The sequence below is a fragment of the Chlorocebus sabaeus genome, chromosome 5 (genome assembly GCF_047675955.1).
Source record: "Chlorocebus sabaeus isolate Y175 chromosome 5, mChlSab1.0.hap1, whole genome shotgun sequence".
Taxonomy (NCBI): domain Eukaryota; kingdom Metazoa; phylum Chordata; class Mammalia; order Primates; family Cercopithecidae; genus Chlorocebus; species Chlorocebus sabaeus.
The window spans coordinates 23037640-23142471 of record NC_132908.1 but is presented as its reverse complement, the minus strand read 5'-3'; the positions used below and the strand labels follow the sequence as shown (position 1 = coordinate 23142471).

At 45.5% G+C, this 104832-nt stretch overlaps 1 protein-coding gene across 4 annotated transcripts; it reads right to left on the bottom strand.

The window, feature by feature from the left end:
- Nucleotides 1–33082: 33082 nt before the first annotated feature.
- Nucleotides 33083–104219, bottom strand: LCMT1 (leucine carboxyl methyltransferase 1). Of its 4 annotated transcripts, none has more exons than XM_007988263.3 (11): nucleotides 103937–104219; nucleotides 86622–86713; nucleotides 82893–83014; nucleotides 74747–74823; nucleotides 63332–63393; nucleotides 51437–51539; nucleotides 47538–47658; nucleotides 42055–42156; nucleotides 40433–40524; nucleotides 36262–36359; nucleotides 33083–33309 (listed from the first exon to the last, which is right to left on the bottom strand). In XM_007988263.3, exons 1-11 carry the CDS (start codon nucleotides 104047–104049, stop codon nucleotides 33287–33289), a joined length of 1005 nt encoding a protein of 334 aa, XP_007986454.2. In that variant the 5' UTR covers nucleotides 104050–104219; the 3' UTR covers nucleotides 33083–33286. The 4 variants fall into 4 exon arrangements, with proteins under 4 accessions (XP_007986454.2, XP_007986463.2, XP_072871350.1 ...); XM_073015249.1 differs by lacking the exon at nucleotides 33083–33309 and adding an exon at nucleotides 33316–35262; XM_007988272.3 differs by lacking the exon at nucleotides 36262–36359.
- Nucleotides 104220–104832: the final 613 nt, after the last annotated feature.

Sequence of the window (104832 nt, the reverse complement as noted above, 5' to 3'; positions counted from 1 at the left end):
AAAAGGAAAGAGAAAGAATAAAGAAAAGGAAAGAGAAAAAGAAAGAGGGAGGGAGGGAAGAAGGAAGAGAGAGAGAGAAAGGAAGGGAGGGAGGAAGGAAGGAAGGAAGGAAGGAAGGAAGGAAGGAAGGAAGGAAGGAAAGAAAAGAAAAGAAAAGAAAAGAAAAGAAAAGAAAAGAAAAGAAAGAAAGAAAGAGAAAAAGAAAGAGAAGGAAAGGAAGGGAGGGAGGGAGGGAGGGAGTGAAGGAAGAGATGGTGTGTTGGTGTTTGCCTGTAATCCCAGCTACTCAGGAGGATGAGGCATAAGAATCACTTGAACCCAGGACCCAGAGGTTGCAGTGAGCTGAGATCACACCACTGCACTCCAGCCTGGGCAACAGAGTGAGACCCTGTCTCAAAAAAAAAAAAAAAAAAAAAGAAAAGAAAAAAACAGCAAACCCATTTTCAAGTATTTTTCCACTGAGTCCCACAGCTTCAAACACCTGCAGTCACCATGACAACCTGAGCCAGGACTGAGTGTACAGACGACGATCCTTCACAGACAGAGGCAGCAGAGACTCGCAAGAGGTAATGCAGTGCAGCGGCAAGACCCATGGACTTTGGAAACAGGCTGCTTGGAGTTCAATCGCAGCTCTGCCGTAAACTAGCCATGTAACCCTTGGGCACAGCACTTGGCCTCTCTGGGCCTTTGTTTTCTCATCTGTTGGGTGTGGATGTTTGTGGTTGCACCGTGTCATAGGGTCGTTGGGAAGTTTAAATGAGATAATATGGATAAAGTGCTCAGGACAGTGCTAGACACACAATACCAGTGTCCACGAATTTACAATGTATGCTTGGCTGTAACTAATAGCTAATAGTGAGCATGTTCTATGTGCCAGGCCCTGGGGCTAAGTGCCTTCTATTATCTCATTTAAACCTCACTGCCACCCTGTGAAGCAGGTACTATGATTATAGCCATTTCACAGACGAGGAAGTGGAGTGTCAGGAAATTGAGTTTCCCAGGATTATACAGCTTATATGATCACAGAACTTGTGGGCTGTCACAAAAGGATAAATACTGTGTATGATTCCACTTGTATGAAGTACCTAGACTAGTCAAATTCATAGAGACAGAAGTAGAATGGTGGTTTCCAGGGCCTGAGGGGAAGGAAGAATGAAGAGTTTGTGTTTAGCGGGTACAGATTTCCTGTTCGGGAGGAAAGTTTTGGGATGGATGACATAGTGACACAACAATGTGAAGTACTTAATGTCACTGAAATGTACACTTAAAAATGGTTCAAATTGCCGGGCGTGTTTGGCTCACACCTGTAATCTCAGCACTTTGGGAGACCAAGGCAGGCAGATCACTTGATTTCAGGAGTTCAACACCAGTCTGGCCAACATGGTGAAACCCTATCTCTACTAAAAATACAAAAATTATCTGGGTGTGGTGGTGCGCACCTGTAATCCAAGCTGCTTCAGAGGCTGAGGCAGGAGAATCGCTTGAACATGGGAGGCAGAGGTTGTAATGAGCTGAGATCACACCACTGCACTCCAGCCCGGGTGACAGGATGAGACTCCATCTCAAAAAAAAAAAAAAAAAAATAGTTAAAATGGCATATTTTATTTTATGTGTATTTTGCCACAATTGAAAAAAAAAAATACTTGTGAGCTAACCCACTACACTCTACTGCTTTTCTAAGAGGGATGGATGGATGGATGGATGGATGGATGGATAAGTGGATGGATGAGTGGATGCATGGATGCATGGATGCATGGATGCATGGATGGATGGATGGATGGATGGATGGATGGATGGATGGATGGATAAGTGGATGGATGAGTGGATGGATGGATAAGTGGATGGATGAGTGGATGCATGGATGGATGGATGGATGGATGGATGGATGGATGGATGGATGGATGATGGATAGATAGATGGTTGGGTGGATGATGGATGGATAGATAGACAGGTGGGTGGATGGATGAATGGATGGATGATAGATAGGTGAGTGGATGGATGGATAGATGGATGGATGGATGGAAAAAAGGGAAGAAAGAAAGGAAAGGAGGAGGGAGGAAGGAAGGGAGAAAGGAAGGAGGAAGGAAAGAAAATGAGATGAGTTCCTTATCCATTCATTCACTCACCAAACATTTAAATAGCTGCTGCAAGTCAGTCACTGTTCTAAGCTGGCTGGAGATGTAGCAGTGAACAAGACAGGTGAAATCCTGCTCTGTGCTCATAGCTTTATCTCTGAGTGTTTGTATGCACTGACAGAGAAGTCATGCTGGAGCTAAAGGAATTTTAATGATTATTTCTGACATTTCTCAACTACTCACTACATCTCCAACACCATGTTAAACACTCTGTATATATTTGTAACCCCCCCTTTGAGATGTCTTATCACTTATTATCACTATTTTCAGATGATAAAAATGAGGCACAAAGAAGTTAAAGAACTCACCCATGGCTGTGTACACAAAAAATATCTGCTTCAGGACAGACGTGGATATATCTAGAGAAGAGTGTGACAGTTTGTTGACAGCCCATGTCAGTGAGAGGCCCAGGAATACAGGGTCTCTGCCAGATATCTTCACCTCTAGGAAGGTTGTCTTTAGCCCTGTTCTATACCTCCTCCATATCCCACATATCCCACAGCACATCATACAGGATGTTTCTTAGACTCTTCCTTCCACGTCCTATAAATAGCAACATAAGATAGTCTGACCCAAGGCTTCCCCATCCCCCTCATTATTTGCTCAAGTCCTGCCAGTACTGCTTCCAGAATAATTCTCTCTTGTTTTCACCCATGCCTTCATCTGTTCTTGCTTAGTCCCTTGAACAAAGAAAAACTAAGCTGGGCACACTAGCTTGCACCTGTAATCCCAGCACTTTGGGAAGCCAAAGCGGGCGGATCACAAGGTCAGGAGTTCAAGACCAGCCTGACCCACATGGTGAAACTCCGTCTCTACTAAAAATACAAAAATTAGTCGGGCATGGTGGCACACGCCTGTAATCCCAGCTACTCAGGAGGCTGAGGCAGGAGAATCGCTTGAACCTGGAAAGCGGAGGTTGCAGTGAGCCGAGATCGCACCACTGCACTCTAGCCTGGGCCACAGAGCGATACTCCATCGCCCACCCCCACCCCCCAAAAATGGACTCTTTGCTCACATAATAGTCCATGGCAGGCTCGTCTCCAAATGGTGACTCAGGGATCCAGGCTACTTCCATCTTGGAGCCGCCCCATCTAGGTCCTCAGATCTTCTCCAGCAAAATGGGAAAAAGAGAATGTGGAGGGCTGTGCAGGAGATTATTATGTGCTGGGCCTAGAAATACTATCTATCCCTTTCATCTATACTTGATAGGCTCAAACTCAGTCACATGGCTTCAACAGAGCCTGGGAATTGTAGTCTTGCCCTGTGCCCAGGAGGAAAAAGAAAGGCCGTTTATGAATATCGAGCAGTGTCTGCCACATACTAGAAATTGTTGCTTTCCCAGAGACCATGGTTCTAGTCGAGTTTTTCCCTGAATTAAGTCATTCAGTATCTCCCATGGTTTCAAGACAAAACCAGACTCCCTTAGCTAGCCACAGAGGCGTCAGTTCCTAGCCCCTGAATCATCTCTTGCCACATGAACCCTAAACAATTTATCAGATAAGCTATGTGCCCTCACCCGGCCTTGTCCATGCCGGTCCCTCTGTTTGGAGTCCTTGTTTGCCCTCTTGGCCAACTTCTACTGCTCATTCAGATCTCAGATCAGATATTATGTCCTCTGATGCCTGGGCCAACTACCTAATAGTCCTCTAAAAACGCCCTTCCTTTGCTCAAGGCAAGGTTGGATTCCATAGCTCTGAAACTAGGCCGGTGTGGTGGCTCACACCTGTAATCCCAGCACTTTGGGAGGCCAAGGCGGGCAGATCACAAGATCAGGAGATCGAGACCATCCTGGCTAACACAGTAAAACCCCGTCTCTACTAAAAATGCAAAAAATTAGCTGGGCGTGGTGGCGGGCGCCTATAGTCCCGGCTACTCGGGAGGCTGAGGCAGGAGAATTGCTTTAACATGGGAGGCGGAGGTTGCAGTGAGCCAGGATTGCACCGCTGCACTCCAGCCTTGGCAACAGAGCAACACTTCGTCTCAATTAAAAAAAAAAAAAAAAAAAAAAAAAAAAAAAAAAAAACTAGTGGCTTCCAGGGAAAACCTGAATGCCATTCAGACAAAACAATGTATTTCCACTACATGAGAGTTTTAGAGTATGTCCTGATGTCCTCATACACAATATACTGGTCTCTCAAAACCACTGAAAAACGTAGTGGGCTAAGGAGATACTGTCTTCCTAAGGAATTCTTTGGCTGGCAAACTTCCTAGTTTTCCAAACCCAGGTCTCGTTGACATGACCATGGTTTCTAATTTTTATCCCTGTTCGATTGGCAAGACGCCTCTGCATCTATACCTGTCTGCCATCCCCCACCAGGTCCGGATGGAGTGTAGAAGCAGGTCACATTTTACCCTGGCATCTCACCTTTCTCTTCTTTCTTGCCTTGATGGCTGCACTATTGTGCCAGATGTGATGCTGGTGCTGTGGCAGCCACCGTGGACCATATATATAGGCCAGATGTAGTGGCTCACGCTTGTAATCCCAGTACTTTGGGAGGCCGAGGCAGGCGAATCACCTGAGGTCAAGAGTTCAAGACCAGCCTGGCCACATGGTGAAACCCCGTCTCTATTAAAAATACAAAAATTAGCGGGGTGTCGTAGCACACACCTGTAGTCCCAACTACTCAGGAGGCTGAGGCAAGAGAATCACTTAGACCTGGGAAGCAGCAGTTGCAGTGAGCCAAGATCACTCCAGCCTGGGCAACAGAGCAAGACTCCATCTAAAAATATATATATATATACACACACACACGCACACACATGATTATAAAACCTAAGACCAGTACTTGAGATATTTTGCAGACCCTGCCCTTGATGGGTCAGCTGGCACTACCCAGATGGATAAACTGGCTCATCTGATCCTGTGCCCTCCCCCCAGGAACTGACTCAACGAAAGAAGACAGCTTCGACTCCCTAAAATTTCATCTCTGACCGATCGGCACTCCTGCCTCACTGGCTTACTCCCACCCACCAAGTTTTCCTTAAAAACTCTGATCCCTGGATGCTCAGGGAGACTGATTTGAGTAGTAATAAATTGGTCTTCTGCACAGCCAGCTCTGCGTGAATTACTCTTTCTCTATGGCAATTTCCCTGTCTTGATAAATTGGCTCTGTCTAAGCAGCAGGCAAGGTAAATCTGCTGGGAGGTTACGTAATTATTTAAGAATGAAATACAAATATAAATAAAATATGTTTTTAACGTACGTGTCTTATTCAGTGTATGTGTATTATTGTCTGTATGTACAATATATGTGAATTTTTTGTGTACATGTGGGGTTTTTTTCAAATGGCTACTAGGTTGTTAGAACTTAAGAATTTTTTAAGTGTTTCAAACCTAATTCCTTAATAAATAGAGCTATTAGGTATTTTTTTGGGGGGAGGAGCCTCCGCACAGAGTGAACCAAGAAAGTTTGGGGTCCTCTGAATTAAAGAATGTATGTTCTTCTATTTGAAGTACTTGCAGAAGAGAACAGTTCTTGCAGATACATCATCCCAAAATTCCAGAGATACTGGGTTTCAGCTTCATGATTTCTTCTCAAAACTAGACACCATTTATAATGCAGAGACTTGACAATTTAGGCTGTGCTCTGTGGACAACCACAGAAACTTAAAGCAGAACCTCTCATTCTCTTCTGAAACTGCTTTCTTTCTATCTCAGTAGATTTGCAAATGTATTCAATATATTACCACTCAGAGCTCAGGGTCACCAGCCGTTGGAACTAAGTCTAGTTTTCACCTTTCCGTCTTCTCAAACTGCAAGATTAGTTTGCACCTGAGCAACTTCCTTCCTCATAGAAGTCACCAGCTCTTTCTTTTCTCCCCTGCAGTGTCAAGGTCAAGTTGTTGAATGTCTTTTGAGTCACAGGTAACCAGTTATACTGGCTATTTCAGAATGCTCTACAGCCAAAGCGTTCTTGAACGAAGGAAGAACTCCACTAAGTCTCATCAGCAAGGGTCCAGCTTCTCTTCATCTGCATGTTTTGAATAATAAAAATGACTGCCATTTCCTGAGAACCTACTGAGAGCTTGGCACTCCGGCTTCTTTTTCTATCTCTTTTATCCTTTTTATCTACATCCAAATTAAATAACTCTATAGAAGAAAAAATCCAAATGATCCATAAACAGACAAAAAAAAAAAAAACCTTAATCTCTGCAATAAACAGAAAACAATTCAAATTAAAGCAACAGAAATAACATTTTCACCATTAGACTGGTAGAAAGATTTTTTTTAACTGATTAACATGTAGTGCTGATAAAGAAGGGGAAAACAGGCCAGGCGCAGTGGTTCACGCCTGTAATCCCAGCACTTTGGGAGGCCAAGGCAGGCGGATCACCTGAGGTCAGGAACTCAAGACCAGCCTGGCCAACATGGTGAAACCCTGTCTCTATTAAAACTACAAAAATCAGCCGGGCGTGGTCGCTCATGCCTGTAGTCCCAGCTACTTGGGAGGCTGAGGCAGGAGAATTGATTGAACTTGCGAGGTGGAGGTTGCAGTGAGCCGAGATCACACCACTGCACTCCAGCCTGGGTGACAGAGTGAGACTCCATCTCAAAAAAAAAAAAAAAAAAAGAAAAAAGAAAAGAAAAAAAAAAGATGGGGGAAAACAGGCAAACTTATACATTGCTGGTAGAAGTGGGGAATTGCTACAATATTTTGTAACATAATTTTGAAGTATTTATTGTTAAATACTTAGATACACACACCTTTGACCCAGCAAACCTCAAACTGGGAATTCTAGACTACAGAAATAAAAGCTCCAGTAGGTGAGAATATAATTACAGAGACATTGACTTCATTTATTTATTTATTTTATATTTTTGAGACAGGGTCTCACTTCCATCACTCTGACTGGAGTGGAGTGGTGCAATCTCAGGTCACTGCAACGTTCACTGACTAGGCTCAAGAGTTCCTCCCACCTCAGCTTCGTGAGTAGTTGGGGCCACAGGTACACACCACCAGGCCCAGTTAATTTTGTTTCTGTATTTTTTGTACAGACAGGGTCTCACTATGTTGCCCAGGCTGGTCTTGAACTCCTGAGCTCAAGCAATCCACATGCCTGGGCCTCCCAAAGTGCTAGTATTACAGGCGTGAGCCACTATGCCTGGCCAACTTCATCACTGTTCACCATAGGAAAAAAAAAAAAGATGAATGTCTACTTTCAGTGTCCTGAACATCCCATAGTTTCTCTCACTGTTCAAGTCTTCAGACAGTCTACTTCTTTTACCCAAACTGCTCCCTAATACCGAAGACAACCTACTCATCCTTCAAGTCTCAACTAAGAAAAAATAATTTTGGGGGGCTGGGCAAGAAAGTGAGACCCCATCTCTACAGATTAAAAATTAAAAAGTTGGTCAGGCTTGGTAGCATGTGCCTGTAGTCCCAGATGCATGGGAGGCTGAGGCAGGAGGATCGTTTCAGTCAAGGAGGCCAAGGTTGAAGTGAGCCATGTTTGGGCCACTGCACTCTGGCTTGGGTGACAGAGTGAGAGCCTGTCTCAAACAAAAAACAGCAACAAAATATATATGTATGATTTTCTTATTTTTTTCTAATAACTTTATTGAAGCATAATTGATATACTGCACATAAGATAAAAGGATAAAAGATGATTTTTTTTTGAGACAGAGTCCCGCCATGTCACCCAGGCTGGAGTGCAGTGGTACGATCTCGGCTTACTGCAGCTTCCGCCTCCCAGGTTCAAGCGATTCTCCTGCCTCAGCCTCTCCAGTAGCTGGAACCGCGGTCGCCCACCACCATACCTGGCTAATTTTTGTATTTTTAATAGAGATGGGGTTTCCCCATGTTGGCCAGGATGGTCTCTAACTCCTGAGCTCAGGAGACCTGCACACCTTGGTCTCCCAAAGTGCTGGGATTACAGAGAAATGATAATGTTTTGAAAGGGAGAAAGAGAGAAAGCATCATGGGAAATGCAAATCACGTGTATTGGTTAGAAATTGGATGGATCTCACAAACGTAAAGTGAAAGAAACCAGACACAAAGGAGTACATACTGTGGATTCTAAAACCCAGAAAGAAGCAAAGCTGGCCACACTACTAGCTTTAGGAGTTAGTTACTGCCCAGGGCACATGGAGACTTTTGGGGTGATACCTCTGTTTCTCGGTGCGGACGCTGGTTAACCGGGTGAGTTCACTTGGCGAAAATTCATCTAGCTGTTACAGTATGTGTGCTTTTCTGTGTGTATGGCATACTTGAATAAAAAGTTAAAACCAGTCTGTTCTCAGACAGTCACGTGCTGGACATAAGAGAAAATCTGTAGGTGACTCTTTGGTACCTAAGAAGAGAATGCTGAAGATAATACTGAATTCAAACTCCATGCTGTCAGCTACAACATTTTATCACCAGGAAATATAAATAAAAGCCAGTCGTAGTGGCTCATGCCTGTAATCCCAGCATTTTGGGAGGCTGAGGTGGGCGGATCACTTGAGCCTAGGAGTTCAAGACCAGCCTGGGCAATATGAACATGGCAAAACCCCGCCTCTACAAAAAAAAAATTTAAAAAATTAGCCTGGCCTAGGGGCAGATGCCTGTAGCCCCAGCTACTGGGGCCGGGGGTTGGGGGTGACCTGAGGTGGGAGGATCTCTTTGAGGCTGCAGAAAGCTCTGACCACACCACTGCACTGCAGCCTGGAAGACAGAGTAAGACCCTGTGTCTAAACAAACAAATAAGCACATTTGGAAATTGCCTCTAAAAATCAGAAGCCTCGGCTGGGTGTGGTGGCTCATGCCTGTAATCCCAGCACTTTGGGAGGCGAGGAGGGTGGATCACTTGAGGTCAGGAATTGGAGACCAGCCTGGCCAATATAGTAAAACCCTGTCTCTACTAAAAGTACAAAAATTAGCCTGGCGTGATAATGGGCGCCTGTAATCCCAGCTACTCGGGAGGCTGAGATACAAGAATAGCTTGAACCCGGGAGGCGGAGGTTGCAGTGAGGGGAGATCCAGATGGCGCCACTGCACTGTGGCCTGGGCCACAGAGCAAGACACCTCCTCAAAAAACAAAAAACAAACAAAAAAAAGAAGACAAGAAAAAAATCAGAAGGTGGGGCGCAGTGGCTCACACCTGTAATCCCAGCACTTTGAGAGGTCAAGGTGGGCGGATCACAAGGTCAAGAAATCGAGACCATCCTGGCCAACATGGTGAAATCCCGTCTCTACTAAATATACAAAAATTAGCCAGGCGTGATGGTGCACACCTGTAATCCCAGCTACTCGGGAGGCTGAGGCAGGAGAACCTCTTGAACCTGGGAGGTGGAGGTTGCGGTGAGCCGAGATTGTGCCACTGCATTCCAGCCTGGTGACAGAACGAGACTCTGTCAAAAAAAAAAAAAAAAAAAAAAATCTGGAGCCTCTACTATGCTCTTTATAATGACAGCAATTGAAATTGTTAACAAGGAGAATAAAGGTTAACATGCAGTAAGTCCTAGCCTAGGCCTTGCACAGACCATTTAACAAACAACATCCTACTTACTCCTCGTGACAATCCTATAAGGTAGGTATTGTTGCCATTTTGCAGGAAACTAAAGTTCAAAGACCTGGTGATTCACAAAAGGTAATATATTATATAATTAGGATCTGAATCAGTTTGCAAACTCTGAAAATTATGCTTTTAGAGTAAAATATCTCTACAGGAGAGAAACCACCGGAAAACAGGAACAAGCAATACCTTTTGACAAAGTCATCTGGTTCTATTTCACTTGTGAAAGTCAACCTCTGGATGAAAAAACCCTGGGCAGAGTTTGGGAACAGATGTGGGTCTTAATTAAGAATCTTCTCCAGGCCGGGCGCGGTGGCTCAAGCCTGTAATCCCAGCACTTTGGGAGGCCAAGACGGGCGGATCACGAGGTCAGGAGATCGAGACCATCCTGGCTAATATGGTGAAACCCCGTCTCTACTAAAAAATACAAAAAACTAGCCGGGCGAGGTGGCGGGCGCCTGTAGTCCCAGCTACTCGGGAGGCTGAGGCAGGAGAATGGCGTAAACCCGGGAGGCGGAGCTTGCAGTGAGCTGAGATCCCGCCACTGCACTCCAGCCTGGGCGACAGAGCGAGACTCCGTCTCAAAAAAACAAAAACAAAACAAAAAAAAAAACAAAGAATCTTCTCCAAAATTATTTCATTCTCCTTCTTATTCTCCAAAATTTATTTATTTTTTTTCTTTTTTTGGAGATGAATTCTCACTGTTGCCCAGGCTGGAGTGCTGTGATGTGATCTCAGCTCACTGCAGCCTCCACCTCCTGGGCTCAGGTAATTTTCCCACCTCTGCCTCCTGAGTAGCTGGAACTACAGGCACATGCCATTACACCCAGCTATTTTTTAATTTTTTGTAGAGATGGCATCTCGTCATGTCGCCCAGTTGAAAGAATTTCTAATGTCTTCAGAAAACACAAATAATTTAGTCTAATTAGAAAAATATGCTTTCCTCAAAAACTCAGAGGCATATTTGTCCCCAATAATAGGAGAAAAAGATTGAATAATGAGATTAGAGATAAGGAAATGTTAGTAATTTTTTTAAATTAAATGTTAAGTATTAAGAGTTTTTTTTTTTTTTTTTTTTTTTTTTTTTTTTGAGACGGAGTCTCGCTCTGCCGCCCAGGCTGGAGTGCAGTGGCCGGATCTCAGCTCACTGCAAGCTCCGCCTCCCGGGTTCACGCCATTCTCCTGCCTCAGCCTCCCGAGTAGCTGGGACTACAGGCGCCCGCCACCTCGCCCGGCTAGTTTTTTGTATTTTTTAGTAGAGACGGGGTTTCACCATGTTAACCAGGATGGTCTCGATCTCCTGACCTCGTGATCCGCCCGTCTCGGCCTCCCAAAGTGCTGGGATTACAGGCTTGAGCCACCGCGCCCGGCCCAAGAATTTTTTTAAAAGATAATAGAATAAGGACCTAGAAATTCTATTCAGAACTTAGAGAAAAACATTCAGACATGTATTTATTTATTTGTTTGTTTGTTTGTTTGTTTTTCCTTTTTGAGACAGTCTTGTTGTATTGCTCAGGCTGGAGTGCAATGGTGCAATCTCAGCTCACTGCAACCTCCACCTTCCAGGTTCAAGCAAACCTCCTGCCTCAGCCTCCCGAGTAGCTGGGATTATAGGCGCCCACCATCACACCTGGCTAATTTTTGTATTTTTAGTAGAGATGGGGTTTCACCTGCCTCGGCCTCCCAAAGTGCTGGGATTACAGGTGTGAGCCACCATGCCTGGCCTATTTTTTAATTTATTTTTTGAGATGGAGTCTCACTCTGTTGCCTGGGCTGGAATGCAGTGGTTCAATCATGGCTCACTGGAAACTCTGTGTCCTGAGTTCAAGCAATTCTCCTGCCTCAGCCTCCCGAGTAGCTGAGCTACAGGCATGCGTCACTAGGCCTGGCTAATTTTTTTTGTATTTTTAGTAGAGATGGGGTTTCACCATGTTGGCCAGGCTGGTCTCGAACGCCTGACCTCAAGTGATCTGCCCATCTCACCCTCCCAAAGTGCTGATACAGGAGTGAGCCACTGCGCCAGCCCTAATGTTCACAATTCTTATGAACATTACAATTCAGACCCTCTAAGCTAGACTAAAGGAAAGACAGAAAAAAGAAAAAAAGAAAAAAAAAACCTGTCTGGTCATCTAAACCATTCAATAAGTATAAAAGAAAGGGTGGAAAATTATACAGTGCTTCCAGTTGTTTACAAGGATTATTTCCATGGGTTTTTAAATATTCTGTATAAGATATTTTATTGTTTTGATTACTAAGCCAAATACATATGACAGCACCTAGCATAGAACTTTAATAACTCTTTATAGTGTATGTTCAATACATATTTGTTGAATTAGAATGTACATCTTGCTTAATCAGAGCCACATGTATTCTGTTCTTTGAAAAACTGTAGAAAAGACTGGCCAATTTGGCATTTTTTGTTGGAATCCTATTGAATAACTATCACTCTTATACTTCTAGTCATTGGTCTAATGGAGTAGGATTTTACAAACGTAAGTTATACAGTCATCTGTAAGTTAAATGATGTAATTCTATTATATTTAACGTAACAGAAAAAAATGTAAATGCAATAGTATACATTTAAAACCTAGGGGTGTTGGCTGGGTGTGGCGGCTCACATCTGTAATCCCATCACTGGGAGCCTGAGGCGTGTGGATTACTTAAGGCTGGGAGTTCGAGACGAGCCTGGCCAACATGGTAAAACCCAATCTCTACTAAAAATACAGAAACTAGCTGGGCGTGGTGGCGAGCGCCTGTAATCCCAGCTACTTGGGAGACTGAGGCACGAGAATCGCTTGAACCAGTAGGCAGAGGTTGCAGTGAGCCGAGATCGAGCCACTGCACTCCAGCCTGGGTGACAGAACAAGACTCTGTCTCAAAACAAAACAAAACACCTGGGGGAAAATATTTGTCGAGACTAACTCATCCACCCGGAAGCTGTCTGGATACAAAACATTTAAAAGCAAGGAGAGGGGCCGGGCGCGGTGGCTCACACCTGTAATCTCAACACTTTGGGAGGCCAAGGAGGGCGGATCACCTGAGATCGGGAGTCCGAGACCAGCCTGACCAACATGGAGAAACACCGTCTCTACTGAAAATACAAAATTAGCCTGGCGTGGTGGTTCATGCCTATAATCCCAGCTACTCGGGAGGCTGAGGCAGGAGACTGGTTTGAACTTGGGAGGTGGAGGTTACTGTGAGCCGAGATCGTGTCATTGCTCTCCAGCCTGGGCAACAAGATGGAAACTCTGTCTCAGAAAAAAAGCAGGGAGAGGAATATGTAATTAGATTTTTTTGCTTTTGTTTTTATTTTTCTGACTTTGTTTCACAAAAAGAATTTTTGTCAATCAAGTAGAAAGTTTAACTTCTGGCCTGATAAAAAGTGTTGAACTGCAACATTCTGTAAGTTAAACCACCTTTCGAGAAACACAGAAAGGTCAATATGTATTCGGTTTTTAACATAAAACTGTATGATTTTATACATATATACATATTACATTTGTACATATATACATATACATATATACACATATACATACATACATTATACATTTATACATATATACATACATATATAAAATCATACAGTTTTATTTTATATATACACATATATATTTTTTTTTTTGGTGGGGGGCCAAAATTTATTTTTTCTTGCTGTGTTGCCCAGGCTGGAGTGCAGTGGCATGATCTCAGCTCACTGCAACCTCTGCCTCCTCAGTTCAAGCGATTCTCCTGCTTCAGTCTTCTCAGTAGCTAGGACTACACCACACTCGGCTAATTTTTTGTGTTTTTAGTAGAGACGGGGTTTCACCATGTTGACCAGGCTGGTCTCCAACTCCTGACCTCAGGTGATGCACCTGCCTTGGCCTGCCAAAGTGCTGGGATTACAAGTACGACCCACTACACCTGGCTGGATGATTATATTAAACATATTTTTTCAAACAGCATGCATTTCCCTTCTTTACCCCTTAACCCTCCTTGCAACCTCCAGAAAGTCCGTTCTGTGTGTTGCACCTGATCGGTGATTTACATCTGCGTGTTGAGGTCAGGATGGCTCAGTGGGGCCCAGCTGGGCGGGAGGGGGTATCGGTCCTTATTGTTTGCGCTATGGGTGCATCTCAGTGCCCCTCCCTTTCCCTTCCTCTTCCTGCCCCTACCCTGTCATGCAGAATCCCAAGCATGGAATTGAACCCAAGGCAAATGTATTGCATGACCCTTTGCTGTAAAGGATATTGAGCAATAAGTTAATTTTAGAAGTGTATTTTTATGCTGTAAACTTCTTGTGATTCATTGAAAATTAACACAGACCAGGAAGGTACCTAGGAGGACATAGGTGAGGGTGTGTGTGTGCACGTGCGTGTTTGAGCTTTTGGACAGGTAAGAGGGCTTCCGGGCCGGTCTTGGCCTTGGCAACTATTGACATTTAGGACTGAATAACTTTGTTGTTGGGATCTGTCCTGTGCATTCTGACATGGTTAGCAGCATCTCTGGCTTCTATCCATGAAATCTCCCTGCTCCTCCGGTTATAACAACCAAAAATTATAATCCCAGCTACTCGGGAGGCTGAGGCAGGAGAATTGCTTGACCCTGGGAGGTGGAGGTGGCAGTGAGCCGAGATGGCACCGCTGCACTCCAGCCTGGGCAATAGAGCAAGACTCCATCTAAAAAAAAGGTCTCTAGATGTTGCCTGATGTGCTCTATGGGCAAGAAGGGTTGAGAACTGAAGGGGATTTGGGCTATTTGGGAAAGGCTGACAGCCACATGCTGATGATCAGGTCTGCGTGAGATAATGCTGAGGTTCCCACAAAGACTCAAGAATTCAGGGCCACGATGTGACAGGTACAGGATAATTTTTGTATGTTTTTTGTTTTGTTTTGTTTTGTTTTGTTTTTGAGACAGAGTCTTGCTCTGTCGCCCAGGCTGGAGTTCAGTGGCATGATCTCGGCTCACTGCAACCTCCGCATCCCAGACTCAAGCAATTCTGCCTCAGTCTCCCGAGTAGCTGGGGCTACAGCTGTGCACCACCATGACAAATTTTTGCACTTTTCATAGAGACGGGGTTTCACCACGTTGGCCAGGCTGGTCTCGAACTCCTGACCTCAGGTGATCCGCCCACCTCAGCCTCCCAAAGTGCTGGGATTACAGGCGTGAGCCACCATGCCCGGCCGGAGGATGATGATCTTAACATTTGCTCAGCAATTATTGCTGGTGGCCTGGCAAGGTGGCTCACACCTGTAATCCCAGCACTTTGGGAGACTGAGGCGGGTGGATCAGCTGAGGTCAGGAGTTTCAGAACTGCCTGCCAACATGGTGAAACCTCGTCTTTACTAAAAATACAAAAAATTAGTTGGGCATGGTGGCACACGCCTATAGCCCCAGCTACTTGGGAGGCTGAGACAGGAGAATAGCTTGAACCCAGGAGGCAGAGGTTGCAGTGAGCTGACATTGTGCCATTGCACTCCAGCCTGGGCAACAGAGTGAGACTTCCTCTCAAAAAAAAATCATCGCTGGCTTGGTGACGGGGCCAGAACATCTCAAGTTGCTTTATTGATATATCCAGGAAATTTTTATTTATTTATTCTATTTGTAGGGTATCACACTAGGCAAAGTCTGAGTTAAATGTATTGCCAAGAAGGTGTGGGGCAAAATCACTTTCTTCCTCTCAGTCCCAATAGCGATTGTTTCTTTCTTTCAATTTAAATTTTTTTTTTTTTTTTTTGAGACGGAGTCTCGCTCTATCGCCCAGGCTGGAGTGCAGTGGCGCGATCTCAGCTCACTGCAAGCTCCACCTCCCGGGTTCAAGCCATTCTCCTGCCTCAGCCTCCTGAATAGCTGGGACTACAGGCGCTGCCACCTCGCCCGGCTAATTTTTATATTTTAGTAGAGACGGGGTTTCACCGTGTTAGCCAGTATGGTCTCCATCTCCTGACCTCGTGATCCACCCGCCTCGGCCTCCCAAAGCACTGAGATTACAGGCGTGAGCCACCGCGCCCGGCCTTAATTTAATTTTTATTGTGGGAAAATATACATAACATAAAAATTACTATTTTGACCACTTTTAAGTTCAAATCAGTGACATTACATACATTCACATTGTTGTGCAACCATCGCCACCATCCGCCTCCAGAACTTTCACATCTTCCCAGACTGAAACTCGGTACCATTCACTCCCTGAACCTCTCCCCTCAAGGCCCTGGGAACCACTGTTCTACTTTCCGTCTCCATGAACTTGACTACTCTAGGGGAATCACACGACGTATTTTTTTTTTGAGTCTGGCTTATTTTATTCAGCATAATGTCCTCAAGGGTCACCTGTGTTGCAGCGTGTGTCAGAATTTCCTGGCTTTTGATGACAGAATAATATTCCATTGCGGGTATAGACCACATTTTTTGTTTGTTTGTTTGTTTTTGAGATGGAGTCTTGCTCTGTTGCCCAGGCTGGAGTGCAGTAATGCCATCTTGGTTCACTGCAACCTCCACCTCCCTGGTTCAAGCAATTCTCCTGCCTCAGCCTCCCAAGAAGCTGGGATTACAGGCGCCCACCGCCATGCCTGGCCAGGCTGGTCTCGAACTCCTGACCTCAGGTGATCCACCCGCCTCAGCCTCCCAAAGTGCTAGGATTGTAGGCGTGAGCCACCACGCCCAGCCCTTGTTTATCCATTTATCTGTTGATGAAAATTTGGATTGTTTCTCCCTTTTGGTTGTGGTGAATAATGCTGCTATAAACATCCATGTAATAACCGTTTCTCTTTATTTTTTCCTTTTTAAAATATGAGATGGGGTCTCCCTATGTTGCCCAGGCTAGTCATGGACTCCTGGGCTCAAGTAATCCTCCCACCTCAGGCTCCTGAATAGCTAGGACTACAGGCATGCGCCACCATCCCCAGCTAATTTTAAACTTTTTTTATTTTTAGTAGAGATGGGATTTCACCATGTTAGCCAGGATAGACTCGATCTCCTGACCTCGTGATCCACCCACCTTGGCCTCCCAAAGTGCTGGGATTATAGGCATGAACCACTACACCCAGCTCTGTTTCTTGATTATTAAAAGCAAGTCACTTTTCTTCTTAAAATTATAAAAGTCTCTTTCTTTCGCCTGTGTCAGTTGTTGGCTTCTCTAATGGTCCATCTAGCTCTGGCTCTCCGTCTCCCTCTCTGATGCTATGTCTCTGGCTATGTCCCGTGGTCCATGGATATCTCGCATGAATATCTGCTCAAGATCTCATTCCTCCTTCCTTAGGTGACGGCATCTTGATTTTCCTTGGGCAAGTCACCATTCCTCCACTCTAGGTTCACATGATTTGAGCAGAGCAGACCCTCTTCCCCCACATCATTCAGCTCCCCAACCTCATCCGCCCTACCCCTTCGAAGGCTGCACATCAGACCTGGGTCCCGCAATCAGACACCCCCTCTCCCAGGCCATACTTCCTACTTCAGGGATGGGCATGTGATCACAGCCAGGCCAATCTGGGAATCTGGAGACTGTGGGGAGTGAGACATACCTCCTTTTTTTTTTTCCCCCAGATAGAATCTGGCTTTGTCATCCAGACTGGAGTACAGTGGCGTGATCTCAGCTCACTGCAACCTCTGCCTCCCGGGTTCAAGCGATTCTCCTGCCGCAGCCTCCTGAGTAGTGGGACCACAGGCACCTACCACTGCACCTGGCTAATTTTTGTATTTTTATTTATTTATTATTTTGAGATGGAGTTTCACTCTTGTTGCCCAGGTTGGAGTGCAATGGCGTGATCTCGACTCACTGCAACCTCTGCCTCCCAGGTTCAAGTGATTCTCCTGCCTCAGTCTCCCGAGTAGCTGAGATTACAGGCATGCACCACCATGCCCGGCTAATTTTGTATTTTTAGTACAGACAGGATTTCACCATGTTGGCCAAGCTGGTCTTGAACTCCTGACCTCAGGTGGTCTACCGGTCTCAGCCTCCCAAAGTGCTAGGATTACAGGCGTGAGCCACTGCTCCTGGCTGATATACCCTGTCAATGGGATTGCTGAGGGTGAGGATTTAGACCTGAGGCTGCCAGCCACTGTGTTCGCCACCAGAAGGGATGGGCCAGAAGAGAAGGGAGCCAGTCAGAGAAAAACAGAGCTGAGAGGTGGAGGAAGACTGATGAATCCATATTGTGCCCTGTGTCCAGCTGTGCCTGAACTAGCCCTGGTATTTATTTATTTATTTATTTATTTATTTATTTATTTATTTATGATGGAGTATGGCTCTGTCACCCAGGCTAGAGTGCAATGGTCCGATCTCGCCTCACTGCAAGCTCCTCCTCCCAGTTTCACTCCATTTTCTCCCGCCTCAGCCTCCCGAGTAGCCGGGACTACAGGCACCAGTCACCACGCCCAGCTAGTTTTTTGTATTTTTAGTAGAGACAGGGTTTCACCATGTTAGCCAGGATGGTCTTGATCTCCTGACCTCGTGATTCGCCCACCTCAGCCTCCCAAGGTGCTGGGAATACAGGTGTGAGCCACTGCACCTGGCCTAGCCCTGGTCCTTTTCCAGGCTTTTTTTCTTTCTTAAGCCGGTTGGAGCTGGATTTTTGTCCCTTCCTCAAAAAAAGAGAATTCTGCTTGCTGAACTCCCTTTTCTGCCAAGATACCATTTGCTTTTTAGATTTCAGAATTTCTAGGAGATGCCGGACCAGAGACACCACAGCAAGAAGACATGCCCTTGGTGTTTCTGAAGCCCAGGCCGTTGCTGGTGAATATGGACAGGGCAATACTTTAGTCATCTTATGACACACCCAGAATATAGATGAGTAACAGATAATGTCAAGCAGACTTTCCGGTCAAATCGGGGAGATGTGTCAGATGCACCAGTAACTGTCATATAAAGCAGAACATGAAGGCAAAAGTCACATTCCAGTAAACTGCCCTAGGGTTTCTGTGGCCACCGCTGATGACCCAACTCTAGTCCAATAGATAGGGTGTAGCTGTCTGTTAACAATGTCTCTTTGTCACAGTGCCAGAAATTCTGACAACAGAAGGAGTCATTTGCATTCCCAGTCATCCTCTTTGGGAATATGCAGTTGTCCCAGTGAGTATCCTAGTTTTCCATGATACCCCCTAGGACCTTGATACCATAGGCCAATGAGAAGAAAACAGTGGCATGATTAAGTGGGACCCCAGCCATCAGCCCAAAGCAGAGGGTGCTGCATTGGTAGCCTCTGGCTGAAAGTACAAAGTCATACCCACGAGTGGGCAGGACACTCTTAGTTAGAACAAGAAGGGAAGTCAAATGGCACCAGCTTCTCCTGGGAGCAGGATCCCAGACAGTGGGATCCCAGACAGGAGTCATGGATGGGGTGGACAGAAACAAGACAGAGGGTCAAGACTTCAGCCAAGTGTACTGTGTAGTCAGGAGCTAGCTTGTTAAATACAAAACAGAAGCTGAGGTCGGGCACGGTGGCTCATGCCTGGGGGAGGCGGAGAAGGAAGGATCTCTTGAGCCCAAGAGTTCAAAACCAGCCCAGGAAACATAACAAGACCCTCCCGTCCATGTAAAAAAAAAAAAAAAAAATTGGCTGGACATGGTGGCTCACATTTGTAATCCCAGCACTTTGGGAGGCCAAGGCAGATAGATCACTTGAGGTCAGGAGTTCAAGACCAGCCTGGCCAACATGGTGAAATCTTGTCTCTACTAAAAATTCAAAAATTAGCAGGGCATGGTGGCGCATGCCTGTAATCCCAGCTACCTGGGAGGCTGAGGCAGGAGAATTGCTTGTGCTTGGGAGGTGGAGGCTGCAGTGAGCCAAGATCACATCATTGCACTCCAGCCTGGACAAAAAGAGCAAACTCCATCTCAAAAAAAAAAAAAATTTAATTTGCTGGGTGTGGTGGTGCATGCCTGTGTGGTCCCAGCAATTTAGGAGGCTGAAGCAAGAGGATCACTTGAGCCCAGGAGTTTGAGGCTGCAGTGAGCCATGATTGCACCAGTGCACTTCAGCCTGGGCAGCAGAGTGAGGCCCTGTCTCAAAAATAATAAAAATAATAACAAAAAAAAGGCCACCCTAGAAATAGGAACGCTTTTACACTGTTGGTGGGACTGTAAACTAGCTCAGCCATTGTGGAAGACAGTGTGGTGATTCCTCAAGGATCTAGAACTAGAAATACCATTTGACCCAGCCATCCCATTACTGGGCATATATCCAAAGGATTATAAATCATGCTGCTATAAAGACACATGCACACGTATGTTTCTTGCGGCACTGTTCACAATAGCAAATACTTGGAACCAACCCAAATGTCCATCAATGATAGACTGGATTAAGAAAATGTGGCACATATACACTATAGAATACTATGCAGCCATAAAAAAGGATAAGGTCATGTCTTTGTAGGGACATGGATGAAGCTGGAAACCATCATTCTGAACAAACTATTGCAAGGACAGAAAACCAGTCACCACATGTTCTCACTCACAGGTGGGAACTGAACAATGAGAACACCTGGACACAGGGTGGGGAACAACACACACTGGGGCCTGTCTTGGGCTGGGGGGAGGGGGGAGGGATAGCATTAGGAGATATACCTAATGTAAATGATGAGTTAACGAGTTAATGGGTGCAGCACACCAACATGGCACATATGTAACAAACCTGCACATTGTGCACATGTACCCTAGAACTTAAAGTATAATTTTTAAAAAAAAAGGTCACCCAGAGGCTGAAAGCTAATTGAAGGTATCAATGTGAGTTGGGGTGGGGGTTTAAATTAAGAACACAGGTCTGGATGTCAATGATAGCCCCAGGAACAATGGATTCTGGCTTTGTTTATTTTATTTAGTCCACCCAACAACTGTGTGAGGTAGGGATCATAATTATCATCCCCATTTTACAGACAAGGTAGCTGAGACCCAGAGAGGTAAAGGACCACACATGTGAACAGTGGAGATGGCATTCAACCAAGCCTGTAAGTCTGTTTCCATAGCCAGTCTTTTTTTTTTTTTTTTTTTTTTTGAGATGGAGTTTCACTCTTGTTGCCCAGGCTGGAGTGCAATGGTGTGATCTCGGCTCACCGCAACCTCTGCCCCCTGGGGTTCAAGCCATTCCCCTGTCTCAGCCTTCCGAGTAGCTGTGACTACAGGCGCCCACCACCATGCCTGGTTAATTTTTTGTATTTTTAGTAGAGACCGGGTTTCACAGGCCGGGCGCGGTGGCTCAAGCCTGTAATCCCAGCACTTTGGGAGGCCGAGACAGGTGGATCACGAGGTCAGGAGATCGAGACCATCCTGGCTAACACGGTGAAACCCCGTCTCTACTAAAAAATGCAAAAAACTAGCCGGGCGAGGTGGTGGGCGCCTGTAGTCCCAGCTACTTGGGAGGCTGAGGCCGGAGAATGGCGTGAACCTGGGAGGCGGAGCTTGCAGTGAGCTGAGATCCGGCCACTGCACTCCAGCCTGGGCCGCGACAGAGCGAGACTCCGTCTCAAAAAAAAAAAAAAAAAAAAAAAGAGACCGGGTTTCACTATGTTGGCCAGGCTGGTCTCAAACTCCTGACCTCAAGCGATCTGCCCACCTCGGCCTCCCAAAGTGCTGGGATTACAGGTTTATACAAATCGCTATTGGGTAAAATAGTTTCCCCTTAAAGATAAGGCATACCTTGTTTTTTTCAAGGAATTCTTCATTTAAGGCCAAGAGTGAATAATTTGCAATAATCAAAATACACAATTCTTTGATAACCCATAGGTTTTTTAAAGGAGTCCTTTTGGACTCAGACACTCACATGAAAATTTATATGATGTTTATAGTCGTGAATTAAAGATGTCTAAATAAGGCTGGGCATGGTGGCTCATGCCTGTAATCCCAGCACTTTGGGAGGTCGAGGCGGGTGGATACTTGAGGTCAGGAGTTCGAGACCAGCCTGGCCACCATGGCGAAACCCTGAATGTACTAAAAATACAAAAATTAGCCGAGTGTGGTGGCACATGCCTGTAATCCCAGCTACTGGGGAGGCTGAGGCAGGAGAATCGCTTGAACCTGGGAGGTAGAAGTTGTAGTGAGCCCAGATGGTGCCACCGCACTGCAGCCTGGGCAACAGAGTGAGACTCTATCTCCAAAAAAAAAAAAAAAAAAACTAAATATTTGTTGGAGCTCAGAAAATGGCTGAGGTCTGAAGCCTAAAATGAAGTTTTCAGAAACAAAAGTTTTTATCTGGCCAGGCGTGGTGGCTTACGCCTGTAATTCCAGCAATTTGGGAGGCCAAGGTGGGTGGATCACAAGGTCAGGAGATCGAGACCACCCTGGCCAACATGGTGAAACCCCATCTCCACTAAAAATACAAAAATTAGCTGGGCGTGGTGGCAGGTGCCTGTAGTCCCAGCTACTTGGCAGGCTGAGGCAGGAGAATCGCTTGAACCTGGGAGGCGGAGGTTGCAGTGAGCCGAGATCGCACCATTGCACTCCAGCCTGGGCGGCAGAGTGAGACTCCATCTCAAAAAAAAAAAAGTTTTTCTCTGCCCTCTTGCCCTCCTGTCTCTAGCCCCTCTTCCTCCCCCGAGGCAAGTCACAGAAACTAGAATCCTTCTTCCTTAAGGCTGGTGATAGAAACCAGATCCCCTTTTCCCCCAAACCAGCCATAAACTCTAAAAATGTTACTGTATATTTTCCTCTGCCTTTCAGTGTGAAAACGGACCCAGAATTTATCTGACCTATCTTGGTAGATTGTAGATCATAAGACCCCCATTCTAGAGAGGGTCGTGGCCCACACCAGCAAGGGAAGAGCTGCTCAGAGAGGCCAAGGAGAATCCAGACAGACAGGCCTTGCAGCGTTTCCCCACGCAGTGTATTAGCAGTAGATCGGACCCTTTTTGCTCAATCCTATTGCTATACGGCTGTCCATACTTTGTTGAACCTAAGCTTAAAAATGGACAGTTGTCCCTGTATCTTTGGGTCTTCATTCCGCAGGCTCCTGTGTCACATAAAACGATGATCAAATAACTGTATACGACTTTTCTCCTACTAATCTGCCTCTTGTCAGTGATTTTCAGCAAACCTTCGGAGAGCAAAGGGGAAGCTTTTGTTTGGCCCCTACATTGTGTTAGGCAAACTGGGTAACCTCATATAAAAAACAAACAAAAGAAAAAACCAAAGTTGGATCTTTGCCTCCTTCTTTAGCTCAAAATAAATTCTAACGAACCAAAGGTTAAAATGTAAAATAGGGACCATAAAAGCACTAAAATAAAACATGGGTGGATGTTTTTGTAGTCATGAGAGGGGAGAGGCTTGACATGAATACTAGACGCTTATAAACGGAAAGGATTGATCATCTGAACCAGAGAAAATACAGAACACGGGGCCAGGCACGGTGGCTCACACCTGTAATCCTAGCACTTTGGGAGGCCAAGGCTGGTCACCATGTTGGCCAGGCTGGCCTCAAACTCCTGACCTCAAGTGATCTGCCTGCCTCAGCCTCCCAAAGTGCTAGGATTACAGGTGTGAGCCACTGCACCCAGTGATAGTTTTTTTTTTTTTTTAACCTACACGTGACAAAATAAATAAAGCAATAATGGATTGTATACCCAAGGTATACAATAAATGTCCATGAATCCATACTGATAAAAATAAATTATTGAATAAATTTTAAAATGAGGGGCCAGGAGCGTGACTCACACCTGTAATCCTGGCCTCAGCCTCCTAAAGCACTGAGAATACAGGTGTGAACCACTGTGCCCAGTCAAAAACATCTTTCTATTTTTTATTATTATTTTTTAAGACAGAGTCTGTCACCCAGGCTGGAGTGCAGTGGCACAGTCTCAGCTCACTGCAACCTCCGCCTCCAGGTTCAAGTAATTCTCCCGCCTCAGCCTGCCAAGTAGCTGGGATTACAGGAGCGCGCTACCACACCCAACCAAATTTTGTATTTTTAATAGAGATGAGGTTTCGCCATGTTGGTGAGGCTGGTCTCAAACTCCTGACCTCAAATGATCCGCCTGCTTTGACCTCCCAAAGTGTTGGGATTACAGGTGTGAGCCACTGTGCCGGCCAAAACAAATTTTTTTTAATTTTAAAGATAAGATTTTATAAAAATTCTAAAGCAGCTATAGATGAAAAAAAGCACACACACACAATGATAAAAGACAGAAAGTCAACTAGGAGAATATTTGCCATACATATGACAGACTTAGGTCTAATTAATTTCTTAACTGACAAAGAATATTCATACACTATTAAGAAAAGGACAACCTAGCTTTTAACCAGGCAGGACATTGATAAAGGAATAAAGAAAGGCTAGTAAATATATGAAAAGTTGCTCAGTCTCACTCATTACGGCTTAACCTCACTCAGAGAAATGCAAATCAATTTCTTGAAATAAAGAAATAACATGTAGCTGATAAAAAGTAAGTAGATCCACAGGTACTCACATGGAAAGATCTCCAAAATGTTTGGGTTGTGTTTTGCTTTGTCTTGAGACAGGATCTCACTCTGTCACCCAGACTGGAGTGGAGTGGCACGTTCACAGCTCCCTGCAGCCTTGACCGCTCCAGGTTCAGGTGATCCTCCCACTTCAGCCTCCCAAGTAGCTGAGACTACAGGCATGCACCACCATGCCCGGCTAATTTTTGTATTTTTATGTAGAGATGGGGTCTCACTATGGTGCCCAGGCTGGTCTCTAACTTCTGGGCTCAAGCAATTTGCCCACCTCAGTTTCCCAAAGTGCTGGGATTACAGGTGTGCAAAATATTTTATTAAGTTAAAAAAGTAAGGTTAAGTGTAGTGTCTAGGCGTGAGCACTTTTGGGCAAAAATTTTAAAGGATATATTTGTATGTGTGTGTGTTGTAGTTGCAAAGAATGTAATTTACAGTGTATTATAAACACTATACTTTTTGTTTTGTTTTGTTTTGTTGAGACAGAGTCTCCCTCTGTTGCCCAGGCTGGAGTGCAGTGGCACGATCTCAGCTCACTGCAACTTCTGACTCCTGGATTCAAGTGATTCTCCTACCTCAGCCTCCCAAGTAGCCGGGATTACAGGTGCACACCACCACACCTGGCTAATTTTTGTATTTTTAGTAGAGACAGGGTTTCACCATGTTAGCCAGACTGGTCTGGAACTACTGACCTCAAGTGATCCACCAGCCTTGGCCTCCCAAAGTGTTAGGATTACAGGCGTGAGCCACCGTGCCCAGCCAACACCATAGTTTTAAGTTAAAACTATTAATATTATTCTTTTGAAGGTACACAATAAAATGCAAATACCATAGCAATGTTCATATCTACCCAATATCTATTTTATTGTTTTAGACTTCCATATTGTATTAAAATTAAATGTTCTAAAAAATCCAAATGTAGTAGAAAAATGCAATCACAAAGGTAGCTTTAAACAAAGATTTCTGAATAATTCTGTATTCTAACTTACGAGTACAAGAAAATGTTGGTATGCTATTTATACTTTTTTTTTTGAGATAGAGTCTTACTCTGTCACCCAGGCTGGAGTGCAGTGGTGCAATCTCGGCTCACTACAACCTCTGCCTGCCAGGTTCAAGCCATTCTCCTGCCTCAGACTCCCGAGTAGCTGGGGCTACAGGCGCCCACCACCACACCCAGCTAATTTTTGTATTTTTAGTAGAGATGGGTTTCACCATATTGGTCAGGCTGGTCTCGAACTTCTGACCTCATGATCTGCCCACCTCGGCCTCCCAGAGTGATGGGATTACAGTCATGAGCCACCGCCCAGCTGCCCAGCTGTTTTTTATATTTTTTAGTAGAGACAAGGTTTCAACATGTTGGCCAGGCTGGTCTCGAACTCCTGACTTCAAGTGATCTACCCACCTTGGCCTCCCAAAGTGCTGGGATTACAGGCGTGAGCCACCACGCCCGGTTCAGTTCTTCCAGATTTTCTAAATTCTACTCTGTCATTAAATCCAGCTTCCCAGAGCTAAATAATTAGACCGCATTGCTTTGGCCTCATAGAATCACCTTCATGGAATTTCACTTCGGCATTAAGTCATCAGTCGCATCCAGGCACCCTGGGGCATCAGCTACAAACCCAGGTCCACAAACATGCGAATCACAGGGATCTCATTGAGGGTGTTCGGGAGAAGCTTCTCCAGGGTCTCCTGCAGGAAGAGCTGTGCCTCTCTTGAGCATGTGGCTGGCTGTAATTTCATGGGAACTGAATCGCGTTTCAATCCTTGAGAGGACTTGGGGGAAGTCAAATTTGTGGCCCACTTCCAGCATCTGTCTGAGACAATAAAATGGGCACATCTGTGGGTAATATAGCTCCTGGCATTTAAAACAAAATGAAACAAACAAACAACCTCATGTTCCAACTCCCCTAAGCATTTAATTGTTGTTGTTTTTGGTTTATTTTTTCTGTTGCTGTAGTTTTTTTGCTTGTTTGTTTGTTTTGAGACAGTTTCGCTCTGTCGCCAGGCTGGAGTGCAGTGGCACAATCTCGGCTCACTGCAACCTCTGCCTCCTGGGTAGCTGTGATTACAGGCACTAGCCACCACCCCTGCCTGATTTTTTGTATTTTTAGTAGAGACGGGGTTTCACCATGTTGGCCAGAATGGTGTCAATCTCCTGACCTCATAATCCGCCCGCCTCGGCCTCCCAAAGTGCTGGGATTACAGGAGTGAGCCACCGCGCCCGCCCTGTTGCTGTAGTTTTATTAGATATCTCAATTCCCTTTATAGAACAAGGAGGGATATAAAGAAATAAACCAAAATATAAATATATCTCCTGACCATAACGGATGCTTTATTCATGATCAGATATCCACTCCTCCCAACCAAAAATGAAAGGCGTAAAAGCCTCTAAGATGGGATCCCTTGAGTCAGGAGTTTGAGGGTGCAGAAAGTTGTGATTACACCACCACACTCCAGCCTGCGTGAGAGAGCCAGACCCCATCTCTTAAGAAAACAAAACAAAAAAATACAATAAGATGAAAAAATATCGTTTGACCCTGCCTCGAACTTCATAAATTTTCTGATACTATAGAAACCTATTCTCCTCTGGGCACGGTGGCTCATGCCTATAATCCCAGCACTTTGGAATGCCAAGGCGGGCGGATCACTTGAGGTCAGGAGTTCGAGATCAGCCTGGTCAACATGGTGAAACCCCATCTCTACTAACTATACAAAAATTAGTCAGGCATGGTGGTTGGCGCCTGTAATTCCAGCTACTCCGGAGGCTGAGGAAGGAGAATCTCTTGAACCCGGGAGGAGGAGGAGGTTGCGGTGAGCCGAGATTGTGCCACTGCATTCCAGCCTGGGCAACAGAGGGAAACTCTGTCTCAAAACAAAACAAAGCACAAAACAAACCGATTCTCTGCACACTACAGCAAACATAACTAAAAAGACTTCATATTGGGTGGCCGATGATCTGAAAGTTCTGTGTCTTTTGCCCATCTTGTATTACAAAAGCTCAAAAGCCAGATATTCTATTTCCCACCATCTCTTCCAAGTAGATTTAGTCCTATGGTTGCCAAATTTAGCAAATAAAAATAGAGAACACCCAGTTAATTTGAATTGCAGGTAAACACCACATAACGTTTTTAGTGTAAGTATATTGCAAATTTCAGGTCAACAACACATTTCTTTAGTGTATGTATGTGCCAAATATTACATGGGTCCTAATTATATATTTTTTAAATTATGTGTTCTTTACTGAAATTCTATTTAACTGGGCATTCTGTATTTCATTTGGCAACCCTACCCAGTTCTTAGCATGAGATACAGAGAGAAGTCTATTAGGCATATTTGGGAACAATTTTATTCTGGATAAAAAAGACAGTGATTACTGAAAAAAAAAGACGCTTCTTTTTTCCTGCCATGAATGCAGTTGTGATGCCTGGCACTCTGGGAGCTACTTTGTGATCATGAGGCAACAAGCTAAAGATGAATAGTCAACATGCTGGCCAGGTGCGGTGGCTCACACCTGTAATCCCAGCACTTTGGGAGGCCAAGGCAGGTGGATCACTTGAAGCCAGCAGTTCAAGACCACCCTGACCAACAGGGTGAAACCCCATCTCTACTGAAAAAAAAAAAATTAGCTGGGCATGATGGCACACGCCTATAATCCCAGCTACTCAGGAAGCTGAGGCACTTTGAACCTGGGAGGCGGAGGTTGCAGTGAGCCAAGATCACGCCACTGCACTCCAGCCTGGGTGAGAGAGCGAGATCCTGTCTCCAAAAAAAGAAAAAACATCAACATGCCAAGGAAGACAGAGCAGAAAGCATGAATCCAAGCCCTTGGTGGCATTCATCAATTAATGTTGTATTCCTGAAACCATTTAGATAGTGCATTTCAAAAGCCGTTTCTGCAACTAAGTATTCAAAAGCCTCACTAAGAACTGTAAGACTTTTGAGGAGAGCATCATTCTTCATCAACAGCATCAAGGAGTTCCCAGAAAAGGAGAAATAAGACAATCTGACAAATGTGAAGAAATGAGACCCCACACCTTCATGTAATGGTGGTGCTGGGGGAAAAGAAAAAGATTTTATGTGCTATTTAGGGCGGGGAGAAAGGAGACACAAACAACATACCGGTCAAAAGCACAGGCTCTAAAGCCCACCTGCCTGGTTTCAAATTCAGTTCCATCATTGACTGGCTGTATGACCTTGGACAAATTACACTATTTCCACATACCCTTATTTCCTCATGTTTAAAATGAGAATGAGGCCGGGCAGAGTGACTCACGCCTGTAATCCCAACACTTTGGGAGGCCAAGGCAAGAGGACTGCGTGAACCCAGGAGTTCAAGACCAACCTGGGTAACACGGTGAGACCCCATCTATACAAAATGTAAAACATTAGCCGGGCAAGGTGGCATATGCCTGTAGTCCTAGCTAATTAGACTTGGGAGGCTGAGGTGGGAGGATCCCTTGAGCCCAAAGTGGCTGCAGTGAGTTGCAATTATGCCACTGCACTCCCACATGGGTGACAGGAGTGGGACTCGGTCTCAAAAAAAAAAAAAAAAAAAGGATAAAAACAAACTGATGTAGAGTTATTATAGGGACAGAATAAATTAACACAAGCAATGAGAAGCACAAATATGCAATTAGTTAGTAAGGACGGAAGACATGGGCATACAAGCATGCTCTCTTGTGAATGCTAATCCATCTGCCTAGGGGACTTTGTATGACAGTCTCAGGAAAGCTTCCTTGGCCAGCCTAAATGGATAAGCTGCTTCTTTTTTTTTTTTTTTTTTTCCTTTTTCTTTGAGACGGAGTCTTGCTCTGTCGCCCAGGCTGGAGTGCAGTGGCGTGATCTCAGTTCACTGAGAGCTCAACCTCTGCTTCCCGGGTTCAAGTGGTTCTCATGCCTCAGCCTCCTGAGTACCGGGGATGACAGGTGTGCGTCACCATGTCGCGCTAAGGCTATTTTTTTTTTTTTTTTTTGAGACGGAGTCTCACTCTGTCGCCCAGGCTGGAGTGCAGTGGCACGATCTTGGCTCACTGCAACCTCCGCCTCCCAAGTTCAAGCGATTCTCCTGCCTCAGCCTCCCAAGTAGCTGGGACTATAGCCACCCACCACCGCGCCCAGCTAATTTTTGTATTTTTAGTAGAGACGGGGTTTCACCATATTGGCTGGGCTGGTCTGGAACTCCTGACCTTGTGATCCACCCGCCTCGGCCTCCCAAAGTGCTGGGATTACAAGCGTGAGCCACCGCGCCTGGCCTTACAAAATGTATTTCTAAATAGTAAGACTTGAAAGTCAAAATTACTCCTCGATCTGTGGGGCTGCAGAATGAACGCTGTGTCAGCATACATGATAACAGCCTTCATCGCCTTGCACATCTCTGTCAGTTCTTTGGCGACCAGGTGCACTGTCAATAAGCAATAACATTTTGAAAGTAATTTTTTTCTCAGTAGTAGGTGTCAACAATGGCCTTAAAATACTCAGTAAACCACACCGTAATCAGACGTGCTGTCACCCGGGCTTTGTTGTTCCATTTCTATAGCACAGAGTAGATTTGGCCTTTTTTTTTTGACTCAGAGTCTCACTTTGTCTCACAGGCCGGAGTGCAGTGGCACAATCTTGCCTCAGTGCAACCTCCATCTCGCAGGTTCAAGCAGTCCTCGTGCCTCAGCCTCCCAAGTAGCTGGGACTACAGGCACACACCACCACACCCAGCTAATTTTTGTATATTTTAGTAAAGATGGGGTTTTGAACTCCTGGCCTCAAGCAATCCACCTGCCTTGGCATGACCCACTGCACCCACTGGATTTGGCACAACTGTTAAGGGCCCTAGGATTTTCAGAATGGTAAATAAGCACTGACCTTAACTTAATGTCATCAGCTGTATTCGATACTAGACACTAAGAAGTCAGGCTTTCCTATGAAGTTTTTAAGCCAGGCATTGACTTCTCCTCTCTAGCTATGGAAGTCCTAGATGGCATCCTCTCCCAAGAGAAAGCTGTTTCGCCTACATTGAAAATCTGTTGTTTAGTGTAGCCATCTTCCTTCATCAATGATCTCAGCTAGATCTTCTGGACAACTTGCTTCAGCTTCTCCATCAGCACTTGCTGCTTCACCTTGCACTTTTATGTTACGGAGATGGCTTCTTTCCTTAAACCTCTGGAAGCAACCTCTGCTAGCTTCCAACTTTTCTTCTGCATCTGCCTCTCCTCTCTCAGCCTTCACATAACTGAGAGTTAGGGCCTTGCTCTGGGTTAGGCTTTGGCTTAAGGGAAGGTTGTGGCTGGTTTGATCTTCTATACAGACCGCTCGAACTTTCTCCCTATCAGTAATAATATGGTTTCGCTTTCGTGTCATTTGTGTGTTCACTGGAGTAGCACTTTTTCATTTCCTCCAAGAACTCTTCCTTTGCATTCACAACTTGGCTGTTTGGCACAAGAGCTCTAGCTTTCGGTCTGTCTCAGCTATTTATTATTATTATTATTTTATTATTATTATTTTTTGAGATGGAGTCTCACTCTGTCAGCCAGGCTGGAGTGCAGTGGTGCGATCTAGGCTCACTGCAACCTCCGCCTCCGAGGTTCAAGCAATTCTCCTGCCTCAAACTCCCAAGTAGCTAGGATTACAGGCGCCTGCCACCACACCTGGCTACTTTTTGTATTTTTAGTAGAGATGAGGTTTCACCATGTTGGCCAGGCTGGTCTCAAATTCCTGACCTCAGGTGATGTGCCCACCTCGGCCTCCCAAAGTGCTGGGATTACAGGCGTGAGCCACCGCACCCGACCCTATCTCAGCTTTTGACGTGCCTTCCTCACTAAGCTTAATAGTTTCCAGCTTTGATTTAAAGTGAAAAGCATGTGACCCTTTCACTTGAGCATGTAGAGGCCGCTGTAGGGTTATTAATTGGCCTAATTTCAGTATCAAATTTGGAATAGGACGGATGGGAGGATCACTTGAGCCCAGGAGTTCAAGACCAGCCCTGGCAACACAGGGAGACCCTGTCTCTACAAAAAATTAAAAAATAGCCAGGCATGGTGGTGTGTGCCTGTGGTTCAGTTACTCGGGAGGCTGAGGAAGGAGGATCGCTTGAGCCCAAGGATGTTGAGGCTGCAGAGAGCTATGACTGCACCACTGCACTCCAGCCTGGGAGACAGTGCAAGGCCCTTTCCAAACACAGCAAAAGTAAACATTGTTTCAGCTAATGCTGTACATATACTAGAGTTCCCCCCCTTTCCCATGGTTTTATTTTCCAAGGTTTCAGTTACCTGAGGTCATTGAGGTCCAAAAATGAGTATAGCTATTTTTTTTTTCCAAGATGGAGTCCTGCTCTGTCGTCAAGGCTGGAGTACAGTGGCGCAATCTCAGTCCACTGCAACCTCCACCTCCTGGGTTCAAGCAATTCTCCTGTCTCAGCCTCCCCAGCAGTTGGGATTACAGATGCCCACCACCAAGCCCAGAATTTTTGTTGTTATTTTTAGTAGAGATGGGGTTTCACCATGTTGGCCAGGCTGGTCTCGAACTCTTGACTTCATGATCTGTTTGCCTCGGCCTCCCCAAATGCTGGGATTACAGGTGTGCACCACTGCACCAGGCTAGTTAAAGATATCTTCAAAGACCACATTCACATAACTTTTTATTGTTATAATTGTTCTTTTTTAAATTGTTGCTAATCTTACTATACCTAATTTATACATTGTATCACAGATATTTATTTATAGGAACACATCCCATCAACCAGCATGCCACTAGAGGTGCAGGGCCCACACTCTAGAGGACTCTGATTTAAGGATTCTGAATGGTAGAAGAGGGGCTGTTACCTCTCCAGCAGAGGAGAGCACTGAGGGCTTCTGCAGTGCCACCCTGTACATGCAGGTTCCGGCTCACAACGCCAGTCACATAACTAAGAAGTCCCTGTAGACGAAGCCTAGCCATCACTCAGGGAGTTCAGCAGACAGGTGTGGGACAGGCCTTGTTTCTGAAATATGAGGTCATCACTCAGGGGCCCTACGAACCTGTCTCAACTGCACTGACTTCCAGTTGTGGCTGTTAAGTTTAAGCCCCAAACTTGGTGGCTCAAAACATCACAGATCAGTCTGGGCACATTGGCTCATGCCTGTAATGGGAGGCCAAGGCGGGCGGATCACTTGAGGTCAGGAGTTCGTGACCAGCCTGGCCAACATGGTGAAACTCCATCTCCACTAAAACCACAAAAATTAGCCAGGCATGATGGCACGCACCTGTAATCCCAGCTACTTGGGAGGCTGAGGCAGAAGAATCACTTTAACCCGGGAGGCGGTGGGTGCAGCGGACCGAGATCATGCCACTGCACTCCAAGCCTGGGCAACAGAGCAAGACTCCATCTCAAAAACAACCAACCACCACAGATGTATTCTCTTACGGCTCTGGAGGTGAGAAATCTGAAATCAGTTTCTCTGGGCTAACATCAAGGTGTCGGCAGGCAGTTCCGGCTGGAGGCCGAGGAGGGTCTGCTGCTACTGCCCTAGGCGGCATCCCCTGGCTGCCTCTGCTTCTTGTCTTCCGGGCCTCTCCTCCTCTGACTCTGACGTCTCGTCTGTCTCTCTAATGAGGACTCCGTGATCTCATCAGACCCACCTGGATGACCCAGGACCACCTCTTCATCTCAAACCCCTAATCCCATTTGCAAAGTCCCTTTGCCACAGAAGGTAACACACACTCACAGGCTCTGGGGGTCAGGACATGGACACTTTAGGGGTCATCCTTCAGCCGGCCACCATGACCAAGATGAAGGAGGCAACCGAACAGGCCAGCGTGGCCAGGGCGGAGGCAGGAGCCGGAGAAGAGCACTAGCCTCGCATCTGGTGGAGGCCAGGGGTCAGGGTGTGAGGCACAATGTCATGTGCTGCAACGAACAGCACGTGAGGGAGCGGATCCTAAAACGGACTCAAAGTCATGGGCCGAGTGTGACTCACAGGGAGTAAGCCAAGGTTAAAGCAGACTTGGGGTCCTTGGCTTTAGCTAACCCAGAGGTGAACCCTGGCCCGCCCAACCCATGGGGCACAGAATGAGCAGCGGCAGCCAGCAGAGTTCCAACCACAGGAAACTGGTGGCAAGTGAGATTTATTTAAACACCGACATGTCAACAGGAACAGGAAGAGGAACATGGGCGACCACTGTAGTGATCGAGGCTTCTCAGCGTGTGGGATGAGACCTGCAGATGAGGCCCGCCCACTGCTCAGGGAGCTCGCAGGTATCCTCCAGGAGGGCGAGTGGCTTCCGCTTCTGGCTCGGCATAAGCCTTCAACAGATTAATAAGTTATCTCCTTCAGCCCTGAGGGGAGACACACAGACACCATTAGGAGACCCTGGTGGCCAGGAGCAGAGGCCCCGAGAGGACCCCCAGTGACCGGCTCAGGGGCACCAGTCACACTGCTGACCACTGCAGCACCGCCCGCCTGCTAACATAAAAGAGGTTTCGCAAGGACAAAAGGTTGGGCAAGACTGTGTTTATGGGTGGTTTTAAAAGGATTAAGAAAGCATTATAACAGTTTATGGACTGTCTGCAGTTAACGCCAAAAATCTACCCTTTATGTGCTGAACTTTGAGCAAAGGCAGAGATGGATCTTCCACACAGACAAGCACTGACGTCCCAAAGCAGCCAGGGGTCAGTGGGGACAAAAGAAATTCCTGACATTAAAATGCTCAATATTATTGTTCCTTTGTTAGAACTAGAGTTCACTTAAAAGTATTACAAATAACCTACATTTCCAAAAAATGGAAAAATTAATTCAGCCATAGTGACATAATATTATAAAGCCATTACAATTATGCTCATTGAGCATTTTTAATTGCCGGGGGAAGTGCTAAAAGTTATAATATTAAATTGAAAACACTTGAAATCAAAGTTGCATAAATATAAAAATTCAACTCATTATAAAAACAAACAAAACAATATTTAGAAATAGAGGGGAAGGGAAAAGTCGCAAGAGATCATCTCTGACAGGCATATAGGTGGATTTTCTTTGTTATATTTTTTAGAAGCTTTCAACTTTCCTACTACGAAGTATTTTTTTTAATATAATTAAGAGGAGGATAATATAAAAATATGCCAATAAGTGACTAATTTTTTTTTTCCTGGAGACAGAGTCTCGCTCTGTTGCCCAGGCTGGAGTGCAGTGGCACAGTCTCAGTTCACTGCAACTTCTGCCTCCCAGGTTCAAGAGATTCTCCTGCCTCAGCCTCCCAAGTAGCTGGGACTACAGGCATGCGCCACCACACCCAGCTAATTTTTGTATTTTTAGTAGAGACGGGATTTCACCATGTTGGCCAGGCTGCTTTCGAACTCCTGACCTCAGGTGATCTGCCTGCCTTAGTCTCCCAAAGTGCTGGGATTACAGGTGTGAGCCACTGTGCTCAGTCCACCAATAAATGACTTTAAATCCAAAACAAACGTGAAGGCCGGGCACAGCGGCTCATGCCTGTAATCCCAGTACTTTGGGAGGCCGAGCCAGGCAGATCACTTAAGTTCAGGAGTTTGAGACCAGCCTGGCCAACATGGTGAAATCGCGTCTCTACTGAAAATACAAAAGTTAGCTGGACATGGTGGTGGATGCCTGTAATCCTAGCTACTCAGGAGGCTAAGGTAGGAGAATCACTTGAACCCAGGAGGCGGAGGCTGCAGGGAGACGAGATCATGCTACTGCACTCCAGCCTGGACAACGAGCAAGACTCCATCTCAAAACAAACAAACAAAAAAACCAAAACCAAACCAAACAAATGCGAAAGGTCTCTGTGGGCTGAGCTGCATAGTTAGGCAAATCTGTGTGGAATGACAAGTCCAAAGGGGCTGATTATCAGTCTCAAGTCAACCTGGAATTTTTGCATAGGGGATGGGGAAGGTCCTTGCCTCTATCAAGTTCTGTTTCGGATCAGCTGCCTGCTTGTGATTGCATGTCACGTGGATTACATCTGAGGGAAGCTTGAAAGGAAGCTATTCCACTGAAGGCCGGAACTGGGATCTAAAGTGGCCTCCATCGGTCTGGAGAGACGCTCAAAGCCTAACCACTGCGGGAAGCAAGCCCAGCAGGGGGCAGCTGAAAAGGAGCTAGACCAGGACCAAGACCAAGGTAACAAGAAACAGAGATGGATCCACACCTGCTCCCCGTGGCCCTACTCGGCCACAGACAGGGATGTGCACCTTAACAAGAAGAGGGAAAATCCAGCCGCTAGCTGCCTGGGTTCGTGAGGGAGATGTAAGGATCTGTGCGTTTCACATCCAGTGAACCTAGTTGCAAGTGGATGGAAAAGACACGCCGGTTACTTTTCTGGAGATTTTTACTTTAAACTCTCAAGCTCTTTTACCTTCCAGCTGCGGGAACTCCACAGTACATCTCTCAAGGGTTGTTTTGGGCTACGTGGCTTAAACAGTTCTGGTTTTTGTGCTATAAAAACACACAAGATATAACAGCAAATTCTCTGGATATGCTCACGGATACTTGTACATGATCCTCTAGTTCTTTCTGGGCCCAAAGTTCCAAATATATCTTTCAGTTTGGGGAGAAGAAAAGTTCCGGCCAGCCACAGTGGCTCATGTCGGTAATCCCAGCACTTTGGGAAGCTGAGGCAAGAGGACTGCTTGAGGCCAGGAATTATTTATCTATTTTTTATTGTCTGAGATGGAGTTTCACTCTTCTTGCCCAGGCTGGAGTGCAATGGCGCAGTCTTGGCTCACTGCAACCTCTACCTCCCAGGTACAAGCGATTCTCCTGCCTCAGCCTCCCGAGTAGCTGCGATTACAGGCACCTGGCACCATGCCTGGTTATTTTTTTTCTTTTTCTTTTTTTTTTTTTGTATTTTTAATAGAGACAGGGTTTCACCATGTTAGCCAGGCTGTCTTGAACTCCTGACCTCAAGTGATCTCCCCACCTCAGCCTCCCAGAGTGCTGGGATTACAGGGGTGAGAACCTGTGCCCAGCCTACTTGAGGCCAGGAATTCAAGACCAGCCTTAGAGAGACCTCTACAGAAAACCAGCCCGGCTCCTGTAGTCCCAGCTACTCAGGAGGCAGGAGGATCACTTGAGCTCAGGAATTGGAGGCTGCAGTGAGCTATGACCGTACCACGGTACTCCAGCCTGGGTGACACAGTGAGGCCCTGTCTCAAAACAAGAAAGAAAGAAGAGAGAAGGAAAGAGGGAAGACAAAAAAAGAAGAGAGAAAGGGAAAGAAAAGGAAAAAGAAAAGTTCACTACTTCCAGGTCAAGGCAAGAAAAGTACAGTCACGCACCGAGCTCATTTCCTCCTTTGGTTGCCCAGCAAAGGCAGTAATGCCGCATGAGCTGCTCCAGCAGCTCCATTTCATCCAGGAATTCAAGTGATTCTATCCTGTGGGAAGAATTAAAATAGAACAATCCCAGGGTCTGCACTGAAAAGGAAGATCATGGCCCATAGTTATGGATATGAAAAAATGTTCACGACAGGTTAAGTGGAAAGAAGGCGGCTATAAAATAGTAATTATGATGTGGTTCCACTTTAATTTCTTTTCACTGAAAAGAAACAAAGTCAAAACAAAGTCAAAACACAAATGACAAACTAGAAACATATATTTGCAATTCAAGTGGCAAAGGGTTGAGTTCCTTATTATATAAAGAGCTGTTAAACTTCAGTAAGAAAAACTAGTGGTAACTGGAGGTGACAGGCAGAGTAAATTGAAGCAGACTGATACGTCAAAACAGGACACTACGCAGCCATTTTAAAAAATGGGGTAGGTCCATACGTATTAATATGCAATAACCTCCAAGACATATCATGGAATTTAAAATGCAAGTTGTGTGATTTAAAAAGCAAGTAATGTGCACAGTACACCACTCTCCATGTAAAGAAAAAGTGAGACAAATTTGTCTGTATATGTACAGACTTTTGGAAAATACAGAAGAAACCAGAAATGGTACTTGTCTCTTGAGAGAGAAGGTAGTAGACTAGCAGTAAGGAGGGCTGCTTTTACTCTATACTACTTTATTCTGGCTTTATAAAAAATTATATGCATGTATGACTTTTCCAAAAAAGCCTTTTAAATGTAAACTTTTAAATATACATACACAGGTTGGGTGAAGCACTTCATGCCTGTAATCCCAGCACTCTGGGAGGCCATGGTGGGTGGATCTCCTGAGGTCAGAGTTCAAGACCAGCCTGGCCAACATGGTGAAACCCCATCTCTACTAAAAATACACAAATTAGCCTGGCGTGGTGGTGCCCACCTGTAGTCACAGCTATTCGGAGGCTGAGGCAGGAGAATTGCTTGAACCTGGGAGGCAGAGGTTGCAGTGAGCAGAGATCACACCACTGCACTCCAGCCTGGTAACAGAGCGAGACTCAGTCTCAAAATAAAAAATAAAATAAAATAAAATAAATAAAATAAAATAAAATAAAATAAATATATACACACAGAGAGAAATATGCACAAACACATGGAAACAGCTTCTTAAAAAAGTTTCTGTTTGCCAGGAGCAGTGGCTTACGCCTCTAATGCCAGAGCTTTGGGAGGCCAAGATGGGAGAATCACTTGAGGCCCGGAGTTTGAGACCAGCCTAGGCAATATAGCAATACTCCATCTCTATCAAAAAAAAAAAAAAAAAAAGTTTATGTCAAAATATGTACACACTATGGAGGAAAAGTCAGGCATTTTCAAAAAGTATACAGAATAAAAAAAGAAACAGGGTCCATATTCCTACTATTCACAATAGCCACTGCTAACATCAAGTCCCGCCACTTGCCCAGGCCTTGTCTGTTATATGCACGTATGCACAGGTGTGAACACATATGCATGTCTGTGCATGTTTCTATATTTGTGACTTCATTCCCGTCTTGGTATGCAGGTCTCAGGACCACATCTGAAGTAAGAATGACTACACATTAACTAATGTGGTTGCTTCCCAAGTCATTCTACCAGGAGACATCCAAAGCAGATCTGATACCAAGTTCTAGAAAAATCCATCACCATACTGAAGGCTCCAAGACGGTTATTACCAAGTACAGCTATCAGGAGACACTACTAATTATTAAGCTGTTCACTAGAAAGAGTGCTCCGAAGGGCAGGAATGTCTTTTGTCCTATTTTGATCATTGCTGTAACCCTGGTGCTTAGAAAAGTGCCAGGTACACAGCAGACACTCAGCATTTGTTCAATGAATAGCCTCGCCTTAGACTTCCCATTATACTCCACAGTTTCTGGCAAAAGCAGATACAAACTACGTGGCATTCACAGAGCTGGGCAGGCTGTTCGGCCTGGCATAGATAGACAAAGGCCTTCCAATCTCCTTACCCACCACCCCCACGAGGGTTACACGTTGCTGTCTACAGAAGTCCAGGAAACATGAGACAAATGACTTCCTGGAGGCAAGAGTTTCCTTGTGGTTGATGCTAGTCATAGGCTCCTTTCTGGGCATCTAGAAGCAGTCCCAGAGCAAACCCGTGTCAGGGATGTTCAAAACAGTCGTCTTGACATATAGCAAATGAAAACCAGCCTGTGCAGAAGGATGCTTCCAGAAGAATCCAGGAAGCACTGACCTGATCACGTGGAGACAGCACTTTCTCAAACCCTCCAGGCTTTCATGGCCAATTATTCACGTACATATTTGGGAAAAACAGTGATACGTCTAAATGTTAATAAGTTATATGGAAAAGCAAAGCCAAAAATTCTTCTCATGATCTTGTAAGAGACCAAAGGCTATTGATCTTAGGTCTCCAAAGACAAGAAGAAAGCAGGAATCAGGAAGCACAGAGTGATTACAAAAAAGAGAGCTGAAGTGTGCACTAGGGCTATACATAGATGCACAATGGTGATGTTCTCTCCAGCGTTGTTTATAACAGGGAAATGAAAACAAGATGAATAAACAAGACACCTCAACTAAATGCCTAGCTACAGACATTTTTAATTATTTAAAAATTATTATCAATATACTATATCCACATATCAATATAAATACTACGTACCCTATTTTTTTTTTTTCCCCGAGACAGAGTTTCGCTCTTGTTGCCCAGGCTGGAGTGCAATGGCGTGACCTTGGCTCACTGCAACCTCTGCCTCCCAGGTTCAAGCAATTCTCCTGCCTCAGCTTCCCAAGTAGCTGGGATTACAGGTACCCACCACCACGCCCGGCTAATTTTTTGTATTTTTAGTAGAGACACGGTTTCACCATGTTGGCCAGGCTGGTCTCGAACTCCTAACTTCAGATGATCTACCTGCCTTGGGCTCCCAAAGTGCTGGGATTACAGGCATGAGCCACCACGCATGGCCCTTTGTACCCTTAAATGGGATATGGCAACGCTCAATATTTTGATATGTAAAGGCAAATACAATCTATTGTTTTCAAAAAGGATGGTGGTTTACAGACCAGTATGTGTAGTATGAATCCAAGGATTAAAAAAATAGAAATCTATGTATTAATAAATATTTATCTTTCTATCTAGGAAAAGAATATTCCCCAATATGTTAAGAACTGCTACCTCCCAAGTGTGACTACAGAAGGGACAACTACTTTATACTTCATGCACTTTATAATGCTTGAGGAACTTTTTAGAACCACAAGCATAGATTTCCTTTATAATGGGGAGAAAAGTCCATTTAAAAACCCACCAGCCCCTTATACGTCCTTGAGCAACATCGTTTTCCTCCCTCTCCAAAGTTATGTAAAATTTCCACTGCCAAGGTTGCTCTGGGAGTTTTCCAGGTGTAACTGTTTGTTTCAACTAAAAGAATCAGTTTGGGCATAAGCCCTATCTCAGTTAATAGCTAATGAGTTACTTTCAAGCTGCTATCAGTGTTTAATTTGTTTCAAAATAGGTCTAGTTAGGGTCTTTTTTTTTTTGAGAAGCAGTCTTGCTCTGTCACCCAGGCTGGATACTGTGGCACAACCTCAGGTCACTGCAACCTCCGCCTCCTGGATTCAAGTAACTCCCCTGCCTCGGCCTCCTTAGTAGCTGGGATTACAGGCCTGTGCCACCACACCCGGCTAACTTTTGCATTTTTATTTATTTTATTTTTTGGAGACAGAGTTTCGCTCTTTCACCAGGGCTGGAGTGAAGTGGCATGATCTCAGCTCACTGCAACCTCCGCCCCCGCCCCGGGGTTCAAGCGATTCTCCTGCCTCAGCCTCCCGAGTAGCTGGGATTACAAATGTGTGCCACCCCATCTGGCTAATTTTTGTATTTTTAGTAGAGACGGGGTTTCACCATATTGGCCAGGCTGGTCTCGAACTCCTGAGCTCAAGTGATCTGCACACCTATGCCTCCCAAAGTGCTGGGGTTACAAGTGTGAGTCACCGTGCCTGGCCTTGTGTTTTTTTTTTTTTAAATGAAATCTCCACATATTGTTCTGTTTTTCTGCATTAAAGAATAGAGGCAATCATGCCTTCAGTTCACAATGAATGCCCATCAAGCTGACGCTCACCAACCCCATACCTGCTCACTTCAGCTCGAGGTAACCTGTTGTACAACTCCATCATGTCGACGGCCGATGCTGTTTCCCACCCATTCGACAGGAGCCGTTCTTTCTAAAACGTGCAACGAAGAGAAATGGAGAACTAGAGAACTACCAGGCACTGGCTTACAAATCTGAGACACTATTTTGTTTTAAAGAGACAAGGTCTCACTCTGTTGCCCATGCTGAAGTGCAGTGGTGTGATCACAGCTCACTGCAGCCGTGACCTACTAGGCTCAAGCGATTCCTCCCCCTTCAGCTGCCCGAGGTGCTGGGATCAGAGGTGTGAGCCAGTGCGCCAGGCACTGAGACGCTCTTAAGCACACCAGACCTCCTCTGAGCTGACTCCTTTCTCAAAAGCACATCCTAGACCCTAATATCTTCTTTTTACTTTCCAACTTTCCATACTGAACAAGCATTGTTATAATGGGGAGAAATTCACTAAAGTACTTCCAAAGAGAAATAAAGGAAGAACTTTTCTATAAGCGACAGTTTTTTAAAGCATTCTAATGGTTATGTGACAAAAGACATGTAAAAATGAACCTATTTATTTATTTTTAAATTTACTTATTTATTTTGAGACAGAGGCTCACTCTGTTGCCCAGGCTGGAGTGCAGTAGCTTGATTTCGGCTCACTGCAACCTCCATCACCCAGGTTCAAGCAAATCTCCTGCCTCAGCCTCCCAAGTAGCTGGGATTACAGGCGAGTGCCACCACGCCTGGCTAATTTTTGTATTTTTAGTAGAGATGGGGTTTCACCATATTGGCCAGGCTGGTCTCAAACTCCTGAACTGAGGTGATCTGCCTGCCTCAGTATCCCAAAGTGCTGGGATTATAGGTGTGAGCCACCACACCCACCCAAAAAATGAACCTATTTATATGGGGGCAGGGGTGGGAGTTGTTTTGAGAAAAAATAAATGACTTTTTTAAAGGAAGGGGGCATTACTATAGAGTCAAAGAGGTTTAACGGACATATCAGTCATCTACAAAGTGTGGACAACGTTTAAATCCTGATTCAAACACATCAACTATAAAAAAAAGGTTTTTTTAAATAACTCGGGAAATTGAACATGAACTGGGCATTAAATGCTATGAAGGAGTTGTCAGCTTGTGAGGTATGATCTGTGAAATGGTGTCATCATCATCCTGGGAGAAGCAAGTCCTTATTGGTAGGTGATTCACATGCGTATTTAGGGGTGAAATCATGTGTTGTCTGGGATTTGCCTGAAAATATTCCAACATCAACAAAAAAATTGTGGGAGAATACAGGAAATAATACTGATAAAATAAGTAATACTGAAGTTAGGTGATGGGACGTGTGTTTTTATTTTACCATTCCCTCTACCTTTTGTTTGAAAATTTGCATAATACAAAGTCAAAATAATAGGGTGTAGGAAATGTAAATGTGTATTTTCTACACCAAGATGGCAAAGCAGGACTTGGTCTTTCAGTATCATGAACTAGTGGCCCACATGGAGGCTCAGCAGCCTATGGTGGCAGGCACTGAACAGGGCTTCTCCATGATCATATCTGCAAAGAAAGACCTTTATATATCTTGGTTGACTAAGGGTCCAAATGGATGTCCCAGTCCCTGCTCTCTGACCTGTGACTCTAATGACTTGCAAGTCTCCACTCCCGCCAGGTCACACTGGCGTCTCCGTAGGTTTTCAATCATGATCTGCCCAAACCGATCACCCATGTTCACCTAGGAGGGAAAGAGAAGGTAAGACATTACTCTAAGGGTTTGTTAAATATGCAGAATAAAACATCATCATCCTATTTTTAAGCAGTAGAGGCTGACGTCTGATGAGGCACACCCAGCATAGGAAAACGACTGAGGGGCAGGCACCAGCACAGTGCTGGCAGGAGCATAAACTTGGGTAGCCCTGGAAGGGCAATTGGGCAGGATACACCCATTTTAAATGCTCAACCTGGCAGGGTGAGGTGGCTCACGCCTGTAATCCCAGCACTTTGGGAGGCCAAGGTGGGCGGATCACGAGGTCAGGAGATCGAGACCATCCTGGCTAACACGGTGAAATCCCTTCTCTATTAAAAATACAAAGAATTAGCCGGGCATGGTGGCGGGTGCCTGCAATCCCAGCTACTCGGGAGACTGAGGCAGGAGAATGGCGTGAACCTGGGAGGCGGAGCTTGCAGTGAGCCGAGATTGTGTCACTGCACTCCAGCCTGGGCGACAGAGCGAGACTCCATCTCAAAAAATAAAAAAAACAAAAAATAAAAAATAAATGCTCAACCTGTGATCCACCAACTCCACCGAAAGCAATCTACCCTACAGACACACTCACACGTATCTGCTAAGATGCAAGAATGTTTATCACAGCATTAGGTAAAATAGGAAGAATCTGGAAATAACTCCTGGCATGTCTGTATAACGAAATTATATATAGCCATGAAAACAAGAGAAGGAAGACAGATACAGACATGAAATGACCTCTAGGGTAAACTCTTGAAAAGTGAAGTAGAGAGGAATATGGATAGTATACGCCCATCTGTCTTCAAGGAAAAAAAGAATCTCTATGTACATAGAAAAATTGGAATGTGGCAGCCTTGCTTTCCAGATTAGAGGACCAAGGTCTGGGGCAAGAGAGAGATTTACTTTTCCTTGTCTACCCTGTTGTATTTTTAATTTTTGTACTCTGCATGTGGTATTACTTTTTGAATTACAAAAACTGATCTAAAAAACCTCAAATTATATACGAAAAATGCCAGGAAACAATATTAGTGTACACCATTGTATATACACTATCGCTTTTTCAAAAATTCGCCACTTTCAGCCACGCATGGTGGCCATGCCTGTAATCTCAGCACTTTGGGAGGCTGAAGCGAGTAGATCACTTGAGGTCAGGAGTTCAACACCAGCCTGGCCAACATGGTGAAACACCGTCCCTACTAAAAATACAAAAATCAGCCAGACACAGTGGCATGTGCCTGTAATCCCAGCTACTCAGGAGGTTGAGACAGGAGAATCACTTGCACCCAGGAGGCAGAGGTTGCAGTGAGCCAAGATTGTGCAACTGCACTCCAGTCTGGATAACAGACTCTTGTCTCAAAAAAAAAAAAAAAAGGACAGGTGCGGTGGCTCATGCCTGTAATCCCAGTACTTTGGGAGGCTGAAGCAGGCAGACCACTTGAGGCCAGGAGTTCGAGACCAGCCTGAACAACATGGTGAAACCCCATCTCTACTGAAAATGCAAAAATTAGCTGGGTGTGGTGGCAGGCAAGTATAATCCCAGCTACTAGGTAGGCTTAGGCAGGAGAATCACTTAAACCCGCGAGTTGGAGGTTGCAGTGAGCCGAGATCGCACCACTGCATTCCAGGCTGGGCAACAAGAGCGAAACTCCATCTCAGCAGCGGAAAATCCACTTAACAATATGAGAAATGATTTTCGGAGTGCACACGACAGCACTGCTAGACAAGAACCAACACTATTTTGGTGGAGAGAAAGGAATGTGGCACTAATGATCACATGGCACTTCTTCATTCCAGATAGAAAGTGTTTGTCAGCACATACTCTGTCATTTTATTGCCTGGGTTTGAATCTTCGCTTGACATTTAAGAGCTTTGAGGCTGTGTGTAAACTACATAACTCTGTGCCTCAGTCTCCCCTTACCTACAGAATTAGAATAGTACTAGTATCTACTTGTGGCTAGCTGTGATAATTACATAAATTAATAGGCCAGGTGCAGTGGCTCACACCTGTAATCCCAGCACTTTGGGAGGCCGAGGTAGGCAGATCACTTGAGGTCAGGAGTTCAAAAGCAGCCTGGCCAACATGGTGAAACCCCGTCTCTACTAAAAATACAAAATTAGCTGGGAATGGTGGCACACACCTGTAATCCCAGTTACTCAAGAGGCTGAGGCAGGACAATCACTTGAACCTGGGAGGTGGAGGTTGCAATGAGCCAAGATTATGCCACTGCACTCCAGCCTGGGTGACAGGGTAAGATTCCATCTCAATAAATAAATAAATAAATAAATAAATAAATAAGTTAATATATGTAAAACTCATAGAATAGTCCCTGCTATATAGTAAGCAAAATCTAAGAATTTGCTACCACTGCTTTAGAATTATGATTGAAATTATTATCATCCATGTAGTTTTGTCATCTTAAACTACTAATTAGAAAACAAGCTAAGCATGGTGGCTGATGCTTGTAGTCCCAGGGCTTTGGGACACTGGGGTAGGAGAACTGCTTGAGGCCAGAAGTTTGAGACCAGCCTGGACAACACAGCAAGATCCCGTCTCTACCAAAAAAAAAAAAAAACTTAGCTGAGAATGGTGGTGTGCACCTACAGTCCTAACTAATGGGGAGACTAAGGTTGGGGGATCACTTGAGCCTGGAAGCTCAAGGCTGCAATGAACTATGATGGCACCACTGCACTCCAGCCTGGGTGACAGAACAAGACCCTGTTTCTGGGGGAAAAAAAAAAAAAAGGAAAAGCAAACAATGTAAGGCATGTGAGCAATTAATACATGTTTGTGAGGTGCTGATCATTTTGTGTTTGTTAGGAAATTACTGAATTAACTTAAATGTTCATTATGCACCAGGTGAGGGTGGCGAGTGGGAGCAGAACCGGTTGAGGGACAGCTGTGGACAACATTTTGAAAACTGGCACATTCCCAGGCTTGCTCCAAAGTGACACGATCTCTGGTCAGAATTCACTGAATCCATCATCTCTCACATGGTGTTGAATAAACACTTGTTCAACAAAAGAATACACAAAGTAAGGAAAGTGAAAGCAGCAGCATAAATCTGAAACGTGGAGTATGGACAGTGGAATTTGTTTCCCCAGATGTGGTTATCCTGAAAGCAAAGATAGGTCCCCAGGATTTATTCACATCAAAAGAAAAGACCAGTGAGGCCACCTTCCATTACATCCATCCATCAGGACGGAAGACAGAGTCTGAGGAGCGCTCCCAACTAAAGAGAGGGAAGGATGCAAAATCAACCAATCAAGAACCATCTACACAGGAACCTGGGCAGGAAGGGACCTGGGGAGGAGGTTGAGAGACCAAGGGCTAGCCCTAGATCTGTCCATAATTATGTGACACTGAGCAAGTCCCCTTATTGATCTTTTGTGTGATAAAATAAAAAAGAAAAGGAGATTAAAAAAAAAAAACCTGACCAACCCGGGCAACATGGCAAAACCCTGTCCCTACAAAAAAAATTTAAAAATTAACTGGGCGAGGTATGTGCACCTGTGATCTCAGCTACTTGGGAGGATGACCTGGCAGGATCATCTGAGCCCCAGGTCGAGGTTGCAGTGAGCCATGATCCCCACCACTGCACTCCAGCCTGGGTGATAGAGTGAGACCCCACCTCAAACAAACAAATAAACAAAAAGCAATACACAATAAAAATAGTGAGCATGTATCAGTGCTTATCATGCGATAAGCCACTGACAGCATCTCAGGAATCCCCATAATAATCTGGAGAGCGGGTATTATTCTTTTTTTTTTTTTTATTGAGATAGAGTCTCACTCTGTCACCCAGGCTGGAATACAATGGTATAGTCTCAGCTAACTGCAACCTCTGCCTCCCCGGTTCAAGCGATTCTCCTGCCTCAGCCTCCCATGTAGCTGGGATTACAGGTATCTGCCACCATGCCTGGCTAATTTTTGTATTTTTAGTAGAGACAGGGTTTCGCCATGTTGGCCAAGCTGGTCTCAAACTCGTGACCTCAGGTGATCTGCCCACATCGGCTTCCCCAAAGTGCTGGGATCACAGGCGTGAGCCACCGTGCCCGGCCAAGAGTGGGTATTATTTCTTTAAAAACAAAGAACGGGGGCTCAGAGAGAGCAAAAAAATAGCTGATGCTTACTTACAGCTGGGCAACACTGTCAGTGCTTTTGGATACATTAACTCATTTACATCTCACAACAATGCTATGAAGTAGGGACTATTATATTCAGATGAAGAAACAGGCACAGAGGGACAGCCGGGCATGGTGGCTTACGCCTATAATCCCAGCACTTTGGGTGGCTGAGGCACGCAGATCACCTGAGGTCATGAGTTTGAGACCAGCCTGGCCAACTTGGTGAAACCCATCTCTACTAAAAACACAAAATTAGCCAGATGTGATGGTGCACACCTGTAATCCCAGCTATTTGGAAGGCTGAGGCAGGAGAATGGCTTGAACCTGGGAGGTGGAGGTTGCAGAGAGCCGAGATCGCGCCACTGCACTCCAGCCTGGGCAATAAGAGTGAAACTCTGGCAAAGAAAAGAAAAAAAAGGAAAGGAAAGGGAAAGGGAAAGAAAAGAAAAAAAAAGAAACAGGCACAGAGGGGTTATGTAACTTGCCCAGGTCACACAGCAGGAATGCCCACTAAGCATGGAGCATGGACTCCCAATCACTAAGCTGTGCTGCCTAAGGTCACATAGCTGAGAGCACAAGCCAGGGCCAGGATTCAACCCAAGCTGGGCTATTCCAAAGCTCTAAAACAGAACTTTTTCTGCAATAAATCAGAAGAAGTAAACAGGCGGCTGGTAAATCATACACGGTCATCTTAGAAACTAGAATATTTTACATTAAAATCCTACATTTCCAGCTTCTTTCAAAAATCAGTAGTTCTGGCAGCTCTAGGCTCACATGCCTACATGATAACAACTGGCTGTAAATGGACAGTGGCCACTCCCATGAGGTGGGACATTGGTGCTCCAGTTCACCACAGTCCCCAAACCCTACACTACTACACCTGGCTGACTTCCTCCACTGGTACCACCTGCCTGTCCCTGACAGCATCTGAGTTGCTACCCCGAAATGCTGGTAGCCAAAATCCCCTTCCTCATGTTCTATGACTCCACGGTACATGTAATGATAAAAATAAGAACTTGAAAGACTTTTGTAAAGGCTAAGACAGAAGTTCCAATAACTCTGGCTAAAAGTCTGCAGGAGGTCAAGAGGTCAGGAGCACTAAGATTGCTGGTTGATGAATAAAGGAGATACGTGAGAGGCTGGAGGAAGAAGGAAAAGGATAAGGGAAGTTATCCGAAGGGTGCTGGGAGAGGGAAGCCACCACAGGGGTCCTGTACAGAATCCAATTCTCCTGTGCTTCCTTTTACCTGTTCGTAGTTTATGAACATGGCTGCCTCAAAACTGTTGGCTGCCCACTTCAGGAGGTTTGCGGACTGCTCTGGAGTCATGTAAACCAGCACACATTCAGCTATCAGGAGTGTTGGCAATCTTAAGAGAAGAAAAAAAGGCACATAAATTTGTTATCATCAAGTCAGGACCCTCTAATCATACTGCAGTGCTGGTGGGGCAGTCCATGCCCCAGGGAAATCAGAAGGCCTGAGCGAGCACAGCCCCAGTCAGGGCAGAAATACATGGGGGAATACCATCACAATCCGAGCTTTCTACTGTGAACAGGTGAGCAGTGAGCAATGATTTGTGTGGCAATGAAAACATGTAAAGCGTGTGTGGTGGACTGCAAAAATGGCTACAAGTTCTCCCCTGTTGTGCACTCACACCATGCCAACACAACACTGAGGCTTCTCCCATTTGAGAGGTGTTTATTCTTCTACCCCTGGAATCTAGGCTGGTCATGAAACTTTTGCTTTGGTCAACAGGACAGTAGCAAACATGATGCAAGCAGAAGTTTTTAAAGTCACTTGCACATTGGTGCTTGCTCTCTTGCTGCACTTGGAAACCTGAAGGAACCCAAGCTAGCCTGCTATAGGAGGAGAAGGAACCATCTGAAGGAACCCAAGCTAGCCTGCTATAGGAGGAGAAGATCTGTGGAAGAGAAGGAGGCCTCCCAACTGACAGCCAGCCAGACCCTAGCTGGCCTGCCCCACTATCCACATGATTGAACTCCAGGATATCAGCTAAACCCAACCCCAATCAGAACCATCCGGCTAAGCCCTGTCCAAACTGCAGAATAACCTCCAGCTAAGGAAGACCAACCCAAACTGCCGAAGAACATCCAGCTAAGCCCAGCCTAAACTGCAGAACATCCAGCTAAGCCCAACAAGAAACTGGTTGAAAAGAACATGGTATGCCCTACCCAATGGACTACTATGCAGCTCGTAAGTATGATGTTTCAGGGACTGCGTTTATTGATACAAAGCTATCCATGGTCCCCAGATTCAAGTGGCCTATCAGATGCTTCCCTGCACTTCTTCAAAGCAGATATCCCAGGAGTAACTAAACAGTCAAATGTCATTAGCTGTTTAATGTCTCTTTTCTTTACACAACAATGTGTAAGCTGTTTTGTTCATGGCTCTATAGTGAGTACCGGTACCTCACAGAACCTCGATTATTTGCTAAATGAGTGAATAGACTAACAAACAAATGATTGTATGTGTACATATACATACATATATTTGATTTTTTTTTTTTTTTGTTTTTGAGACGGAGTCTTATTCTGTCACCAGGCTGGAGTGCAGTGGCGCAATCTCTGCTCACTGCAACTTCTGCCTCCTGAGTTCAAGCAATTCCCCTGCCTCAGCCTCCGAAGTAGCTGGGACTACAGGCACACACCACCACACCCAGCTAATTTTTGTATTTTTAGTAGAGACGACGTTTCTCCATGTTGGCCAGGATGGTCTCAATCTCTTGACCTCGTGATCTGCCTGTCTCAGCCTCCCAAAGTGCTGGGATTACAGGCGTTAGCCACCGTGCCCAGCCGATTCTTTTTTTTTTTTTTTTTTTTTTCTTTTTTTTTTTTTTTGAGGCGGAGTTTCGCTCTGTCGCCCAGGCTGGAGTGCAGTGGCCGGATCTCAGCTCACTGCAAGCTCCGCCTCCCGGGTTCACGCCATTCTCCTGCCTCAGCCTCCCGAGTAGCTGGGACTACAGGCGCCCGCCACCTCGCCCGGCTAGATTTTTGTATTTTTTAGTAGAGACGGGGTTTCACCCGGTTAGCCAGGATGGTCTTGATCTCCTGACCTCGTGATCCGCCCGTCTCGGCCTCCCAAAGTGCTGGGATTACAGGCTTGAGCCACCGCGCCCGGCCGCCGATTCTTTTAAAAGTTCCAAAACTGGCTGGGTGCAATGGCACACACCTGCAATTCCAATACTTTGGGAGGCCAAGGCAGGCAGATTGCTTAGGCTCAGGAGTTCAAAGCAAGCCTGGGCAATATGGTGAAACCTTGTCTCTACAAAAATTAACTGGGTGTGGTGGTGCACGCCTGTGGTCCCAGCTACTCAGGAAGCTGAGGTGGGAGGATCACTTGAGCCTGGGAGATTCACGCTGCAGTAAGCACAGATCACGCCACTGCACTCCAGCCTGGGTGACAGAGTAAGAACCTGTCTCCAAACAAACAAAAAGTTTCAAAATTATACACATAGCATAATCACATTTTAAAGAAAAACATATATTTACAAATTTTGGGATAAAATTTATTAAGGTGGTTATCTCTAAGTATTGGGATTAGGAATTATTTTTATCTTCTCTTTGAGGAACCATCAAAATCATCAGCAATTAAAACTACAGAAATGAAGAGCTGGTTTGATAGAGACTTCTTTGACAGTTATCAACATTCTCAACCGCTAACACTTACAGGTGGGTTCTAGTAGTATTCACATTCTCACTTTTTTTTTTTTTTTTTTTTTGAGATGGAGTCTTGCTCTGTTGTCTAGGCTACAGTGCGATGTCGTGATCTTGGCTCACTGCAATCTCCACCTCCTGGGTTCAAATGATTCTCCTGCCTCAGCTTCCTGAGTAGCTGGGGTCCAGGCATCCACCACCACGCCTAGCTAATTTTTTGTATTTTTAGTAGAGATGGGGCTTCAATATGCTGGCCAGGCTGGTCTCGAACTCCTGACCTCAGGTGATCTGCCCACCTTGGCCTCCCAAAGTGCTGGGATTACAGGCATGAGACACCACGCCCAGCCTATAATTCACATTTTTCAGAAGAAACAGATGCAGAGAAGTGAAGTTATCCAAGGTCATGGTCTAGTGCATGTTCTTGTCAGGATTCAAACCTGTGCAGCTGGACTCAGTTCCCAGACTCATGAACTACAAGGAACATTCTCCTTATGCATATATGCAAGATTTTCTCAAGGGGACACCCACGAAAGTGGAACTGCTATATCCTATGGTACACATACTTACAATGTTACTCGATACTTTCAGATTGCTCCTCACAATGGTTGCACCAACTTCACTTCCAGCAGTGGTGTATCATTCCCTATCCCCCACATCCTTGCCAACACTTGATATTATCAGCTGTTACATTTTTTCCAACTTGGTGAGAGTAAAATAGAATTTCATCCGATTATCACTGATGCCCAATACCTGTTTCATATGATATTCAGTTTCTTCTTTGAACTGCCTGGTAATCTATCCTTTGCCCATTTTTCTATGAGGCTTTTAATAGTAGTTGTTCTTTATATATTCTGGACGCCAATCTTTTCTTTATATGTCACAAACATGTTTCTATCCATACAATTATCTTCTCTCAAACTTTTATATGAAATTAGGCACCAGTATTTTTACAAAGTAACACAGGTAATTCTGATGTAGAAACAGACTTGAAGAACAGTATTGCTTAAAAAATTTCAGAAAACTAGGCCAGGCATGATGGCTTACAACTGTAATCTCAACACTTTGGGAGGCCAAGGCAGGCAGATCACCTGAGGTTGGGAGTTTGAGACCAGACTGACTACATGGAGAAACCCCATCTCTACTAAAAATACAAACTTAGCTGGGTGTGGTGGTGCATGCCTGTAATCCCAGCTACTTGGGAGGCTGAGGCAGGAGAATCACTTGAACCCGGGAGGTGGAGGTTGCGGTGAGCTGAGATTGTGCCACTGCATTCCAGCCTGGGCAACAAGAGCAAAACTCCACCACAAAAAAAAAAAAAAAAAGAATTTTTTTCAGAAAACTAGGTAGCAATGAAATAAAACTTACAGAATAAAAAATAAGAACATGAGTATCATGCTGCACTTCCGACTGGCCTTATCTCATAATTAGTATAAAATCACAAATGTAAAAGAGGTTTTAAAAAAAAAATCTCACTGTGTATTCATGTTACATTTCTTTAGTTTCTCTTCCAGTTCGGACAGGTCTCGGAGATCGGCTCCAATAACAGCGTATCTCTTTGAATCCAGTATGTGTCCATCTGCAAATGCAATCAGAGGCTATAATTGTAATGAATATGTCTTTCCCAAAGTTATAGTACCCTTATGGTTTTCCCCTACTATAAAAATACATGCATCATTGTTAAAAAAAAAAAAAATAGGTAAGAGGAGGGTAAAAATTATCCAAAATCGTATCTTCCGAAGATAACTATTCGTGTTTTGGTGTGTAACATTTCAGCATTTTGTCCTATGTGCTTAAGTTATTGCACACAACAAAAACACATTCTCCCTCTCATGCACATGGTGGGCGCGCACGTGCACACACACACACCCCCTGAATAGAGAAAAGAAAATGGGACCACCCAATATGTGGTTTGAAAACTGCTTTTCCTACATAGCAACAGCATCAGGGACATCCTTCTGTATAGTGATTTCATAACATTCCACTGACTGGATAAAACACAACTTATTTAGCCAATCCCTCACTATGAGACGTGGTGTTCCTAAGTTTTCCCCATCTAGGCATTGCAAGCATCCTTGTATGTGCATCACGAAGCATCTGTCCAGTTATTTCTTTAAAGTAGATAATATGAACGGAATTAAGAAATCAGAGGGTAGCCAGGCATGGAGGCTCAAGCCTGTAATCCCAGCACTTTGGGAGGCCAAGCTGGGCAGATCACGAGGTCAGGAGATTGAGACCATCCTGGCTAACACAGTGAAACCCCACCTCTACTAAAAATACAAAAAAAAAAAAAAAAGAAAGAAAAAAAAATTAGCCAGGTATGGTGGCAGACGCCTATAGTCCCAGCTACTCTGGAGGCTGAGGCAGGAGAAGGGCATGAACCTGGGAGGCGGAGCTTGTAGTGAGCCGAGATTGCACCACTGCACTCCAGCCTGGGCAACAGAAAGACTCCATCTCAAAAAAAAAAAAAAAGCGATCAGACGGTAAGCCTATTTAAATATGGGGACCCATTAGCAGGCTGCTTTCTAAATGTTATGCCCATTTGTGTTATGTTTTAAAAAAGACAATTTATGTACTAATATATTTACAAATAAAATGACAGCATTTGCTTTGAAAGACTCCATAAGAGGTAGGATGAAATGGTATCTATAGTGATCCTCAGGCTTCAGTGGTCATCAGAATCAGCTGGGTGGCTTGCTAAACCACAGATTGATAGGCTCCACCCCAAGTTTCTGATTCACTACATCTTCTACTATTGGAAACTGACATTTCTAGCGGCTGGGCGCGGTGGCTCATGCCTGTAATCCCAACACTTTGGGAGGCCGAGGCGGGCTGATTGCGAGGTCAGGAGATCAAGACCATCCTGGCCAACATGGTGAAACTCCATCTCTGCTAAAAATACAAAAATTAGCTGGGTGTGGTGGCGCACACCTGTAATCCCAGCTACTTGGGAGGCTGAGGCAGAAGAATGGCTTGAACCTTGGAAGCGGAGGTTGCAGTGAGCCAAGATCATGCCACTGCACTCCAGCCTGATGACAAAGTGAGACTTTGTCTCAAAAGAAAAAAAAAAAAAATTTACATTTCTAGTAAGTTCCCAGATGCTACTGATGCTTAGTCTGAGGACTTACACTCTTGGAATGACTGCTACAAATAAAATGAGACAGTTAAGTGATGGGTACATGGAGGTTCATCAACCTAGTCACAACGTATTTGTGTACACTTCACATTTTTTTCAATTAAAAGTTAAGGCCAGGCGCAGTGGCTCATGCCTGTAATCCTAGCACCTGGGGAGGCTGAGACGGGCTGATCACCTGAGGTCAGGAGTTCGAGATCAGCCTGGCCATCATGGTGAAATTCTGTCTCTACTAAAAATAAAAAAAAAATTACCCAGGTGCGGTGGTGCACACGCCTGTAATTCCAGCTACTCAGGAGGGTGAGGCAGGAGAATCACTTGAACCTGGGAGGCGGAGGTTGCAGTGAGCCAAGATCGTGCCACTGCACTCCAGCCTGGGCAACAGAGTGAGACTCTGTCTCAGAAAAATAAAAATAAAAAAATAAAAGTTAACGAATTTTTTTTAAAGAAAGAAAATTGCTTGATTTTATTATTCACTCAACTTCAGATATTATTCATTCAACTTCCTTGAGGATACAAACCATGGCAGGAGCTGAAACATCAACAGCTACCCATACTACTGCTAATAATTCAGGTTCTCTTGGTTCTGAGAACTTCAACAAAAAAATGCTGAAAAGGCTAACCTACAACATGTAAGTAGTTTCTCATTTATTATCTTGATAACTTCACTTGGCTGATTCAAATACATATGGCTACACACTATAAGCTAAAGAAATACACCCTAAGAGCCTGTTAGATGTCAGGAAAGCAATAAAGGGCAAGCAGGGAACCCAAAGTCGGCCCTAGGGTGCCAGGAGTCAGGAAAGTAATATAAAGAATATGGCATGTGGCTGGGCATGGTGGCTCACGCCTATAATCCCAACAACTTGGGAGGCCCAAGTAGGAGGACGACTTGAATGAGGAGTTCAAGACCACCCTGGGCAACATAGCAAGACTGTCTGTACAAAAAAATTTTAAAAACTAGCTAGATGTGGTGGCATATGCCTGTAGTCCCAGCTACTCTGGAGGCTGAGGTGTGATGGCTTGAGCCCAGGAGTTCAAGGCTTCAGTTAGCTATGATCGTGCCACTGCACTCCAGTCTGGGCAACAGAACAAAGACCTTGTCTCTACCACATAAAAGAATATGAAGGTAGTTGTCTACCCTATTATGAAAATAATTCCAAAATGCCTGCATAACTTCTTGCAAATAACAAATATATTAATAATAAGCACATTCGAAATGAGTTTTTCCGTCCCTGGCCAAAAAATAACAAATACACCAGAATATTAACACATGAAGTCTAGTACCACGTAGTTCAGGGGAGACCTCTCTTACATCAGGATCTAATGTTAGCATGTAAAGCATAAATCACACATCATCATGATTATTCTTGTAAGCTGTACACAAGGTACATCTGAGCTGAAGGGAGTCAGTGACTCCAGGCTCACCTGCCACTCTGCAGTGGCCCAGCCGTATGTGGTGGCACACTGGCATACCACATGGGAAGCACTGGACAAGAGGACCTTAAGATCCCTTTAAATGACAGAATTTGATGACTTGAGTAACACACACCAGCATCACACGATTCAGTTGCTCTTCTTAGGTCAGGGGCTACTCAAGTTGTGGGAAAATAACAGGTCCATTATCTGTCCCTGAAGGATGCCTTACCATTATTTTGCAGGGAACTGAAGGTATTTGTAGAGGATAGGCTCAGAGCAAGTTTCAAAGGAGTTTCATAATTCTGGGAAAATAAGGCCATTTGTACAAAATCTAGCACTGGCAAGAGGCCATGAGAACAGAAAAAATCCTTATCTGTCTGGAATGCTTCTGAGAGCTGGTGGGAAAGGTAACTCGCTTGCCAAAATGAGATCCACAATCCCTTCTTTTCCTATATTCTATTTCATAAGATAAAAATGTAAGGCAACTGAAAACATTTTGTGTGATACTTACAGAAGAACTTTCTAAAGAAACAGACCGGCCGGGCACAGTGGCTCATGCTTGTAATCCTAGCGCTTTGGGAGGCCAACGCCGGTGGATCACCTGAGATCAGGAGTTCAAGACCAGCCTGGCCAACATGGCAAAACCCCATCCCTGCTAAAAATACACAAATTAGCTGGGTATGGTGGCAGGCACCTGTTATTCCAGCTACTCAGAAGGCTGAGGCAGGAGAATCGCTTGAACCTGGGAGGTGGAGGTTGCAGTGAGCCTAGATCGCACCACTTCACTGCAGCCTGGGTGAAAGAGCAAGACTCTGTCTCAAAAAAAAAAAAAAAAAAAAAAAAAAAAAAAAGACGGACCATACTTACTCAACTCTGAGAAAGTCAATTAACATTGATTTAAAACCTCTATATTGCTACTAGCAGTTCTTTCTGTGATCAATACTACTTTAGATTGATTTCTAAGAGGGTTAAGAGGAAAGAGAAGCCCTGAAAATATAAGATCATAATATGATTTAAAAACTTAAGAACCAATTTATACACAGCCAGAATGAAAAGACGGTTGTGAAAATCCTAACTACTCAGGCTTGGTCGTTATTAAATTAAAGCAGTGGTTCTCCAACAGGCCAACTTTGCCACTAGGGAACATCTGGCAACGTCTGGAGACACCTTTTGGTTGTCACAACCAGAGGGTGCTATTGGCATCCAGTGGGCAGAGGCCAGGGATGCTGGTAAACATCCTACAAGGTACAGAACAGTCCTACACTACAGAATTATCCAACCCAAGTGTCAAGAGTGCCGAGGTTGTGAAACCCCGCATTAAAGTTACACACAAAAACCCAAAGGTCATTCGTTGATATCTAATTGTTAAAAATCCCTAAACAGTCCCAATTATTCTCTGATAGGGAAACTTAACATGCCGTGGCTTTTATCCAGCACATAGTATCCAAAATAAAAACTCGCTTTGGAGTGAATTTGCAGTTATATGGGCTTTGGTCTCAAACAGCCCTAATGTCAAATTTCATGTGAGTAAGCTGGGCACCGTGGCTCACACCTGTAATCACAGCACTTTGGGAGGCTGAGGCGGGAAGATTGCTTGAGTCCAGGAGTTCAAGACCAGCCTGGGCAACATGGCGATACCCTACCTCTACAAAAAATACAAAAATTAGCCGGGTGTGGTGACGCATGCCTGTAGTCCCAGCTACTTGGGAGGCTGAAGCGGGAGAACTGATTGAGCCTGGGAGGTCGAGGCTGCACTGAGCTGTGATTGCATCACTGTACTCCAACCTGGGCGACAGAATGAGGCCCTGTCTCTAAAAAAAATTTCATGTGACTCTGGGAAAGTCACATAATCACTCGAGACTACCTTTCTTTTAATTATAAAACGTGAACAATGCCAGTCTTAGAAGACTGTGGTTAGGATTCAAGGAAATGGTAAAGTGATGATACTGTGGTACCATGGGTGGAACGGGAAATTCACCAGGGCAGAGAGGAATATTTTAAATTTTTCAGGGGAACACAGAGATACTACTCAACATCCGTCAGGCATAAGTAAGCGACTAGCTCAAGGCCATCACAGTTTCAACATCAGATTGCTCTGTATCCTTGCAAAGCTAAGTGTTCGGATGTTGCTGTGGTTAAAAAGCAAGTACCAGGCTGGCACACGGTGGCTCATGCCTGCCTGTAATCCTAGCACTTTGGGAGGCCGAGACAGGCGAATTGCTCAAGACCAGTTCGAGACCAGCCTGGCCAACATGATAAAACCCCACCTCTACTAAAAATACAAAACTAGTCAGGCATGGTGGCGCACACCTGTAATCCCAGCTACTTGAGAGGCTGAGGCATGAGAATTGCCTGAACCCAGGAGGTGGAGGTTGCAGTGAGCTGAGTGTGTACCACTGCACTCCAACCTGGGTGACATGTCAGAGCAAGACTCCGTCTCAAAAAAAAAAGTAAGTATTGTGCCAATGTGAATGTGGAACAGGGGTGGTGTCTAATCTGATTCCAAGGTGAAGCTGTAAAGTGCCCTACAGGGCACGCATCCCAGTAAGCAATTCTGGGTGCTTACAAATGAAGTAAAAATGGTATTTTTCTTTCACTGTATGTGTACTTTTTTTTTCAAATGACTAATAAGTTGTTAGGACATAAATACTTCTGCTGTTTAAACCCAGCTAATTAAAAAGAATTGCTGAGTGTGTTTTTTGGCTCAGGGGTACTATGAAAACATTACTGAGACAAATTACGGGGAAGCAAGAAAGGTGGGGACCCCCTGGCCTAGCTCAATGCTTGCTACACAGCAGAGGTCTTCTGTGAAGACAACCACAAGTGATTAAATCCAGGCAGGTGCTGGAATGAGCCCAGCTGAGAAGTTCCACCTGAATGAACCCAACCCAAAGAATTGTAAGCTAAATAGACGGCTGTTGTTTTAAGCCACATGCTATGCAGCAGTTTGTTACAGTGCAGAAGCTAATGGATACAGGCTTTAATTATCTGCCTCATTAAGCTCATATACTTTATTGTCCTAATCAGCTTTTTTTTTTTTTTTTTTTGAGACAGGGCTGCACTGTGTCACCCAGGTTGCAGTGCGGTGGCATGATCATGGCTCATGACAGCCTCGACACCCCCCCGCCAGGCTGCCTCAGCTTCCTGTGTAGCTGGGACCACAGGTGTGCACCACCATGCCTGGCTAATTTTTTTTATTTGTACGGATGTGGGGGGTGGGGGGAGGGAGGAAGGGAAGAAAGGGGGATCTCCCTATGTTGCCCAGGCTGGTCTTGAACTCTTGGGCTCCAGGGATCCTCCTGCTGCTGCCTCCCAGAGTGATGGGATTATAGGTGTGAGCCACCAATCCAGTCTTAATCACTTTTAAGAGGGGATTAGGTCATGAGGTGAAAAGGCATGAGAAAACTGAAGACTTACACAACGTAACACAGTAGTTAAACACATACACACACAAGTGCTGGTGTATCATATGACTAATAATCTCTTCCACCACCGCCAGGTGCATTTCAAAAGAGATGTGTTGGATCTGTAGTGAATCCCATCAATCCCATTCATGGTATCTTCTATGACAGACTATCACTATTGTTAAGCATTGCAAAGTGATCTTTTGGGTTCACAGATTTTCCTAGGAGCCTTTAGTTGGAAAAAAAAAAAAAAGAAGATGAGGTAAAATGGAAACAGCCTGAGGTGGATTTCCAGACTGTACAGAGGGTTAGTTTGTCTGACTACCCATCTGATACTTACGAGGCACTGGGCCAAGTCCTGGGAATAATTAATGAACAAGAAGACATGGTCCCTGCCCTCATGGGCTTATAATCCAGTGGGAAAGAGAGAGAACAAGGGCAAGCGGCTACAGAGAAGTTCAGGGTGTTGTGGGGCATGCCTAACAGGCTTCCGACTCCCTTTAGAATGGAGTCCAAAATTCTCAGCCGGCTTTACGATCTTTCTCAATCATGAAGCATGCACCTCCTGCCACGCGAGCCCCAGCCACACTGGCCTTTCCAGCTCTTCCTTCAGTGAGTCCCGGCTGAGATCATCTGTTCCCTACCTAGGGCCTTGCCAGGGCGCAGCTGAAATCCTGTTCGCACTCTGAAATGCTTTCCACTTGCTCTTCTTTTCTCTTTCCGCCTACCTAATTTCACCAGAGTTGAAGTGGATTACAAAAACACAAACATTTATCCATTCAAGCAGTCACATGAGTATTCATTCAACACTACGCTAGATACTGCTCTTGGCGCAGGGGTTACAGTGGCGAACAAGACAGAAGCAGTCCCTGTTCTCAGGAAGCTTATATGGTAGAAGAGAGAGAAAGTGAATCATTAAATAAATCAAGATGATATCACGGAGCACTTAGTACCACAAGGAAACTGAAAGAGAAGAGTGTGAAATTAGGCAGCAGGGAGAGGGTCTGTCTTTAACCTAGTAGTCAGGGAGGGCGCCTCTGAGGAAGTGGCAGCTGAGCTGATGAGAAGGAGCCCATCCAGCAAAGAGAGAGGAAATGAAAAGGACTGAGGGAAAGAACATGCTTGGCACAGTCACAGAACAGCAAGGTATCTGTGTGGCTAGATCATAGTTACTGTGGTCAAAGGGAAAATCAGGAGCAGGTGCAGGGGCTCACGCCTGTAATCCCAACATTGAGAAGTCGAGGTGGGAGGATCATTTGACCCCAGGAGTTCGAGACCAACCTGAGCAACACAGCAAGACCTTCTCCAAAAAATAAAAATAAAAATCAGCTGGGTGTGGCAGCACACAGCTGTAATCCCAGCTACTAGGGAGACTGAGGCAGGAGGATCACTTGAGCCCAGGAGTTCAAGGCTGCAGTAAGCTGTGACCGATTGCACCACTGTCCTCCAGCCTGAGCAAAAACAGAGTGAGACCTTGTCTCAAAAAGGAAGGAAGAAAGGTAGGAAGGAAGGCAGTAAGGAAGGCAGGCAGGCAGGCAGGCAGGCATGAAGGAAGGAAGGAAGGAAGGAGACAGAGAGAAAGAAAGAGAGAGATAGAGGAAGGGAGGAAGGAAGGAAGGAAGGGCGGGAGGGAGGGAGGGAAATCAGGAGGCACATAGAGGCCTGATGAACAACATGGGTCCCGCCCGGTAGGGAGTTTTAAGCAAGGGGGTAACAGAACCCAATTTCCCTTTTTCACTCTTCTGAGAGAAAGGGTCTCACTCTGTCACCCAGGATGAAGTGCTGTGGTGCGATCATAGTTCTCTGCAGCCTCCAACTTCTGGGCTAAAGGTAACCTCCCACCTCAGCCTCCCAAGTAGCTAGGACTATAGGCGTGCACCACCATGCCCAGCTAATTTTTTTAATGTTTTTGTGACAGGGTCTCACTAGGTGCCCTCAGCAATGCTCCTGCCTCAGCTTCCTGAAGCACTGGGATTACAGGTGTGAGACACCATATTCGGCCTTCCTTTTTAAAAAACACCTTCTGACTTTTCATTGTGTGTCCATTTGTACACTTTTGATTTTTTACCCTAAGCAGATTTTAGCTTAAAAAAATACATCATCAATTCTAAGATGCATCCTTTCACATTTTAACATTCCTGAAATCAGGATGCATCTAACAGTTGGTGATGTGTCGGCTTAAGTGTCAGTACTTTTCCTTTCTTACTGATAAATAAATAATGGTGATTCTTACTGTCACAGCCTTGTAGGTTTGATAAAACAAGGCCATTTTTAAACAAATATTTTTGTCAGTTTTAAGATCACCTATCAGTTTGCCCAAATTTTCATTCACATTTTTATTCAAATTCTCCTTTCCCAGCATGATGGCAAAATAAAAAACTATAAAGAACCAGAGTAAAAAATTTACCGACGAGACACAAAGTTAAAAGATAAGTAAAAGAACGAGAAAAAAGTTCAATTAAAAAAAAGTTGACAACAGACCTTTATCAAAGAACACATCTATGTGTTATGAAGGGTTCCTATAAACTGAAAAGGAAAGAAATTACAAACTAATGTTAAAAGGAAATGAAAAACTTTACAAGAGGTCCCGACATCCAATAAAACAAAGGAAAGATGCTCCATCTCACTAGCATTCAAAGTTACCTACATTTTTTAAAAATAATAGGGCATCGGTGGGGCATGGTGGCTCATGCCTGTAATCCCAGGACTTTGGGAGGCCGAGGCAGGAGGATCACAAGGTTAGGAGTTCGAGACCAGCCTGACCAAGATGCTGAAACCCCATCTCTGCTAAAAATACAAAAAAAATTAGCCGAGTGTGTGGCGCGTGCCTGTAATCCCAGCTGCTCGGGAGGCTGAGGCAGGAGAATTGCTTGAACCTGGGAGGCAGAGGTTGCAGTGAGCCAAGATCAAGCCACAGCACTCCAGCCTGGGTGACAGAGGGAGACTTCATCTCAAAAACGTAAATAAAATAATAAAATAAAATAAATAAAATAAAGATAAACAATAAAATAAATAAATAAAACAAAAGAAAATAAAAATAAATAAAATAAAATAAAATAATAGGGCATCATTTTGGCCTACCAGACTGGTAGAAATTTTTTCTTTTGGATAGACTCTCATCTTACTCTGTCACTCAGTCTGGAGTGCAGCAACATGATCTCAGCTCACTGCAACCTCCGCCTCCCAGGTTCAAGCAATTCTCCTGCCTCAGCTTACCAAATAGCTGGGATTACAGGCACCCGCCACCACACCCAGCTATTTTTGTATTTTTAGTAGAGATGGGGTTTCACCATGTTGGCCACGTTGGTCTCAAACTCCTGACCTCAGGTGATCCACCTGCCTCGGCCTCCCAATGTGCTGGGATTACAGGCATGAGCCACCACGCCCAGCCAGACTGGTAGAAAAAATTTTAAATCACAATACCCAGTGTTCAGGTGCTATGGTTTGAATGTGTCCCTCCAAAATTTGTGTGTTAGAAACTTAATCCCTCATGCAACAGTGTTGAAAGGTAGGACCTTTAAGAGGTGATTCAGTCCCAAAGAATGAATTAATAACACTATCTTGGGATTGTGAGTGAGTTCTGAGTTTGCACTCCTTCACCTCTCTCTCACAGTCATGCTCTCTTGCCTTTCTACCTTCCTCCATGGGATGACACGGCAAGAAGGTCCTGGCCAGATGTGGGCCCCTCAACCTCAAACTTCCCAGAACTGTACTAAGTCTCTGTTCTTTTTATAAAGTACCCAGTCCCAGGTATTCTGTTATAGAAGCACAAAATAAGCTAAACCAGAAAACTGGTACTGAGAAGCTGAGAAGAGGGGCTGTGGCTGCAAGTACCTGAAAATGTGGAAGCAAATTTGGAACTGGGTAATGGGTAGAGGCTGGAAGAATCTGGAGGAGCAGGCTAGAAAAAGCCTAGACTCCTTGCCACCCCCGCCTCAGAGAACACTTTCCCTCCTCTCATGTCCCTACTTGTTGTAATAAAAGGACGTGGCTCATCTGGTCACCTGATGCCCACAGTATTACCTGTGCTGACCACTGGTGAAGGCTGTCCTCTCTGCACGTTCTCTGATCTGAATTACTAATAAACCCCTTTAACTTCTCTCAGACAAAAGTGAAAATAACGGAAGATTGTGGTAGAGATTTACCCATAATTTGAAAGGCTCAGAAATGGGAAAACCATTGTTAAGACACAATCATAATTAAAAGTTGAGGGGAAAAACAGGGAAAACTGACTGCCAGGGCCAAGCAGGTAACAGAATTGAGTGAAACAGGTCAAGTGTAAGATACCAGAGAGTGGTGGGGACAGAATTGGAAGACGGCAACTCCTGTAACTGAGGCAGACACTATTTAATTGTTCCCTTGTGGAAATCATGGCCTAATGTTACCGCGTCTTCTGATTTTCCAAGGAAAGTTAGAAATCGAGATTTTTCATGAGAAGTTTATTTTTGAAATGTTGGCAACTAACTCAAGGTCTTTACAGAAAGACTGAAGATTAGAGACCTAAGGACATCTAAGAAGAGTCATACAGAAAGTCGTTGAAAATTCCTTCGTGGTAACCCCAACACAAATGTAAATGTATCAGCAAAAGTCTACTGTAGACTAAAAATAAAATTCTAAGCCCCCCAGCCACCTGAACCAAGAGGATCCCAGAGCGACCTTGAAAACTGAGTTCTTGGCCACGTGGGGATGGAAGGTAAGATGCCTCCTTTAAACCCCTTGCTTACTAACTGCCTGGAGGCGTTCTTCCCTAAGGGCTAAACAGCAACCAGCCCTTTCAGAAGACTCTACTGCTGCTATTATCCAACCCAGCTGCCTGACTGCTGCCCCTCTCTTTGGCCACTTCAAAACAGTCAACCAGCATTCCTTCCTGATAAGAGACCACAGAACAGGGAGTGGTTCTGGCCAGTCTCCGAAAGATGCGGGTTTTTGTGTCCTCTGCCTCACCTTTTGATGTCAGAGGGCCAAAACCTCCACCCTTGGATCATGCTAACACTGCCATTTTTTTGTACATGGGACCTATGATGGGGTGTGAAGCTCAACCGCACATGCACAGTTGTCCCTTCATAAATATTCATGACTCCTCCTATAGCTCATTAAATATGTATGTTCGCCCACTCGGCTGAGCATAAATTCCTACTCCTTTTGCCCCCCCTTCAAAGTATCTGTTGTTGGCTTCTGGCAGGAAGCTGTGCTTCCCAGCCTGTTAGAATGGCCTCCCTGCAGGCTGCAACCCTCTCTGAGAAAGCAAGCTCTCCTTTCCAAATTTATGAACCTCGTCATTCTTCAGTTGACAATACATTGTATACCACCACACACACACACACACACACACACACACCACAAACCCCATCTTCAAAAAAGGGGTGGGAAGCAAAAATACTGATACAGTCAATTTTGCATTAGCTTGATACTTGCCCATCTGAAGTGTGTCCTCTGAATGCAGTTCTAGAATGGGGCTGGATAGGGGAGGCTTGCATCTATGGGAAGATGGGAAAGAGGAGAAAGATGAGTCTATTTGCTCTTCAATTTACTCATGAGCTCATTTACTGCACAAATGCAGACACTCACTAGCAAAATGGCAAATATATATTTGCTATTGTTCAAAGCAGGGGCCCCTCTAAAAAGGGCTTCAGTTTAATCACTTTTGACATACAGTAAAACTTCAGTGGACACAGGTCTCAGGTGACATTGGCTAAGCATTACACTTGGCATCTGATGTCCAAATCACAAACTGATCATGAAGTATTTAGACTTAGAAATAGCTAAAGATAGCCTAACAAGAATTTTTCAAACATTCCAGTGGTTTTTTGGGCCATCTCTAGTTTGCTGCCTATTCTCAATCAAATTTTAAAAGTTATCTGTTATTTGTCAGAGGTAGCCAGAAGAATTGACTCTTACACAAACTTAAAGTTCAGTAACATTTATGTGGTAACTCCCCCAATCCAGAAAAGGCAAAAAATCAGAAATCAGATATGCATCAATATCGCAACAACCATAACCAAACACCAACACACTTTCTATCCCAGGAAACCACCTCTGGACTTAACCAAGAGCCAGTTACTCTTATTCCACTCAGAGTTCTAACCAGCCAGTACTTTCCAGTTCCCAGAGCATCAGAATTGCCATGTATCACTTAAAAAGCATATTTAACATAAAATTAAATATATTAAATATAAAAGAAAAGGTAAAATCAGGAGGCACATAGAGGCCTGATCCATTATTTTCATGGATCCAGAAAAAAATAAAGCCTGAAAGTTATTTCCAATTTGTAAGGATCAGACTTTTCTAAAGGATAGCTGAAACACTTAACGTTTACTCACATTTTTTTCTCATTTTACTCACATTTTACACACATTTTAATATAAGAATTAGGGTTTTATTTAAATGACTAAGTTAAAAGGGGGGATGGGGAGGGACTGTAGTTAAAACTATTAAGATGCGGGCCGGGCACAGTGGCTCACGCCTATAATCCCAGCACTTTGGGAGGCTGAGGCGGGCAGATCACCTGAGGTCGGGAGTTCGAGACCAGCCCAACCAAAATGGAGAAATCCCATCTCTACTAAAAATACAAAATTAGCCAGGCGTGGTGGCACATGTCTGTAATCCCAGCTACTAGGGAGGCTGAGGCAGGAGAATCGCATGAACCCAGGAGGTGGAGGTTGCAGTGAGCCGAGATTGTACTCCAGCCTGGGCAACAAGAACAAAACTCTGTCTCAAAAAAAAAAAAAACCAACAATTAAGATTCCTTGATCTTGAGCTTGAAGTCACAGTTTGAATCTCAGCTCCACCCTTTCCTAGATAGAAGACTTTGGGCAAATTAACTTCTTTAAGCCTCAGTTTCCTTATCTGCAAAAAGGGGATAACAGCAGCACTTAATTCATGAGTGTCTTGTGAGGACTGAATGAAACAATCCAAGTGAAGCACTTAACATGGTACTAGGCTGTGAAAGCTCTCAGCACACATTAGTAAACCTGTCATCTGCAACTCCGTAAACTCCCTGATACTAGACTCGGAATGGTGCCCATAACATCTCATATGTAATAACTAACTTCAGTCTTCCATTAATTCAGTCACATACACAAAAAAACCACTTACTGTACATCTATTCTGGGACAGGTAACTTACTTTTTTTTTTTTGAGACAGAGTCTTGCTCTGTCGTCACCCAGGCTAGACTGCAGTGGTGTGATCATGACTCACTGTAGCCTCAACCTCCTGGGCTCAAGTGATCCTTCTATTTCAGCCTCCCAAGTAACTGAGACTACAGATGCACCTACCATGCCTGGCTAATTTTTGTATATTTAGTAGAGACGAGGTTTCGCCATGTTGCCCGGGCTGGTCTCGAACTCCCAGGTTCAAGCAACCCACCAGCCTTGGCCTTCCAAAGTGCTGGGATTACAGGTGTGAGCCCCTGTGCCCAGCCAAGGCCTGGTAACTTTCTACATGCCCTTGGAATAAAGTAGTAAACAAAAGACACACAAATTCAGATTATGAAAATATGGGGTTGCTTTTTAAATGTTCCAGGAAACTACATTAATGGCTGGAGAGTCATAATGAAAAAGAACAGGAATGGGATATGGCTCCTTCTTCATGTTTAACCAGACCTATTTAAAGAATCCCAGGAACTAGCCTTAGGAAATCTAGATGTCAAACCAAGGTGGCAGTGTCTCACTCCAGGAAGGAACACTGAAAAACTGATTTACAGCAGGGATGTCCAATCTTTTGGCTTCCCTGGGCCACACTGGAAGAACTGTCTTGGGCCACAAATACACGAACACTAACAATAGCTGACGAGCTTTAAAAAAAATAAGTCATAAAAGAATCTCATAATGTTTTAAGAAATGTTACGTAATTGTGTTGGGCTGCATTCAAAGTAGTCCTGGGCCGCATGTCACATGGCTGCATGTCACCGGCCGGCAGGCCTGGGGTTGAACAAGCTTGATTACAACCTTGTTGCCTCTGTCCAGCCTACCAGGTGGTCCATTAACCAAGATAACCATCAGCCACTAGATACACTGACCCGCATCCCCTACCCCTCACATGTTTTGCCCTGCCCAGCCTACATGCCCTCTCCTGATGTCAGTTACCAGGCTTCACTAATAAAATGTCTCTCCCGGCTCTTCCAGGGAGCCAGTCGCTGAGCCCTCGAGCCTCTGCTGTCCCCCTGTGCGCTCAAGCACAAGCCCCCAACTAAAAGCCTTGTCTGGGAAATCTGCTTGGTGCCATAACAGATTATCCGGTGAGCCAGGCAGGAGCACAAGGAGCAACTACCCGCCCCGCAGGGGAGGCTTATGAGCCAGTGGGCCAGAGGGAGGCCCCACTGATTCAGCACTGCCACCACGACTGGTGAGTTTTCCTCTGGTCTCCGAGGGACTCCTCGCCACCCCCGCTCCAGACAACGCTTTCCCTTCCCTCGAATCCCCTATTTGTTGCCTTTGTCCTTCTTCCTTTCTGCTTTCCTTCCTTCACTTTTAACTTCATTGGCTCAACCTGAATAGACACCCGGGCAGGATGGACTGACGCAACTGGCAGGAACTATCAGGCACCCTGGCTTCGGCCTCTGTCATCTTCAAGTCTTTCAGTGCTTTCCCTCCCTCTGCCACACCTGGTGGGAATGGAAGCCTGTGAGCTCTTCTCTGTCTGTTCAGTGTTCGAGCCTACGGACTCTGGGTGCTGCCTTTGTGTGGGGAGAATTGACAGCACATGGGGCTGGGGTTTGCCTAGCTCATGCCCTGATCTGTTTTTCTTTTTGTGTGTTTCATTCAACATCTTATTGACTGTCATTCGGTTACTACCAAATGCAGGACACTGGTCAGCAGAACCCGGACCTCGTGTAAGGCTGAAGAATAAAAAGAAACCATCCAAGCTAGCACTCCGTTTTGGGGAGAAGTTCTCTTCACTGGCCACACCTGCCCTCTCGTGTGACCTGTACTGTTGTGCTGTGCGGGGCTGGGAGCCAACTCTCTTGTCGCCTGACACCTGTGCTTGCACCCTGCCCCTGGCCCTTTACTAAGACAAGCAGACACAGGGGCTACAGTCATGGGCAATGCCCCGGGCATCTTCCAAGACTCACGTCTGGGATGTATCATTTCTAAATGGAAGGAATCCAAATCCGATGGCTTAAAGAAAAAGAAACTCCAGCCTGGGAAACACAGAAAAACTCCACCTCCACAAAAAACAGGAAAAAGGAGCCAGGTGTGGGGGTGCCTGCCTGTGGTTCCAGCTACTCGGAAGGCTAAGGCAAGGATCGCTTAAGCCCAGGAGGTTGAGGCTGCGGTGAGTTGTGGTCGCACCACAGCACTCCAGTCTGGGCAATGGAGTGAGACCCTGTCTCAAAAAAAATAAATTAAAAAAAAGAAAAAGAAACTGATTTTCCTCTGTAATACAACCTGCCCTAGTACACATTAGATCAAGAAAAATGGCCATGGGTGGAAGTGGATCTCCTAGTTTTAACACTATCTTACAGCCAGATCTATTCTGTGAATGGACAGAGAAATGGGGAGAGATACCTAGATATAAGCTTTTATGAAGTTATGCTAGGACCCAAAGCTACTGGATTCTTGTCAGGTGTGTGTGGCCCCTATTTCCAGGTTCCTCCTGAAGGAACTTGAGGAAGTGGACCTCCACAGCCTGAGGCCCCCAGAATTCCCTCCCCATCCTAAGCAGGCCTCCTGGGGAGGGGACCCCTGTGCTGTCCCCAGTAGGGCTCTAATCGGACTCCAAACAGGCACCCTCTTTTGCTTCCCCACTGGCCCAGGGCTGTTTTCCCCTCAGAGAAATGGATGGAAACAGGGGAGGGACAAGGGTGCACGTTCCTTTTTTGGTGGTGGATCTAGGACTATGTAAAGAACACTTTGGTAGATCTTCAGAGGATCCTGGTAAGTTTAGAGATGAATTTGTTAGACTAAATTTCGCCTTTTCATTGATGTGGCGGGATGTTATGGTCACTTTGCAGTATTGATGAAAAGTAACACATATTTGAAAAGGCTAAAGAATATGCCAATATCTAGGTAGTCACTAAACACCAATATGCAGTCATCCGTGTAGGGCGAGATGCGGTCCCAGGTACAGTCTCCATGCGAGTGAGACTATGGAGAAAACCTAGATAAAGCTAGAATAAGCCACTCTGTCACCTGCCTGACTGAAGGAAGAAGGAAATGTATAGTCAAACCTGTACACTATGACAGGGTCAAGAAAAGTACCCAGAGAAAGGAGGACATCCCAGTAGTCTTCCTCAATAGAATCCCTGAAGCGCTTGAGAAATGCACCCATGCAGACCTGAGGGCAGCAGAGGGGAGGCATCGCGTGCCGTGCATTTTATCCTTCAGCCAGCTCCGGACATTAGAAGGAAATTACAGAAAATTTGGAGGCCAGACCCCAGACCCTGCTGTTGACCTTGGCAGAGGAGGCTTTTAAGGTCTTCAATAGCACGCAGGACAGAGATGGCAGATGAGAAGAGGAGACTGACCAAAACAGCACAGCTTCTGGCTGCCCTAATTCATCCGCCACCTGAGGGTGACCCTAGGAGGCCCAGGAGACCGACCAATTGAAGGCAGCCAATGCTGGATGGAGCCAATGTGCATACTGCAGGACAGAGGGTCACTGGAAGAGAGGCTGCCCTGACCTCCCTAAAACAGGACAGCTGGCAGGCAACCCTGGCCAGTCCCCACTCCTCACCAGATGAGATTGATAGACACCGCTGGACAGCACTCTGGCTCCGACTGCAGCACACTCCATCATCATCACACCACAGAGCCTCAGGTCACCTTTGATGTGGCAGGTAGGAAAACTGAGTTCCTTGTGGACAGCAGAGTCGCCTGCTCTGTCCTGACCCAGCCTATTTGCCCCCTCTCCAATTGCAATTGCAGGGTAATGGGAATAGACAGGTGTCCTAAGGTAAGAAAATTTACTTTCCCTCTTGCTTGTGAGGCCATGTCTAGGCTTATTTCTCCTCATTTCTGTATGCTCCCCAGAATGTCCTACTCCATTGCTGGGTAGAGACTTATTAAGCAAAATGGAAGCCACCACCTCCCTGGAAGAGGACAGACTGCAGGTAGAGGCAGAGCCAGAACAGGGAATCCACCTGCTAGCACTCTTAAATGGAAAGGAACTTGAGACCCAAAACATACCCAAAGAAAGCAAGGATCCCATCACCCCTTCCCTATGGGACACTTCAGTCCTAGGACAGGCTAATAAAGCTTCCCCAGCAAAGACAGATCTGAAGCCTGGGATGGGCTACCCATGGAAGAAATCGTACCTCCTAAAACCTGTGGCACTGAACGGGGTTCAGCCATTACTCCACAAATTCCTACAGCAAGGGCTAAACCGTGCCAGTCCCCAGGCAACACCTCGGTCCTCCCTGTTAAAAAGCCTAATGGAGAATATCAGTTTGTGTAGGACTTGGAGCGGGGTAATGAGGCAGTCATTCCCATTCATCCAACATTGGTCCCAAGCTTGTCTGTGCTCAGATACCTGGAGATGCTCAGTTTTTCACTCTACTACACTTCAAGGATGCTTTCTTTTGTGTAGCCCTCTCCACCCAGAATCCCTGTATCTTTTTGCTTTGAATGGAGAAATCCCTGATACCCAGAAAGTCACACAGTACACATGGACTGTGCTTCCCCAGGGCTTCCAGGAAGGCCCTCACCTTTCTGGGAATGCAGGGAGCTAAGCCTACAGAATGGGACTTTATTACAATATGTGGATGACTTGTTCATTGTCAGACAGACATGGCAGGATTCAGATTTTAATATCATTAAAACCTTGAATTTCCTGGCTGAGCGGTGATACAAGGTCAGCCCCATCCAAGGCCCAGATTTATTTACAGAAGTTCTAATATCTGGGGTTCATTCTGACTCTAGGAGCCCAAACACTAGTTGTGGACTGGAAAAAGCAATCACTTCATTGCTGGTCCCACAAACAAAAAGGCAGCCCCAGGGTTTCTTGAGAATCGTGGGCTTCTATTGTATTTGGATTCTAAATTATGGCCTGACAGCTAAAGCCCCACGTGAGACTCTAAAAGGGGAAGAAAGAGAGCCCTTGGACTGGGAGAAGAAATGTCAACAATCTTTTGAACCCCTAAAAACTGAGCTGGGTCAAGCCCTCGCCCTTGAAAACCCCAACTGCGAAAAACCACTTACCTTGTATGTTTGTGAGACACTAGGAACAGCTTTGGGAGTCTTAACTCAAAAGTTAGGACCTGTTCAGAAGTCAGTGACTCATTTTTCAAAACAGATAAATCCAGTTGCACAGAAGTGGCCTGGCTGCTGGAGGGCAGTGGCAGCCACTGCCCTGCTGTTTAGTGAAGCATCTAAGCTGACACGGGGATGATATACAGAAGCTATGACTCCCCACCAGGTTCAGACTGGGTTAGAAGTCAAGGGGACACCAAGCTCTCTTATTAGACACCCTGGATATTACTTTGAGGGTATGTCAGACTTTGAACATGGCAACCTCACTCCCAACCACAGATGATGAGGACTCACAGCATCAATGCACAGAGCCCACAGAACACACTCCAGCAGGCCTGGCTTGTGAGATAAGCCTCTTGAGAATGCAAAGACTGAATGATAGCCTGATGGCAGTAGCTTTGTAGAGGGAGACCCAAAAAGCAGGACATGCAGTAGTAAGCCCGAAGGAGACTACAGAAACTAAAGCCCTTCCTCCCCAAAACGGCACAAAAAGTGGCACCAGAGGCCTTAACAGAGCCTCACGACTGGGAGAAAGGGAGGGAGTAAATTTATACACCAACCCAAAGTATACGTTTCTCCTGCTGCGTGCCCATGTAGCCATATGGAAGGAAAAGGGAATGTTAACAGGTAAAAATTCCCTAGGCAAATGTAAGGATCCAATCCAACTTCTCCTGGAAGTGGCACAACTTCCCTGCCAGGTGGCAGTCATTCACTGCAAAAGCCACCAGAGGGACTGGTCTCTCATCAGCCAAGGAAACAGGGCCACAAAACAGGCAGCCTAGTTATAGGAACCCAGCAATGTGTCAGCCTTAATGACAGACCCTACCAACCTTCCTAACCACCTACAACATTCACAACAAGAGCAAGAGGAAGCCAAGGGGCAGGGGGACCAGGAAAACAGTGCTGGATGGTTCACAGATGGTGACAAGTTTTATTCCGGGAACTGACCACTGGAAACTTATTAAGTATCTATCTCCATGATGCCACTCATTAAGGGAGAGATGTTTTATGGAATTCTATCCATAAAATATTCACCAGAAAGACATTGAGAAAAACTGTAAAACAAGTAACCTTTGCCAGCGAATTGTGTGCCTGGAATAATCCCCAAACCCATCCAATTTCCCCCTCTTGACTTAAACTGGTTCAGCACAGGGGAACTTATCTGGGAGAAGACTGGCAGGTAGTTTTAACCCAAATGCCTCCAAATCTAGGGTACAAATATCTCCTGGTGTTTGTGGATACTTTTACTGGATGGGTCAAGACTTTCCCTACCCATACAGAAAAAGCAGTAGAAGTCTATAAATCTTCGCTAAAGAAGTAATTCCTCAATTTGGACTCCCCAAGTCCCCTCAGAGTGGTAACAGGCTCTCCTTCACAGCTAAGATTATTCAGAGCCTCTCTACAACCCTAGGACTAGATAATGAACTGGCACCCCAACCATCAGGGAAAGTTAAGATGAACCATACACTTGAGACGACTCTAGCCAAACTCTGTTAGGAGCCACACGAGCCCTGGGTTAAGATGCTCCCAGTCTTCTTAGGGTCCGCAGGGCCCCTGCATGCAGACTAAGACTTAGTTCTTCTGAGATGATCTACCAGAGGCTTTTCCCCACCACTGACCTCCTGTTAGGTGAAGAATTACATTAAAAATTACAGTATCAATTTAGGACAGATCCAAAAAGCGATTTCAGAGTACAAAAACAAAATCCTTCCAGACCCCACTAAGGATGGGAAAACCCCTTTCCAAGCTAATCCAGGGAACCAAGTCCTTCTAAAGACTCGAAGGGCAGGCTCCCCGGAGAACCACCCCTTGCCTAAATGGGAGGGCCCTTACTGGGTGACCCTGACCACTCCAACCGCAGCCAAGTCACAAGGAATCACTAGCTGGGTACACCTCTCCCAATCAGAAATGCTTTCTCCTAAACGTTTCCAGACTCGCCTAGAAGGCCCATCTTACTCCTGAAAACCTGTGGAAGACCTCAAATTCAGGAGAACCAATTCATCATTGGAGAAGTAATGTGGTTAGAGATCTTGAGTCCAATACTTTTCCTCATATTACTAATTGTTTCACTATTATTCTGTTGCTTTGCTCAGCCTCCTCCCTCAGGTAAAGACTTTGTTTGTCCCTGCTGGGTATAAAGATGCTACTCCTTACTTTGTTCCTACTCCTCTCCATCAGGGCACAGGGTAGGCTAGATCCATTAAAATGGGAAATGATCTCTCTTGACAACCTTTCCAGCATTATAGCTTCAGGTCATAATTTGTCCAACTGCTGGGTGTGCTACCATCATCCCCAGGCTCAGAGGGGCTGCCTCTTCCATTCCCTAAAAGCTCAGCTACCAACTTCACAAAGGAGGTATGGAAACCTAAAATAACCTCTGTACCTCTTATTGTAGACCTAAGTATCTTCCTTTCCTTTGAATGTATAAACTTCATTGGGCTGCTAAATGCTTTGGTCACCAAAAAGGGTGGAAAAAAGAGAAGCTGGACTGCCTACTTTGGAATCCCACCGGGTTTTCTCTTAGCAGTAAAGAAAAACCCTAATCAAACTTGGGTTCAGGAAGGCTATCTTTTCCCCCATGCCAAAACAGTCATACCTCTCTCCAAAGCTTAGCTGCTCACCTGAACTCCTCTTGCCTTGTGTAAGTTTGTGCACCCATGGGGTATTCTGTTCCTTTGTGGACACCCAGACTGCCATCTGACCAACAGCTACCCCTCAGCCAATTTCACCTCTCCGTTACTTGCACTAGTGTGCCCTTGTGTGGATAATGTACAACGCAATGAGGAATGCACGTTAGGCACTTTAAGTCCCAGTGGAGTAACAGTTCATAATATCACACATGTGAAATCTAAAAGGGCAATAGGGCTAATTTTGGCCGGAGTTAGAATAGCCCCTTGGGGTGGCTCTGCCCCTTAGCAGCCCCTTGGGATGGCTTTGCATACTGTGAGGCGGCTTTGAGAAACCTTCAAACCCTTGAAACACTGGCAACTAGTAGAGGCAGAGCCATAAAAGGACGTCAAGCCCCCCTGCACTCCGTAGCCAATGCCGCCTTAGACAACAGACTTGCCCTGGACTATCTTCTGCACTCCGTAGCCAATGCCGCCTTAGACAACAGACTTGCCCTGGACTATCTTCTCGCTGAACAAGGGCGGGTATGCGCAGTAATAAACCACATCTGTTGTTCTTACATTAACAGTTCAGGATTGGTTAAACTGCAAGTTCAAAAGATTTACCAAGACCAGGCACAATGGCTCATGCCTGTAATCCCAGCACTTTGGGAGGCCAAGGTGGGTGGATCGTTTGAGCCTAGGAGTTCGAGACCAGCCTGGGCAACATGGCAAAACTCCATCTCTACAAACTTACAAAAAAAGAAAAAAAAAATTAGGTAGTCTTGGTGGCATGTGCCTTTATTCCCAGCTACTCCGGAGGCTGAGGTGGGAGGATCACCTGAGCCCATAAGGTTGAGGCTGCAGTAAGCCATGATGGCACCACTGCACTCCTATCTGGATGACAGAGTGAGACCCTGTCTCCAAAAGAAAATAAAAGTAAAGATTTACCAAGAGGCTACCTGGCTACATCTCAATAACACTACTGCTCAAATCATCTGGGACTCCATCAGTGCATACCTACAAAGTATGACATGGTTTTTACCTTTCTTCGGACCCTAAGTGGTCATTTAATTGCTATAACTTTTAGGGTATCGTGTTTTTAACCTTTTGGTAAAGTTTGTGTCTTTCAGGTTTCAATCGCTCCAAGTCAAGCTAATGATGGCCCAAGGATTCCAACCCATACCATCCCAGGAGCACCCCAGTCCCTACAAGCCTTTAGGACAGTCAGTGAGAGATTTCCCCACCCCCCGAAGTGAGGCAAGGACGACATCCCTGTTCAGCAGGAAGTAGCTTCAGAAGATGAGATCTTCAGCCCTTTCTCCTTAAGAATAGAGGGTGAAATCTCTCAAGGGAACTAAAGATAGAACAGAAATGGAATGGGGTTGCTTCTTCATAATATTTAACCATGCCTTCTACTTAAAGTTCCAGGAACTGGCCTTAGGAAATCTAAATATGAAACCAAGGTTATGGAGTGTCCCACCTCAGGAAGGAACACTGAACAACTGATTGACAGTCTTCGTCCCGCCAGCCAGACCACCAAGTGGCCCATTAATCAAGATAACCAACGCAACCAGATACACTGACCCGCATCCCCTACCCCTCACGTGCTTTGCCCGGCCCAGCCTGCATACCTTACTTGTGATGTCAATTCCCATGCTTCGCTAATAAAAACATCCCTGCAAGCCTCTTCAGGGAGCCAACAAGACAGTCCTTGAGCCTCCGCTGTCTCCCTAGTGCTTGAGTACAAGCCCCAAAAACAAAAACCTTGTCTGGGAAATCTGGTTGGCCTCGTGTTAATTTTAATTACGTGGGGAGCCACAGAGCCTGTGATCTGTAATAAGGAAATGTATATTGCATTTTGCAGACTGTACAACATGCTGGAATGAGTGCCAGGGCAAAAGAAAGTTGGTGGGGGGCAGTGAACGGAAGGCAACACCCTAAAGTGAAGTCTCTGGCATTCAGATCTGCCATCTCTTGAGAGCTAGATCTGAATTCTAGCTGGCTCTTGTTCTTCTGGCCACACCACACTTACTTGATACTGTGCAGCTTTCTTGTGACGATCATTGGAAAGTCAACCTCAAAATATTTACTTGGGAGAAGATCTTCATCCTGGGGAAAAACACACAATGCTTTTTATTTCTTTACTCTTACATGTGCTGATCATCTTCCACATATCAAGCACTAGGCACCTAAGAGCAATACAGTGTTTAAGGATTTTAAATCAGGGGACTGATATGGGCAGACATGTTTTTCAAATTACTCATGAATAGATGTGAGGGAAGCAAGCACAGATGAAGGTAAAAGTCAGGATGCCAGAGGAGTTAGCCAGATAAGAAGGTAAGGTCCAGGAAGGAGCCTGAGCTAGGAGGTGGCAGCTGGGATGGTGGGGAGAGCTCAGAGGCGCTTTGGAAGTAGAATATACTCCATATTTTCAAAAGGCAGCTTGAGGCCAGGTGCAGTGGCTCATGACTGTAATCTCAACACTTCAGAAGGCTGAGGCAGGAGGATCGCTTGAGGCCAGGAGTTTGAGGCCAGCCTGGGCAACACAGCGAGACCCTGTCCATACAAAACAATTAAAAAGTTTAAACGATGTAACAACAACAAAAAAGGCAGCTTGAGCTCTATTAGGAGGGTCAGGAAATCAATGTAGTAGGTTTTGACGAGCATTAATTTTTGGATGAAATAGGTTAAAACAGCAAGTATCAAAAGCATCACATCTATTAAGGGTATTATTTTCTGATACTTTTTTTTTTTTTTTTGAGACAGAGTCTCGCTCTGTCACCCAGGCTGGAATGCAATGACACAATCTCAGCTCACTGCAACCTCCACCTCCCGGGTTCAAGTGATTCTCCTGCCTCAGCCTCCAGAGTAGCTGGGATTACAGGTGCCCAGCCTCTGATACATTTTTCTCTGTGATAGTGAAGTATGGTAGATTAAAGAACAGGCACTCTTGGAGCTGGAGGGGCTCAAAAACCAGCTCCACTACTTATATGCTGTAAGGTCTTGGGAAAGTCAGTAAACTCACGGGGCCAGGATTTACTTGTTTGAAAAGTGAAGAAGCTGGGCACCGTGGCTCATGCCTGTAATCCCAGCACTTTGGGAGGCTGAGGCAAGCACATCACAACGTCAATAAATCGAGACCATCCTGGCCAACATGACGGGGGTGAAACCCCATCTCTACTAAAAATACAAAAAGTAGCTACTCGGGAGGCTGAGGCAGGAGAATCGCTTGAACCCGGGAGGCGGAGGTTGCAGTGAGCTGAGATTGTGCTACTGCACTCCAGCCTGGGCGACAGAGCGAGAGTCCATCTCAAAGATAAAAAAAAAAGAAAAGTGAAGAAAATGCTAACACTTCATGGGGTTGTGAGGATTAATGAAGCAATACATGTGGGGCTCACAGGAAAGGGCCTGACCTTAGTAAAATTATCACACGGGGATCCAAAGAGCCTATGAGCTATAACAATAAGGGAAGGTATACTGTGTTTTCAATACTGCACAACGTGCTGGAAAGAAGGTCCCAGGGCAAGAAGGAAAGTGGGGCGGGGATCAAAGGAAAGTGGGGCAGGGATCAAAGGAAAGCAGCACCCTAAAATGAGGTCTCTAGCATTCAAATCAACACTGTGTGTGCCTTTATTACTGCAGACACAGGTACAGAGACGGGGGCCCTGGCTTGGGATGTAACATTTCTTCTTGTGGCCTGCAGTCAAATAAATATGAAAGACACACATACTCACACAACCACAGACACACACACACATGCGCACACACAGCCCTGGGTCACCTGGCTTGCTTGGTAGCTACACCCTCCCTACCCAGTCACGCGCACATCATCCTATCATCCTAGTGTTCTCTCCGTGCCCTCCTCGCCATCCAGCCACCCAGTACCTCAGCCCTGCTGATGCCTCTGGAATCCCTCCACTCCTCCTGAGCTCTATCACCTCCAACCCAGACTGTCCCAGCGCCGCCTCTGGTATCTCAAAGCTGCACACTGCTGTGCACTGCACTAGCCGCTGCCGGTGGCCTTCCGCAGCTCTGCACACTGCTAAAACTCAGCAAGAAACAAGGCACTCCACAGCCTGGCCCACCTGCCCAGCCTCTCCCCTTCTCCCCGCCACCACTTATCCCAGAAATACAGAACTACTTTTTTAAAACAAAGACGACTGCTGACATCCAGAACCTGGTGATGGCTTCGCTGGTAGAGGACGGGATGGAGGAAAAGGAAAGGCAGGGTGACACCTTGTTTCTGACTGGAGCAACTGGGCAGGTAAGAGAACCATTCATGGAGACAGTAATAGGAGATGGAGCACAAGTATGGAGGGACAGATGAATCCCAGGGGATGAGTGGGGGATAGCAGACCTCCTGTGGACAGCATGATGGGGGCAGAAATCACCTGCAACCATGTACTACTAGATAAGTAACCCTTAAGAGCAAACATCAGGGCTGAAAGATACAGCACCCTCCCACATACAGACCAGTCCTCTGCTGGAATCCCAGAGGACCCAACCTGGGCTTTTTCTTTTTTTTTTTTTTTTTTTTGAGATGGAGTTTCACTCTGTCGCCCAGGCTGGAGTGCAGTGGCGCCATCTCGGCTCACTGCAAGCTCCACCTCTTGGGTTCACACCATTCTCCTGCCTCAGCCTCCCGAGTAGCTGGGACTACAGGTGCCCGCCACCTCGCCCGGCTAATTTTTTTGTATTTTTAGTAGAGACGGAGTTTCACCATGTTAGCCAGGATGGTCTCAATCTCCTGACCTCATGATCCACCCGCCTCGGCCTCCCAAAGTGCTGGGATTGCAGGCGTGAGCCACTGCGCCCAGCCGGCTTTATCTTTTTAAAACAAAAAAGGTGGGCCAAGTACAGTGGCTCACACCTGTAATCCCAGCACTTTGGGAGGCCGAGGCAGGAGCACTGCTTGAGCCCAGGAGTTCAAGACCAGCCTGGGCAACATAGCAAGACCCTATCTCTACCAAAAGTACAAATTAGCCAGGCATAGTGGCTTGCACCATAGTCCCCAGTTACTAGGAAGGCTGAGTTAGGAAGATCGCTTGAGCCTGGGAGGAGGCAGCTGCGGTGGGCTGAGATTGCATCACTGCACTCCAGTCTGGGAGACAGAGCCAAATCCTGTCACAAAAGCCATCCCAGGAGACCTGGGCTCCTGAACCTGAGCTGATCACACTTAGAGGTACAGTCCATGCCTGCTGGGTAGGGTTATGCAGAAGCTATTTCAAGATACTTGAGGGGGGCCAGGTGTGGTGGCTCATGCCCGTACTCCCAGCACTTTGGGAGGCCAAGGCGGGTGGATTACCTGAGGTCAGGAGTTCGAACCAGCCTGGCCAACAGAGTGAAACCCTATCTCTACTAAAAATACAAAATATTAGCTAGGCGTGGTGGTGGGTGCCTGTAATCCTAGCTACTCGGGAGGCTGAGGCAAGAGAATCGCTTGAACCCACGAGGCAGAGGTTGCAGTGAGCTGAGATCATTACACTCCAGCCTGGGCAACGAGAGCAAAACTCTGTCTCTCAAAAAAAAAAAAGCTACTTGAGGGATATTGAGGGATATGGGTAGAGGGGAAATGGAAATAACTTTCCCTAGGAATTTCAATTTCTACAACACCTTTTAAGAACTTTTGCTCACAGTGTATGGGAAGTTAAGGATCACCTAAAATTCCAGAAGACAACAAGAACAACATTTTCTTGGTGCTAAAAAAAAAAAAAAAAAAATATGAATGAAAGGTAGCATACTGCCCCGCAGCTCTTATGGGACTTCTTCCTTTTTAAAGAGCTTTCCCACGCATTAGCACTCCCGAACCTTGTAAAACTTCTGAATAAGAGGTCAGAGCAGAGAAAGCTTACAAAAGGCACACCCAGACCTCTTAAAAAGACATGCTGCCAGTGTGGTGACTCACATCTCTAATCCCAGCACTTTAGGAGGCTGAGGCTGGTGGATCACTTGAGGCCAGGAGTTCAAGACCAGCCTGGCCAACATGGTAAAACCCCATCTCTACAAAATAGCCAGGCACGGTGGTGCGTATCTATAATCCCAGTTATTCGGGAGGCTGAGGCAGGAGAATCGCTTGAACCTTGGAGGCAGAGGTTGTAGTGAGCGGAGATCACACCACTGCACTCCAGCCTGGGAAACAGAGTGAGACTCTGACGGGTTGACCGGTGCAGCAAACCACCACGGCATGTGCATACCTATGTAACAAACATGCACGTTCTGCACATGTACCCCAGAACTTATTAAAAAAAAAAAAAAAAGAGAGATCCTGTTTCTTGAGAAGGGGGCAAAATGACTGTGTGTGACAAGTGATGCTTCAACTTCTTATTCTGTGATTCCTGATGGCCCTTTTGACATTTCACCCCAAATAGCCTGCATGCAACTGACTGGAATGGAAGACACCGAGACTGGGAACAGCTGCCACAGGGCAGGAGGAATGGGGCACCCAAAGAGGACTCAACATGGCTGACCACCTCACAGACTGCCAAAAGTGACCCTGCTTCCCTCCACAGGGAGATGGAGAGAAGTAGGTTGTACAAATCCTTTGGTTCTATGGAAACAGAATTCCGGAGACACCAAGAAATGGAGACCCCTTAAAGCATTTCACTCACCCATTATTCCCTTTTTTTTTTTTTTTTTTTTGCGACAGGGTCTCGCTTGGACGCCCAGGCTGGAGTGCGGTGGCGCAATCTCGGCTCACTGCAGTCTCAACCTCTGGGACTCAGGTAATCCTCCCACCTCCGCCTCCCAAGTAGCTGGGACCACAGGTGTGCACCACCATGCCTGGCTAATTTTTTTTATTTTTTGTAGAGATAGGGTTTTGCCATGATGCCCAGTCTGGTCTCAAACTCCTGAGCTCAAGCAATTCACCCACCTTGGCATCTCAAAGTACTGGGATTACAGGCGTGACCAACTGCACCTGGCCCCTTTATTCCTTTTTTGTGACAAGACTAACTCTTCTTTGTCCTGTTCCTGCTCACTGCCAGCAGATGGGAGTCTTTAACTGTACAGTCTTGGGCTCCTGAGATTTTACGGAACAAGCTCACACCCATGACTCACAGCTAAACTTCTGCTGGTACAACCTAGGAACCATTACGGCTGGAAGGTGCATGAGACACTAAAACCCACAGACGATGTTTTTGCTACGCTTTTAGAGACACGCACATACCTCTAAAACAGAGATTGGCAAACTGCTTCTGTAAAGAGCCAGAAAGTAAATATTTTAGCCTTTGCAGGCCAGATGGTCTCTGTGGTAACTACTCAACTCCGCTGTTACAATTGTCATATGGCTGCTGAAGCACAATATGCAAACAAATGGGAGTGGCTGTCTTCCAATAAAACTTTATTTACAAAAACAGGCTGTGGGCCAGATTTGGCCCTGGGCTACAGTTTGTAACACCTGCTCGAAAAAAGCAAACAAATGTAATACGTGTATATATATATATTTATATTTTAAAAGAAACTTCAGACCAAAAAAAAGGTCTTCAACCCAATATAATTACCAATCAAAACCAAAATATTTCCACAAAGAACTTTCAGACACTATACAGTCTTCCTTCCTCACTCCTGACTGACTGCCTTTTTCTTAGGAGGGGTACATAAGCCTCAGGGTACTTTGCTCAGAAATAAGAGGTTCAGATTTATTATTAATCCACCTACAAGACAGGAGAAAAAATAAAACCAATTGCAAGACAAATCAAAGGGGTCTCAGGTCCAATGGCAGGATCTCTCCAGCGGCGTCTGTTAACACTGACATAGCACATTCTCTCACACTGTACTGTGCTCTGGTTCCTCACACCACACCATGGGACAACTCATTACAAAAACACAACAGGTCAGCCTGGTGTAGTGGCTCATACCTGTAATCTCAGCACTTTGGGAGGCTAAGGCAGGTGGATCACTTGAGGCCAGGAGTTTGAGACCAGCCTGGCCAACACAGTGAAACGTTAGCTCTACTAAAAATACCAAAATTAGTCATGCGTGGTGGTGAATGCCTGTAATCCCAACTACTAGGGAGGCTAAGATAAGAGAATCGCTTCAGCCCGGGAGGTGGAGGTTGCTGTGAGCCAAATCACACCAGGCATTCCAGCCTGGGTGAGAGAGTAAGACTCTGTCTCAAAAACAGTGACAGAAAAACAACGACACAACAGATCTACAGAAAAGGGAAGGTCACCCTCCTGAAAAACCAGAGGCTGTGTGCAGGGGAAAGAGGAAGAAATGTGGAGTTTAATGGGCAGATTCCAATGCTTGATCCCTGCCCCAGAGCCTCTGGCTGCAGGATCCTGGAAGACAATCTTGCAGTCCCATTTCCTTCGTCTGTGCAAAACACCCTTACAGAGTTCTCAAGTTAATTCATGAGGTCACGTATGTAAAAACACTTCATAATGTCAGTGATTATATCTTGAGAAGAGAATGCAGAGGCAAACAAATACCTACACTCTGTTGAGGTCACTGATTTCTCACTTTAGTAAGAGAAGGGTTGAGAGCTCTGATGACCAAAGACCTTCATATCAGGTAAACTGATTAGGGACAAAACAGATAAGCAGGTCTTGGTCAACATCCACAAAAAATCTGGAGAAACGCACGTACCCATTACTGTCACATGACAGACCTGATAGAACCAAGCAAAATCTGTACAAACCTACCAAAAAAAAAAAAAAAAAAGCAATTAGTGAGGACTTTTTTTTTTTTTCTTTTTCAGAGACAAAAGCCTCACTCTGTTACCCAGGCTGGAGTGTAGCGGCACAATCTCGACTCACTACAACCACCATTCTCCTGGGTTCAAGCAATTCTTCTGCCTCAGCCTCCCGAGTAGCTGGGATTACAGGTGCCCACCACCACACCCAGCTAATTTCTGTATTTTTAATAGACACAGGGTTTCACCATGTTGGCCACGCTGGTCTCTAACTCCTGACCTGAAGTGATCTGCCCACCTCAGCCTTCCAAAGTGCTGGGATTACAGGCATGAGCCACCATGCGCGGCCAATCAGTGAGGACTTTGTAGGGAAACGATTTGGCTATAAAAACTAAGCCCAAGAGGCCAGGCACAGTGGCTCACGCCTGTAATCCTAGCACTTTGGGAGGCCAACGTGGGCAGATCACAAGGTCAGGAGATTGTGACCAGCCTGGCCAACACGGTGAAACCCCATCTCTACTAAAAATACAAAAATTAGCCAGGCGTGGTGGTGTGCACCTGTAGTCCAAGCTATTCAGGAGGCTAAGGCAGAAGAATCACTTGAAGCCGGGAGGTGGAGACTGCAGTGAGCTGAGATTGTGCCACTGCACTCCAGCCTGGGCAACAGACCAAGACTATCTCAAAAAAAATAAATAAATAACTAAGCCCAGGAGTCAAAGACCACACTCTAGTTTTCTTTCCCTGTGAGAATGTAATTAGACCTGCATTCATACTCTAACAGAACAGTTAAGAGACCAAATCAGAAAAAGACTACAAAATGGCTTTGCAACATATTGTCATCACCTAGCCATACAAATCTCCAAATTTTACCCAAGATGCCATTATCCTGACAAAATCTTAGTTACTGTCAAAATTACAAATGTAGGCTGGGCACAGTGGCTAATGCCTGTCATCTCAGCACTTTGAGAGGCTGAGGCAGGAGGACTGCTTGAGGCCAGGAGTTCAGGACCAGCCTGGGCAACATAGTGAGACCACTGTCTCTACAAAAAAACTTAAAAATCAGCCAGATGTGGTGATGCATGCCTGTGCTCCCAGCTACATGGGAGGATCGCTTAAGCCCAGGAGTTCGAGGCTGCAATGAGCCATGATCGTGCCACTGCATTCCACCCTGGGCGATGGGATAAGACCCTGGCTCAAAAAAAAAAAAAAGTTATAAATACATGCATGGGCTCTCCATTCCAGCAATTCTACTGGCGGAATTTTTCCTCCTGACATATTTCTACTCATACTGAGGGAAATATAAGGGTTTTTATTATAGCTCCATTTGTAACAACAATTAGAGACAACCTAAAATATGTGTCTCTAGGGCCCTGGTGAGATAAAACAGGACTGACAGTCGTAGCGGCATCTAGGCAGATAGGACACGGGTGGGAGACAGGTTTTCGCTGCAGAACCTTTCATATATTTTTAAATTTCGAATTAGGTGAAACTCTTCCAAAAATGAAATCTAAACACTTGGAGAGAGAGGAGGGGAATTTGAACATACCTTTAATCTCCAGAAGGTGGTATCCATGCCTGCCCCAAGGTTGATAATTTGACAATGACATTCTGTCTTCCGTAGAAACGCCTTTATAAGCTGACTGACACCATGGACTCGGGCAAAATATCCTGAGGGGAGGGCACAGAAACAAGCTATCACACAGTGATGACAGAAATTATCCCTGTGAAGCCCACCCCAGCAGAAGAGCAAAACAGAAAGCATGCACCCTTCTGCAGTGTCAGAGGTTAACCTGCAGACTTTATGGGAGAAATAGCAACTTTCAAATTCTCTTTGTTGTTGTTGTTGTTGTTTTTGTTAAAGGCATCTGAACCAAGGTAAGTACAATCTATTTCATAAAGCAATTAACTGTCTTTGAAAAAAATGAGCTATATTTTTATATATGAAAAATAAGTGTTTTACTTTGAAATGTCTGAAGTCCATCTTGGAAATGTGCCTTTCATGGCTATCCTGAAAGCTACTCTGGACTCAGGTAAACCTGAAAATTGTGAGATCACATGAAAAATAATATTATGGGTCAGGACACTGAGCAGATGAATGTTAACACAAAGGAAGCTATATTTGTTATCCTGTTCCCTTCACCTCCACCCTGAATGGGTTAGTCTCTATGTAAAATGGGGGTCACAGAGAAGACCAGCAAATTGCTGCCTAATAAAATGGCTTGCTGCTAAAAACACAAAAATGAGCCAGGCATGGTGGTGCACAACTGTAATCCCAGCTTCTTGGGAGGATGGACCACAAGAATTGCTTGAACCCAGGAGGCAGAGGTTGCAGTGGCCCAAGATTGCGCCACTATTAAGTTTTCGGGTGGAGGGTTGGGGAAAAGGAGATGGGAAATAAAGAAGAAAAGACCACAAGGTCTGCCTGTGCTCTAAAACTCTGCTGCTCAAAGTATATGCACGGTTGTTAACAGTATGTGACTACTTTAAGAAAAAAACCTGATAGCATTTAGAAACTTTATTACAATTTGGCAGAGAAATTTCAAGCCTGTTCAATCTACTAATAAATGATTTGGAATTGTACATTGTATGTCATTTTCATTTTATTTTTCTAGATCATTTCTGTTGTATTTTACAGAGCTATCATCCATGATGGATTGGACATTGGGGGAAAAATGTCGTCACCATACACCATTTAGGAGGCACTCCAATTTGGCTGCATTCTAAAGGTTCAAATCCAGGGTAGAAGAGAGGGGTGCTGCCAGGGCGGGGGGTGGGGGTCTTTGCCTGTGCAGCGTTTGTTAGGAAATCTGCCTCAAAAGCAGGGGAGGGAATGCAAAATAAAATTTCATGTCCTTGTTTTCAGAAACCACCACTTTAAAATTTCTTGGCATTTCTTATAGAACCCACCTACGGGATCCAACTTGAGGGCCAAGATTCCCTGCACACACAAGAATTATGGTCATTTGGTCAATTTCTCAATCTGGCCGAGAATAAGGCAGGCTTCTGTCTCAATGCCTTTGACTTCACTGATGGAAATTATTTGCCTAATAGTGTCATTAACACTAAAATAAGGCAACAAAAGTAATTCTCCATCTCTTCCCTCTCAGGCTTTACACTGCTAAGCCAGAAAGGAGCTGAATGACTACCTTTCCTGCATACTCTGCTGTCTGGGAAAGAGTAACTGGGGACTTAACACATTCAGGCTGCTGCCAATCAAACGTTGCACATGGCACATGCATGTCCAGATAGAAACTTCTCTTTATGCTCTGGAGTTTCTAAGGGGCAGGCATCTGAAACAATATTCTAGTTATGTTCTGGAACAAGTTGCCTGTTGGTGCAAGCTTCAAAATACATAAATACTTAAATGGCCAACCCTATGCAAACTGTGAGCTGGGGAGGAAAATAAATCTATTGAAGACTCTTTTTTTTTTTTGAGACAGGGTCTCGCTCTGTCACCCAGGATGGAATGCAGTGGTACAATCTTAGCTCACTGCAGCTTTGATTGCCTGAGCTCTAGTGATCTTCCCACCTCAGCCTCCCAAGTAGCTGGGACTACAAGCACATGCCACCACACCTGGCTAATTTTTTTTATTTTTTTGTAGAGACAGGGTTTCACCATGTTGCCCAGGCTGGTCTTGAACTCCTGAGCTCAAGTGATCTACCTGCCTTGGCCTCCCAAAGTGTTAGGATTGCAGACATGAACCACCACACCCAACTCTGTTAAATAATCTTTTGTTTTTGAGATGGAGTCTCACTCTGTTGCCCAGGCTGGAGTGCAGTGGCGCACTTCCGGGTTCACGCCATTCTTCTGCCTCAGCTTCCTGAGTAGCTGGGACTACAGGTGCCCGCCACCACGCCTGGCTAATTTTCTGTATTTTTAGTAGAGATGGGGTTTCACCGTGTTAGCCAGGATGGTCTTGAACTCCTGACCTCGTGACCTGCCTGCCTTGGCCTCCCAAAGTGCTGGGATTACAGGGGTGAGCCACCGCACCCAGCCCTGTTGAAGAATCTTGAAGGCCAAATCTCCTAAGCCTAGGCCTACTGCTGTCAGCACCTCTGAGCCCTCCCTCATATGAGAATTACCAGGTCTCACAACACTTTCCCTCCCGCCCACAGTGGAGAACGTCAACAAAGCTGTAAAAGATCCACGTCCTCTAGACTTACAACCCTCAAGCTGTGCAACTGGGCAGAAATCCTCAATTTCCATCCTTAGGGAAGATTCATATACACAGACAAGAGGCGTGAAAACTAAGATATGCTCAGCCTGAAATATACAAAAGCCTTTGGAATGTCTCCTTATAGACACTGGGTTATAGAAGAACCCAATTAAATACACATAATTAGTCCACACACCTAGATGAGCCATAGGCAACCAACCAACCAGAGGAAAAGTCTGATGTAAACTCTGAGAGACTGTCCCCCTCATAACTGTACTATAAAGCAGTTTCTCCGTATTTATCCAATTAGAGTAGGAATACACATGTGAAAAATAAAGCTTTATGTATTTTTTTCTTTGGGGAAAAAAAAGTGATTACTGATAGGGACAGTTTACAGTGAAAGATGTTTAAATGGGCTTCAAACATATGAAAATGATCTTCAACGTTACCTATAAATAGGAGAAATATTTTTAAAATTGCAATAAGATACCATTTTTCACACGACAGATTAACAAAGATTAGTACTTTTTTTTCCAATTCATTAAATTTAATAAAATTTCAAACTCTCATGATTTTAAAGTGGAAGTAGATACTGTGTTCTTTTTTTTTTCTTTTTTAAGTTCCGGGATACATGTGCAGAATGTGCAGGTCCGTTACATAGGCATACATATGCCATGGTGGTTTGCTGCACCCATCAACCTGTCATCTAGATTTTAAGCCCCGCATGCACTAGGTATTTATCCTAATGCTCTCCCTCCCCTTACCCCTCACCCCGACAGGCCCCAGTGTGTGATGTTCCCCTCCCTGTGTCCATGTGTTCTCACTGCTCAACTCCCATTTATGAGTAAGAACATGTAGTGTTTGGTTTTCTGTTCCTCTGTTCGTTTGCTAAGAATGATGGCTTCTAGCTTCATCCATGTCCTTGCAAAAGAAATGATCTCATTCCTTTTTAAGGCTGCAAACAAGTTTTATAACACACCATGTTGGTGAGGATCTGGTGAAATAAGCACTTTTGCGCACAGCTGGAAAGGGAGCAGACCACGACTCCCTTCAAGAATGAACCCCTAAAACCTCAGGCAGCTGATGAGGTGCTGTTGGGCAGGGAGATGGTCGCTTGCCTCTGTTGATTTCGGGGGCTTTCCTCTCTTTAGACAGTCTCACAAAGTGCTGGATGTAAGGGTCGTGCCAGTAGCCAATGCTTACTGCAAACCTGGAAGGGAGGAAAAAGGAGGAAGGTGAGTAGAGATGGAGTAGGTTCAGGCCAAGGTCCACCGCCAAGTTCCCAGGAACCAGGTCAAGGAACTCGACAAAAACCAACCATCCACCTCAAAAGGCCAAGTGCATGTTTAGTGGCCCTTTACACATGTGAAGACGCAGCCATCCATTCATCTTTATGTTCATATTACATCACCCATCACATTGCCCACAGTGGACCTTCTCACTCCCTTTCCTCATATTGCTAATTCACTTCCCAGGACCCTACATAGCAAATAACCTCACTTCATGCTTCATACAGAAGATGTGCAGCCATTTATTCACTCCACAAACTCACGGCCACAGTTAGTTAATTCCACTAAATGAAAAGGCCTGTGCCCAGAGGAAGGGCGACTCAGAAACACTCGACAAACAGCATGAATTAACCCAAGTGTTTCTCCTGACTCTGTATTAGGTGCCGTCCTCTTACTCCCCTTACAGGAACAAATGAACACAGCAAGCACGAAAAAAACAATGTGGAAAATGCCACAGGAGCCTTAATTCTCTCTACCCAGTCTATGCCACAAAGAGTTAAGGCTTCGTTTAGCACAGGAAGCCTTCTTGCAACCATGAGTAGAACCAGCTTTAGGATGACTGAGGAGTCATGAAAAGAACCTGGATCCTGAAGGCCATGCTCAGCTGCTCTGGGCCTGCGGACTGCTCTACCTCTAAACATCAATTTTGTGAGATAGTAAGTGTCTTCACCCTTTTAGCCAATGTGAGTCAGGCTTCTGTTACTTGCAGCCCAAAGCATCCTAGTGATACCCTGAGTAATACCCCCATTTCCTGTTGCCTGCTAAGTAAGGTGAAATTTAGGGTATGGGTGTGTCATGTCTCTGAGCTTCTAGAAGCAGATCATATAGCTTTAAATCTACTACTAAGGCTTACCTCTGGCCTGACTACAGTAAGTGTTGAACTCTGCACAATCTCCAACCTCTTTCATCCACAGGCATCCAAAAAGCAGCACATGTTCAGCTGCTCCATGCAGCAACTCAACACAGAAACGTGCAAAATATTCACTAATGGACACGATCTGTTATACAAGCCCAGACTGTCCAAGGAAAACAGCATACCCACACAGTCTTATAACAGCATACTTTAAAAATGTTTTCAAACAGTCATGACCCATTAATACAATAAATTCATTTGTAAATCTGCAATTTTTAAAAAATGTCGAACAAAGTAAAACAAAAAATAGGATGCATTACATATAGTAAGGATTAAGACATTCATGACACTTACTCCCGGCTTCAAGGGATTCTCCAACCTCCGCCTCCAAAGGTGCTGAGATTACAGGCGTGAGTCACCATGCCCAGCCTACTTCTGTTTCAAGTGTGTGTTGAAGGTATAAGTGCAATGAAAAACATATTTTCTCAGTGTGGTTGGCAATTTGGGAAACGCTGATTTCAAAGAAATCATATAGTGTCATCTAGTGGTAAAAGCCACATCTGCAGTTGAAACAAGAATGATAGCCCAGCAACCCACAGATGAGAATACTCATCCCACAGTTTTAAGGATTGGAAGGGACCATAGAAATGATCTCATCAACCCTAACAACCAGTGCAAGAACCAATGCAACAAGAAGTCACTGCTTGACTACTTCCCCAAGGAAGGCACCCACCCCACTGCTAAGCAGCTCTGTTGAAAAGCTGATTAATTTGCCTCCCTCTGGAAGCCATAACTTGTTGGACTCTTGGACAATAAAGAGCAGGTTCTATCCTCTCACCTCTGGATTCTTCACACTATTCAATACTAAAGTTTAGTCAAGGAACATGTGGGTGTCTGCCAAGTGCTAAGCACTGCAGGCACAGTGGTAAACAAGGAGAGAAAGGAGAGAGAAAGATAATTACAAGATGATGAGGAACGAAGGCTGTGACTCATAGAGGGGATGAAGGTGACAGGGGAAGACCACTCTCAGAAGGGGACGGTCGTGGCAAGCCCTGGAGAATGGAAGAGTCAGGTGTCCCAAAAGCATTCCAGACAGGAGAAAGGGCAGGCAAAAAGGCTCAGGGAACACACCTGAGCCTCCAGTACAGAGAGGAGGCAGGGAGGCCGGAGGACAGCAAGAAACTGGAGAGGAGGCCAGAGGGAGAAGCAGGCTCAGGATGCAGGGCCTGGCGGGCATCTAGGACTGACCTCAGGAGCACCCTGTCCATGGTCACAGGGGTGCACAGTGGTAGAGAGTGGTGAGATGCACGGGTCCATAACACAAACACACCCAGCCAGCAACTCCCACCGGCTCCCACCTCCTAGTGCCCCTAACACTTTCCTCCTCCCACTCTGCAAACCCAGGTGACTGCAACAGGTTTCCATGCACCCTAGGAAGAAGGATCTCACTGTCCAGCCTATCAGAGTGGCCAAGATGAAAAGATTTGCCACCCAGTGTTGGGCAGTGAGGAGGAGAGTGCTATTGAGGGCTGCTGATGGGAGTTCTGAAGGGAGACAAGCAGCAAGTTTCAGGATGTACAGGACATCAGCTGGAGAGTAAGTGAATCAACTGCTGAACAAACTGGCAACAAAATTATTATTATCATTGTTTGTTTTTTTGGAGAAGGAGTTTTGCTCTTGTGGCCCAGGCTGGAGTGTAATGGCGTAATGTCGGCTCACTGCAACCTCCGCCTTCCAGTTACAAGCGATTCTCCCGCCTCAGCCTTCCGAGTAGCTGGGATTACAGGCGCCTGCCATAACGCCTGGCTAATTTTTGTCTTTCTAGTAGAGATGGGGTTTCACCATCTTGGGCAGGCTGGTCTCGAACTCCTGATATCGTGATCCACCCGCCTCAGCCTCCTAAAGTGCTGGGATTACAGGCATGAGCCACCACGCCCAGTCCAACAAAACTATTATTTAATCGAACTTGGCTTTGGAGAGGGATAAGGAAGAGGGCACTCAAGCTGCCGGAACCTTAAACTGGCACAATCACACTGCAAGGCACTGTGATGACAAGTATAAAAGGCCTGAAACACATGCATACACAATGACCACACAATCCCATTTCTAGGACTTAATCCTAAGAAAATCATCAAGAATGGGCACAAAGATTTCTCTGCAGGAACACTGAACACAGAGTGACAGTATCAGGTGAACAAACCCGGTTACAAAACTGTATGTATAGGACGTTCCCAATTTTGTTAGAGAATACATACACACGCAAGGCTGCCCACAGCAGACACCAAAGTGCTAATACACTGTCATCTCTGCACCCTGCATGACACTGTGCATCCAGTTCTGCCTGTCCATTTCCATTACACGTCTCCGCTCCCAAAACCCAGAGAGTATCACTTCTATTTGTACATCCTGATTTCACATTGAAAGCCAGACTCAGAGAATCAAACATCTCAGATCTGGAAAGACCTCAAAGATTTTCCCAGTTTTCTTTCAATCCACCAATGCTTTCAGTTTCCATGACATTCACATGCCACCTGTTCAATTTAGTGTGTCTTTAAATCACTCACTTTTAAAAAATACCGAGGTCTGAGGTGCTAATATTTTCTGCTAACACAACACTGTAATAATTAGCTAACTACAAAAATGATAAATATCTGTGTAACACCTAAAATCATCTCTTTCCTCCCACGGGAAAGGCAGATCTGGTCCAATCACCTAATGCTTCATTCAAGAAGCATTTACTGACTGAGTCCTATCCCCACGAGTGTCAACTGGAACAACGGGGCCTTCTTCTGAAAGGTGTGAAATCCCCTCCAACAGCCGTTTCCTCATCTGAAGCGTCAAAGAATGAAAAGGGGCCTCCCTGCTCACCTGGCCTATGAGGATCAAGCCTGGAATCTCACTTCTTTCATCAACAGTCATCAAGTGCTTACTATGTGCCAGGCATTATTCCAAATGCTTGATAAAATATGAATACACACAAACAGGAACCCTCATAAGACCCTACAAGGCAGGCTCGGCTTTATAGACTGAAGTTAAGTCAGTTATATCAGCTGTGGAACTTAATTCTATCAACATAGAGAACTGAAAGTTCAATGTAGGTGTTCAAACTTACCTGGATTTAAATCTGCCTCCCCATACACACTTGTTTTTTCCCCTCATAACACTTGAGTTGCTTAAATGATGTGTGTGTTTGTACACATGTACACATAAGACATGTGTTGCTTTAAGATGAGGATACATTCTGAAAAAACATGCTGTTAGGCAATTGTTGTGTAAATATCACAGAGTGCACTTACACAAAGCTAGATGGTACAGCCCACTACACACCCAGACTACAAGGTATAGCTAGTGCTCCTAGGCTACAAATCTCTATAGCACACTGTACTGAATAATGCATACAACCGTAACACAATGATAAGTATCTAAACATAGCTAACTTAGAAAAGGTATCGTATCTATGGATCACTTGCGGTCAGGAGTTCAAGACCAGCCTGGCCAACATGGTGAAACCCTGACTCTATTAAAAATACAAAAATTAGCTGGGTGTCGTGGCAGATGCTTGTAATCCCAGCTACTCAGGAGGCTGAGGCATGAGAATCCCCTGAAACCAGGAGGCAGAGGTTGCAGTGAGCCACGATTGTGCCACTGCACTCCATCCTGGGTAATAAGAGCAAAACTCTGTCTCAAAAAAAAAAAAGTACCATATTTCAACATAAACACAGAAAAGGTACAGTAAAAATACAGGATAAAACATAAAAAATGGGCCAGGCATGGTGGCTCACGCCTATAATGGGAGACGGAGACAGATAGATCACCTGAGGTCAGGAATTTGAGACCAGCCTAACTAATATGATGAAACCTTGCCTCTACTAAAAATACAAAAAATTATCCGGGCATAGTGGCATGCACCTGTAATCCCAGCTACTTGGGAGGCTAAGACAGGAGAATCACTTGAACCCGGGAAGAGGAGGTTGCAGTGAGCGGAGATCGCACCATTGCACTCCAGCCTGGGAAACAAGAGTGAAACTCTGTCTCAAAAAAAAAAAAAAAAGAAAAAGATAAAAAATGGTACCCCTATACAAGGCACTTGCCATGAATGGAGCTTGCAAGGCTGGAAGTTGCTGTGGATGGGTGAGTGACTGGTGAGTGAATGTGAAGGCCTAGGATGTTGCTTTACACTATTATAAGCTTTCAAAACAATGTACACTCAGGCTACACTAAACTTTTACAATTTTTCTTTCTCTAATAAGTTAATCCTGGCTTACTGTAATTTACTTAAATTTAAACTTTTTCAACTTTTTACTCTTTTATAATAACAGGTCTACTGTGTAGAGTTTCCTGAAAAGATACTGCTTTCCTGATGAAAGGAAATGGACTCTTGAGAGACAGATGTCCTTTCCTAGGATTCTTTCTTTTTCTTCTTCCCTCCTGGAGCAAAGCTGCTCAAATGGACTAAGAATACTCAGCAATCCCCTGGTAAAAACCTATCCTTACACCTGCAAAACAAGCTGTGGGAATTGCATCCGACTCAATTTGCAACTAAAAGCCTTTGGAAGTCAACATTTTGAGCTATCAGATTGAAAGAAAGCAATTTAGGCCAAGCACAGTGGCTCACTCTTGTATCCTAGCATTTTGGGAGGCCGAGGCAGGCTGATCACCTGAGGTCAGAAGTTCGAGACCAGCCTGGCCAACGTGGTGAAACTCTGCCTCTACTAAAAATACAAAAACTTAGCCGCGCATGGTGGCTCATGCCTGTAATCCCAGCTACTCGGGAGGCTGAGGCAGGAGAATCACTTGAACCCAGGAGGCTGGTTGTGGTGAGCCGAGATTGTGACACTGCACTCCAGCCTGGGTGACACAGCAAGACTCTGTCTCAAAAAAAAAAAAAAAGAAAGAAAGCAATTTAACAGGAAGTCAAGGATGAAACACACACTGCAATGTTAAAGTGTAAGTAAGAATTTAGAGTATAAGGCTGGGTGCAGTGGTTCACGCCTGTAATCCCAACACTTTGGGAGGCTGAGGCGGGTGAATCACCCAAGGTCAGGGGTTCAAGACCAGCCTGGCCAATGTGGCGAAATCACATCTCTACTAAAAATACAAAAAATTAGCTGGGCATGGTGGTGCATGTCTGTAATCACAGCTTCTCAAGGGCTGAGGCAGGATAATCGCTTGAACTTGGGAGGCGGAGGTTGCAGTGAGCCAATATTGCACCATTGCACTCCAGCCTGAGCAAAGAATGAGAATTCGTCGCCAAAAAAAAAAAAAAAAAAAAAATTTATATATAATACAAGTGTTGTCTCAAATCAATGGGGAAATACAGACCATTCAGTAGTTGGCATGGGGACAAATGGCTAATGATGTAGAATAAAATTAACACTACAATCTTAAAACGCACTAAAAAAGACAGATGAACAATCCAACCATAAAACCAAAGCCAGAAAAATGACAAAAGAAAAGTTATAATAATTGGAAATAGCCTAAGCATGGCCCCAAACTCACAACCTATAAAGGTAAAGATTGTCGGATTTTGTATCATAAAGATTTAGAACTTCTGAAGCGGGCACAGAGGCAAGCGCCTACATCCCAGCTACACAGGAGACTGAGGCAGGAAGATCACTTGAGCCCAGGAATTTGAGACCAGCCTGGGCAACATAGCAAGATCCTGTCTCAAAATAAAGAAAAAAAGATTTACAATTTCTGAATTATGAAATGTACTGTACGAGTTGAACCAAGAGACAAGCATCACCTTGACAGAAAATACTGCTACCAAAGCAAAGGCAAAGGATAACTATGCCTGAAATAAAAAGTTCTTACAAATCACTAAGAAAAACACAACCAAACAAGACACGACAAACAGTCCAACAGGAAATAACATGGGCTGGAAGCAGCGGCTCGCGCCTGTAATCCCAACACTTTGGGAGGTCAAGGAGGGCAGATCATTTAAGCCCAGGAGTTCAAGAGCAGCCTGGGCAACGAAGTGAGACTCCATCTCTATTGGGAAAAAAAAAAACATAGCCGGGCATGGTAGTGCATGCCTGTGATCCCAGCTACTCGGGAGGGTGAGGTGGGAGGATCCCTTGAGCCACCAGGGAGGTCAAGGCTGCAGTGACCCAAGATTGTGCCACTGCTCTCCAGCCTGGGCAACAGAGTGAGACTGTCTCAAACAATAATAATAATCGAGAGAGGGTTCACATAAGAAATACCAATGACAGTGAATAGATTTTAAAAGCTCAGCCTCATGAGTGATTATAGGATAGAAATTAAAGAGACAGTCTATTTTCTACCCAGCAGCTGGTAAACAACGAAAAGAGACTGAGACTATTCAATAATTAGCATTGCATTCACCATGGGTAGGTACAACCAATATAACATCTTTCAAGAAGCATTTTGCAAAAACTTCTCCCTGGAAATTTATTTCACAAGAAAATCACACACACACGTGTAAAAATGCTGATCACAACACTATTTTCAGAGCAAAACCAGAGCCACCTAAATGATGAACAACAGAAGAGTGGCCAATGTATGAAACTGCAGAACACTGTGCAGCCATGAAAAACAATGAGGCAGATCTCTGTGAAATGACATGGACAATATGCTCCTATTAGGCCACTGATATGGTTTGGCTGTGTCCTCACCCAAAATCTCACCTTGAATTGTAATCCCCATAATCCCTACATGTCAAGGGCAGGACCAAGTGGAGGTAACTGGATCATGGGGGCTGTTCCTCCCATGCTGTTCTTATGATTGTGAGTTTCACGAGATCTGATGGTTTTACAAGTGACTGGCATTTCCCCTGCTTGCGCTCACTCTGTTCTGCCACCCTCTGAAGAAGGTACCTGCTTCTCCTTTGCCTTCTGCCACGACTGTAAGTCTCCTGAGGCCTCCCCAGCAATGGGAACTGTGAGTCAATTAAACCTCTTTCCTTTATAAATTACCCAGTCTCAGGTATTTCTTCCCAGCAGTATGAGAACAAACTAATACAGTCATTAAGGGAAGAAAAAAAGAACTCACTTTTGTCATTACAAAAATTAATCTAAGAGAATAATTTGAAATTTATTTTTATATATATATATATATATATATATTTTTTTTTTTTTCTTTTTTTTTTTGAGATGGAGTCTCACTCTGTCACCAGGCTGGAGTGCAGTGGTGTGATCTTGGCTCACTGCAACCTCCGACTCCTGGGTTCAAGCAATTCTGACTCAGCCTCCCAAGTAGCTGGGATTACAGGCTTCCACCACCACCCCCAGCTAATTTCTGTATTTTTAGTAGAGACGGTGTTTCACCATGTTGGCCAGGATGGTCTCAATCTCCTGATCTCGTGATCCGCCTGCCTCGGCCTTCCAAAGTGCTGGAATTATAGGCATAAGCCACGGCACCTGGCCAAAATTGATATTCTTGATGTAAAAGTCATCAACTTTGGGAAACACATCCCAAAATTTAATCTGCTCCTTAAAAAAATGAAAACAAGGCCAAGTGTGTTGGCTCACGCCTACAATCCTAGCACTTTGGGAGGCCAAGGTGGGAGGACTGCTTGAGGCCCAGGAGTTTGAGACCAGTCAGGCAACAAGGCAAAACCCTGTATCTACAAAAAAAAAAAAAAAAAAAAATCAGCCAGCCCTGGTGATGCACTCCTACAGTCTGAGCTACTTGGGACACTGAGTTGAGAGGATCACCTGAGCCCGGGGAGGTCAAGGCTGCAGTAAGCTGTGAGTATACCACTGCACTCCAGCCTGGGCCACAGAGTAAGACCTCATCTCAAAAAAAAAAAAAAAAGAAAACAAGGCCAGGCGCAGTGTCTCACGCCTGTAATCCAAGAACTTTGGGAGGCCAAGGCAGGCGGATTACATGAGGTCAGGAGTTCAAGAACAGCCTGGCTACATGCTGAAACCCCTTCTCTACTAAAATACAAAAATTAGCCAGGTGTGGTGGCACATGCCTGTAATTCCAGCTTCTTGGGAGGCTGAGGCATGAGAATCACTTGAACCCAGGAAGCAGATGCTGCAGTGAGCGGAAATCACGCCACTGTACTCCAGCCTGGGTGACAGAGTGAGACTCTGTCTCCAAAAAAAAAAAAAAAAAAAAAAAAAGTAAATAAAAAGAAAAAAAAAAAGAAATCAAAAACCATATAATTTCACTTTATTGATGGACAACTTTTTTTTTTCTTTTTTTGAGACAGGGTCTCACTCTGTCGCCCAGGCTGGAGTGCATTGGCGCGATCTTGGCTCACTGCAACCTCTACCTCCTAGGTTCAAGCAATTCTCCTGCCTCAGCCTCCCAAGTAGCTGGGATTACAGGCGCCTGCCGCCACACCCAGCTAATTTTTTGTATTTTTAGTAGAGACAGGATTTCACTGTGTTAGCCAGGATGATCTCCATCTCCTGACCTCATGATCTGCCTGCCTCAGCCTCCCAAAGTGCTGGGATTACGGGCGTGAGCCACTGTGCCTGGCCTGACAGACAAGTTTCACGGCTAATTTATGTATAACAGAATGTTCTAGTTCTGAAGTGGCACGTCTTCTCTGGGGATGGAAAGCAGCACCTGCCTTGAAAATATTTCAGATCACAATCTCGACTTTACTCTCTGGGGCACAGCTAAGAAGATGTCATCAGGATGCCGGAAAGGCCCTGGGCTAAGCCATGAGGAAAAACTTGGCTTTGTGGAGATACCCTGTGACCTGCTAAAGGGGAGAACATTTTTCCATGCAGTTGAAAATGAGATTAAGTTCTGTAATTTTCACAATGAAATTTCAGCCTTATAAGCCCTGGTCTGCTTTCTAGAACACATAGACCACTAAAAGTCAGTAAAACAGAAAACCAGAATGTTAAGACCTCATCAGGAAACACAATCTTGAACATGTGCGCTCAGTTCCTGTCACTGTGGCCAGCTGACAAATACAGCTCACGTGGCGCAAAGGTAGGAATGATCTGTGCTCAGTTCGCGTCTATTCCAGTGGCAGAACACTAGGCACTTTCTAAACTACAACTGGGCCGACGACCACCAAGAAGATGAACAGGGTGTTATGAGAACATTTAACAGAAGGTAGATCTTGTCTGCGGGTGTCAGACAGGCCTCCTAGAGTGAGCCACATTTGAGCTAAGCCAAAAACATTGGAGTCATATTGGATCCCTCAGTCTCACCCCATATCCACTCTGCCAGAACATTCTATCAACTCCACCTTCAAAATGCGCCCAGAATCTGATACGTTCTCAGCACCTCCATCACCACTATCCTGATCCAAGCACCAGCCTGTCTCGCAGGGGACACCCCCATAGCCAACTAACTGATCTGCCTCCGTCCTTGCCCCTGCAGTCTGCTCCTAACAGAGGCTGAAGTAATGCTGTTAAAACCAAGTCAGGCCACCTCACTCTTCAGTTCCAAATGCTCCAACAGCTCCCATCCCACTGAGAGGAAAAGTTGGGTCCTTACGAGAGCCTCCCTCGTGTGACCTGCAGCATCTGCCCCCACCTCCTGCGCCCATGCTGTCCCAGATCCATCCTGCACTCCTCCTCATTCCTCATCCTGGTCTTGTTGCTCCTGGAACAGGTCAGGCCGGCTCCTGCCTCAGGGCATTTCTACTCTCCTGCTTCTCTCTGCTGGATACTGCTTCCCCAGACACCCACAGGGCTCACTCCCTGCCCCCTGCAAGCCTTTCCTCTGCACTGACTTCAGTGAGGCCTTCCCTGGCCACTCCATCTCAGATGACAACGCCTTCCAACACGCCCACTGCATCTCCCACCACCTTACATGCCACATATTGTGCTCATTTGTTTCCTGGCTATTCCCCACCCACCCCCACTCCAGGAACCAATGCTCCACAAGAGCTGCATCCTGTGTTTGGCTCACTTCTGCACTGGCAGGGTGGAGGACAGCACCTCCATAACCGGAGCAGGTGCTCAACAAAGAATGTGGAGCGAATGCACTAACCTAGCAGATAATGTGTAACTAAACAGGCAAGGGAGGGTGGAGGAAGCATTCCAGGCAGAGGGAATGGCATGCTCCAGGGCCCCGAGGATGGAAGAAACAGGGCACATTAGATGAACTGAAAGAATGGCAGTGATGGGGGAGGGAAGTGTGGTATGAAGTGAGGCTGGGGAAGTACACAGAGCAGGTCGGGCCCTGTAGCCCACGTAAGAAATGTTGGTCTTTTTCTAATGGCAACAGGAGGCCATTAAGCTAGGGAGTGACACGATCAAATGGGCCTTTTACAAACCTCTGGCTTCAGTGTGAGATACAGATTTGGGGGAGGTAAGAGTGATTGGGGGAGCCCATTTGGGAGATTAGTACCACAGTTCAGATCACAGACAACAGAAACAGAGGCTGAGGAAAGTTGATTCCTTTCCTTACTTAGCCAAATAATTCCCTCATCCCCTAAATACTTAGCAGATAAAAGTTAACAGGTCTGGGTGACTGATTGCATAAGAGGGATAAAAGGGCAGTTCCAAGACGATGCCAAATTTTTTTTTTTCTTTTTTTTTGAGACAGAGTCTCCCTCTGTCGCCCAGGTTGGAGTGCAGTAGCACGATCCCAGTACACTGCAACCTCTACTTCCCTGGTTCAAGCGATTCTCCTGCCTCAGCCTCCCAATAGCTGGGATTACAGGCACATACCACCATGCCCAGCTAATTTTTCTATTTTTAGTAGAGATGGGGTTTCACCATGTTGGCCAGGTTGGTCTCAAACTCCTGACCTCAGGTAATCCAACCGTCTCGGCTCCAAAAGTGCTGTGATTACAGGTGTAGGCCACCACACCTGGTCTTAACTTGTGAACTGAATAAACCATGGCACCATTCACTGAGTTGCAGGTTGGGAATGGCAGGAGCTGATATGAAGCAGTTTTGGAAATGGTGAACTGGAGATAATACTGAGACATCCAAGTGGAGATTTCCAGCTGGCGGCCTATCAGGTTAGAGTGAGCAGATCATGAAAAGGTACAGTATGTATGTCATGCAACAAAGTGCAGATGTTTACCTTGCAGCTGATGGGGAATCAAAAGGTTTTTAGGTGAGTGATAGAGTAAGATTTGCGATCCTGACAATCACCCTGGCCAGCAGGTAAGAGCGCATTGCAACAGATCAGGTGAGTGAGGAGAGCCCAAGCAAGGGCTATGGTTGTGGAAAAGAGAGGAAGATGTCCCTTTTGTCACCGACCCCTCTCCCACTCAGCTGCCTGGAATTTTTCTAAAATACAAACCAAGATCACATCAGTTCCCCACTCAAAATCCCTTAGGATAAAACCCATACTCCTTGGGACCTTCCGTGATTCACTGTCTGAACCAAGCTTTCTAAATTCTAACCTGCTAGCCACTCCCTACTGTCAAGTTTGCCTAATATACCACTCTACTCCAGTCTCCATGCCTTTGCTCCTGCTACTGTCTTCTGCCTGGCAAACCCCAGTTTCCGGTTTATCTCTTTGTTTTTTGAGACAGGATCTCATTTTGTCACCCAGGCTGCAGTGCAGTGGTGCCATCTCAGCTCACTGCAGCCTCGACCTCCTAGGCTCAAGTGATCTCCCACACCAGCCCCAAAGCAGATGGGACTACTGGCATGCACCGCGACACCGGTTAATTTTTTCTATTTTTTTTTTTTTGTAGAGAGGAGGTTTCCCCATGTTGCCCAGGCTGGTCTTGAACTCCTGAGCTCAAGTGATCCGCCACCTTGGCTTCTCCAAGTGCTAGGATTACCAGTTTATCTCTTTAACACCTCCACCACTGCGGAAAAGAGAAGAGTGCCACTGACCTCGAGGAGCTGGCCTGGTGCTGCGGGCCAGGCCCTAATGTTGTTGGAAGCTGGCTGGCACCCACAGGAAGGCCATGTTGTTCTCCTGTTGGACATAAACAACCACGCAGACCACCCACACAAGGGCACTCTGCATCACTGACGACAGGACACGAAACGAGACCACCTCGTCATTTTATCTAAGCAGAGAAAAATCAAGGTCACTGTGCCACCCACAGAATACCAGACATCTCTTTCTCCCAGCTGACAGAAGTGACTGCAGCTTCTTCACATGTTACAGCTTTAGCCTTACTCCAGCCAAATCTCCTTCCAGAAAAGAGAGAGCTACTGGATGGAATTTTCCCACCACCTTTCAGTACTCAATACAGAGAAAATCTGACCTTCCCCCAAATCGCCCAGCCAAAGCCCAGATCCTAAATGTCTAACACCCTCTTACTGATGGGACCCACAGTTCCTCATGGTGTGAGTTTTCTCTCCTTGCAATAAGTAATAACCTCTGCTTGCTTAACTACAGATGTGTTTCTGGTGGTCTTTACTGGAGGAATTAACAACTGTAAAAGTAAAAAAGGATGATTTTCTTGGGGGAAGGCCGGGCGCGCTGGCTCATGCCTGTAATCACAGCACTTCGGGAGGCTGAGGCAGGTGGATCACCTGAGGTTAGGAGTTCGAGACCAGCCTGACCAACATGGTGAAACCCCTTCTCTACTAAAAATACCAAAACTAGCTGGGTGTGGTGGGGGGCACCTGTAGTCCCAGCTACTCGGGAGGCTGAGGCCGGAGAATCGCCTGAACCCAGGAGGGAGAGGTTGCAGTGAGCCAAGATTGCACCACTGCACTCCAGCCTGGGCAACAAGAGCCAAACTCCCTCTCAAAACAAAACAAAACAAGTTTCTTGGGGGAAGTTAAGGGAGTCTCATTCTGAGGGCTCCCATTTTCTATGTTGAGCAATAGCTGATATTATCTTGAGAATAAAAAAGGGGTGGGGTAAATCAGAAGTCTGAAGAAAGTAAAAAACGTCTGAATTAAGTATCCGGAGAAAGGGAGCGTGAGTTGATCTGAGAAATAAACTAGGATAGTCAGGTTCTGTTAAGGGCACAGGTGAGGTTGGCTGACATGATTGTAGTGGCACCAAGCCACGCTACTGTGTGATTTCTAGCACCTATATTCAAGGCAAAAATGGATTGTTTGGTTAAACCAGCATTTTGGGTCTACTAAGACCAAAGGACAAGAAAGATAAATGCACTGTCAACAGAATTACTGAGGGATGAAGGATGAACTCTAAGTAATCAATTAAGAGGTAACAGCAGAGGGAACATCTAAAAGATAGAGAAAACCACTGAGGTGCTAAGAAGAAATGGGCACAGCATGGGAAATAGAAAATAACTGGTCAAGCAACTTGGAAAAAGGGGTCAGGGCTGCAGAGTGTTGCACTCTCATCTGTGAGGCAGTGCAGGATCAGGATAAAAGCACAGGGTATCATGGTGGGAAAGGGTGACAGAATCAGATAGGAAGAGGTGATTACTACAAACCAGGTGTTCAAGAAATTGAGTGCCCCATGCATAGGCTCCATGTGGACGCTGAGGTCACCTAAGGTGAAGTCATGAACCGAGGTAGAAGACACTGTGGGCCAAGCACCCCGTCTTCCATGAATGAGGTGAACAACCAGGAGAAGGTGAACAACAGCAACCAGGAGGGTTCCGGCTGGGCAGGAAGGATCTCCATGGAATGAGACGGGGACACACACAGGAGGACACAATGCTCAAACCCCTGATCCTGAGATACACAGGGGACAAGAAGAAGGAGGAGCCACGGGAGAGGGCTTCAAGATGGGATATCCCTGGGGAAGGGTCAGGGTGAAGGCAAAGGGAGGGAGGGAATGGCTAAGGAGTGGCTAAGAAACAGAAGCTGATGTTGATTATCGGGTGGTAACTGCAGAGGACACAGTGAGGGGTTGGTGGGATGGTTGGGTCATAGGTAAACAAAAGAGGGAGAACAGACTCAGTGGCATAGCATGATGGACATCATAAGGACAGCAGAGAAGGGAAGGGAAGGAGAGTGGGCTACCATGAAAAGAGCTCAATTGATACCTATTGAGTCAAATGGAATTAGTGTAAACCTAATATACCCAACCAGAAAATTTCTGATACAAGTCCAGGATCATAATGATGATAATGGTTTGACGACCATGAGGGGTGGTGATGACAGTAACTACCAATTCTGAACACCTCCAGTATGCCAAGCACTGTTGCAAACACTCCACATTTCACCTGCACAGCAATCCTCTGAGACAGGTAACATCCTCCTTATCCCCAGAAGGACTCTGTACCAAAGGAGGAAGCAAACTAAACAGAAGTAAAAGATTTATAGGTGCCCCAGAAGGCTGACTGGCTTTTTATTTTATAGCTACAACTCACTCAGGGCAGCAGGAACCACCCTAACTCATAGCTCCTGCAAATTCAGCAACTATAAACAGTATTCAGCCTGGAGGGAAACCAAACTAGCTATAATAATTTACTGAGGGCTTCACTTTGTGTCAGATCCTCTGCATCAATAATCTCATTTAATCCTGACACCCATAAAGGTTACCTTTATTATCACTGTTTTAAAAATGAAAAGACTAGGCTGGGCGGGGTGGCTCACGCCTGTAATCCCAGCACTTTGGGAGGCCAAGGCAAGCGGATCACTTGAGGTCAAGAGTTCAAGACCAGCCTGGCCAACATGGTGAAGCCCTGTCTCCACTAAAAATGCAAAAATTATCCGGGCAAGCTGGTGTGTGCCTGTGATCCCCGCTACTTGGGAGGCTGAGGCAGGAGAATCACTTGAACCGGCAGGTGGAAGTTACAGTGAGCCAAGACAGCTGTGGCCAATAGCAACTGAAAACCACAGAAGAAAAAAGGCTGAGTATAATCCACTCAAATTCACAAATTTCACAAGGGACTGCCTCTAAGACTTTAATACTTGTGTATTTATTGATTTAATCAATCACCACTTACACAGACTACATGCCAGACACTGCTCCAAGTACTCTACTAATATTAAATATCATTTTTGTCCACACCCACCTATGATGCATTATTATAGTTCCCATTTTACAGATCAGGAAACTGAGCCACAGAAAGGTTTAGTAATTTCCCCGACTTTATACTGCCAGTAAGTGGCAAAGCTCAGTTTGACAGAGTCTAGCTCCAGAATCCATGCTCTGAGAGTTTAGTGCCCAAGAACCTACAAAAAGTGCACGGTTTAAACCAACACACTGGTTTTCCCCACTCTACAATCACTATGTGGCCTCACCTCCTTCTTCCACCTTAAAAGCACTCTTTGAGCTCCTCTAACAGTTCACACTCCTCTGAACACTCTCTTACAACTTTCCTATTTTTCAAGCCTTTTCTTCTCACTTTTTTCTTTTTTTTTTTTTTTTTTTGAGACGTAGTCTCGCACTCTTACCCGGGTTGGAGTGCAATGGCGTGATCTTGGCTTACTGCCACCTCTGCCTCCCAGGTTTAAACGATTCTCCTGCCTCAGCCTCCCAAGTAGCTGGGATTATAGGTGCCCGCCACCATGCCCAGCTAATGTTTGTATTTTTAGTAGAAACGGGGTTTCACCATGTTGGCCAGGCTGGTCTCGAACTCCTGACCTCATGATCTGCCCATCTCGGCCTCCCAAAGTGCTAGGATTACAGGCATGAACTACCGTGCCCGAACTCTTCTCATCTTAAACATCATTAACAAAATTACAAACTCTAATGGCACTGCTGTATTTGTCAGCACTCAACACAAAAAAAAATCATAATTATGTATTTCATAAGTAATTATTAGCTTCCTGTCTCTCTTTTCCAACTAAGCTGTGAGTTCCAGTATGTCTGACACCATCTCTGCCTTGTTCTTGATGTATTTCCACCACTGAAGCAGCCCAAAGTAAGGGCCTAGCGCAAAGCTCTCGAAAATTTTTGTTGAATGAAAGAATAAATGGTGGACACTCAAGTCTCATGTTTTCTCTTTATCTGACATGTACCTCTGCTGGCTACGCCCCCATCTCCACCACCACACCCTTAACAGCGGAGACTTATCGTGCTACTGGCTCTGCAAAGAGATATTACCTGGCCCTGGGCGGGTTATTTCCCCCTTGTCGTCCTGAGTTTCAGGTGCACAACAGGGATCATGCCAACCCCCTAAAGAATGCAACCTACAAAAGAGAGAGAACCTACACCTCTCATCCTCGTAACCCACCGAGGCTGGAGCTAATATGTGCTTCATGTTGTCTTTCCAGCAGGGTTTAGCTCCAAGAAGCCCAAGGCCTCGTCTGCCTAGTTCAGGGGCCTGCTCCCATCGACGGTACCCAGCCTTGCCCTCTGCCTGGCTCACAGCAAAAGCTCAGAAACGATTCGTTAAATACATGAAGCCCTGTTCCGTGCACTTCACAGGTGGGAAGCAAGGGTCGTGCAAGGCGGGGGCTGCATCCCTGCCAGCCTCGGGCGTATTCTTCAGACGCAGGCCCGCCTCCCACCTAGGCCAGCGCCCCAGATGCCGGCCCCGAACCCCGCGCCCGACAGGCACCTCTTGCACAGGGAAGCATCTTCGCAGGTGCCGCGCACGCCCTCGTCGTCCGCGTCGCAGCTTGAGGCGGAAGAGCAAGAGGTAATAGAGGACTCCCTCTGCCTAGCGGCCATGGGCGTGGAGGTTCCGGGGAGCTGTGTCCGCCAGGGACATGAAAGCGGGGTCGACCGGCGGTGGGGAACGGCGCTAGTCACAGGCAGAAAGCAAGAGAAGACGGTAAGGCTCCACCTGGCTCAGCTGGCGCGGCTCAGTGACGCCGCCCACGCCGGCTGCCCCAGCAACCTCTCCGCTTATTGGTTCCTCTTCCGAGTCGCTCATTGAACAATTATCCTGCCCTCTCAGCCTACGAAGTTGCTCATTGGATAATTATTTTGGCACCACCTACATAACCCGGAAATTTGACGATAGGAAAAAGAAACTAAACAGTAGCAGAGTATCGCAATCCTTTCTGGGAAGTGTAGTCTTACTTCCCTGGAGAAGTCGTCCGGTTTCTGCTGGCTGGTCACGAAATTTTATAGCTATAATTAACTCATGGCGGAACAGCTAGCAGAATCCTCAGCGTTCGGACAAAGGGCAGAGAATCCAACCAGAAGCAGCAAGTATAAGTTGTTACGTTCAGTCCGGGCTCAGTGTCATTCAATGTTACAAAATTTTGTTGTGTGCTGACTCTGCCAGCGACTGTGCTGAGGGCTTTGCACCCAAAATTGCCTTTGAAATGTAGTGAGGGGGGCGGGCGTGGTGGTTCACTCCTGTAATCCCAGCACTGTGGGAGGCCGAGGCGGACGGATCACCTGAGGTCAGGAGTTCGAGACCAGCCTGGCTAACATGGTGAAACACCGTCGTTACTAAAAGCACAAAAATTAGCCGGGCGTGGTGGTGGCCGCCTTAGTCCTGGC

Bases quoted from the DNA above. Each gene is read 5' to 3' on its own strand.
- LCMT1 (XM_073015249.1), bottom strand. From the start codon at position 104,049: ATGGCCGCTAGGCAGAGGGAGTCCTCTATTACCTCTTGCTCTTCCGCC. The intron at 74,824-82,892 runs GTATGTTCAAAT...GTTTTTCCCCAG, and splicing joins CCACCTTCTGGAGATTAAAG to GATGAAGATCTTCTCCCAAG. The intron at 35,263-36,261 runs GTGCGTGACTGT...ACTTGCAACTAG, and splicing joins CAAAGGAGGAAATGAGCTCG to GTTCACTGGATGTGAAACGC.